Below are 144,179 nucleotides of genomic sequence, written 5' to 3'. Positions count from 1 at the left end.
GAAATTGCAAGTCACCTTGGAGTTCCATAACATTATAAAGGAACTCAGCCTTTGGCCTTATTCCTGTTTATGGTCATGGAATTCCTCAGTTACTTGCAGTAGCCTTATAATCTACAACGGGGTGTATTTTATCCCCTAAAGCAATGAAATAGCACAATATTTAGTTGAGGCTTATGAATTCAATATCTTTATGGTTGAAAATGTTTGCACCCTGTTCATCTCTTTAACAAAAATTATATGAAAATTGAGATATAAAAGACCGATCAGCTGTGGAAAATAGTTACTCAAACTGTGAGGAACACTAAATTCCATTCTTCTGCACATAACACTTTCTTAAGGATAAGCTTTTCCTCACTTAAAATGTTTCAATTGATAACAGACTTTGAACTACCATAGACTGATTTTTGGGGGGATATTTATTTATTGTTTTTATGCATAACATAACACATACAATACCAAACACAACACAGCTTTTCTTGTACTCCCTGACTGCCTTGAATCTGGCACAGAGGAAGTGTAGAGTCAATGATCATCTCATCCTCAATCACCCACACCATCCCACCAGTCCATCCAAGTTCACGCCTATATATACTTTGCAGGCCGATCCTCGGTTCCCATGTCTGAATCTTAACTTTGTTGCCTCATCCCATAGTTTTTTCACCCTTCATCTGTATCCCAGCCTCCCCATATTTTTTCAAATGTCTTCTGACACCCTTGCAAATGAGAACAAACAATGACCCCCTGAACAATGGATAGTTCAATTCCTAGGACAGGGACTTGAATAGTAATGACAAAAACTCCTAGGCAATATCAATAAAGTAAACAAATTACACAATATCTCTGACAATAAGAAGACCAAGGAAGACGGAAAAAATATGTTCAAATTTGTTACTATCTTAATAATTTCTTCTCATATTATTTAAACAAATTATATTTACACAAAACATCTAAAAAATGAAACAATATTTAACACATTACATTTAATCAATATGTATAAATAAAAAGTGGCAATATCTTTATTAACTCGACGCGCGTTTCGGCGTATACAACGCCTTCTTCAGGAAAGCCACACAATTATCTAAAAAAGAAAAAACATACTCAGATTTCATCAGTAGTTGTCCATATCTTGTTATGTATTCTCATGAAAAACATCTATTTAAACAATACATATATATTTTTTTAATTATCATAAAAAGCACAATATGTATCAATAGCAACAATCTATATACATAATCTGACGGTCTTCCTATGTATCACACATTACGATTTTATATTTATTTACGGTGCTATATCTGAGTGCTCAAAAATTAAGTTTAATGAAAGAGGTCTATTAAATAGTAAAGGCCTGTAACATTATATAATCCAGAAACAATAAGATAGAAAATAAGTAGCCAATCACTCACAGATCCCGTTTCAAGGTGATGAGTTCCTAGTGATTAAAACTTGCAACTCCATAGTTGGTGGATGTCTTTAATTCTAATAAATGGCTGAAAAGAATGTATGTATCACCATTATTATAGACCTGTATCATAGGGTCTAATCATCATTAATGCACATGGTAGCTGCTGTTTGTATAAACTATCTATATGATTTCATTTTGGGAAAGAAATCCTACGAGATTTATGCTCGTAAGATGTGCAATTAAAACTAATAAATCAATGTTAATAATTCAATAAGATCACAAAGAAATAAGAAGTGTACTCTATTCAGTAACAGTGTGAGCAATCATCATGCTCCAAAATTCGGACTGATATTAGCGGACCAGAAAACTGAGATTGGTTATGAAAATCAAAATATCTAGCATTAATCTATCACAATTGGTGTTAACTCACCAATATTATGCATGTTCATTAAGAACAGATAAACCACAATGCCGAAAGGGATTACCTGATTAAAATGCAATGCACCGGATGTGCAACGATGTCTTATTAATTTTAAAATCAACAGTTTCACGAAAAGGTCTGATGTCTACGAAAGAGAAGAGTAAAAAACAACTATTTTTAATAGTAATTAGATTACAAAAAGATAAAAATATCCTTAACATTAAATAACTGTAGGTTTCTATTATCTTTTTATATAAAGTGAATTTTAAAGCTCAATACCTGGTTGTCAAACAAGCTTTGTATAGGTATATTGGAAAAGCGGTCTGGTCCTACTTAGGTGCCGATTCCGATCCTGTAAAACCCGGGTACGAATGGTCGTACGGAGCGTTTTCTCCGTACGACTCGTACCCGGGAAATCCTCCTTACAAACCAGCAAGTACGAATCGTACAGAAATACCATTTCCGTACGATTCGTACAAAAGTACGTGCGGCGAAAAAATACCCACAATTCCGATCCGGGACATCGCGTACGTGACGTCCGGACGGAGTCAGGCAGCGTTTTACGGACCAGCAAGTACGATTTGTGCCTACGTCACTCCGCACGGACCATTTTTTACGGAAGCCAAAAACTGCCGGGAAATTGAGGACGAAGCGAAGAAGGAGCACCGGTACATGACGGACAGCCATAGACCCCATCCTACGTGTCATCCCGGCCCCCCTAGCCTACGACCTGGTGCACAGAAACCCACGCAGACACCGCAGAAGGTCAGAACAACACCCAGGGGCAAAGGGGGGGGGGCAGGGGCAGGAAACATAACCCCCACCCAAGTTAAATTGTAAATATGTCCTGTACATACATGACCTCCTGGCTCTGGTCACTTCGGGGGGGGGGTGTTTCCACCACTCCCTATGTACCGTCACAACAGAAGTGGACGTGGACGCATACCCGTCACCACGACAATGGTGGTACGGACCGTACCCATGCTGTGGGGGCGTGGGTATGGCCCGTACCACCATTGGAGTGGTGATGGAGGTGTACGCGTCGTACCCACGCTGTGGGGGCGTGGGTACGGCCCGTAGCACCATTGTTGTGGTGATGGAGGGGTACGCCCCGTACCCACGCCCTCAGAGCGTGGGTATGGCGCGTACCCCTCCATCACCACTCCAATGGTGGTACGGGCCGTACCCACGCCCCCACAGCGTGGGTACGGCGTGTACACCTCCATCACCACAATAATGGTGGTACGGGCCGTACCCACGCCCCCACAGCGTGGGTACGGCTCGTACCACCATTGGAGTGGTGATGGAGGGGTACGCGCCGTACCCACGCCCTAAGAGCGTGGGTACGGCCCGTACCACCATTGGAGTGGTGATGGAGGGGTACGCACCATACCCACGCCCTCAGATCGTGGGTACGGCCCGTACACCCTATGAATGCGGGGTTAGGGTCCGTCCCACCCGTACCCCTATGGCACCAGTACAGAATGGATACAAGGCGTACACACACCACGAATGTTGGCATAGGGCCTGGTGCAGCATATAAGCAGTATATTGGTGTGTGTGTATGCACAGGACAGCAGTGTACTGCACCAAGGGGCCGGGTGGGTGGGTGGCTGCAGAGGACTCCCAGCAGTGGACAGAGACATGGGGTGGGTGCCCAGGACTCCCAGCAGTGGACAGAGACATGGGGGAGGGTGCAGAGGCCTCCCAGCAGTGCCCAGACATATGAGGGGTGGGTGCATATCACTCCCAGCAGTGCCCAGACATAAGAGGGGTGGGTGCAGAGGCCTCCCAGCAGTGCCCAGACATATGAGGGGTGGGTGCATATCACTCCCAGCAGTGCCCAGATATATGAGGGGTAGGTGCAGAGGCCTCCCAGCAGTGCCCAGACATATGAGGGGTGGGTGCAGAGGCCTCCCAGCAGTGCCCAGACATATGAGGGGTGGGTGCATATCACTCCCAGCAGTGCCCAGACAAATGAGGGGTGGCTGCAGAGGCCGCCCAGCAGTGCCCAGACATATGAGGGGTGGGTGCAGAGGCCTCCCAGCAGTGCCCAGACATATGAGGGGTGGGTGCATATCACTCCCAGCAGTGCCCAGACATAAGAGGGGTGGGTGCAGAGGCCTCCCAGCAGTGCCCAGACATATGAGGGGTGGGTGCATATCACTCCCAGCAGTGCCCAGACATATGAGGGGTAGGTGCAGAGGCCTCCCAGCAGTGCCAAGACATATGAGGGGTGGGTGCATATCACTCCCAGCAGTGCCCAGACATATGAGGGGTGGGTGCAGAGGCCTCCCAGCAGTGCCCAGACATATGAGGGGTGGGTGCAGAGGCCTCCCAGCAGTGCCCAGACATATGAGGGGTGGGTGCATATCACTCCCAGCAGTGCCCAGACAAATGAGGGGTGGCTGCAGAGGCCGCCCAGCAGTGCCCAGACATATGAGGGGTGGGTGCAGAGGCCTCCCAGCAGTGCCCAGACATATGAGGGGTGGGTGCATATGACTCCCAGCAGAGCCCAGCCATATGAGTGGTGGGTGCATATCACTCCCAGCAGTGCTCAGACATATGAGGGGTGGGTGCAGAGGCCTCCCAGCAGTGCCCAGACATATGAGGGGTGGGTGCATATGACTCCCAGCAGTGCCCAGACATATGAGGGGTGGGTGCATATCACTCCCAGCAGTGCCCAGACATATGAGGGGTGCGTGCAGAGGCCTCCCAGCAGTGCCCAGACATATGAGGGGTGAGTGCAGAGGCCTCCCAGCAGTGCCCAGACATATGAGGGGTGGGTGCAGAGGCCTCCCAGCAGTGCCCAGACATATGAGGGATGGGTGCATATCACTCCCAGCAGTGCCCAGACATATGAGGGGTGGGTGCATATCACTCCCAGCAGTGCCCAGACATATGAGGGGTGGGTGCAGAGGCCTCCCAGCAGTGCCCAGACATATGAGGGGTGGGTGCAGAGGCCTCCCAGCAGTGCCCAGACATATGAGGGGTGGGTGCATATCACTCCCAGCAGTGCCCAGACATATGAGGGGTGGGTGCATATCACTCCCAACAGTGCTCAGACATATGAGGGGTGGGTGCAGAGGCCTCCCAGCAGTGCCCAGACATATGAGGGGTGGGTGCATATCACTCCCAGCAGTGCCCAGACATATGAGGGGTGGGTGCAGAGGCCTCCCAGTAGTGCCCAGATATATGAGGGGTGGGTGCAGAGGCCTCCCAGCAGTGCCCAGACATATGAGGGGTGGGTGCAGAGGCCTCCCAGCAGTGCCCAGACATAGGAGCGGTGGGTGCATATCACTCCCAGCAGTGGCCAGACATGTGAGGGGTGGGTGCAGAGGCCTCCCAGCAGTGCCCAGACATATGAGGGGTGGGTGCAGAGGCCTCCCAGCAGTGCCCAGACATATGAGGGGTGGGTGCATTTCACTCCCAGCAGTGCCCAGACATATGAGGGGTGGATGCAGAGGCCTCCCAGCAGTGCCCAGACATATGAGGGGTGGGTGCATATCACTCCCAGCAGTGCCCAGACATATGAGGGGTGGGTGCATATCACTCCCAGCAGTGCCCAGACCTATGAGGGGTGGGTGCAGAGGCCTCCCAGCAGTGCCCAGACATATGAGGGGTGGGTGCAGAGGCCTCCCAGCAGTGCCCAGACATATGAGGGGTGGGTGCATATCACTCCCAGCAGTGCCCAGACATATGAGGGGTGGGTGCATATCACTACCAGCAGTGCCCAGACATATGAGGGGTGGGTGCAGAGGCCTCCCAGTAGTGCCCAGATATATGAGGGGTGGGTGCAGAGGCCTCCCAGCAGTGCCCAGACATATGAGGGGTGGGTGCAGAGGCCTCCCAGCAGTGCCCAGACATAGGAGGGGTGGGTGCATATCACTCCCAGCAGTGGCCAGACATGTGAGGGGTGGGTGCAGAGGCCTCCCAGCAGTGCCCAGACATATTAGGGGTGGGTGCAGAGGCCTCCCAGCAGTGCCCAGACATATGAGGGGTGGGTGCATTTCACTCCCAGCAGTGCCCAGACATATGAGGGGTGGATGCAGAGGCCTCCCAGCAGTGCCCAGACATATGAGGGGTGGGTGCATATCACTCCCAGCAGTGCCCAGACATATGAGGGGTGGGTGCATATCACTCCCAGCAGTGCCCAGACCTATGAGGGGTGGGTGCAGAGGCCTCCCAGCAGTGCCCAGACATATGAGGGGTGGGTGCAGAGGCCTCCCAGCAGTGCCCAGACATATGAGGGTTGGGTGCATATCACTCCCAGCAGTGCCCAGACATATGAGGGGTGGGTGCATATCACTACCAGCAGTGCCCAGACATATGAGGGGTGGGTGCAGAGGCCTCCCAGCAGTGCCCAGACATATGAGGGGTGGGTGCATATCACTCCCAGCAGTGCCCAGACATATGAGGGGTGGGTGCAGAGGCCTCCCAGCAGTGCCCAGACATATGAGGGGTGGGTGCATATCACTCCCAGCAGTGCCCAGACATATGAGGGGTGGCTGCAGAGGCCGCCCAGCAGTGCCCAGACATATGAGGGGTGGGTGCAGAGGCCTCCCAGCAGTGCCCAGACATATGAGGGGTGGGTGCATATGACTCCCAGCAGTGCCCAGACATATGAGGGGTGGGTGCATATCACTCACAGCAGTGCTCAGACATATGAGGGGTGGGTGCAGAGGCCTCCCAGCAGTGCCCAGACATATGAGGGGTGGGTGTATATCACTCCCAGCAGTGCCCAGACATATGAGGGGTGGGTGCAGAGGCCTCCCAGTAGTGCCCAGACATATGAGGGGTGGGTGCAGAGGCCTCCCAGCAGTGCCCAGACATATGAGGGGTGGGTGCATATCACTCCCAGCAGTGCCCAGACATATGAGGGGTGTGTGCAGAGGCCTCCCAGCAGTGCCCAGACATATGAGGGGGGAGTGCAGAGGCCTCCCAGCAGTGCCCAGACATATGAGGGGTGGGTGCAGAGGCCTCCCAGCAGTGCCCAGACATATGAGGGGTGGGTGCATATCACTCCCAGCAGTGCCCAGACATATGAGGGGTGGGTGCATATCACTCCCAGCAGTGCCCAGACATATGAGGGGTGGGTGCAGAGGCCTCCCAGCAGTGCCCAGACATATGAGGGGTGGGTGCATATCACTCCCAGCAGTGCCCAGACATATGAGGGGTGGGTGCATATCACTCCCAACAGTGCTCAGACATCTGAGGGGTGGGTGCAGAGGCCTCCCAGCAGTGCCCAGACGGATGTATGACGTTACAACGCACACTTTTACAACGCATGCACTTACAACGCATTTTTTACAACGCATAATCCATTACAACGCATGACATTACAACGCATGACACTACAACGCATTTTTAAAAAATACCTTTACAACGCATTACCATTACAACGCATACTACCTTTACAACGCATACCATTACAACGCATAATATTAAATTACATTTAAGGTAAGTATTAGATAGTATAGGGGTAAAAATTACTATTCTAACTCCAGGGGGTGCAACAGTAGGGTAAGTGTTGGATAGTGTAGGGGTAAAAATTACAATTCTAACTCCAGGGGGTGCAACAGTAGGGTAAGTGTTAGATAGTGTAGGGGTAAAAATTACTATTCTAACTCCAGGGGGTGCAACAGTAGGGTAAGTGTTGGATAGTATAGGGGTAAAAATTACTATTCTAACTCCAGGGGGTGCAACAGTAGGGTAAGTGTTGGATAGTCTAGGGGTAAAAATTACTATTCTAACTCCAGGGGGTGCATCAGTAGGGTAAGTGTTGGATAGTATAGGGGTAAAAATAACTATTCTAACTCCAGGGGGTGCATCAGTAGGGTAAGTGTTGGATAGTATAGGGGTAAAAATTACTATTCTAACTCCAGGGGGTGCATCAGTAGGGTAAGTGTTGGATAGTATAGGGGTAAAAATTACTATTCTAACTCCAGGGGGTGCATCAGTAGGGTAAGTGTTGGATAGTATAGTGTAATATTATGCGTTGTAATGGTATGTGTTGTAATGGTAGTATGCGTTGTAATGGAATGCGTTGTAAAGGTAGTTTTTAAAAATGCGTTGTAGTGTCATGCGTTGTAATGTCATGCGTTGTAATGGATTATGCGTTGTAAAAAATGCGTTGTAATGGTAGTGCGTTGTAAAAGTTGCGTTGTAAAGGTTGTTCCCCGTGCCCAGACATATGAGGGGTGGGTGCATATCACTCCCAGCAGTGCCCAGACATATGAGGGGTGGGTGCAGAGGCCTCCCAGTAGTGCCCAGATATATGAGGGGTGGGTGCAGAGGCCTCCCAGCAGTGCCCAGACATATGAGGGGTGGGTGCAAAGGCCTCCCAGCAGTGCCCAGACATATGAGGGGTGGGTGCATATCACTCCCAGCAGTGACCAGACATATGAGGGGTGGGTGCAGAGGCCTCCCAGCAGTGCCCAGACATATGAGGGGTGGGTGCAGAGGCCTCCCAGCAGTGCCCAGACATATGAGGGGTGGGTGCATTTCACTCCCAGCAGTGCCCAGACATATGAGGGGTGGATGCAGAGGCCTCCCAGCAGTGCCCAGACATATGAGGGGTGGGTGCATATCACTCCCAGCAGTGCCCAGACATATGAGGGGTGGGTGCATATCACTCCCAGCAGTGCCCAGACCTATGAGGGGTGGGTGCAGAGGCCTCCCAGCAGTGCCCAGACATATGAGGGGTGGGTGCAGAGGCCTCCCAGCAGTGCCCAGACATATGAGGGGTGGGTGCATATCACTCCCAGCAGTGCCCAGACATATGAGGGGTAGGTGCATATCACTACCAGCAGTGCCCAGACATATGAGGGGTGGGTGCAGAGGCCTCCCAGCAGTGCCCAGACATATGAGGGGTGGGTGCATATCACTCCCAGCAGTGCCCAGACATATGAGGGGTGGGTGCAGAGGCCTCCCAGCAGTGCCCAGACATATGAGGGGTGGGTGCATATCACTCCCAGCAGTGCCCAGACATATGAGGGGTGGGTGCATATCACTCCCAGCAGTGCCCAGACATATGAGGGGTGGGTACATATCACTCCCAGCAGTGCCCAGACATATGAGGGGTGGGTGCAGAGGCCTCCCAGCAGTGCCCAGGCATATGAGGGGTGGGTGCAGAGGCCTCCCAGCAGTGTCCAGACATATGAGGGGTGGGTGCATATCACTCCCAGCAGTGGCCTGACATATGAGGGGTGGGTGCATCATCCTCAGATGACCACAACCCCATGGGTCCATGAACGCATCCCCAATGTGCACTATGTTGAGAGTGCCATATCAACACATCACTGACAGGAGTGTCCCACTCCCATGAGGATGGATGTCATTCCCCCACTGCATGACACACCACATGTGGGTGCGATGACAAATGACACATGCATACCCACCCCTGGCGGATGCAGCACAATACACACACTGAGATCATGTCACAAGACTGTATAGTTATGAGAAACCCACTAAACTAAGAGAGCCAAAGGAAACACACACTTTCACGCACATTCCAGGACTGATAGGAATGTACAGGTGCTGGCACAGCCACCAAGTTGTTGTCTCCCATGGAAGGAATAGGGTGGACTTCCCACAGATAGAATGCCCACAAGTGACCAAATACCCTGCAGAACAAGTACCATATGTGTGCTGGGAGTACACACATGCATAGTGCGGAAAAGGGACCATTTCCCCATGGAGGCATGGCAACATACTCTATACACAAGTACAGTGACTACCAAGGATGGCACAGGCGATGCAGCCGGACACATTGCTGAGCAGGCATGGACATAGTTGAAGGCATCCATCAGCCACCAAGGGAATGTAGACACATGTCAGCACACCAATGGCGCAACTCCCTGCAGGGAAGATGTCAGGCGCCACAGAGGAAGGAACACTCCTTGGGACTGTTAGACCCGGCCTCGTAGCATGGCTCTTCCTGTCCTCGCACTACCTAACCTGGCACCTGGGACCCCAAGCACACGGCCCGGCCGATCCTTCCCACCAGGGACAATGTCTCAAAACACAAAGAGCATACACGACCAAAGAATCATTGCAGAGACCTTGTGATGCCACGCAGATACCAGGGTCCACCCCATGATCAGCAGACTACTAAATTTCCCAGATACTCAACACATGATCACCACCTCAACTCATGGAGCATCCGCACCGACATCAATACCTGAAAAGCAATTGTGTGCAAAGTAAAAACAAAATGCTTTATTCAGCATGAAAACAAAAAGTAGAAAAGGACACTATTTACAAAGGCCATAGGCCAGTCCAGACACGAAGTCCTGGGGGGGACACATGGCCACGCGTCTCCCCTAGCTTGCCTGCACATTAGATACCTCTGGTTGATCGACTGGGGTGGGGGCATCATGTGGGGAAGGACCAGGCACCGCAGGGACAGGAGGGGGTAGGGCAGGTGTTGGGGGTGCAGGGACGGATGACTCCACCACAGGGGGTGGGGCAGCGCCAAAGGTGGAGGTCAGTATTGCGCTGCACACATCCGCAAGCTCTTGCAGTGTCTCCCCTGCACCCGAAGGAACCACAGGCCCCAAGGAGGGGGGGGGTCGGAGGGATGGGTCGCAGCGCTACTGGGGAAGGTGGTGGACAGAGGGGGGACTCAACTCCCCTACCCGTGGAGTGCCAAGTGAAACAGTGGGGCTGAGGCCCAGCACAGCCAAGTAGGTCTCCTTCTCAGACTGTGGGGCAGGGGAGCCGAGGGGAGTGACATTGGAGGGACTGGGGAGTGAGGCACGCGGACTCCGACTGTGGCTGCGTGTCTGCTTGTGTGCCCTAGACCCAGTGGGTGTGCCTTCTTCCCCCTGAGTGTGCGTGACAGGAGGTGTGCACGTGCCCTTCCCTGTTGGTGTGCTGCCTGTGTCTGGTGTGGTGCCTGACTGGGAAGGTGTGTGTGTGCTTGGGACAGGAATGGGAGAGGGAAGTGTGGATGGTGCAGGGGTAGGTGGGGGGAGCAAGCGCTGCAGGACACTCACTGCTGCCGTCAGTGACGAGTCCATGGACCTCAGCAACATCCGTTGGTCAGACATCGCTGATGACATGCCCTCCATGTACGACACCATCTGTGTCAGCAGTCTGGTGTGGCCATGGAGGACAGTCAGGATCGATGTCTGCCCAACCTGCAACTGCCGCTGAATGTCCACAGACTCGGCAGTGAGGGCAGCAGGGGAGACAGGGGCAGGGGGTGCGATGCCTGGCACGAAGGAGACACGTTGTTGCCCTACACAGACAGAAGGGACCGGAGCAACTGGGAGGGTGGTGATGGGAATGGAGGGGGCGGTGACAGTTGTAGTGCTGCTGCCATCTGTTGGAGCAGCCTCCGCTCCCTCAGGGAGTTCAGCCTCGGACCCGTCTGCGCGGTAGTCGGGTCCGAGGCCACTTGATGCTACCGACTCGCCAGGAGTGGTGGCACTGGTGCTGGATCCCTCGGTGTCCCCCGATGATGCTGTGGGCAAGGTGAAGAGACAGGAAATAATCAGTCACCTGTGTACATCTGACACATGAGTCCAAACTAAATAGGTCACAGTGCATATCATGAAAAGCATCATGAGGAACATCTAGAATACCCAGCACATATGTAAGCCCTGCACTCCCTAGTTGGTTCACCCAACATGCCCCCTGAAATAATGAAAATCAGGACACCACAGCAAATAACTGGATATCCAATTATACAGAGAAGCTAGTGTCTGTGAACAGTGGAGCACAGGCAGACCATGACAACACGCCACCTCCTGGTCACTGTGAACGAAATAGTATTGGTGCACCCAATGCCAAATAACAGACGCCAATGCTGAAGGGGTCCCCACACTCATAGACCTGTGAGTACTGTATAAAAGCAAAAGTAATACTATCTGATCCATTGGGAAGCACAAAACTTTACACAATTGACATATTTGGAATGTGTGAATGTCCCACCTGTGGAACAGAATACACATGTGCATGAATATCAGAAGTCACACAAGGAGGTGCACACAAAACTACATTTACACAGTCATTGTATGAGCTGTCCGCCTAATGCCAAGAAGCCAATGTTAATAAGAAATGTGGTATCAGGAAGTACATATACATGGCACCACGGTGGTCGGGATGACTTGACAGCGGTAAGTTGGCATCAGCAACAACCAAGGACTAACCCAAATGCTAACACACTGTGGGAACATGGAAATGTATAATTCCTAAACAAATTTTGGACAGAAATGTGCCCATGTTCTAATTGTGCCAGTGTGTTCCACAAAAGTGTAAAAGTGGTACTTGTGCACTCCCTTGGGAGACATCTGTCATGCAGGCACATCACTGTCCTTCACAAAAATCAAAGTGAAGCATATAAACTATTGGGACATGTTGATAAGTGTAGTGAGTTCCAGGGAACATGACTTCTTGAATAACAACTTAAAACATGCCACCTGTCACATGGCCATCCGTACCATGATGCCACAGTTGGCAACACATCTGACACACTACCTGTCATGTGGAGTGGCACACATGTCCAGACACAGGACAGTGCATTAGCAAATGGCCCTGAAATTGTGTTGGAATAAGGAGCACCTGCACTGAGGAGACACCCTGATGTGATCGAAGAATGTCCACACAGATGTCAGCACACACAGACCAAACCACATAGCATCTGGAGCACACACCCGTGCCAATAATGGATGAGCAGGAAACATGTTTTTTAACTTGTGACACATGCTGCAAAGCACAAACATGACACCCTGCACAACATGCCTGGGTCACTGCACGTTGAGTGCCTGTCCAGACAATCATCACACACTGGTCAGACATGGCAAGGAGACATAAGGTTTGAACATGTAGTCCTTGCCCGCAAAAACACCCCATACCTGAGACAATGTCATTGAGACAGTTCAAGAAGTGACACCTCTCAATCTGGGTTTACTAAAAAGTGCATCAGGAAATCCTGAATGTTCTCCACATCACCTCGTGAGGCTGCCAACACATATTTGTGACAAAAAACCTCAACAGATTGTTGTACATAGACACACAGGCACTGGCCAGTGTGAGGATGCAGAAGCAAAATGGGGTCAGCCTGTACAATGGGCACATGTAGCACACTTTAGATAAATACAAATGAGGCCAGGGAACAATGCCACAGAGGCAAAACTATGCTGAACACGTTGAGAATGGGCACAGTGTTGGATGACACACATGATACTGAGGCAAGGGTCTTAGGGTACTGTAGTGGGCACACTGCTCCATGGTCCTGGAATTATCTGACTGTAACATGAGCTACCGTCCCGGCACTATGCATATCTCCCACTCATGCACATCATGTCTGAGGCCACAACATCGGTCATGCATGCTGCAAGTCTGTTCATTTGAACACTCACACTCCTATGTTGAGACTCAGCATCAGTGCCAACTGATATGGACCCCCAAATGACTAAACAGGACAGGGCACAGGCAAGGTAACAACACATGTCTCCGACCCCACCCCCACATGATGCAGACAGCAATGTGCACTTGGATCAACTGCCAGCCTAGATGATCATGTGCAATAGTGATTACACACAGACCAGGGAACACATGTCAAGGAGGGGAAAGGAGGAAGAACAGCAGCGGTTGACTTTGGGGAACAGAAAATGCAATGCACATATTAACCCTGGCAGTGTATCCATGCAACTGAGCACTTCCCAAAGCTGCTGATACACAACAAACACACATGTACCTACCCCCTTGCTGTTGCTGCTTCGCCTGTAACCGCCTATCCATGTCAGGGAAGACCACCACCAGGACACGCTTCATTTGGTGGGTCAGGCGCCGGCGCCCGTGGTTCTTGCCTTCTGGTGAGTCCCCCAGCAGGACCCGGGCGATCCTCCTGGTCCAGCACCGGATGTCCTGCCAGCGTTTCCTCACATGTGCCAGGCGCCGACTGCGACCCTCCACGGAGATCACGGCCCTGACGGCCCGCTTCCATATCTTCCCCTTCTCGTAGGCGGTTACCTGTGAGGATGCCAAAGTGAGAATAGATCACTACACCTGCTCCATGTCACAGAGACACACATTAGAACATCTTTGATTTGTTGAACAGGGCATAGTATGCTGCAAAATAATAGCACCTTTGTCATAGGGACATTGGCCTCTGTGTAAGGCCCAATGCACTACATGGCATTGGAAGTAGACAGGTGGCATGAGGGGTGCGACACACTCCCTGATCATGGCACACACTGTAAATCACAAGCAACACAAAGGTGATGGCCAGCACCTCCAAGCAGTCACATGCCCCAGGCCACTGACCCAACATCAGCAGACTACACAGACACACACAGGCAAAGATCATTCACCTGCCAGTGGCAACAGCCGATACAAACCTCACTCTGCACATGTGCCACTTGCCTGGGGGGTGTCACAGGCGTGGGGCTAGCCCAGCAAGCCAGACACACAGCACGGATCACTTCTCACATCAGATTGGTAGAGCTGTTACCTGCTCCATGCAGCTGTGGTGCAACACTCCACATAGACACTCACCCACATGACAAGGAACATTCACACACATCAATGTCCAGATCATTTGGACACTCTCACCACAGCTCCACTCAACTCACACACATCTGTGGGTACAGTCACCTGTCACACGGGGGGAACACTGAATCACCTCAGGACTATTGAACAACAAGGGCCAAGAGGATTAGCTAAGCTGAATGTGCCATGCAGCATGCAGTGAATGTCACAGTAAGCACAATGCAAGTGAGGAGTGCACACGTGAACCACATCATGCTCTGCATGACAGACATGAGCCATTCCCCCCCCCCGGGACCCACTCTAAACAACATGTCATGTCTGTCACACCTGGACACAATGCCAGAAGTGCCAGTCACAAAAAGAAGGGGCACAGTCAAAGGTAGCAGAGTCAGCACTCACCTGCACCCCTGGTCTACCATACAGGCTGGGGAACTGTGGGAGGATGATGTCCAGCAATGCCTCATTCTCTTCCTGCGTGAATGGCTGGGCCCTCTCCACAGTCCGCGACATGGTGCCAGAGGAATCACAAGCAGCAGCAGTGGTGTCGAATCAAAGGTTGTACAGGCAAGTGCCCTCTCATGGGTTCTGGCTGACTTATATCTGCCTTGCTGGGCCGCGTGTGTACGGCCCGTAGCACTATGGTAGTGTTGGCGTAGGCATACGCCCTAGTGCTACGGGCCGTACCCGCGTGTGTATGGCCCATAGCACTATGTTAGTGTTGCCATAGGCGTACGCCATAGTGCTACGGGCCGTACCCACGTGGGTAGGGCCCGTAGCACTATGGTAGTGTTGCCGTAGGCATACCCCATAGTGCTACGGGCCGTACCCGCGTGAGTACGGCCCGTAGCACTATGGTAGTGTTGGTGTAGGCGTACGCCATAGTGCTACGGGCCGTACCTGTGTGTGTACGGCCCGTAGCACTATGGTAGTGTTGGCGTAGGCGTACGCCATAGTGCTATGGGCCGTACCCGCGTGTGTACGGCCCGTAGCACTATGGTAGTGTTGCCGTAGGCATACACCATAGAGATACGGGCCGTACACGTGTGTGTAGGGGTCGTATCCCTATGGGAGTGTTGCCGTAGGCATACGCCATAGAGATACGACCCCTACCCACGCGTGTACAGCCCGTATCTCTATGGTGTACGCCTACGGCAACACTACCATGAGATACGACCCCTACACACGCGTGTACGGCCCGTATCTCTATGGTGTACGCCTACGGCAACACTACCATAGGGATAGGAGCAGTGTGTACACGTACGTGTGTACGGTCCGTACACACACGCGTACTCCTGCCCAACCCCTATATAGTGATACGAATGTACACACGCCCTCAGAGCGTGTGTAAGGTGCGTTTCACAGCTTACACTGGTGATAGGAGGCGCACAGGAAAGGAATGGAGGTGTCAGACTCGCACAGGAATGGACATCAAGTCATTGTCAGTGCAGTCCTTCATGTGTAGAGCCTAGGTGTGTCAGGCAGTGATGTGGCACATGTCTCCTCATGTTTTAACCCAATAGTTGTGTGATGACCTGTGTACACATGTCATGTGTGATGGGGCACTATGTGGCACACTTCCCCTTCACACCTTTTACATGTTTGCATGTAGTATAAACTTATCAAGCACTGCATCACTGGCATGGCACAGTCACTAACACCCGCAACTGTCCCCTGATGCCAGGTACACGGATGATGACACCTGACATCTAACTACCAGCGTGCCACGATGTGACTATGTCCTGTGTGTGTCAGGTGTTCCCATGAGCTTGCTGTTGGTGTTCCGTCAACTGCATCTGCTGTAGCTGCATCCAACATGTGTCTGTGAGTAGATGCCCATGTCACACTATTACGCACACCAGGCCACATGTGGAATCACGCGTAACGTGTGTCTGTATGCATCGAACAGGGACTTGCGAGCTGAGGACATATCTGCGTAGTCTCAATGTCTGTGTGATCAGTTTTGACATGTACCCCTTCATGGCAAGGTGTGTGGTCTGTCCTTTTTCAATGACATGTGACCTGTGCGTCTAGCTTTCTGCCAACTGTCTGTATGAGATAAGATCCTTCAAATGCACATATGTGGATGTATGTCACTCCTGTAATGTGTCTGGCTGTTCACTCACACTGGCCCACAGCTACTTTCATGGCATGTCATGTAGACCTTGACAATCCACGTTTGTAGCTGGCTCTTGGTAGGAGTATCACCTGGCTGGCATACGTGTGCAGGATGTATTGCACAGACCAGACTCTGTATGTAGCATATGTGTATTAGCTGTTGAACATGTGCTCAGTTCATTGACATTGGTGTAGTAATGTACTCAATCTTTGTTATTCCTTCCAAATTTCTGCGGGGCACCGCCTCTCCCCCGACCAATGCCAGACTTGGCTGCCATGAGGGAACGTGACTGCATACGCTGCTACAGATTACCCCAAACAGGCTGGCACCACACCTCCAACCGCGACACAGTTATCCGACTGCGCTGACCCCCAAGATGAAGGTGATGTCAGCCCTACATTTCTTTGCCACCGGTACGTTTCAATTGACCATAGCTGATGTGGGTGGCATGTCCCAGACCATGTTCAGCCGTGTCCTGCATGATGTTTTAGAAGCCATGTTGGAGCACCTGGATGAATTCATCCATTTTCCAACTCGTGAGCAGTTAACAGGTATCAAGGGTGAGTTCTATGCCCTGGGAGGGATGCCCCATGTAATTGGGTCCATTGATGGGACACATGTGGCTTTGGTACCACCACAGGCACAGGAGGTAGCCTTTTGAAACCGTAAACATTATCACTCCATTAATGCCCTTGTGGTGTGTCTTGCTAACATGCTGATTTCCCATGTCTGTGCACGTTTTCCAGGGTCAGCACACGATGTCTACATCATGAGGCGTAGCAGGGTGGCAGAAATGACGCTGCAGCTGCACAACGAACGAGCATGTCTTGTTGGTGGGTAGACTCTGTTTGTCTAGTATTTAGCGGTATCTTAGTATGTGACGGCATCTCCTGACCCACTTCTTTACATGATGTTTCCATGTAGGGGACTCTGGCTATCCCAACATGCCATGGCTGGTGATGCCTCTCCGCAACCCGAGAACAGCTGCAGATCACCGTTACAACAACACCCATGGGCAGACCAGGTGAGTGATTGAGAGGACGTTTGGCCTCCTTAAGAGCCGATTCCATTGCCTCCACAAGACAGGCGGGTCCCTCCCATATGCACCGGTGAAGGTCTGCAAAATCTTCCTCGTGTGCTGCATGCTGCACAACATGGCAGTAGATAAAGCTGTGCCACTCATCCTGGATCCAGATGAGCAGGAACATCCACCCATGGAGGATGACAGCCTTGGTCATGAGGCAAGTGAGGAGGAGGAGGAGGAGGAGGAGGACATCCGGAGTCAGCTCATACGCAACTTCTTCTCATAATGGTGAGTCCCTGGGTCTGAGTGTGCACGCTTGGAGCCTTGTGTGGCATGTGTTGCAATGTGTGTGTCCAGCTGACTGTATGCTAAGTGACTTTGAGGTGTGTTCTGATGTGTCACTCGAGTGCTGATGTCATTCCACACATTTTAGCTGACACACTCAATTGACAAGTAGCATGGTGTCAACCTTAGTCATGTAGAGTACATGACCATGCATGCGGATGACTATGATTTTCCTGACTTCTTGTGTGTCTCTCATCCCCAGGTAGTTGCGCATGCTGTCTGCTCGTGGCATCGTTGTGCTCCTGCTATTCCTCATGAGTAATGCAACGTGTGCTGAATCAGCGTTACATGCACGGACATTGTGAAAAGTCTCCTTTGGGTAAGGATTGCAGCAAGGCATTTTGGGTGTGGTAGTTGTTTGTAATGTGTGGGCACTGCTCCTGTGCATGTTTTGTTACTATGCATACATGTCGACTCACCATGGGGACATGACATGTAGCATGACTCACATGAATTGATAGTCACACTTCATGACAGTCATCTGTTATGGGATTGTGGATTTTGATGAAGGCATCAATGTGTGTACAACTTCCCTTGGTAACATACGTGAGGTTACGAGTGGACATATTGCGGGACATCCCCATAAGAGGCTCAATGGGGAATTGCAGCCTCTCTGTGTGCAGCAGGGGATGTTTGGCTCACCCCCTTCACTTGTGTGCCACTCCCATGGATTTACAGCATCTCTGGTGCAAAGGGGGTGTCTAGTGTAGGTCCCACATGTTAATCCAAAAGACCTATGAGTCTATTAATCTTGATGCATTTCCATAGGTGTGAGCCTGAGTAATAAAGGTGTTCCTCAGCCTCCAAGGTGCCTCATCTCTGTCAATGCAGGTCTCTTGCCACTGTGCATGCGCCATCTCTGGCATGGTTGTCAAGGATTGTGCATATGAGTCTATGTGTAGATTAGCAACCTGCATGCTGTTCTACATGTATTTGATTCTCTAGTGTGCATGAAGTCCATGACTGTGTATGTGTTTTGGTATGTTGGTCCCCACAACGGGCCGTCAACACCTTCTGGGGTGTGTTTCCTGTGCGCAGCTTGGCCTTCAGTTTCATGATCCGGTGTCAGTCATCTTTGGGGATTGTGCATCCTTTGTCTCTGGGTGTGCCATTGAAAACCGGTCACTCCTTCCTTGACATACACCTGTTGCAGTAGTCCTTTCTGACATCCTAGTCTTTGTGTGGAAATTGTGGCATAGTTCCCAGGACATGCTGCCTGCTGTTGCAGCCACTGCAGCAAGGGCACACAAAGTTTCCTGATTTGGCAACACACACACATCAAAGATGCTCCTCCCTTCCTCCATCAACCCATTCATTTGGCTGTCATCAGCTTGTCTGTGCCACAGTTGCGGCCATGCGGTGCCAAAGGCTGGACCGTCTGCACATGCAACGTGCACATTGCACGAGCCTCATGTCCTTGCATGACCCACATCACACTACAGTCTGATGTTGCAGCCACCCTCCAAGCAATGTCCATCCACACATCTGCCGCCAGCTCTCAGGCATACACTAAGCGCACACACAACACCTTTGCATGATGAGTGTGCAACTCCGACTGCCTACACAGCGCTGCCACACCTTCCAGGCCCTGTCACACCCACCAGGTCATGTCCCTCCTACTCCCCACCGGCTCTGTACCCCGTCAAGGCCATGGGAGTGGAACTCAAGGCTTCTGCATGTAGTATGCTGTCGTTGTGAGGCACATGGCACAGGTATCATCTCTCAGCGTGTCTATCTACAATGTGTCCAGGACCCCCCTCTCCACCATCACATGCGCACACAACCTCATCATCAACTCGTATGCCATTGACAGCCAGGTGCTCCTCACCCTCACCAAGGACACAGACACTGCCAGTTCCAATAGTCTAGATTGCATGAGATCCATTGATGAATGGCAGAACAGCAGCCACCTGAGGCTGGACTTGTACAGGACTGAGGTCAACATCTGAGGATAGTCCCCTTACAGCTGGGTCAACTGCTTGTGTCCCACCCGCAGAAGCCCCGCACAAGCACCCAGTGTCCATGCACATAAGATGGTGTGCATCATGGATTGCTTGCTCACATTTGCCATGGTAATCAACAGCATCTGTGCCTCAGACTGCAACACCCTCTGTATTATGCACATGATCTCCAGATAGATCCACTCCAAGGAAAGACGGACCATCCCCCTGGTCCACTACAACCTCCATGTCAAATACTGCCCTGCCCTCTACGGGGCAGCCACATCCAAACTCCCAGGACACTTGTCCAAATCCAGTCTGCATCTGCACACCTCAGCTGCAACATCCCGTGCCCCAGCCACATCACCGTCCAGCAGAGATAGCTGCAATGGCTCACTGTGTGCTGCAGGATGACCTTCAGACTCCCCACCCACACTCAGGAGGCAGGCCACAACCCCGACCGAACACCAACCTTGTACCACTGTCATCCGAGAACCCGTAGTGCCATCTCCGTGCATCCAACCTTGACCTGGCCACCATTCTTCAGATCCACCGTACTCCAGCATGCAGGACATAGTTCTCCCACCTGGGAACACATACCTGGGACTCCCTCCCCAGGAACCTCCAAATGAGGCATGACCTATACGCCTTAATGATACTCTTCCAAATAGATCTGTCCGCTTAGTATTGCAAGCAACCCCTCAGCAGCTTGAGGCCATCACAGGTGAGTATTGTGCTCCATGTCTGCATTGACTGATAAATTGTGACCCATGTGTCTCCTATACCAGACTCAGATCCCAGGGTATGGATGGCTGGAGTTAGTTCAACACTCAGGCATAGTTTGACATTTACATACACATATGTTGTGGACTAATGCCAAATGACAGCAACATCTCATGAAAATTTTATTTTTTATTTTTGGTGGGGTAAGTCTTTTGGTAGATGTACTAAGGTGCTCTACCGGGTGCATAGAATCCAAAGTTCACAGGGGGAGATGGCATCCTTGTCAGTTGGAGTCATCAGAGTCCAGACCACAGTGTTGGTCATCATTGGTCAGACTGTGACCAGCAAGTTCATGTGGCAGAGAATGTCATTGGATGAGGTGCTGCTGTTGCGCCAGAGGGCCAGGTGCCAGGCCAGGTGACCTGGGAGATGTGGATGGTCCGCTGACTCTCACGGTCTTTTCCGTGGACGACCCACCTTCCTGGGGGACGCTCAGATGCAGGCCTTGATGATGCTTGTGATGCTCCGTCGAACGAATCCTCCTCCTCCTCCCTCCCTGTGGCTGGTGGTGGTCTTCGCCTGGTGGCACAGGGAGGGTTGCCCATGTTGTCGGCGATCCGACGGAGTGAACGGCTCATGTCCGTTTGCACCGCCAGGAGCTCAGCCAGTCTTGCCTCCATCCGTCCTTGGTGTTGTTGTTGACTGGCATGTTGCTCGGCCTGCAGGTTCTTCATCTCGTCGAGGGTCCCCTTCATCTCTGTGAGTCTTGACACTACCTGGCTGATGCCCCTGGTGTCACGCCGGTATGTGTCCAGGATGTGGCGTATGTGTGACATACCGGTTCCCTCAGCTGGCTGGTCAGGTTCGCGCCTCCGCCTGCCTCCACTCCCACCACCCCTGCCCACATGAGCCTGGCCTGCCGTTGTGGGCACATCGGGTCTATGGGACCCCTGAGGGATGGCATTTGCGGGGTTGTCTGCTTCCTCCTGGGTGCCCGTAGAACCTTGTCCCTCCTGGTCAGACTGGCTCTGTTGTTCAGTGCAAGCAGGGCTCCTGGGTGTCTCCTGGGATGGGGCAGGAATGGGGGTGGGGGTTGGCACAGATGTACCTGACGCAGGTGCTGCAGGGGCTTGGGCACCAGAGGGACCAGGTTGGTCGGGGTCATCCACAGAGTGATGAGAGTCGTCGCTGCCGGTGGGATCATCTTCACGCTGAGCCTGGGACTGTGATTGTTCCCCCCCATTGTTGGGGGGAGGTCGATGACGTTGCCCTGTGTGTGAGAGAGAGACAATGTTAATGCTGTTTCATGCCACATCCATGTTTCATACATATTCAAGTTGTCACAGATCCTCCAGGTAGTTGGATGTGCCTAGCATTCCTCTCAATGTCCACTTGGGGATGGGTATGCTGCGGGGGACAGATTGGAATGTTCTCCTGAGTGTTTGACTAGTAGAATTTTGGCTTGGATGCTTATTTGGCGATGGATTGGTTTTGTTGTGTCACATGTCCATTGTGAGAGTGGGTAAATCCGTTGCCTGCCCCGGGGGTGTGTGCTTGTGTGAGGGGGTTGTGTGACCGGGCCTGCTGTTGGGTGTAGTGTGATTTGTCATTGGGTCTCCCAGGTGATGTGTCTGTCCCCTCATGGTGCATGCTGGCATGACAGTGAGTTTGAGTGCCTGTGCTAGATATCTGAGCTTGTGTAGTTGGTGTTTGAGTGTACAGTGGTCACAGGAGGGCCTTGTGCTGCATACAGCAGGACCAAGTGTCAGCTACCTTGTCAGTACTTTGCCAGTTCCTGTGCATTGGGCATGGTGCATGGGTATGTACCTAGGCCATATGGACTGAGGGCATTGGTGTCTGCTTCTGAGTTGCACAATGTGTTGTGTGAGCCCCACCCTCCCAGCAACCCGGACATTCAGTCTTGGGTTTGTGGTTGGTGTGGTCTGGGACATGGCATTGCCTTTATTTGTGAATGGGGCATGGAGACCTTAGTGGCATGAGTGTGGTTTTTGAGTGTGGTTGTGTGCGGTGAGGGCTTGGGGAAGTTGCGTGCATTTGGTGTATTTGTGGTGTGGATGGCATTCCCCCCATGTTACGTGAGTTGTTTGTGTACTCACCAGGTTCTGCGACTCCTTCGACTCCGTGTACTCCCACCGGCGGAAGTATGGCCATCACCTTCTCCTCCCAGGGATGGTAATGTACGGGTCTGCGGGGCAGCCCGCCTCCAGTGATGTTACTCTGTGCGTATTCCTCGTTCATTTTCCTCTTGACTGCCCTTCGCAGATCGTACCACCTGGCTTGGCATTCATGCCTGGTCCTTCGGATGGGTGCAACAGCATTCACCTTATCGACGATCCTCTGCCACAGGCTTGTTTTTTTGGCTATGCTGGTCTGTCTGACCAATGTTCCAAACAGCTGTGGCTCGACTCTGATGACTTTGTTGACGAGGAGGTCCAGCTCTGCCCTTGTGAACTTTTGATTCTTGTCTGTGGGCATGGTGTGAATGTGACGGTGTGTGTGTGAATGTGAAGAGGGGGTGTTTGTGAATGAGGTTGTGTGAAGGTGTGTAAGTTAAGGTGTAGTTGAGGTGCAAGTAAGGTGCAGTTGTTTGTCTGTGGGGTCTGTCAGCAGTGGGTCTGTTGCAAAGGCTCATGGGTTGTGTGTGTGGGCCCTTTTTATTGGTCCATTTGTGGGTGTGGCTGGGTTTGAATTTGCGGTGGGTGTGTTATAAGAGGCGGTTGTGATTTAGGGCCTCTGTTTGCCTGTTTGGATGTGCCAGGTCAGTCATAGAGATGTATTTTGTCATGTTGACGTGTTTTGTGGTGTTGTGCGAGTCGAATTGACCCTCCGTGTGCTGTTTTCCAGTGTCCTGGTTCTGTACGAGTATTTTTCGCGTAGGTAAGGTCCGTACATACGCGATGCTGGGTGAGGGTGCTGGGGTACGGTGTTGGGGTACGGTGCGTACAGGTGCAGGGCTGTGCTACGTGTTGGGGTACGGTGCGTACAGGTGCTGGGGTGTGCTACGGTGTTGGGGTATGGTGCGTACAGGTGCGGGGATGTGCTAGGGTGTTGGGGTATGGTGCGTACAGGTGCGGGGCTGTGCTACAGTGTTGGGGTACAGTGCGTACAGGTGCGGGGCTGTGCTACAGTGTTGGGGTATGGTGCGTACAGGTACGGGGCTGGGCTACGGTGTTGGGGTATGGTGCGTACAGGTACGGGGCTGGGCTATGGTGTTGGTATACGGTGCGTACAGGTGGGGGGCTGGGGTATGGGCCTGGGGTACAAGGCGTACAGGTGCGGGGCTGGGAGATGGGCCTGGGATGCGGCGCATACAGGTGCGGGGCTGTGCTACGGTGTTGGGGTACGGTGCGGAGGGGGGGTACGGTGCTGACATACGGGGGTACGGTGCTGACATGTGCGGGGTTAGGGGGGCTGTACGACTCGTATCCGGGCACAAGTTTACCCGTGTACATGTGTGCTACAGCGTTCGCTCCGTACGGGGCCTTTTACATGCGGTTGTGTATTCGGATGGGTGGTACGGATCGTACTTGCGCGCTCGGACTTCTGTTTTACGATTTGCACGTAGAAATGTCCGGCTCCATATCAGGCACCATTTTCCCGACGCAATTCGTATGTATTTTTCACGTACGAATCGTACTGCGCAGTTTGTACGGTACTTGTACGATTCGTACGTGAAAATATACGGATACGAGTCGCACGCAAATTTTTTTACCCAGATCGGAATCGGCACCTTAATGTTAAGATCAGTGAAATGATATTCTGGAAAGCCTCTGAAAAAACAATACACAATCTATTGTCAAAATCGAAACCTTATAAAGAAAAAAAGGACACATTATAAATCGGAGTAACAATGAACCCCGTAATTACCTTGCAATAGAAGAAATTCAACGAAGAAACTGGAACAAGCACTGGATATGTGATAGTGTTCCAAATATGTAACTCAATAAGCACACACAGTAAATGACTTATCTAAGAAGGAATGTAACAATATATATCTATGAGCGTGTAAAACTACAGCTTCAGAGTAAATCAAAGTCCCTATAGCTACAAACTAGTAAATACCTGATAAAAGGAGGCTTCAAGTAGGACAAGGCTAAGGATGGCTGCCGGTGACGCCTTCGAAAAAGAGTATCAAATATGTTGGTGCCATTCTACACATTATATACTCTATGGCTAGTCACATGATAATCATGTGATTCTAAAAAGTGTCATGTGAAGGAGTTGGTGGTGGTCAGAGAAGACAGACTGAAGTGAAAATGGTCAGAGAAAACAGACTATATTGAAAACCATGGAAACTTTATTGTTCTGTCTGACAAAATTTCAAAGACATGTCAAACTGTTTGGTATTATAGACATCAATTACTATAACAACCTTGTATTATTTCAAAAACCTACTGGCCTGATATATATTATGTAACAATGAGTGATATATGATAAGTTGCGAATTATGAAGATAGTAACCAAAACTTTGTCCGAGTTGTAAAATCAACACAACTAAACGAAAGTTAAATAAAAAAATAATATCAAATGTCGGACGATGTTTTGAAGGTATCAACCTATCAGATTTGACTGGTATTTCCATAAATATTTATATTGATTAAAAACGCAGGGGCCTAAACAACTTGAATTAGATTCAGTATATCCAACATCCTATTATAAGATGCGATCCCCACTCAGGTTATGGCCTTCTCCCAGGGAATTTCACTATTCAGGCCATTCCTAAAAGTGTTAAGAGTAAAAATCCAAAAAACTTCTCGTTTTTTACGTATTTTGACCACCCCCTTTATTGTCGGGAGTCCTGATTCTTTCCAAAATTCTCCAATGGATGTCTTCTGGTTTATGGTTCATGTCAATGAAATGTTTAACTAAGGGCGCTGTAATTTTGGCTGTTCTGACTGCAGAGCGGTGTTCAGTAATGCGAGTTTGAATTGCTCTTGACGTCTCACCTACATAACCCAGGTTACAGGGACAGCGAATGAAATATACAGTATTGTTTGTTTTACAGTTCCACATCTCAGTGGCTTCAATAGAAACCCCATTGTGGACCAGAATTTCACCTTCAATAAGGAACTCACGAGATTTACAAGAGGAACATTTCATAGTACCTTTAATGGGTAAATTACCATTAATGGATTTTTGAATGAACATAGGTCTATTGGTCTTATTGGTGAACCGTGAGCGAACAATGAAATCTTTGATATTTCTGTTTCGCCGATGTGCGAATAAAGGTTTGGTCAATTTACAACTATCTGGATTACTGTTAAGAATGTGCCAATTACTATTAATAATTTGTTTGACTTTAGTATCCATAGTGGAGTGTCTGGTGACACATACCAGCGGAATATTACTGTTGTTAACTTTAGAGGTCAATAAATGGTCCCGGTCGTAAAACCTAGTACGTTTATAGGAATCCCTCACCAACCGGTGAGGGTATCCTCTATCTAAAAACTTATTTCTCATTGTAATGGCTTGTTTATCAAAATCTCTCAAGTTCGTGCAGTTTCTACACACTCTTAGAAATTGGGAAAACGGAATACTTTGTTTTTGGTTGCGGGATGATAACTATTGAAATGCAACAGCGTATTCCTTGCAGTGGGCTTCACATATAGATTTCCTTTTCCATGATTTTACAATATTTTTCGTCTGGCACCCTTGTCCCATGTAGATTTAGTTTCCATGAATTGATAACATTCCATTCCAATCTCCCAGTCTAGATGCCGAGGAGGAGCCCCAGTTCCCCATTTCTGAGAAAAGTCTTGTTTTGCCACCATAAATTCCAAATATACCAATAACCTTTGATATCTTGAGTAGTCAGATTCCCACCAGTGCCAATCAGGTTGTAACTCCCAGGGTAGCCCAGTCACCCTCTCCAGTGAGCCCCTAACTGCCTACCAAAAATCTCTTATGCATGGGCAGCTCCAGAGCGTGTGGAAAAGATTGCCTTCCATCCAGCAACCCCATGAGGTAATATGCATCTTCCGCCCTGCCTATCTTATGCATCAGTTTACGGGTGTAATAGGCTTGGTGTAAGATCTTAAACTGAATCAGGCAAAAGCTCGGCTTTATGGCCACTTCCAGTGGGAATTCCAGGGCCTCCCACTAATCATCCTCATCTTGTTCCCCCAGGCCTTGATTACATGTTTCCCATAATCTTGTCAGTGGGGGTTGTGTATTTCTCATAATTGTGCGATATGCCATCAAGATCACCTTCTTGTCAACCCGCCCGTCTAGTAATCTACCTTCTAGTGGGGAATCGTCTTGTGTCTCTTCCTCTGAAGGTACACATTTCCTGAGGGCATGTCTCAATTGGCCATAGCATAGACACAGTATCTGTGGCATCCGAGATTCCTTCATCAGGAAGCCAAAGGAAACCACACCATTAGCATCCCAAACGTCTGCTAGCATGGAAAATTCTATGTTGTCCATCCCCGAAAGCCCTGTAATGCCACCACGGTGTGTGGCTTGGAGCCCTCCTATAGTGGTGTCCTTGGAGTCAGTCTCTGGTCCCACCCCATCTCTCTCTTTCCAAACTGCTCTCATTGCTGAACAAGCCTTGGGTAGCAACCTACCCCTGTTTAGATCATGCAGGTTGCTCGTTTTCCCCCACTCCTGTCCTGTACAGACCAAACGGCGGGTCCTCTCAGTCTGCATAGGCCCACACGTTTACCATGCTCAACTGTGACGCAGCATTGTATTTCCGGATGTATGGCAGGGCTATTCCTCCCTCATATTTAGACCTCTGGAGGACTCTCAAAGCAACATGGGATATCCTCCGCAATGTCTGCACCAGAGTATCCACCTTAGCAAATAAACCATCCTGGATGTTATAAGGGCTGTTCTGTAGGACATACAGGAACTGAGAAAAAGCCATCATTTTAAACATTGCTGCCTTACCTAGCAGTGATATTGGCAGTAAGTGCAAGTGTTTTACATCTTGCTATAGTCTTTTAACCAGGGGGACTAAGTTAATATGGTTGTGCAAGTCTTGATCATTGGTGATCTGGATTCCTGTTAGAATCCGGGTTCTCTGGTTGGCACAGGTAAGGGGTTACACTTCCTAAAATAACCCCTGCTCACCCTCTAGGTAGCTTGGCGCGAGCAGACAAGGCTTATCTCAGAGCGTTATAGGTTAAGCATTTGTGAACACATAAAGTAACCCAGTGACAACACTACAAATGGACACCACACAGGTAGGTATATTAAAAATAAGGATTCTTTATATAGGAGTATCACAAGACCATTAAACGATTAAAAATACACAATACGGTTGCTTAGTTGGAAAAAAGGTTGCTTAGTTTCTCTCAAGTTCTTAAATGCGACACTTTAAGTCAATGTACCTTAGATGCGACACGCAGGGCAACGAAAGTGTTGCAGCAATGCAGATGCGTTGAATTTCTTGGTGCAAAAGAAATAAAGACGGGATCTTCCAGATGCGTGACGCTTCTCCGAGGTTGCGAGAAGGCCCGACTCGATGCGTCAGCTACAGCGGCGTCACCTTTGACGAGATGCGACGACAGCGGCTTTGGCAGCGGCACTCTTCTCCGACGTTGCAAGACGCTTCCGCTCGATGCGATGCTGCAGCGGCGACACCCCTTCTGCGAGGTGCGGCAACCGCGGCTCCGATGGCGGCACGCTTCTCCGTGGATGCGAGACACTTCCGGACGATGCGAGACGCTTCCGCTCGATGCGATGCTGCAGCGGCGACACTCTCTGCGAGATGCGACGGCAACAGCTCCGACGGCGATACGCTTCTCTCCCTTGCGTCGCGCTTCCAGCTCCTTGCGACACGCAGTCCCTCAGAAGGCCCAACAACAGCAGCAGGCACTTCCAAAAGACTTTGGGGAGCTGGGGATGAAGTCCACTGGTCCTGGGACTTCGTTCAGGGGGCAAGCTCAGTTCAAGCCCTTGGAGATCTTTAAGCACAAGTTGAAATAAAAGTCTTTGTAGTCTTTTCTCCTCTCCTTCAGTAGCAAGGCAACCACTGCAGGCCAATCCCCCAGGTCAGGGACAGTTACTCCTCCTAGAGCTTTTCCAGTTCCTTCTCTTCTGGCAGAGGTTCTTCTTGTTTCAGCAGGATCTGATCTAATTTCTTGGGAGCAGGGTCCCAATACTTATACCCCTAATTCCTTTGTTCCTCTGGGGTAGAGGGGCCTTTGCCCAGTCCAAACCAGTTCTTGAGCACTCTGTTGACATGACTCGGCCTTTCTATTCAGGGTGCAGGGCAGAGACATCAGCCGCTCTGCAGGAGGCGGCGCCAGCATTGTGGTAGCAGAGCACAACCCTATTCAGAGTCCAGGTGTACTCCTCCGACCCATCTGACTGCCAATCTTCCTATTTACCACCAGGCGACCTAGCCCTGCCCCTCTGGGTTTCCCTAGCCCTGTCACTCACACAACCAGACAGGCAGATACACATCATAGCAGAGGCGGGCTGAAATGGTCAGGCAAGCAAATACCAACTTTCTAAAAGTGGCATTTGCAAACACAGAATATTAAAATAAACTTTACTAAAAGTTGTATTTTATTATTCTGAGTTCAGGCATACTAAACTCGAATTTCTACCATGTTCCCTGGGTCTGTTAGGATCATAGAATGTAACAATTCTGACAGCCCATTCTGGCCTATGGAGAACAGGTAGCCTTACAATAGTGAAAAACGAAAATGGCAGTAATTCACTATTAGGACATGCCACACACATCAGGGCTTGTCCTACCTTATGCTTACAATGCACCCTGCCCATGGGCCTACCATAGGGGTGACTAATATGAAGTTAAGGGAAGGTTTAGGGACTGGGAAGTGGGTGCACTTACCCAGTCAGCATGACAGTACCAGACTGCACGCAGGTTCTGCAGTGGCAGACCCTAGACACATTTTACTAGGCCGCTTCTGTGGGTGGCACAACCAGTGCTGCAAGCCCACCAGCAGCATTTGTATTTACAAGCCCTGGGCACTCCTGGTGCACTTTACTGGGGTCTGACAGTAAACCAAATAAGCCAATCATGGAACCAAACAACATAAACATTTTAAATAGGGAGCACTTGCACTGTGGCACTGGTTGGCAGTGGCACAGTGCCATGAGCAGCTAACACCAGCAAAAACATATGAGGCACAACGACAAAATGTGGAAGGGAGACTCACGCCAAGGTGCCAGGTCTAACAATTCCCAAATACTTAAACGTATTTGTCTCGTTCTGTAGTGGCAGAGCTAGCATCTCTCCCTGTTCCAGTCACCCAATGGGAACAGTAGCGATTTGACCCAGCTTATGGCAAATCCAGAATGAATTCCAAAGATCCGGAAGGTATATCGCAGTCTGTCCAGTGTCTTGCCTATATTCATCAGCTATAGCAGGATATCATCAGAGTACTGTGGTATACGCTGGATATTTCTGTTGCCCCCAGCCAGCCCCAGACCTGTGCATCTAATTGAACCGACTCTGCCAGGATTTCTATTGCCAATGCAAACAGCATTGGCGAGAGCAGACATCCCTGATGTGTTTCCCACCGCACCCTGAATTCTCAAGAGATGTGGCCATTCACCTGTACCATGTACACCGGTCTATCGTATAGTAGTTTGAAGTACTTAGGTCCGAATCCCATCTTGACCAGCACTCTGAACAGATATGCCCATTGAATGAGTCAAAGGCCTAAATTGCGTCTAGCGAGCCAATCACCAGTCCCACGGGTAAGGCTTTTGCTGCCACTAAGTTGTTATGTAGCAGCCTCAAGTTTTGCCTCATCGAGTGACCAAACATGAAGCCATTTTTGTCTGGGTGTACTAGCTCGCTCACCACCCTCTGCAGCCGGTTCGCTAGGCATTTGGCCAGGATCATATTATCTGTGTTAAGTAGCAATATTGGTCAATAAGAATCGCACCTGTCTAAGGTCCATTGCTATCTTCACATAGGGTGAAGTTCTCCACATATTGCTTCTCTACTTGAGTCAACTCTCATTCCAGTTTTGTCAGCCGAGCACCCACTACAAACAGGGGAACCCCTAAATGGATAAAGGTAGAGCAGCAGGGGATAATTCAAAAGTAAACAAGGAAGAATCTGCTGTACCTATGTGCTTTAATGAAAATGCAAATCAGTCAATTTATAATAAAGACCACTCTTGCTAGACCATGCATATAAATTGTACTACGAAACAAATTATCATGTTTTTACTTTTTTATTTTCAAAGTGATTGAAAAAGTTTCCTTAAACTAATGAATCATAAATTGGAAAAAACAATTTAACTAACAGATAGCATCACAATTATACAAACAACAATGCCCATGGAAAATCAGAAACACAAATTATTCAAACATTCTCATTCATACTTAAATCCATCCAAACCATGAAAACATACTACACAGACATCCTAAAATCTGGGAAGTAACAATTCAGAGGCCCAACGTGGTTGGAATATCATTTCTTTCAGGAGAAAACAAGAATTAATATATTGTTGGTAAGAGTTTGTGGTCATGAGGATTCAATCGTAAAACAGAAGAACAAGAAATTATCCTTTTGAACATATAAAGTCTCAATAATTCTAAGTAACTAATAAGGTTAAATAGCAGATCAAATCGAAAAAACGCCGACGCGCGTTTCGGTGTGACACAACCTTCCACCGGGGTAACACCTTCTTCAGGGCATGAATTTATTCGTGTCCGATATCCATGGGACCTGTACAGTAATGAACAAAAATAAAGACTTTTTCTAGGTTATTATATAAAGGATCCTATATAGAAAGGTGATTAAACGACATTTTATGTCCACAACAGTTATAAGCACTGGTCTGAGCATCAGAGTGGTGAACAAACAAGATAAATGTTTTACATATGATGGTTGCACACAAAAAAAGGGCGAGTGAGAAACCCCAAGAAATTAAAAACAATGAAAGAAAAATAATAGAAGAAAAACAGATGTGCTAATCAGATCAAAGTGCCAAGGAAGCTACTAGGTTTCTGAATATATTCACAAATCTGAGTGATATTAGTTATTTTTCAACTGTTAAAAGCAACCCGGTGGCAAATGCATTGACTGAATCTCAATGCAACCTAAAGAAATCTCCCCACAGTTACAAACAGTTTTCAAAATACCGGAAGGTAACAGTTTAGAACACATATCAGGCAGGTAAATGCAGACTCATAACACAGAGCATATGCCAAAAACGAAGATTGTTGATAATAATGCTCACCGTAAGAAAAAGATGTCAATGAGCCCAGTTATCAGACTGTAACATTTCTTAATGAAAACGAGCAGAAGGATGAAGTGACGCTCATCCACTAGAGGGGGCCGTAGAGCTAAGTATAAAAACAAGTAGGATATTCACTCTAGTTAGCTGTTGAATAAAGATGTATAAACACTGAAACCGAGTCATTTGTAAAGACGATCTCCCCGATCTGAAAGACTACCTGAAATCCAAGTTCGACGGTCTCATAGATCAGAGTTCCAAACCGGTACGGGAGGGCCAATTCTAAAAAGAATACATGAAATGGCAAGTTTAAGCTGTCTACGATGTTCCGAGAGTATTCCGAGAATATTCAACAGTTTAAAGAATGTAATGTAAATGGAACACCTACTTGGCACTTGAATGAAATCAAAGCACCACTCTAGTTGGACGATAGGCTGGCTACAAAGGAGCAGTAAATATACGGATAAAAGGTTTTTACAAGTCTGAAAGAGTAAAAGAGATGAAATCAGCGTTCAGACGGCACGTATAGATATAATTAGACTCTAATTTAAATAATTCCAAGAGCTCAAATATCCTACCGTCAGCTAAGTCTGACAACCAAAAAGGCCTGACATCAGGAAGGGGACTGGTCAAATCTTCCTTCAATTCGTCTTGTTAGATGAAGGCGAGTTTTGAGAACAAAAAGGTCAAGGTGTTCTCTTCTCCTGACCGGCTCCTCCTCAATGAAGTTGGAGAACGAACAGCCAGATAGAATTCAGCTGTTTAAGTACTGCTCGGGGAGTGAACAAAAAAACGTCATGATGGTAAATGCTAAAAGGTGGCAATGGATTAGATGGAATATGTGCAAAAGAGACTCCCTGAATTAAAGTGGAGAAGATGGGGCAAGAACCGCCAGATAGAATTCAGCTGTTTAAGCACTGCGCGAGGAGTGAACAGAAAAACGTCATGATGGTAAATACCAAAAAGTGGCAATGAGTTACATGGAGTATATTGAAAAAGAGAGACTCCCTAAATTAAAACGGAACCTAGTGGGGGTCAGCGGCAGAAACAAGAGAAATGATATAAATCTGTGAAGAACGCGAGAAATTCAATTAAATGCCACGTTAGAGAGCCTCTAAAATAGGCCACATAATGTTTTTAGGGGGAAATACTGATCAGAATTAAATCTAGAGATCTAGATCAAACTTCTAAATGGAACATGGTAAAACCCAAGATATATTTTTTAGATGATCGCGTTTTCCCACGGTAGGTCCTCGTTCAGACCATTTGTTTTGGAGTTCAGAAAGAAAATCCAAAACACCTCCCGTTTTTTTCGAATGCTGTTGCTGTCAGTACCTTTTTGTGTCCGGATTTTTTCTAAGATGGTCCAGCGTAAGTCCTTTTCAGTGTGTTTAGCCTCCGTCCAGTGTTTCACCAGTGGGGCTGAGAGGTTGTGGCGTCTGATGTTCGACTTGTGTTTCTCCTGAAAGAAATGATCTGCCAACCACGTTGGGCCTCTGAATTGTTACTTCCCAGATTTTAGGATGTCTGTGTAGTATGTTTTCATGGTTTGGATGGACTTAAGTATGAATGAGAATGTTTGAATAATTTGTGTTTCTGATTTTCCATGGGCATTCTTGTTTGTATAATTGTGATGCTATCTGTTAGTTGAATTGTTTTTTCCAATTTATGATTCATTCGTTTAAGGAAACTTTTTCAATCACTTTGAAAATAAAAAAGTAAAAACATGATAATTTGTTTCGTAGTACAATATATATGCATGGTCTAGCAAGAGTGGTCTTTATTATAAATTGACTTAATTGCATTTTTATTAAAGCACATAGGTACAGCAGATTCTTCCTTGTTTACTTTTGTCAGCCGAGCACACCTTTTCTTCTTGTCCCCGATTTCCTCTGTGATTATGACTCCTTTAATCATGGCCTTGTATGCCTCCCAGAGAATACCAGAGCTCTGTACCAAGTTCATATTTTCCTCAAAGTAAAGTCCAGAGGAATCCTGACTGACCATCTGCTTGTTTGATAAATGCCAATTTCCCATTTTCCACATCCCCCGTGGTTTCCCCAAGCCAGTGGACAGCATTACCCGGAGTGGCAACTGGTTGCCAATTCCCCCTGCAAGGTAGTTGGCTTCACCAAATCTGGGAAGATTATTGCCTGTCGTAAAAATATAATCGAGTCTTGAGTGCTGCATGGCATGTGCCCCAGAGTAGAATGAGTGCCCTCTTTCATTATCACAGAGGGACCTTAAATCTGGGTAGAGTTGCATGATACTCCCGTGCACCTGATGTTTCTGCTGTACGGCAATGTGTATTGCGTGATTGAGGGAAATATTGCGCGAACTGCACCACAGGGTTGTGAACAGGTGCGGCCAACTTGTTTTTCTTCTCTGTTATGGTGCTGGGGACTACTTTTAAATCTTCCCTTAATCTTTCCAATCCTTTTTGTCAAAACCTTTTTTTCTGATCTTTTATATTGATTATCTTTTCCTGTGTCTTGTTAAGTGTATATTTTGTGTTGTTTTCTACTTTTTGTGTGTTTTTTTCTGCATTTTGCATTGTTTTTCTATATTACTTGCGTTCTCATTTTTTTTAATTTCCTTTCTTCTTCCCTTCCCTGGACCCTTGCTTTTTTACTATCTACATTTTCATTTCTGCCGCACCCCCCCAGCATCAAGACCCGGGGAAAGAAGAGCCGCCTTCCTTGCGGAAGGCAGCGCCAGGAAGGGGTGCAGCCCCGGGCATTGTTTTTGGAGGTGGAGGTGGCAGCTCCTGTTTTTTTCATAAAGCGCCACCTTCCCTCCACCATGGCAGCAGGCGGCGGGCCTGGGTCCAGATAGGGGCTCCGGGAGCATCAGCAGCGGTGGGCAAGGGAGTGCCGGGCAATGTATGGCTGATCTGGAGTCCAGCGCACCCATAACCAAGTGACGCACCGGTGGTCCGATATCCTGGACCGAGAGCAGGACCTGCTGGAACTGCTAGGTGTTGAGGTCGCGGGGCTTAGTGAGTAGGTAAATATAATTATTACTGTGCATGTTCTATATGTTATTGCGAATAGTATTTTTTAATCCATATAGCAAGAATGCTGCTGCTCACATGCAGGTAAGTTACGTTTAAAAATATTTTATTATGTGATGATTATGCAGACTTAGTGAATTGGCCTGTCAAAGGGATTGCAAATGAGATCAGAACTTAGAAGCAAATATAATTTTTTTTGCAATTCATTCCAAAGTCTTTGGAATAGGTGGGCTAGGTAGGATTAGGATTCAGGAATCGGAATGGAACTGCGGAATAATAAAGATGGGACATTCTGTGACTGCAATAATAGTAGACTACTAGTCAATCTGATTTAGGAAAAATCAATGTTATTGAAATTGCTGTTTCCTGTCAAAAAATCGATTATTTAATATTTATTTAACACCAATAATTTTTTTCTGTTTAATGATGTCTTACATGATCATCAGCATCCAGGGGCAAGCAGATGAGGTTATCCGAGGCGGGTGCTGGAGCTGGAGGTGCCTCCCAGGAACGCTCCTCATTGGATTGCTCTGCTGGCCCCAGTAAGTCATCCTGTTGTTAATATTAATATATATTTCCCTAACTTTTACCGCTCCTTTTTTTGAAAACTATTTCTTTCCGTTTCCTAATTTTATTTTTTCCCAAATCTTGTTATCTCTGCATTACCATTACTTAGTTATTTATATTTCTAGTGTCTTGTTTTACGTCAAACTGCCTCTGACTCTGTATTAGTCTGTATTAGTATTAGTCTGTTTTGCCCCTAGTGTCGCCTGTCTATACATGGGACATTTCGAAGAGCGAAACATCTACAATGAATTGGCCCCATTTTTTGAGAATATTCGCCATTGGTCACGCTTCATTGACGATATATTTTTTGTCTGGAGCGGTGACCAAGGATTGCTTAACGAATTTATCTCCTGGATCAACTTAGCTGATCCCAACCTTCGATTTACAGCACAAAGCAGTGTCCAAAAATTGGAGTTTCTTGATGTATTTGTTAAACATGAAGAACTCCAACTAAAGGTATCACTCTTCACGAAACCCACCTCCAGAAACACTTTGCTTCACTTCGAGAGCTTTCATCCCAACAGTCAGAAATCCAGTATACCATTCAGTCAGTTTCTACGTCTGCGTAGAAACTGCACATCAGTTAAAGATTACCTCCTACATTCTGAGGTGATGAAACAAAAATTCATTCAGAGAGGATATCCCAACAGGCTTGTTAGGGATGCACTCGAGAGAGCACGATACTACAATCGGGATACACTATTTACCCCAAAGGAAGAGAAAAAAACAGAAAAACTGGTATGTGTCATCAAACACTCATCCATTAATCACAAGATACGACAAATTGTTAATTCACAATGGCATTTACTTAATTTAGACAATCAGATTCCCAGGATCCGCAAGCCTCTATTTGCCTTCCGGAGAAACAAGAACTTAAGAAACCTGTTAGCCAGGGCGAAATTACCGGAATGTAATGCCATTGTACAGCGATCCATTACAGGAGATGTCCCTGTTTTGGGACATCACAAATGTGGTGGATGTCAGGCATGCCCCAATGCCATTGTGGATGATAATATCGTAATCAACAACCGGACTGTCAACCTCTATGAGATGACAAATTGTAAAACATCCAACTGTGTATATGTCATTTTATGTCCCTGCAATATCCCCTATGTGGGAGAGACCGCCAGAGAATGCAAGACACGCATAGGGGAACACAAGTCGAACATCAGACGCCACAACCTCTCAGCCCCACTGGTGAAACACTGGACGGAGGCTAAACACACTGAAAAGGACTTACGCTGGACCATCTGAGAAAAAATCCGGACACAAAAAGGTACTGACAGCAACAGCATTCGAAAAAAACGGGAGGTGTTTTGGATTTTCTTTCTGAACTCCAAAACAAATGGTCTGAACGAGGACCTACCATGGGAAAACGCGATCATCTAAAAAATATATCTTGGGTTTTACCATGTTCCATTTAGAAGTTTGATCTAGATCTCTAGATTTAATTCTGATCAGTATTTCCACCTAAAAACATTATGTGGCCTACTTTGAGGCTCTCTAACGTGGCATTTAATTGAATTTCTCGCGTTCTTCAGAGATTTATATCATTTCTCTTGTTTCTGCCGCTGACCCCCACTAGCTTCTGTTTTAATTTAGGGAGTCTCTCTTTTTCAAGATATTCCATGTAACTCATTGCCACTTTTTGATATTTACCATCATGACGTTTTTCTGTTCACTCCTCGCGCAGTGCTTAAACAGCTGAATTCTATCTGGCGGTTCGTGCCCCATCTTCTCCACTTTAATTCAGGGAGTCTCTTTTGCACATATTCCATCTAATCCATTGCCGCCTTTTAGCATTTACCATCATGACGTTTTTTTGTTCACTCCCCGAGCAGTACTTAAACAGCTGAATTCTACCTGGCTGTTCGTTCTCCAACTTCATTGAGGAGGAGCCGGTCGGGAGAAGAGCACACCTTGACCTTTTTGTTCTCAAAACTCGCCTTCATCTAACAAGACGAATTGAAGGAAGATGTGACCAGTCCCCTTCCTGATGTCAGGCCTTTTTGGTTGTCAGACTTAGCTGACGGTAGGATATTTGAGCTCTCTGAGTTATTTAAATTAGAGTCTAATTATATCTATACGTGCCGTCTGAACGCTAATTTCATCTCTTTTACTCTTTCAGACTTGTAAAAACCTTTTATCCGTACATTTACTGCTCCTTTGTAGCCAGCCTATCGTCCAACTAGAGTGGTGCTTTGATTTCATTCAAGTGCCAAGTAGGTGTTCCGTTTACATTACATTCTTTAAACTGTTGAATATTCTCGGAATACTCTCGGAACATCGTAGACAGCTTAAACTTGCCATTTCATGTATTCTTTTTAGAATTGGCCCTCCCGTACCGGTTTGGAACTCTGATCTATGAGACCGTCGAATTTGGATTTCAGGTAGTCTTTCAGATCGGGGAGATCGTCTTTACAAATGACTCGGTTTCACTGTTTATACATCTTTATTCAACAGCTAACTAGAGTGAATATCCTACTTGTTTTTAAACTTAGCTCTACGACCCCCTCTAGTGGATGAACGTCACTTCATCCTTCTGCTCGTTTTCTTTAAGAAATGTTACAGTCTGATAACTGGGCTCATTGACATCTTTTTCTTACGGTGAGCATTATTATCAACAATCTTCGTTTTTGGCATATGCTCTGTGTTATGAGTCTGCATTTACCTGCCTGATATGTGTTCTAAACTGTTACCTTCCGGTATTTTGAAAACTGTTTGTAACTGTGGGGAGATTTCTTTAGGTTGCATTGAGATTCAGTCAATGCATTTGCCACCGGGTTGCTTTTAACATTTGAAAAATAACTAATATCACTCAGATTTGTGAATATATTCAGAAACCTAGTAGCTTCCTTGGCACTTTGATCTGATTAGCACTTCTGTTTTTCTTTTATTATTTTTCTTTCATTGTTTTTAATTTCTTGGGGTTTCTCCCTCGCCCTTCTTTTTGTGTGCAACCATCATATGTAAAACATTTATCTTGTTTGTTCACCACTCTGAAGCTCAGACCAGTGCTTATAACGGTTGTGGACATAAAATGTTGTTTAATCACCTTTCTATATAGGATCCTTTATATAATAACCTAGAAAAAGTCTTTATTTTTGTTCATTACTGTACAGGTCCCATGGATATCGGACACAAATAAATTCAAGCCCTGAAGAAGGTGTTACCCCGGGGAAAGAGGGTGTCACTCCAAAACGCGCGTCAGCGTTTTTTCGATTTAATCTGCTATTTAACCTTATTAGTTACTTAGAATTATTGAGACTTTATATGTTCAAAAGGATAATTTCTTGTTCTTCTGTTTTACGATTGAATCCTCATGACCACAAACTCTTACCAACAATATATTGATTCTTGTTTTCTCCTGAAAGAAATGATATGCCAACCACGTTGGGCCTCTGAATTGTTACTTCCCAGATTTTAGGATGTCTGTGTAGTATGTTTTCATGGTTTGGATGGACTTAAGTATGAATGAGAATGTTTGAATAATTTGTGTTTCTGATTTTCCATGGGCATTATTGTTTGTATAATTGTGATGCTATCTGTTAGTTGAATTGTTTTTTCCAATTTATGATTCATTCGTTTAAGGAAACTTTTTCAATCACTTTGAAAATAAAAAAGTAAAAACATGATAATTTGTTTCGTAGTACAATTTATATGCATGGTCTAGCAAGAGTGGTCTTTATTATAAATTGACTTAATTGCATTTTTATTAAAGCACATAGGTACAGCAGATTCTTCCTTGTTTACTTTTGTCAGCCGAGCACACCTTTTCTTCTTGTCCCCGATTTCCTCTGTGATTATGACTCCTTTAATCATGGCCTTGTATGCCTCCCAGAGAATACCAGAGCTCTGTACCAAGTTCATATTTCCCTCAAAGTAAAGTCCAGAGGAATCCTGACTGACCATCTGCTTGTTTGATAAATGCCAATTTCCCATTTTCCACATCCCCCGTGGTTTCACCAAGCCAGTGGACAGCATTACCCGGAGTGGCAACTGGTTGCCAATTCCCCCTGCAAGGTAGTTGGCTTCACCAAATCTGGGAAGATTATTGCCTGTCGTAAAAATATAATCGAGTCTTGAGTGCTGCATGGCATGTGCCCCAGAGTAGAATGAGTGCCCTCTTTCATTATCACAGAGGGACCTTAAATCTGGGTGGAGTTGCATGATACTCCCGTGCATCTGATGTTTCTGCTGTACGGCAATGTGTATTGCGTGATCGAGGGAAATATTGCGCAAACTGCACCACAGGGTTGTGAACAGGTGCAGCCAACTTGTTTTTCTTCTCTGTTATGGTGCTGGGGACTACTTTTAACTTCCCTTAATCTTTCCAATCCTTTTTGTCAAAACCTTTTTTTCTGATCTTTTATATTGATTATCTTTTCCTGTGTCTTGTTAAGTGTATATTTTGTGTTGTTTTCTGCATTTTGCATTGTTTTTCTATATTACTTGCGTTCTCATTTTTTTTAACTTCCTTTCTTCTTCCCTTCCCTGGACCCTTGCTTTTTTACTATCTACATTTTCATTTCTGCCGCACCCCCCCAGCATCAAGACCCGGGGAAAGAAGAGCCGCCTTCCTTGCGGAAGGCAGCGCCAGGAAGGGGTGCAGCCCCGGGCATTGTTTTTGGAGGTGGAGGTGGCAGCTCATGTTTTTTTCATAAAGCGCCACCTTCCTTCCACCATGGCAGCAGGCGGCAGGCCTGGGTCCGGATAGGGGCTCCGGGAGCATCAGCAGCGGTGGGCAAGTGAGTGCCGGGCAATGTATGGCTGATCTGGAGTCCAGCGCACCCATAACCAAGTGACGCACCGGTGGTCCGATATCCTGGACCGAGAGCAGGACCTGCTGGAACTGCTAGGTGTTGAGGTCGCGGGGCTTAGTGAGTAGGTAATTATAATTATTACTGTGCATGTTCTATATGTTATTGCGAATAGTATTTTTTAATCCACATAGCAAGAATGCTGCTGCTCACATGCAGGTAAGTTACGTTTAAAAATATTTTATTATGTGATGATTATGCAGACTTAGTGAATTGGCCTGTCAAAGGGATTGCAAATGAGATCAGAACTTAGAAGCAAATATAAATTTTTTTGCAATTCATTCCAAAGTCTTTGGAATAGGTGGGCTAGGTAGGATTAGGATTCAGGAATCGGAATGGAACTGCGGAATAATAAAGATGGGACATTCTGTGACTGCAATAATAGTAGACTACTAGTCAATCTGATTTAGGAAAAATCAATGTTATTGAAATTGCTGTTTCCTGTCAAAAAATCGATTATTTAATATTTATTTAACACCAATAATTTTTTTCTGTTTAATGATGTCTTACATGATCATCAGCATCCAGGGGCAAGCAGATGAGGTTATCCGAGGCGGGTGCTGGAGCTGGAGGTGCCTCCCAGGAACGCTCCTCATTGGATTGCTCTGCTGGCCCCAGTAAGTCATCCTGTTGTTAATATTAATATATATTTCCCTAACTTTTACCGCTCCTTTTTTTGAAAACTATTTCTTTCCGTTTCCTAATTTTATTTTTTCCCAAATCTTGTTATCTCTGCATTACCATTACTTAGTTATTTATATTTCTAGTGTCTTGTTTTACGTCAAACTGCCTCTGACTCTGTATTAGTCTGTTTTTCACTTGGTTTCTTCAGGTTTTACAGTCAGCTTTCCCTCTCCCCTTTATATATTTTGGTGGACTGCCTAGTGGTGGTACTGTAGAGACTCGGAGAACCCATTGGTCCTTATTACTACTAGTTCTACTACTCTGCAGATTGCATGCCCAAGAAAGGTATTCTACGCATGTTTGTTAAGATGAGAAGGCTTTCATCTACTTTCTTATGCTCATTAGTAAATGATGGTCACGTTGGACACCCCAAAGTTGTGTCTTCTTCTCTTCTAGGCTTAGTATTATTGTATTAGCAGTAGTTGTTGATGAAATGATTATAATGCACCATGGCCGGAAGGAAGTATGAGGAGGAGGAGGACGGCACCATTACATTTTCAAAATCAAGAAGACCTTATGTCCAATTGTCTGCCCAGTTGGCCACTCATTTTCTTTTCAAATACTCAGATTCACCAATAGCTCTAGCCACTGAGTCCAGTCTTTTGTCCTTTTCTTGAGAGGCTTTCTCAAAAATTGCCAACCGGATATTTTATTATTTTTGATAGGACACACTGTCTACTCTTATCTGTGTGTACCTGAATTGTACTGATGTGTGTGGTGTGTGTATTGTATTTTCAAACTTGCTAGTGAAAAAAAATAAATAGGAGGAGGCATATATGGTATCTAAAAAATGTGTAATTTTTTTTGTAGGCGTACCGACCAGCAGTGCCGGGGCCAGCGAGGAAGGCAACGTCAGCCAGGAGGGAGCAGATGCGGCAGCTGCAGGGGGGTGAGCCAGCAGCAGTGGCGGGCGGTGGTAAGTCATAATCCTTTCTTATTGCCAAACGAAGTTATAGTATATACACTCGCTGCAAGGGTGTACACTGTACACTGTATGTTGAGACTAATTTGTAAACAGTTGAAGAAGACACCCTTTACTTAGCATTAGCGGGAGTTGACTAACTAATGGCCTCTTATTGTCTTCAACTCAGCGGAGAAAGTTTTATAAAGAAGACTAAGAGTCAGACCTTGATGGGATGATAGAAAAGGGAAAGAAGCATGGAAGGAGGAATGACAGGTGATGATCACATGTAATATATGACTGGCAGAGAAGGATGCGTGGGTGAAGAGGGCCCGGGGATGCATATAGGTGGCTGATAGCATGCATAGGTGGTTGAAGCAGGATAGGTGAAAGGTGAAATAAAGGATGCTTGCCTGGGTGGGTGAAACTATATGGGTGAAAGGAATACTCTGGGGGGTTTTATGGGTCAAACTCAAATGACAACATTTTATATGTTGGTGAAAGGTTTGTTGAGAATAAGAAAATATAATAGCCATGTTTGAATGGATGGATGCCTGGATGGTATTCAATCATAGGTGAAGACTGGACGAAGACAATGTAACTGAAAATTAAACCGTGCCAGAGAGTAGCACAGCAAAGGGTTAAGAATGAAAATAATGCTAGAAGAACAATGCAATGATAAATGGAAAAATCCCTGGGAAGAAGAATAAAAGGATTATTTTTATTCAAAGGTTTATATTGAGGTTGTATTTCTGACTACTCCTTTGACTCACAGTAGTTTGCAAGCACAACATATATATTATGACTGCATATGCCCACCCATCATCAATTGCCTCCCTCCAACTCCGAGGCCCACTCCCTCCCTACCCATGTCATTTCGACAGTGTCAGCCATGGTTGGCCTATTGGCTGCATGGTTACAAACAATAGTAGTACATTACGTCATGTCACGTTGTGCCGTTTATCATCATTCATATTAGTAATTAATAATATCATCTGCCTTGTTGTAGTAGTCAGGGTGAAAGTGAAATTGTGCATTTGCCATTGATTTAACTTAGTATGGCCATATTGGAAAAATAGATAATTGTGTAGTACAGTTGCCCCACCTGCAGACAGTAGTAAAGTAACATGAGTCTATGACACAAGTATGTCCGTCTAGGCCGCAAGCTGAGCTGGCATGCCTACAAGATTAATTTAGCTAAACAAGAGAGAGAAGAAGAATACTTGTCTACTCTATAGTGCCTAATGCCTGAAACTCCAGTCATATCCAAATTTTAGGGGACGAGGAATCAAGGGTACCACAAATGTTATGTACTGTTAGTGCTACTTTGCCACTTTAATTTTATGTGTATAATTAATTTTATGTTTTACTGTTTTGTTAGGAGTATTGGTTACAATTGTCTTTTTTTCTTTCTTGATATAGCTACTCCTTCCCAACCCACCAGGCAGGAGACAGCAGCCAAGACCAGGCAATGGAAGCTAGAGGCCATCAGAGATGAATGAATATCGGTGGCTGATGGCTCTGGCGGAGGAGAAGGTGGAGGCAGCAGCTGCAGCCTCCAATGCCCCGGGCCCCAGCCAGGGCCCCCCAATGCCTCCGGTGGTCCGGCGCCGTGGTCCGGCAGTTGCCCGCCACAAGTCAACCACTACTGCCCACCCCTGTTGTTCATGTAAATACTTTCAGTGCCCCATGCTCCTCTAGATGGTGTGCCTAGAGGCCAGGATGCAGGAGAGCTTCAACCATCTTAAGCGCAAGATCCGGCTTCTAGCCCTCCGCTAGATGATCATAGACCTCAGTCTCTTGCCCCTTTTTAAATCTTTTTTTGGGTGGGAGGGACTTGTTGGGGTGAGGGTGGGAATGTGGGAGTTGGGGAAAATGTGGGAGTTCTTTTTTATTTTTTTATGGACATTTGGATTTATGGACAATTGGACTTTTTACTGGACATTGGTTGGGGTTAGGGAGAGGGGTGGGTCAGGTTTTGTGGGGCTCTTTCAATCTAGTTTATTTGTTTGTGGAATACATTTATAGTTTTACAAATGATGTAAATCTTTTTTGGGGGGGATTACTTTGCACTGTTTCCTTTGCTGCAGGGGCGCAGCCTTTTTTTAAAATCTGCCGATAGTATAACAGATAGATGCGGTACCCTCACTTGTCCTACTACTGTCTAGCTCTCCTCCTAGTCTATGCAGTCTTCAACTAAAACCCTTATGGACTTGGAAGGGGTGTGAGTGTAGGAATTAATTCATTTCCATAGTATATACATTATTTCCCCTCACACGTCTTCTCTTACCTTTGATTGATGATTGTTATGTTATGTTAAAAGAGATTTGTATAGCGCACGTACACCAGAAGGTTTCATGGCGCAAATTTTCGCAAGGAGACGCGGCGGGCGGGCTAGTTGTATTAGAGTGCGAACAGCTGTGTTTTAAGGGCCTTTCTAAAACTCAATACATTTTCAGCGAGTTCCAGAAGCCAGGTGCGAGGTACGAGAACCTACGCCCTCCCTGGCGTTTCAGTTTAATGGTCGGAGTAGCTAGTAGCATGAGGTTGCCAGACCATAGGGAGCGGCGTGGGATGTATTTCACAATCAGGTTGCTAAGGAATTTAGGGCTCCTACAATGCAGAGCTTTGAAAAGAAGGCAGCCGGTCTTAAAAGCTGCACGTTGTGCGATTGGGAGCCAATGTAGTTTAGCCAGCAGGGGGCTGGCAGAGTGCCATTTGGGTTGCTTGAGTATTAGTCTGGCTGCCTGGTTCTGTACCATTTGAAGACATTTAAGCAGAAACATGGGCAGGCCAAAGTAGATAGAGTTGGTAAAATCGAGACGCGACAATACAAGGGCAATGACTGCCTGAGTAAGAGCCGAGCGGGTGAGTAGGTGAGCGATTTTCTTGATTTTCCTCAACTGAAAAACGCATGAGGAAACTACGGACCCCACTTGTTCCCTGAGTGAGAGATCGGCGTTCAATGTCACTCCGAGGCTTTTTACTGAGGGGGAGGGGGAGGGGGAGGGGGAGGGAGGTGGTCCAAGGTCAGCAGGCCAGAAATGAGGGCCCCACATGGTCGCGCTAGTTCCTGGCAAGATTAGTTCAGTCTTACCGGGATTAATTTTAAGATGATTAAGATTCATCCAGCGCTGGATGTGTAGCATGATGGCTTGAAATTCAGAGGCTGAGTTTGGTCCGTCTAGTGTGAAAATAAGTTGAAGATCATCTGCGTAGTTGAAGGTTGTGACCTTCATATATTTTAAGGAGCTAATGAGGGGTCTGAGATAGAGATTGAATAAGAGAGGGGAGAGGGACGATCCCTGGGGGACTCCGCAAGAGGAGACCATCCTAGGGGCGGTGAAAGTGCCTAGACGAACTGCCTGCGTTCTGTCTTCAAGGAAAGATTTGATCCAGTTGTAAGCGGGGCCTTGTATACCTGCTTGTTCGACGTTCGATGATTAGATGACGCTATGGCTGCATGGTGATGGTTTGGTTTCCCAAGGTGCCACAGTGGAGGTAGTAGTAGACAGTAGCAGTTGCAAAAAAAGAAAATGAGACACATCTGAGGGAGCCACTAGAGAAAGACTAGTGGCGCTTGCGAATGGCTCAGGATTAGGGGTGGGCGGAATTTGTGAAATTCACTTTCGCAAACTATCGCGAAAATGTTAAAAATCTCCGCAAACCCGTGGAAATATCGCAAAGACGCGGAAGTTTTTTTCCCGCCCATTCGCGGTATTTTCTGCGTGATCGCGGCTCGACAACTTACCCATGCGGTTGCTCACGGGCGCGAGATCTCAATCATCTCATACTCTCGCAGTGCATGATCGCGAGAAGAAAGACGTGATCGCGCAATGAATGACGTGATCGCGTGACAAATGACGTTATTGCGGGCGCGAACTGTCGCGAGACAGCGCAAATGTCTATCAACAATCCAACATCTCGTGGAGAACGCGACCGGATCGGTAAAACTTGTCGGCGAACGCTGGGATTCAGGTAGGGCGATCGCGCGCACGCGGGAATTTATGTTTTTTACAGCGCGAGCAAGAAAAAAAATTCCGGTAAGATGCGGATTGTGGAAATTTTTACATTTTCGCTCTCTCCGCGGAACGCGAACATTTCAAATTAACGCAATTTCCGCAAGCGGAACGGAATTTTAGCCCAGGCCTACTCAGGATATCTTGTCGACAATTGCCGGAACCCTGTAAGTCACTCTTGTGCACAGGAAAATGCATTTTGGGTGCACCAACACAAAAAAACTCTACACATGAGTAAATCGAAATTTACTTTTATGCTTTGGAATAAATTTACTACCAGTGTCTATTTATCATTTCGAGTGTAAATTTACTACATAGTGTAAAGTTATATGTCTTCACCCCCTAAAATCAGGGGGTGGAACCAAATTTACTGGTTTAAAGTTACTAGTTGTAGCGTTTCACGTGGATGGGCAGATCTGCACCACCTTAATGGATATCCTCTCTTCTGGAGATCTCCACCAATATGGTGGAGATCTCTACCACCGCAGTCCAGATCACCCTATGGGGAGGAATAGGGAAAATAATTAAAGTTAATTCTTTAAAAAAAACATTTTTTAATTATTATGTCGTAAAATATAAATGTAAAATGAAATCAAATAATTATTTTTACCCTTGAACCAACAAAATAAAATGTTAGAACACACTTGCTCCTCAAAATAGTTGCTTACTAGATACTTAAATTGTTTAAATAAGATAATTTAATTTGTAAACAATAATTTTTAAACAAAATAAATTTAAACCACTCTATCTAACAATTTTATTTGTAATTATTATTTAGTATATTTAATTAAAGGCTGTATTGTATTAATTTAATTATATTTACATTTTAATAGATAGATAGATAGATAGATAGATAGATAGATAGATAGATAGATAGATAGATAGATAGATAGATAGATAGATAGATAGATAGATAGATAGATAGATAGATAGATAGATAGATAGATAGATAGATAAATAGATAGATCGATGGATAGATAGACCAAACATACCCTTTCAGGGTTAGAGTGCCGCCTAAAATATGCAGAAAAAGATGCAGGGAACTCTGGTAGTACCCAAGTTTAGGTGGAGAGCATCTCATTTATATGGAACACCCTAGAACACCATCAACGCTCTGAATCTGCTCACCTCAAATGTTTGTATTTTTTAGCAGTGTTAATGGCATCCATACTGAGCTGTAAAGTGGCAAAAGCTTTTTACTATTCCAGGCACAGTATTACAGATTTCGATTGGTAAAAGGCCATCCAAGCTAATCTGGAATTAATAAAATCAACCCCTGACATGTGTTTCACTCCAATCTCCAATTAGAGCCCATCAGAGAGGTATAGCTTTAGCCAGACCTACAGAAGCCCTGTATAAGTCAAGACAGTGCCCTTTTCGGCTTAGAGTGCCACATAAATTATGCAAAAAAGGAAGTAGGGAACTCGTAATAGTTCCCAAGTTTAGGCAGAGAGCAGCTCCTTAATACTGAGCAATCTAAATCAATGACGCTCTGAATCTGCCCACCTCCAAGGTCTGCGTTTCTAGCAGAGTTTTAAGCACAGGAATAGCACAGAGCCATCCACTCTAAGCTAGAAAGGGACAACGTCTTTTGCCATTTTTACAGCAAAGCCTTTAATCATAAATTCAGCTGATGGCATCCATGCTCAGCTTTAAATTATGCCGAAAGGTTTTTACCACTCCAGGCACAGTTTTACAGATTTGGATTGCCAAAATACCACCCAAGCCAACCTGGTATGAATAAAAGCAACCATCTCACATGGGTTTCGCTCCACATTGAGCATCAGAGAGGTATAACTTTGTCCAGACACATGTGAGCACCCATTAAATGATAACGTCAAATTAAAGCTGTTGCGGAACAAAGAACAAGCTGAAAGTTTCATGTTATTGGTAAGCATAACATATTTGATTTTGGCAAAATGACACATTGTGTGCCTTATACACACATGGTTGTCCTTGCATTGAAATTTGAACTGGAGGTGTAACTCAAACACCAGTCTCATGCAACTTTGCATCTTAGCACAATACTTAAAGTATGCACTAAAACTTTTTTGGAGTTTGAGCTCAGCCAATAAGATCACCAGCATCGGACGCTCACTAAGGGCCATATGTAGGTAATTTTACCGATTCGGTAATATTCGTTATTCGGTAATAAGGAATACCTTCCTAGTCATTCCTAAGGGCCTGGAGGCCCATAGGAATGAATGGGAAGCCATTCACCATTACCGATTCGGTAAATACCGAATCGGTAATAGGGGGAGCATATTCAAGGGTGGCAGGGTGTTACATTGACACCCTGCGCACCCCTGAATCGTGCATGTGTGCACATGTGGCGCACATACATGCCCTAAGGGCATGTATGTCTGCCACATGGCATTTCTAGAAAAGCACACAATTGCTTTTTAAAAGGTATTCGGTATTCACCACCAACCTGTAGTTGGTGGTAAATAAAGAATCCTTAAAACAAAAATGCACTCGCTTGAGTGCTCCCTACATAGGATTTAAGGATTCGGTAATTTACCGATTCGGTATTTTACCGATTCCTTAAAACAACGAATCGGTAAATTACCGAATCCTTAAATCCAGCCTCCTACATCTCAATTGCCTAAATACCGGTCGGTAACGGGAAATTTACCGATTTTCGGCCGTTACCGACCGGTATTTAGGTACCTACATATGGCCCTAAAGGCGGTGTTACACAGTTTCGTACCATTCACACAATGAGGCGCTGCTGATTTTCACGCAGTGCTGTGAAAACTTTCGTAAGTCTGGGTCCAAATGTGTTCGTTGTCAAAATGCTCCCACAGAATGAAATTTGCAATGTGTGCATAGACCCAGCCGAGCTCAAACAGACTAAACATCACATCATAACCATTGGAGAAGCAAAATATTAAATTATGGGCACCATATTTGATTAGAAATTCCACGTTCACTCTGCCTTAGTTTCAGAAATATCATGTGTGGTTATAGCAGCAAATCCCCAGGATGATCATTTTAACCAGTTTTACTTAGCTGAAATGATGATCCTGAGACTTGAAGTAATATATCATAACTAGTGTTGTAGAGTGCAGCTGGCACTTGCTTCACTGATGTTATTACTTGTTCTTCCAGACATGCCAAAAGAGCTCAGTACAGTACATTTTCTCCCCAAGGTGCAATTTAGTGCTTTATTGCAACCTACTGTAATTGTGAGCTGTGCCTTGTTGGAGGGCTGGTTAATCTCTCAACATTGCATCTCTAAAAATCACCAGCTAAGAATAGCGCCTCAATTCCTTTCTTCCCAAGATTCCAGACAGGATCATCACACCACACGCCACACAAAGGAACTCTGAAGAGGCACGTTAACGTTGCCCACTCTCGAAGATTGCATTAGACCGCTGCAGCAAGAGGCTGTTCAAAGAGAAATGGGATTTGGAAGGGGAAATATGAAAGAAACGGCATGCCTACGCTTTGTCTCGGGCTGAAATTTCTATTGGATTTGAGGCAATTATTTTACCACGCATGAACATTCTGTAGGTCAGCATGTGGGCTGGCTCGTTACCATGGATCAAAGAGATTGCATCCTCCCGTTCAGCTGTCATCCGCCTGGCTCACCTTAGCACGAGAAATCAATGGATGCGGGAACGAGCAGTAAAGGAGACTTCTGAAAGTTGCTGCTGTTTGTTTCTGCCCAGCGGCTGCCTGAATTAGAGGCGGTATCGTGAACAGTTGAGCAGGCTTGGCAAAGAGTCGTATGTATGTGCTCTCATATGAGGCGCTAGGCATATAGGCTGGAATTTCTTTAATTAATGTAAATTTTCAGACAGCCCTGCTCGGAACCAGAGATAGGAAATCAGTGTTCAGTGTTGCCGAGACATGCTTCATTCAGTTCATCTGTTAACTCGGATAAATTCAGTTATATTTATGTCCTTTCGACACCACAAATGGCCCCTGTGGAGCCAAATGTTCAAATGATAATTTGGTGCATGGTGAGCGAGCGCTCCACCAAACCACGTCAATTTCAATATTTATTTTTTAAACAGTTTCACTTTATTTGACAAGGTGTGGAAGCAATTTAACTTTAGCTCACTAAGAACTGTGGGGCAGATTTACAAGAACTGACGCATCTCTGCATATTAGCAGAGATACGTCAATTCAATTGAGTCACACAAAAAAATCCCTTGCGCCACCATGGATGCGTTGCATTTTCAATGCGGAGGACCGTGGCACAAGGATTGACAGATGGTGTAAAGGCAACGCATTGCTGGAGTCGTGTCGCAAGCACGACGCAACTCCAGCAATGCTCAGGAATGCCTATTCCTATTATGTTGCGTCACTCCTTATGCCTGCTTCAAGCAGGCGTAAGGTTTTGATGCAGTGGCGTCGTAGAAGTGACGCAGTGAAATCTTTTAGATTTCACCACGTCACTTTTACGAGGCTTTCTTGCATCAGAACGCCCAACCTGCATACATTATACTTGACGCAGGTATAATGTGACGCAGGTCTTTTAAACATCACGCATCTCCCTAGATGCATCACGTTGTAACTGTGTCGCAACGTGGCGCATTTTTTAAGACGTCGCTGCATCACAAAAGTGATGCAACGGCGTCGTAAAATTGTCACAAGGGGTGCAACTCTAGCAAGCCTCAGGAATGCCTATTAATATTATGCTGTGTCACTCATTACGCCTGCTTCAAGCAGGCGTAAGGTTTTGACGGAGTGGCATCGTAGAAGTGATGCAGTGAAATCTTGTAGATTACACTGCGTCACTTTTATGAGGCTTTCTTGCGTTGGAACGTCCACCCTGCATACATTATACCTGACGCAGGTATAATGTGACGCATGGCTTTACAAGGTGACGCATCTCCCTAGATGTGTCGCAATGTGGCGCATTGTTTACGATGCTGCTTCATCACAAAAGTGACGCAACAGCATCGTAAAAGTGTTGCAAGGGGCGCAACTCCAGCACGGCTCAGGAATGCCTATTCCTAATATGCTGCGTCACTCATTACGCCTGCTTCAAGCAGGCGTAAGGTTTTGATGCAGTGGCATCGTAGAAGTGACGCAGTGATATCTTGTAGATTTCACCGCGTCATTTTTACAAGGCTTTCTTGTGTCGGAACACCCACCCTGCATACATTATAACTGACGCAGGTATAATGTGACGCAGGGCTTTACAAAGTGACGCATCTCCATGGATGCATCACGTTGTAAATTATGTCACAACGTTGCGCATTGTTTACGACGCCGCTGCATCACAAAAGTGATGCAATGGCATTGTAAAAGTGTTGCAATTGGCTTGTAAATCTGCCCCTATGTTGTGTAATTAATGGTTTTACAGTCGCAAAGCCTGTGATTCACAATATCACGTAACAACACATTCTGTAATGTACCAAAGGCACATCATGATGGTGAAAATGGAGGGAGCGAGAAATAGACCTCTATTCTTGTGCATCACCACGGAATGCCTCAATGCTTTGCAAAAGCAATTGTGGTCGCAAGCCAGTAATGCCGCACTGCCTCAATAGAGGTGGTGTGGGATTCACAAAATGGAAGCTGTCCCTCGTTGACATCTTCCGCTTTGTGAATGTGGGCTCAGGCCTTGGGTGAAGTATGCAGAAGTTTAGGGGACCACCCCATGCTCACTCAATGCCTTTTACAGAATGCCAGTTTCACGTGTCCATTGCAGATCATGCCCTTGTAAGGGACCAGAGATACAATAAAAAAAAAAACGAAGACATTCTACGAAATGAATACAGGCTTGGTGGTCTGCTGTCCTGTCCTAAGAATTTTCAAAATCTGCCAAGCAGTTGCAAGCTGATTCACATGAAATTAACAATAGTGAGGTGGGAGGTTTATGATTTTTCCATCCTCTCCTTTTGAGGTTCAAGGGGGTCTGTGCATTCACTCTACCAAAACGGGAGAATGCAGTGCACTGAACTGCAGCCAGCCTATTTTGTATAGTTGGTCCTGTATTATTGTATCCTGCATACATCTGTCCTACCAAACCGGGCTGGGCTGGGAACCCAAAGCAACGCTGCCAAATTTTGGTACAGTCCCACTGCTGCTTTTGTTACTGGGGGCCTATACAGCAAATGGCTGCAAAACCAGCGGACCACTCCAAAACTGCCCGCCACCCTACCAGCATCCCGGGAAAAACACCAGATGCCCACGACGGCCATCAGGCCTTGCTACCAAACTTCACTTACAGAATACCTGTCTGAATATTTACCACTACAAACTGAATGCACTATCAGTAAAGATGTAACATATTTCACAGCAGAATCGGGTACAGCAGTGCCTGTTGTTTGCTTGAAATAGCAATACATGTCATTGAAACAGAATTATGTAACAGGGAGCTCTGCTGCTTCTGAGTTATTTACTTATTTTCAGAATGTTTGTATGATGTCAAAAGCAAATAGTGCATTGCCTACATTGGTTAGTGTATGTAGAAAACATAGATAGAACATGCTCAATAACTTTCGGAACCTGGGCAAATACAGTACAACAAAAAATGGTTCATTCAAGGGAAGATAGTAGTTCACTGTGGTAGTGCTTTGAATTTATCAAAAAAGAGAAACGAATGGCCTGAATACAAGTTTGGGGGTCTTGCAGCAGGCAGCCACACCAGTGCCTGCTGCAAGACCACCAAACTTGCCAAACCAGTAGTCGGCCCGCCCGCTGGATTACGACTTAATCTTGTGCGGGTGGTTCTGCTGCGGCGTGCGTATATGAGGCAGATATGTTGTGCATTTCTTTCCGTGCAGGAACAGGGGGTGAAAAAATACAGGGGGGCACAACATGTCTCCCTCTGCATGCATTCGCAGGCCCAGATAAAACAAGTCCTCCCTGAGTTACCTCACTGCCATTGAAAAAATAATGGTGGTGAGGCAACTCGTAATATGCTTGGCGGTGCCACAGTGGAGCCACCAGCATATTGCTGCCTCTGACTGCTGCACAACCGCCGCAGGATCACGGATCCCTGGCAGTTGCAGCAGTCCTGTGGTGGTCCAAAGTCGTAATACAGCAGGTGGTGGACCGCTGGGCTGGCGGTCTACGGACCACCACCGTGATTATGGCAGTCCTATGGTCATAATAAGGCCCTCTGTGAATAGCAATAAAAGCAATTCAGAGAAAAATCTCCAACTGCAGGCTATGTACTGTAAAAATCGATATGTATAGTAACTAAAGTTTCAAAAATATTGTAAAATTATAGGAGAATAGAAGGGTTCACAACCTTTATAACACAGTTCTTATCACGAGATACCTTTACAATGCAGTCTTTAACACGCAGGTGTCTTTACCATGCATGGCTTTACCACACATGCCTATACCATGCATAATGGTAAGTACAGGTAAGTATGGATAAGTATATTTTTATTATTCTAAAAACACTCCTCATGAGTAAATAAATGAATTATGTATTTAATTTAAAGGGAAACATTATTAAAACTATAAGGAAGGGGTATGGCAATGCAACAGAACAAGATGGCAGGATATTAGGTGAGCTCCAAGGCTGGAGTTTTCAATTCGGCATGCTGCTTCATTAAAATCGCCAATCTCCTGCTCCCAGCGCATAGAAGCAATGTTGGAGCACCCCTACATGACCCCGATTCCTGGCCGATTGTGAAATATTCTACCTGAAAAATAAGAATGAAAGTCTACTTTAGGGCTATGTCTTGCCCTGCTTCATGTAGATTTACCAATAGACCAGGCAATACCAATGAAGCTAACTGCTTACTTTTAAGCAATTTAGAACTTCGTTAAACATCGAACTTATAATCCTAAATAGACACATGTTGGCAAAAGATGTCCCAACATAGGCGATTTTTCATTCCCATGACTATGAATGATGATTCTCCTTTGACTGTTGCGATAGGCAGGAACCATAATGCTATATGAAATCAGCTTAACTCTGATATCAGAAAATGTGAAAATTCCTTTATTATATCAAGTGACTGACATAGATTTTTTATTGTTAGTATCACGTACGACACTTTTGGTCGATGCCTATCTAATCTAGTTGAACTGCAGAAGTCTTGTTGCATAAATGTCGAAGTAAGTGACAATCAGTTGCCTCATGCCACTATTCTTCGTGACATTTTCCTTCAGGCACGATTTTGGGTTACTATGAACTCCCCTTTTTTTACTATGGCTTCTTTTCTTCATCTTTTTAAAATAAGGCACAATCTATTTTTCCTTGCACGTGTGTTATATTAAATTTGTTCAAAGAGTACATGGTAATTGTGATTTTTCCATGTTGTTTTAGGGGTTAATCATTTTATTAACAGTCCTGAAGATGGTCAAGTGGAAGAAAGTCTTAATTAGACCGAAACGTTGACAGTTACATCTTTTCCTTCTTTTTTATTGTTAAACTGTTCAAGAAAAGGTGCTCACATTTGTTACCAGGAAGAACATTGATGTGTATGTAAATATACAAAAAATCCTTTTATAACAATATAAAACTCTTTTTGAATACATACACCCATGTTTCAAGTATATTTTATGTCTTTACAAGATTGACACATGTTGAAATAATTGTTAAATATGTTTGTGTGATATAATCATTCAGAGACAAGCAAATCAACAGAGCCGTCTAGACTTAAGATAACAAGCGACACAGAATTTACATTAAATAAATCCCTGGTAGGCGTCTTTACCTTTAAAAGAAATAAAGCATTTGCATAAGTATATCAAATGTTTATTGTATTACACTAGACTGAACATGTTTGACAAACAGCAGAGTTTATGGCATGCATCCACTTTATTATTGTTACATTTACTTGAGTAACGCAACAAAATCACAGAGGACTCAATCGAGCAAGCTACAGATTTGAATCCAAAATCATGAGACAATTATGAAGATGGTGTTTGTCAAATAGAACCCCAGACAATAAAGCTGGTATTCTGCAGTTGGGCAAACAGCAAATAAGAAAGTCAATGCAGTTTCTCAAACAGATCCAGTAATAACAGATCTATCAAAAAAAACACAACACTCATCTCAGAAAGTTTCCATCCACACCAAACCATATTTGGTCATTGGTGCTTAAACATCACCATGTACCACCATAAAAGAATTACAAGAAACAAACTGTAAGGAAGCAAGCATCTACAAATCCAATAGGCTTGACCTTGCCTCACCCTCCCTCCAATAGCCATGCATCATTCAAGAGTTTTCCATCCTGAAATATAGAGAGAGGGTTAGTTCAATGTTTAGACTAGTAAACAGATTACGTATGGTCACTTCCACTGGCTCTTCTCTTCTCTGAAGCTACCTCTCAGACAGACACAAAGAGTTGGTGAATAGGAAACATGTGTCCTTAACTCCAGACAGCAATGACCATCATTTTTGCTAGAAAGTAATGTGTCAGCACCCCATGATAGTAACATGCACCAATCGCCCAGCTGATATTTTGTGCCAACCATCCCAAACAGCATATACATATGTGGTGCAACTAAGTATTTGGCATGAAAAACCCTCAAATATTATATGCCTCGGTTGCCCAAGGCATTGCGTGCACTAATTTCCCAGGTAGTAAATGTACATCAATAGCTCCACACAGTAATAAGCAGTAATTGCAACACATAATAGTCAGCAACAGTGTCCCCACTCAGTAATAAAGCACTATTGGTCCAACTGATAATAAGCATTCATGACCCTACAGAGCAACAAGGATTTGATTATTGTCGAACAACGTTGTTTTATCAGCACAGATCGGGACCTATGCTGCGCTTCTTGCTAAGGACTGTTCCTCTGCATGAGAATTAAAAAATGCCTATTGGCGGGAGGCTGGAGTCATTGGCCTTCCTCAACACGTCCTCAGCCATGGGAGAGTACTTTGCCGACTACCTGTAGGTTTGGTTCAAGGCTATCATTCCACAGGCGAGCCACCACTAGTCTACACTTCTGCACATGGCCGACACTAGGAATGGAGTAGGTGTAGATGAACCTCAGGAAGAACACCTCAGTACAGTACTGTGAGAAATTGGGTTTGTTATTCGGGGGTGTGAGCCCTTCTCATGCAACAGCCAGAATCCTTGTCAGGGCGTACCACAAAAGTTACAAAATTAACATGTGCTTAAAAATCTGGTAGCTTGGCACAAAAGCAGTCAGGCTTAATTTAGAGGCAATATGCAAAGTATTTATGCAGCATACAAACAGTAATAATGTCAAAACACAATACAAGGAAAATCTTACACCGAATTAGAAAAATAGAGTAAAATGTAATACATTCTTTGATACCAAAATAGCAAAAATCCAATCAGTAGAAATGGAGATGTGCAACTTTAAAGATTTAGGCAAAAGTAGTGCCAAAAGGTGGAAAAGTCAAATTTAAGGTATTTGGTCGTGCTGGACTGGGGCAAAGTCACAAGTTCAGGCCAACCATGTTGTAGCTCAGGATTATACCTTGTATCCTTGGTTTGCGGTCTGTGTGGCATTGCTTTGCTTGGCTTCCCGTGGCTTCGGGCTGGATTTGTGGGAACCTGCAGCCAGGCTAGTACTACACCTTTAACCCCACTTCCAAGGGTTCAGGATGGGAGGGGCGCCAATTGGAGGGTCAGGACTCACTCAGGCTGGCTACAGGTGCAGGTTCAAGACTGAGCCTTTTCTGTCCCTGAAGCTCTGATCAGGAGGCCAACCAACCTAGCCATTGGAACACTCTGGTAGTCCTGGGTGAAAGAAGAAAAGCAGGGCTCAAGCAATAGGACAGTCCTCTAGGGGCACAAGCCAGGCTTCAGGCATTACGGCAGATCTCCTGGTGCATCAGAGCAGTACTCTGATGTACATAGCAGGGCACAGACAGCAGAGCAGTCCTTTGAGAGTCCTTCTGCAGGTCCAGAAGTGCACTGAAAAATGGCACCCTGGTGAAGTGGAAGACATGAGGTCTTCCCCTATAGAAGTGTCTGGGCTTTCCTACATCCCTGATCTGGTCCCAGTTTGCCTGCAGGCACAATAGGCTGGTGTGCAGTCCTTTCTGTGTGAGCTTAGGCAGTAAATCTGAAGTGCGAGTGTGACAGGTGACAGCTCCGCCTCCTCATCAGGTCAGGATGGTCCATCCTGCCAACATCCAGACCTTCTAATGTGTGGCTGCCTGGGAGGAAAACAAAAAGGCCAACTTCCAGCTACACCTAGTTATGTAACCCAGGAACAGGCTGCAGGCACCAAATGGTTAGGGCATGAAAATCCCAACTTTCTAAAACTGTCTTTTTCAGAATTTTGACTTAAAACCCGACTTTACTATTAACAAGGGTTAAATTTCAATTCCTCAAACACCAAACATGAAATTCCTACCTGCTTCCAAACAAAAGTTATCACTTATTTCATGTAATTAAGTTACCTAATGTTATCCGCTGGGAGAAATAAGCCTCACAGTGGAGAAAAACACATTTGTGATTTTTCCACTACCAGGACATGTAAAACTTTAAAATGCATGCCCAAATGTTTAAATACATTGCAACTGGCCCTATAGGCTGGTTGGGGACTGCCTTAAGGGTGAATTATATGTATTAAAGAGGAAGGTTTACACCTGGCAAAAGGTTTATTTTGTCAGGTCAAAATGGCAGTTTGAAACTGCCAAACAGGCTGTAATGGCAGGTATAACACTGAGACATGTTTTCTAGGGCTACTTAAGTGGGTGGCACAATAAAATTTGCAGGCTAGCTAGAAGCATTTAAATTGCAAGCCATGGGAACAGACAGTACCACTTTACTAGGGACTAACAAGTAAACTTAATGTGCCAATGTTTATAGAAGAGAGCACAAGCACTGTAGCACTGGTCAGCAGTGGTAAAGTGGGCAGAGTGTTAAAACCAATTAAAACAAATTCAGAAAAACCAAGGGTGAAGGCAAAATATTTGGGGTTGTCCCTGCAGAGAGGGCCAGGTCTTACAAGTACTAATTAGGGCCACACACCTACTTCTGTAGGAGGTCATGTATGATTAGATTGGCCATACAGAAACCAGAGGGGAAGCCAGCCTTCTTAATCATAAGATCATGCACTTTTCCTTGACTATCAAAGTCTTCCTGCGCATTACCTCCTAAAGTTTCACTACATCATCAAGGTAGAGCAGGAGCACAACAAGAGTGGGGCTAGGGAATTGCTCTAGGGAACCACTTGTTGAGGGGAAGGAAGCCCTATCAAGGGGAAAGAAAGTCCCATTGAGGGGAAGTAAAGCCTCTCAGAAAGGAGAAAAGGTGAGGCCAGAGAAAGGAAGGTCAGACAAGGAGTAGGGAGAATGGGATATATCAGCAGATTCTGGGCATCAGGAAGTTTGTGCTTTTTCCTGGAGGCCCAGGGGAAACTCCTTCAACTCGGCAGATGACTTTCCCTATCTATGGCCGACAAAGCTATGGGTTAATCTGCATCTAAACTAAGCCCACAGAAATGGAAGCAAATACCATAATTTGAAACTAACACATTCATTAAATCTAGCTTTGTTCTGTCTTATGTTTATAACAAGATGTGGGTGGTTGTTTCTCACAACACAGTGAAGGCCTTTCCTTAGTGGGAGGTCCTGCTGCTCGGATAGAAATGTATCTAAGGCCCTGTTACGAGTGGCCCAGTGAATGCTTAAATGTATAGTGATTCCTGTCAACACATAATTCAGATTTATAATTGATGTGGAAAAAATTTAAAGAGTAGATGTTCCCCAGGTGAAGTTTCAGAGGGGAAACCTCCAGAATGGGAAAAATGTCCCATAATAAAAGAAAAACTCAGAGGGGCTGATTCACAGAACTAATCTGAGATCAAATCCTAAACTTACTACTTTTGGTATTCACAGAAGGCATTTAGTTGTAGTAAATTTAGAACTCCTAACTTTACTACTATTAAACTGAGACAAAATCCTAACTTTGCGTCTTTCGGTATTCACAAAAGGCATTTAGTATTAGTAAAGTTACTTAGTAAAGCTACTACTACTAAATGCCTTTTGTGAATACTGAACGTTAGGATTATGTCTCAATCAATCAATTCTTGCTTTATTTCGATTTTGGTTACAAATCATAAAAGCATACAATAAAATGCTCATACATAAAAACGTACAATAAAAATCCCGGACCTAAATACATAGATACAATAAAAAACATGATATTTACAAGTTAAAAGAAATGTATGCCCCACCTCATCTTTTACAAGAAAACAGAAAAGGGCATATACATAACAATTATGTAGTCTTTAGTTAGGACGATTCACAGCCAACAGAATAAATCCATTAAAATTAATAATGACTTTACATATTTATATTAATAAATTTCAGAGGGATCTCCGTGCAATATTAATCTAAATTCCTACGATGGCGAACAATACATTTAAGAAAGCTAACCACTATAAATACCAACTGCTCACACTCCAGCATCTGTAAAAAATGTAAAGCTGGGCGACATTGTCTGTAACCAATACGCCTCAGGAACGGAATAAGCCCTTTTTTCCTGGATTCAATATAGAATTTACAAAAAAGAATGGTATGCAAAGTCGATTGTAAAGAAGTGTCATCACAGGGACAACAAGAAAGTACTTTAGCCCAGTTATTTCGTACTGGGAATAAACCATTCGATGGAAGAAATTCATCCTAAATCTTACCAGTAGATAACGCTCATAACTCGTGATATTAAAAGTGAGGTACGGCTGTATTGTAGGTACCAATTGTATCATTAAACTGTGGGTAACAGAAGGTTTGGCTACTTCACTCATCAGTCTCAGCTCCTCAAGATGGGCGAGACCTTTCTTTTTTAGGGCCTTCCTCGCGACCTCACGTATTGAGGAGGGATTATAATAAAATTTATCCCAACCCAAGTCGTGGAAAAAGATCGCAATGTACCACAACCACCTGGACCTGCAAGCATTATCCATGGTTAGACAGTCGGATAAAATAGACTGGGTAAGGGTTGCTTTATCCGAAGTCCAAATTCTGCGCCATAATAATAGTGGTTCAACTTTGGCTAGCTCCATCACATGTACAAGACCCAGCTCTGTGTGACAAGCACAGGTACCCGCACTCCCAGGAACTGCAAGAAGAAACCTCAAGAAAGAATTTTTGACTCTCTGAATGCTATCCATACCCAGCCCCAGAGGCCCCAGAAAAACCAAGGGTGAAGGCAAAATATTTGGGGTTGTCCCTGCAGAGAGGGCCAGGTCTTACAAGTACTAATTAGGGCCACACACCTACTTCTGTAGGAGGTCATGTATGAGCACCCCATACAAAGCCACAGATCAGCATTTAGCTTAATAATTTCGGGGGGAGCACTATTTCCCAACTTCCTGGTAAAATTGACAAGGGCTGAAGTTGTTCTTAAAAAAAGAAGTTTTCTCGTTTCTACAGCCGGTTTCCAGGATAGTTTGTGATCTATTGTTATGCCTAGATAGGAGTGTTTTTGTGTAGTTGCTATTTTTTCTTGATTCAGATAGATACCCCTCATTTTACTTATGCTTTTGTGGCCAGAACTTGCCCTCATGACAAAGGTTTTACTGATATTTATCTTCAGGTCAAGGCCTGCCATAAATGTGGAATATCTGTCCAAATTCTTTTGAAGTTCACGGGGGGTACGAGCTAAAATGACGGTATCGTCTGCTTAAAGGAGTGCAGGTAGTGAACGATTGTTCACCATTGGGAGATCCTGGCACCCCTTCATCATCTCTCTTTCCAGCCCATTGGTATACAGTGTAAAGAGGAAGGGGGCCAGGACAACCCCTTTTTCTACTGGGAACTCTTCCGTCAACTCCCCCCCCACCCCATAACGCACTCTTGCAGTGGCATTTGAGTAGAGTTCCCTCATAAACTTGACCAAATTCAATGGAACCCCCATATCAACCAGTAATGTCCAAAGTTTGGAGTGGGAAACGCAATCAAATGCGGACAATAAATCCACATAGACCATGTACAGGTCTCCTCCTTTAATGTACACATATTTATCTATCAGAAGTGAAGGTTTAAGGTCTGTTCAATGGTCCCCAGACCCTTGCGAAACCCGTACTGTAGATCTGAAATAATCCTGCCATCATCCGCCCAGTCTTGCAGTTGCTCTAAAATGACTCGACCTGCCACCTTTCCAAGGGAGTCTAAGAGAGAGATTGGACGATAGCAGGTTACTGACTCTCGGTCACCTTTTTTAAAAATGGGAACTAGTACGGATTTTGACCAGGATACCAGTAAGCCTATGATACAAGTTGCGTTCAGGACTCTAGTTAGAAGGGGGGTCCAGAGGGCCATTTGAGCTTTGAACAAATCAATAGGAACGCCATCTGGGCCCGGTGCCTTCCCATTTTTACTTACACTCAGAGCCTGGGCGGTTTGTTTCAATGGGAACTGTAAGTCGATGGGATAGGCACTATCTAGGACGTTCCGAGAATTAAAATTCTGGGGTTTTGGGTCCTGAGATTTAATAGACTCAGGACCAACTGAAAAAATCTTGGAAAAATGGAGAACCCATTCCTTTTCTTCTATTGCTAAGTCTAACTTCGCATGATTAGTATTGTCAGTTAAAAAGGGAGACTTGACCACTTGCCAAAAAGCAACCGAGTTTTTATGGGAGCAGGTTTCATGCAATTGGTCCCAGAGTTGGTTTTTTAGTTCTTTCTTCCTGTTTTTTAATGCAGAGCTATAGGCTTTCCTTAATGATGTTATCTCATGTGGGATCCTCACCAGTTTTCTCAGTGCAGTTTTTAAGTTAGAGTAAGCAACTTGGCACTCATGATTGAACCAACCCTTCCTCTTTTTTGACTTATGTTTTATTTCTTCCCACAGAGCCTCATTGATCGCTTTAACGATCAATTCAAAGTTGGCAATGACTTCTGTATGTGTAGTATCTGGAGTAAGGCATTTCATAATGGAGGGGTATGCCCTCGCTATCACTAACTTTGCTATTACCATAGGGTCTACTTTCCCCCATTTGAGCGCATATCCATTTAATCTGCTTAATGCCAGATTGTTTTGTGATAAAATGGAACCCAGGCCACTCTTCTGTTTATAGGACAATGACAAAGAAATGCTGAGAGGGTAATGATCACTTAGCACAATTGTGTGTCTAGTGAATCCTGCATCTATAGTCCTCTCGCCATTTGAGACCAGGATGTAGTCTATAGTTGTTTGGTATCCTCTCCCGTGAAAAGTAGGGGCCAGTATTAAATTCTTATTATTCAGGGTATTTGCCTGGACCAGGTCTAGCTCGAATAAGGTTTCATTTAAATAATTACCTAGGGTGGAATGTTTAAAGTGTGGAATGGGGTTTTCAGATTCATCCAGGATACCACAGATATTATTATTACCAGTAAGGCATGGTCCCAGGTTGAAATCCCCCCCCCCCAAATAATTACCTCTTCATCAGTTGTCTTCCACGTTTTAGTTATTAATATAGACCGGATCAAGGATACCAGATTCATTGCCTCAACATCGGGAAGATTATTATAGAAGTTCACTATAAGGAAGCTGTCCCTGTTGTTTAAACTCAGCCTAAGAATCTGAAAATTAAGATCCAGATTTATAGGCACTACTTCCGTTATATTAAGGAGGTTTGAAACATAGATTGTTAGACCACCTTTCGCTCTGCCTGAGATGGAGGGTTGGGCAGGTGTAAAATAGGTTTTAAATCCCTCCATATGTATCGCGTCAATAGCCCAGGTCTCTTGAAGTGCTATAATATCAAATTTAGGGCTAAAGTCCCTCCATTCGTCATTTGTGACCTTGGATCGTTGGCCTGCTATGTTCCAAAATAGAACTGCAATACGGGGTTTTTTCTCCTCCCCTATACGTCCCTGCATATCTAATACAAATCCGGTAACAGGATTAGGACTTAAATCCTGTTCAGAAACCGGGATAGATTCGGCCTGATTCAGACCTATAGACTTGCCCAACAGGTCAGTGGATGTGACCTGAGACCGTTTACATCTTGGATGAGAGACATGAGGAGTATATTTAGTATTTAATTCTATGCTTGTGGAAGGCACCTTTTGTGGACTGTCAGCAGCATCCTTTATTGTATCCCAAAAATCAAGTCAGTCCACTCCCTCCAAACCTGATACTGCTGCATAGCGGTTGTAAAGAGGTAAGAAATGATCATCCTGATGTTGAAATAGGGACCTAAAACAACCATCCTGATGTTGAGATGGAGGCCTAAAGTGACCGTTCTGATATTGAAGTGAGGGGCTGAAGCGATCAACCTGAAACTGAGATGGGGGCCCAGAACAGTAATTCTGATTTTGAGGTAGGGGCCTAAAAACATCATTCTGATATTGATATAAGGGTCTATAATGATCCTTCTGATGTAAGAATAAAGGCCTAAAACAATTGTCCAGATGTTGAGATGGATACCTAAAGCAATCCTCTTGATGTTTAAAAGGGGGCCTAGGGTGAGCATCCTGATGTTGGAGTAAAGGTCTAATGCAATCATCCTGATTTCGAAATGGGGGCCTCAAATTAGTTTCAGAGGTCACCAATGCTCTAGGGTAAAAGTAGGGCAATTCATGTGGTGTGATTGCATTGCTGCCGTTTAAAGGAAACCGGTTTAAAACATGTCTAACTGCCCTTTGATCTCTGAAATTTATTATAATAATATCCCCCATAATGTCTTTTATTCTGTGTCCTAGCCAGGGAAGACGCCTAACGTATAGAATTTCCCCATTTACATTTGGAGGAAGTGGCCGGTTCTGCCTAAGCCAAAATATGACTTTGTTTTTTAACTGGCTTTGATCTTCTCTCTTCCCATCCTCTAGGGCTGGGACTCCCGTGAGGACCACCACAAGCGGAGCTGCTTCCGGAGGCAGTTCCACATTATGCCTTTTAGGCAAGGATGTCCTTACAGAATCTTCATGGCCATTAGGTTTTTGGGCACTTCCTAAAAGATTAGGATTCCCACCTACCTCATCCACTTTTTCTCTAATTTTTACATTTTGCTGAGATTTTTTGGGGGGGATTGGTTTCAGGGTTTTTGATTTGACTTGTCTCATGGATTTTTCTCCCTTTTGGACAATAGTGTTTGGGGCTAATGCAATAGTTAAGGGCACTAATGGGGGCTTTGATAAATCCTTAGTTCCCTCTTTAATTTCTCCAATTGCCTGTTCTAAGTTCCCCAACTGTTGAGCTATTCTTTTTAGTCTCTCTACTAAAGGCAATGTGAGTGATCTAATAATTTTTTCAATCCTTCCCATTCGGTCAGTACCCGATGTTTCTATTATTGGGAAGTGTAGTGGCGTAGCCGATATGGGTAGTGTGGGTGCATTGGGTGAAGAGCTCTTAGAGTTACCAAAATTAGTTAAATTGATCTTATTTCTCTTTGGTCCACTCCCCCTCTTTCTCCTTTTTTTCGGTGGTGGGCCTTGTTCTCGAGGAATTTTCGGAATTGTATTAGATTTTTGGACAATCTCTACCGTTGGTGACAATGTGTCTGACAGAACTTCTGCCTCTGGTATTATGTTACTAAAAGAAGCAGAAAGATTTATAGTCAAGTCATTATTTGACTCGAGTGGGGGGGGTTCTATCTCGGAGGAGTAACGGTATGTTGACACAGAGAGAAGCATCAAGACCCTCGCTTTCGCGAGGCTTACTTGAATGCTGTGACATGGCTAGCTGTAACGGGCCCAGAGATGAACGTTTGTTCTTGATAAATTCGACAGAACGGCGTCTCTCGGCCCGTCGCTCAGCAAATGCAATATCCCTGTCAATTCCTCTGGTATCCCTAATGACATAATTGTCTAACGTTCCTCGATTAACTCCTCTTCCCACTGAGGATTTTTCTTTAGAGACGGGCAAGGTCATAATGCGTGAGCTAATCCAATCACACTTAGCCTTTAGTGCTGTCTGAAACAGAGCTGTAATTATACATTTAGCAAAAAAGGCCAAATGAAGAGCTTTAAATGGATCTGCTTACTAGAGTCTTGTATAAACGGTCCATCCTCGGCGTGCGTTACACGACGAAGGGGGGGAGGCCCAGCCCAGCCTCCTATGGCCTCTGAGGGCCACAGAGGGCCCGCCCTTTGCCCGGGATTCGCCCGGCGCGATCCGTGCGCGATTCCGCGACGCGGGGGCTGGCTGAAATTTAAGGCGCCTCCGGGCGCGGTGTCAGCTGTGTTGAATTCCTGGTGGAAGCAGGGCAATCTGGGAAGTGTAGTCTCCCTCCTCTGGGCAGCCGCAAGATGAGCAACAGCGGTGGCGGGAGGGAGACCAAAGATGACAGCGGGAACGTCAGCTATCAGGTAAGCCCTCTATCCAGGGGCAAGAAAGTCAAGGCAAATGCAGTTCAACCCGCTCCTCCGGGGCTGGCTGAAATTTAAGGCACCTCCGGGCGCGGTGTCAGCTGTGTCGAATTCTTGGTGGAAGCAGGGCAATCTGGGAAGTGTAGTCTCCCTCCTCTGGGCAGCCGCAAGATGAGCAACAGCGGCGGCGGGAGGGAGACCAAAGATGACAGCGGGAATGTCAGCTATCAGGTAAGCCCTCTATCCAGGGGCAAGAAAGTCAAGGGCAAATGCAGTTCGATTATGTCTCAATTTAGTAGTAGTAAAGTTAGGAGTCCTTACTTTACTACTACTAAATGCCTTCTGTGAATACCAAAAGTAGTACGTTTAGGATTAGATCTCAGATTAGTTAGGTGAATCGGCCCCAGAGTATGGTGCTGACAGCCAGAGAATCTGCATGCTATTCCCCTTTATTATACAGAAATTCATAATTAAAGAAACTTATCACACTAGATAAGTAAGGATCCTGGGTTATTACCAGATTAATATACAATAGATATTGCACCAAACACTGCACCAATGTCAATAAAGGGCTAATTCAGTGTATTCAACATGGTAGCAGCTATTTATCCAGCTGCCAGGTAAATGGTGGATTTTCTAAATATTAGAAATTATTTGCTATATACCGGCGGCCTTGCAAATAGTAAATACCCTTCACTAATTATCTTGCCACTGGCTAAATTCTAGAGATTCTGCACTGTTTGGCAAGTGTTCATGAAAAATGCAGAAACACTTCACTATTTACCCGGCTGCTGGCTAAATATTAGGGATTCTGCACTGCTCGGCTGGCGGCTACACAAATAGCAGGCAAACATCACTATTTACCTGGCCACTGGCTAAATAGTAAAGATTCTGTACTGTTTGTTCAGCAGCCTGGCAAATAGCATGAAAACTTCACAATTTCCCCAGCCGCTAGCTAAATATTAGCGATTCAGCACTGTTTGTCCGGCAGTTGTGCAAATGACAATTAAAATTCACTAATTACCTGATCACTGGCTAAAGAGCAGAGTTGTTGTACTATTTGGCAAGTACTGAAATCAAGAGTGGTGGGAGAAAGAAGACTCAATGATCCATTCAGCTTCCTTAGTAACAGTTCAAAATCAATTGGGAATGGATCACTTGTACCTGCTATCAGGGTTCAGGTGGTTCTACCCGTCATTGCTTAAAAAACCCTCATTCACGTAAGCAGGTTGGTAGGCGGTATATCTTGGTTCGCCGCCTTAGTCAGACACGTGACAGCATCATCATTGGGTTTCTTTTATGCTTCCTCCACCTGGAGGGAACCACTGGTTAGTACAGTAGTGATCAGAAATCAAAAATAAGAAGTGAGGGTGCGCTTGTGGAGTGAGTTTAAAAAGAGGTCCACATGCGACTTAAACTAAGACTATATTCAGTTTGGATATGTAATGAGTCCGCTGCACTTGTAAGTCCAAAAAGTGGGTGACATGTTTCAGCCCCTTTATGTGCCCCTGGCTTTAGTCAGGACCTGTAAGTGATGAAGGAGATGGAAATTATTCAAATCCAATGTTTTCTCAGAGATCATGTCTCTAAATTGAAGGTCAGAAGTACCTATAGTGTGTCGCAAAAGAAAAGACAATCAAGGTGATTACTAAAATTATAAAACTGTGAATGTAAGAGAAATGTCTCGTAATTATGGTACATTGTTCAACTTAACATGTCAAAAAGGTTTAAAAATAAGCAAATAAGAAAATGCAAATCTTTAAAAAAAGCAAATGAAAAAATGGCAATTCTTTCATACCCTTAGGGGGGTTGATTCTGCATAAATGGTAAATAGTTAGGCTCATTACTGGATGTAATCTATAGATGCCACTAGATGTGTTCTGCGCAACTTCACATGTCGGCCAATAGGGCTGTTACCTTACTGTCTCTGAGAGGACGCACAAATATTCATAACAGTTATGTTGTGAGCAGTGAGTATATTGTTTTATTGACTGTCAGGTAGTGGATTAATATTGCTCTGTTCATTATTGACATGTGATGGTTGTCTTGGCATTTGTTGGTATTCAGGTTATACTTAGCCACAGAATATTATCGTTCAATCCATTGGAATTGGTCTTTAGGCGGTGCACCCATCTTTGCTCCTTTTCAAAAAGTTTTTTTGCTGCATCGTGGGTGGTTTCGGTTAAAGCTTCAATGATAATCCAGCGTAGGTCATCAATGGTGTGTCGTTGTTCAATATAGTGATTACTCATTTTCTTCATTCTTCTCTTACACTTCACATTGCTCCTATGCTCACAGATTCTTTGTTTTACTTTGCGACAGGTCATACCAATGTACCTGAGGTTGCAGGGGCAGGTAATCATATAGATTACGTGTGTAGAATTACAATTGGTATGTTGCCTTATGGTCCATTTTAAATGGACCATAAGGCAACATACCAATTGTAAAAAATAGATTGAATGATAATATTCTGTGGCTAAGTATCACCTGAATACCAACACATGCCAAGACGACCGTCACATGTCAATTAATGAACAGTAATTCACTTTCACAATCCTTTGTTTTACAAAGTATTTTTCCAATTTTTTCTTCCTTAACCAACAAGTTGTGACCACAAAAATTCCCCCCTCCCCCTACTTAGAATAATGAGCCTACTGTTTCTAAAACGCTTTAATCCTGTAGTCTTTCTTCACTATTGATAAATTTTAAATGACTGCCTGTCCCAGCGCTTGGGTAACAGGGACACCGAAGTCAGCGTCAGCACAAGTTGTGGAAAGGGACGGCACTCGGTATGATGAGGATTGATTCTTCACAACAGCATGAAGACACGTAACGTATTACTAAGCCAAACTAAACTGTATTCTTCCCTTTTTTTGACCTTACAACAGCGCTTCACGCCTCCAATTCCGGATGAAGCCCTGAGTAGGACTTTTAAGGTATGCACATTAATCCACAAATTTGGTCTTTTGATGTCGGCTTATAACAGCGCGCAACTACGTGGTGCTCCACCCTTTCAACCAGCCACTTATTAAATGCATTATATTACAAGTGTTCAGTGCTCCTACTGAGCAAAAAATATACATACTGTCACATTGTCTATATGACGACTAGCGTACACGATACCCCACAAACAAGCCCACACCTTCACTTGACATGAATAAACGAAGGCGGTATCAAGTACACTCCCGAAACGCATTACACTATCAGTACTCAGTGCTCTAAAAGAGCGTAAAATCATCTTATATACTGGCACACTATTAATAAGACGACTAGCAATACCCTCACAATACCCTATATTAGCAAAAATAGACACAGGTTAATTAATCCATGCTCAGCATTTTGAGGCAACATACCCAGTAATGACTCCTCTATGCCTTTAGTGACGACGCGCTCTTTCAAACCGCAATTGTTATAAACGCGTAAAAATATGCCGAACGCATATATTTATTAAACTGTTTAGACATGTGTGGCACAAGAGGAATATTAATCCACTACCTCACAGTCAATAATACGATATACTCACTGCTGACAACACTACTGTTATGAATATTTATGCCTCCTCTCAGAGACAGTAAGGTAACAGCCCTTTTGGCCGACATGTGAAGTTGCGCAGACCACATCTAGTGGCCTCTATAGATTATATACAGTAATTAGCCTAACTATTTACCATTTATACAGAATCAACCTCCCTAAGGGTATGAAAGAATTGCCATTTTTTCATTTGCTTATTTTAAAGATTTGCCATTTTCTTATTTTTAAACCCTTTTGACATGTTCAAGTTGAACAATGTATCATAATTACGAGACATTTCTCTTACATTCACAGTTTTATAATTCTAGTAATCACCTAGATCGTCTTCTCTTTTGCGACACACTATAGGTACTTCTGACCTTCAATTTAGAGACACGATCTCTGAAAAAACATTGGATTTGGATAATTTGCATCTCCTCCATCACTTACAGGTCCTGACGAAAGCCCCCCGATTCCCCCCCAGGGCCACATAAAGGGGCTGAAACATGTCAACCATCTTTCTGGACTGACAAGTGCAGCGGACTCATTACATGTCCAACTATGCACAACACTGTTTTTATCCTTCCCATGCCCCAAACTGTATAAAGTCTTAGTTTAGGTGGCATGTGGCCCTCTTTTTAAACTCACTCCACACGAGCACCCTCACTACTTATTTTTGATTTCTGATCACTACTGTAATAACCAGTGGTTCCCTCTAGGTGGAGGAAGCATAAAAGAAATCCAATGATGATGCTGTCACTTATCTGACTAAGGCGGAGGACCAAGATATACCGCCTACCAAACAGCTTACTTGAATGAGGCTTTTTTAAGCAATGACGGGTAGAACCACCTGAACCCTGGTAGAAGGTACAAGTGATCCATTCCTATTTGGCAAGTAGGCACACAAACAAAGAAACTTCAGTATTTACCCAGCTTCTGGCAATATAACAGATATGTACAATTAGGCCAGTAGCCTTGCAAATAGCAAATAAATGTAATCATTTATGTGGCTCCTATTTAAATAGCGGCCAAATATATTTTGTGACCTGTAGCCTGGCACGTTGCAAATAAATTTCAATATTGGCCAGCACCCAGCTAAATAGCAGAGATAATGTACTATATTGCTGGCAGCCTTGGAAATAACTTGAAAAGAAACTTCATTATTCACCTGGTAGCTGGCTGAATAGTAAACACTATGCACAACTTGGCAAATTGCCATGCAAATATCAGAGCAAATACATATATGTTTTAAAGCAGCCCACATTCCTTTAAGGAACTAGTGCTGGTTAAAATATGTTTTCAGTTATGGAATAGTTCTCCCCCCTGAGGCTGCCAACATGATTTCCAGAGGGAAAGGGGTCCTAAGGGAACCCTTTCCCTTTGCAAGTTAGTTACCACGCCAACTCTGGGGTTGTTAGCTCATCAATGGTTAGCGACAGCAATTGCAGTCACAAACTATCATGAATTCCTTTATGAACTGTAAAGGAGAGGGAGGAAATGCCTTTCATTAACCCTTTGGAGATGGCCTTTAGCACTCGTGACAACTCTCTACATTGACATGAACGGCTGTCATGGCGGTTCCTGTCTATGAATCAAACATTTGAAGGCCATTACAGTCAGACTGGCCAGTCAGCAAGCTTTTCAAAAATCTTTTGTTTTTCAAAAATAACCTCCCAAAGTGGGAGTTTGTTTTTGTAAAAACACAATAACTAATTGTCCAATTCACTGAGAGTTTTCTTCCAGAATGATGGGGTCATGTGTTTTTTCCTGTCCTTCCAGACCAATTTTATTCTAAATAGGTTAGATGTTGTAAAGCCTGTCTTTTGACTGCCCTTACTCTGTCAGGCCATCATAGGAAGTATTTCATCGAGGAGCCAGAAGCAAAGGAAAGGGACTATATTTAATTGAGATTAATGTTTTTGGAATATGAATCACCAGGAAAATTCAAAGACATATAGGCATCAAAGGCACAGAAGAAATGAAACTCACAGATATTTGAACTCATCCCTTTATTACAAATATTGTATGAAATGAAACACTGATTAAACAAACATTGTGTTACCTCCATTCTTGTTACCCACAGTTCGATCATTTCACATTTTCACTTTTCCACTTTAACGCTCATTTGTGTGGTGTGGATCCACTGTTGAGGTTTCAGAAAAGAATTGAGGTGATTCTCTTGCAAACATAATTTCTTGTCTGTAGCTCAGACACAGCCTTTGTGCGAGGTAATGGCTTCCACAGCAGTAGCAATAGTGCTGGCTCTAAGCAGAAGTATCTAAAACACGGACACAATAAAGCAAAATATCTCAGCACCTGGCTGTCATCAGGCAAAGATAAAAGGGCAGCCATGCTTAGAGACTTTTAGACCTTTAGCAAAATCCTGTGATCTCCCCTTTACTACTACCGTCTACCCTATGTCATTACACAGGAAGAATTAATCAGCAGCCTTTGGCTAAAAAGGACCTCACAGAATTTCTTTGTGTAGCCTTTTCTTTACTCTCCCTCTCTTCAGTTCTGGGTCTCCAGCCTCGACCCACAGGGATGTAGTCAATTCACACTGTTTTGGGAAGCTGTATCTACTCTCCATCATGTCACACAAAATGCATCCCAAAGGTCCATGCAATTGACCTTTCATCACACTAGGAGTCATACTTCTAAACACTTTCTACATTTTCTTTGCATATGCATGCACATGGAATGGCAGCACAAAGATCTGGGGTCACACAGAATCCAGCTTAGATGATCTATCTGGAGTCTCCATCACTTCGTTCTGCTCATCAAAGTCTTCCTATGATCTTGAGCTCACCTTTGTTTATTGTGATATCCCTTTGACCCCTTTGTTAGCCATCAACCATATTTCATGAATTCATCTATCTGAGTTTCTTAAACCCTTTATGCCAGCTTTCACAGACCACATTCTTTTTCACTCAACTGCTTGTAAACTCCTCTGCCATGCTTCAGTCCCTACTATGCTATCCGATCTACCCTAAGACTCCTGTGCCAGCATCAGACTTCATCTTCTGTCACTCAGAGGTCAGAGTGGTACAGTCTTAGCTTTTTATTCACTAGGCATGCTCTGATGTTTCAGCAAATACTTAACAATTCAGTGGGCTGAAGAGATGGAGGTTTCTATGGGTTGACAGCAAAACAGGCATGAATAAGAGCCATTTATAAAAAGTATATCCTAATGCATGTGGCCAAAAATCACATTGGTGTTCTCCTGTTCCCTATCTTCTACCTTCTCTCCAAGGTCCTACTATGCCTTTAGGCATTGATCTTCTTTCTTGTCCTGTTCAAAGTCCTCCTTTTATAGGTTGTTTCAGTCTTTCTGATCCTCATCCCCATCCTGGCCTTAGTATACTTCTGGTCATCCGGTACTAGTTTCCCAAATCTGGTGCTCCTGGCTGTGTTCTTCCCTACCCCTGGTCTTCCGGGTCCTGCTCCTAGCTCATCCAGGTATTAGCCCTTACTGGGTCTCTTGATCCTGGTCCTACTGATCCCCACCCTGATCCTGCTGGAGTGCTAGGTTCTTTATCCACCTAGCTCTGTTGTCCTGGCTATCCTAGTCTTCCTGGTTTTAGTCATCATGATGCTCCTTGCTCTAGTGCTTGCCCTTGTGGTCCAACTGGTACTACATACACAGGTCATGGTCCTCCTTATTAGGTCCTCTTAGGTTGGACTGGTCACTTTGGTCCTGGTCTGGGCCCATTGGTCATCATGGCTTCAGTTGTACTGGATCTCCTGATCCTGGCAAACCTAGTCCTAATAAGCCAGCTCCAAGTCCTCTTGATCCACTTAGAACATCAGGTCCCGGTCCCTTTGGTTCTGCCCTCTCTGGTCCTCCTAGCTCTGTACTGGTCCTGCTTATTCTGATCCTTCTAATCCCCCTAATCCTCCCTGATCTGTTCTCTGGTCTTAATGGGTCAAGTGTTCTACTCCTTACCTGACTAGTTCTCTGGGTCCTCCTTCATATTATCATGATACTCTGGGCCATTGTTGTCCTGCTTGTTGTCATCTTGGACTAACCTGTCTACTTTGTCTTGATCCTCCTTGTTCAGGTCATTCTGTTCTTAGCTACAGCCACTTGGCTTGGTTATCATGGCTCATGTCTTCCTGGACGTCCCTGTCCTAGTCCTTCTTTTCTTTCTTGTATTGGTCCTGCTTGTCTTGATGTGCCAGGTCCTGATACTCCTGGGACACTGTGTCTAGAGTTTTCTTTTCCTCTTGGCTGTGGTCACACTGGTCCTTCTTGTCCTATTCCTCTTAGCTCTTGCCCTATTGCCTGGCCATATCCTCTTGATTCTTCAACTCCTGTCCTCCTCTTCTTCCTCATTCTGACTATGGTTTGCCTAGCAATGACCCTCGCCAATTTGACCTAGTCCTTCTGATCCTTCTTACCCTACTCATCTAATTCCTAGTACATCGGTTCCTGAACCTGCTGGTTCTCTCTGCCTACCTTGACTCTTGTGTCCTGGCCCTCTAAGGCCTTGCCTCTTAACTCTTGTCTTCCCTGTCTGAATCATCTTTGCCCTCCTGGCCATGTGCCTTGTGGTCCTTCTGGAACTTCACTCAATGGTCTGGGTTCTCTTGGTCCTGGATCTCTTTGTTTGGGTCCTTATGAGTCTCATTATTTTGATCCTTGTTTTCCTTGGCATCCAGGTCCAGTCTGCTTAGTCTTTCTTGCTCAGGCTGTATTGGTCCTCCTAATCTTCCTCACCTTAATCCTGCTACCCCCAGGTCCTGGTCTTTCTGCTCCACTTGGTACTCTCCTATGGTCATGGTCCACCTGGCACCCCTATGCTTGTTCCTGGATCCGTGTAATCCTCCCTGCTCAGGTCCTGGTCTTCTTGGCCCTGGTCCTCCTGGTATTCCTAGCACTGCACTCCTCATCGTCCTTGATTATTCTGCACCCCTGGTCCTGATCTGGATCCTGAACTTCCTCCTTCTATACAAATTCTTCATGGTCTTCCTTTTTCTGGGTTTCCTGGGCCTGGCTATCGTGTCTTTCTGGTCATCCTGTTCCTAGCCCTGGGGCCTGGATCTCCAGGCTGTGATCACCATAGTCCTGATCCTCCTTTTCCTCCTTACACTGGTCCTCCTGAACCTGGTGGTCAAGGTCCTAATATGCTTGCCCTGATGTTCCTGGTCTGCCTAGTCCTTTGTTTCCTGGTCCTCTTAAAACCTTTCCTTCTGATTCTGTCTGCCTGTGTCCCTGGTCTCAGCTACCTGGCACTTCTGCCTAAGGTCATGATTTTGTTGTTTTCATAGTCCTTCTTGAGATTCTGTGCCCATTGTTCCTGATCCTTTTGGTCCTGGTCCTTATAATTTGGTTTCTCCTGGGCATAGATTTCCTGGATGTGACCCACCTGCCATCCTAGTCTTGGTTTCCTTGGTTCTGGTCATCCTAGATTTTCCTATTTTGGCTGTTATTATAAACACTGCCAGTTAGATATCATGGCCCTTCTTGGTTCGCCAAGTCCTGTCCCATTTGACTGTGTTCACTTCTGGTACTCTTGGTCTTGGTGATCTAGTTCTGGTTCTACTCACAGTCAATCTACTAGTCCTGGTACAGCCAGGTATGGTCCATTTTGCTTCCTGTATCCTGGCACTGCTAGTCTTTGTCCTCCAGGTTTTTTTTATTTTTTATTCTCCTGTATATGTTCCTTGTGCATTTAGTCCTACTGGTGTTGCAGCCATTAATTCAGGTCCTCTTAATCTCAGTTCTACTCGTTTGAGTCCAACCTGAACCGGGTCACCTAGGTACTGGTTCTCCTGGCTACCACTGGTTTCACCTTGATCTTGTCATGTTTAATAATAGCTCTGTCCCACTTGGTATTCTGAGCCTTGGTCCCCTGGGCAGTCCTATTTCCAGTCCTTCTGGTTATGATCCTTTTAGTTTACCTAGCCCTCTTGCTCAGGTCTTCTGGGTGCCCTTAGTGCTACGTCAGTTTTCATAGTCCCTGTCCTGCGTATCTTAATATTCTGGACATAATGCTCATTGCCCTTGAGGTCCTGATGTTCATAGTCCTCTTAAATCAGGTCCTGATCCTCATGGCCCTCGTTCTCTTGCTCCTTGCTTGCATGGTTTTGCCATGACTTGTCCTCTCAGGGATCATACTAGCTCTTCCAAGTTCTGATGATGCTTGACCTCTGGTTTATGCAAGTCTAAGAACTGGTGATGGGGCAAGGAATATCCGAGAGAATGTATGGAGAAAAGAGAAAAATGTCATTGATAAAGAAAATTAAGAATTTCTTTAAGAGAGATAAGCTTGTGTTGACTAGAGAGGGAATTCCTATTCTGCCACCAAATACTCCTGCTTCATTTATGATGATGGAAAGAGGATATCATACTTGTGTATGGTTGGAAAATTGGATAGATTATACTAAAGCTGATGGAGTTCTAGCTTTTCCAGAAAATGGTACGTTTAATGGGAGAATTCTTCAGAATTTGAGAATGAGGATGAATGATTTGGAACCGAGACCTAGGTTAACTCAGTATGAGGCTTTGGAGGATTGGGAGACTGGGTCATATGAACGAGAGAAATGCAGAGGTGGGAGGTATAGAGGATTTTTCCCTAGATATTTACGTGAGCTACGTGAAGGTCAGATGAAGCAATGTAGAAAAGCTATGGTATCTGAAGGTTTATACCCAGTATTAATGGCTGAAGAACAGTCGGGAAGCAAGTGTAAAGAAAAAACAAAACATATAAATGGAACAGGACAGGGTGAATCAGATGATGAATTGTTAGAGGACATGTTGCCTAAAAATCATCCACCGTATCAAGAAGGACCCAGTAGAGTCACCGCAAGTGCAAAAGTAATGGGAACACCCTGGCCTTAATCCCTCACATTTTGCATGACATTTCAGTTAATAGGGTGCTTCAAGATAAAGAAAAAGAGGCATTACATAGAAATAGAGAGGAATTAATACAGAAAATAAGATAATTGAACATAAACCCAGAAGCATTGACAGTACCAGCGACAATAGGTCCAGTTATCCCATTACATGGAGATAAAATGAGCTGCCCAAAACCCCAAGCTGTAACTACTCCTTTGAGTAATCTTAGAAAGGAAATAGTAATATCTGATGATCAAGCCAGTGAGTGCGATTCAGTCATTTCACTAATGGATCTTCCAATAAGAGAACCCGTAATTGAAACCCCAAAAAAGAACCACACCCAGTAGTTCAAAAGAAAAAGGGTCTATGGTACCGGTAGGAAGCAGAAGTACAACAGCAGTCACTCCAAAAGATTTAGAAAGATGAGTACACGGAATAGAAAAATTAAGCTCAACTCCAGAGATCTTAGATATTTACAATTTGAAAGTGGAATTGGAAGAGATGATTGCTGGAAATGTGAAAATAGAAAGGTTGAACCTTTACAATGAAGAAGAGTTGTTGTTTATATGTAGTATTATAACCAGAAATGCAAAATTGTTTCATGAGAAATTGACAGAGCTTGCTTCAGAGATTGGAGTAAATATAGGAAGATCGAAATTGTTACAGAAACCATATCGAGTAGAGTTTACTGACAAGGATTTAGAGAATATGAATGCATCTGGTAAGAAGTTACAGGTAAAAGAGTTAATGAATATTTTGCAAAAGAGGGAAGACATTGACAAGTGAAGAACTAGGTGGACAAGAAAGAAGGAGGAAGCACAAGCAAATGAAGTATCATCTGCATTCTTACTAAAAGAATCAGAAAAGGCAGAAAGATTGTGTCCCATGGGAGAGGTTCCTGGAGGTGGATATGTTCATGTTCCAAGGAGTAGACAGGATATTTTGTAATTTACAAACAATTTGCCTAGGTTGAGAGAAAAGCCCATTGAATGGTACAAACAGGTTGAAAGGTTTGTAAAGGTTTCAAAGGTTCTGTTGAAGGATCTGGATGGGTTGTTCGATATTGTGGTACCAGCTGATTTATGGACAGAGTGTAAGATTACCGTTGATTGGCCAAATGAAGAATATCTGAGAGATTCCAAAACAGGAGCACCATCAGAGGAGATGATGAAGAAATATCACCAAGTAGTTACTTTTCTGAAATCGAAAATCCCTCCTAAAGAGACAGATTGGGTAAAGATAGACAGAACAACTCAAGAACCAAATGTGTCCATGCATGCATATTATGAGCGGTTGTTACAGGTGTTTAAGCAGTACAGTGGTTTTGAGAATATTGGTGATAAGGATATGGGACATTTCGTGTATCGTTTGGTCTATGGTTTGAAACCGGAGATTAGTCAGATGATTCAGCAGCACATGTTGTGCTGGCAAAGTAAGTCAATAGACGAGATTTTGAAATATTTCAAATATTGCTGAGATGATATTGAGGCAAGTCATAGAAAGCTAAAAGAGAAAATGATGTGGGCACAAGTGAAATTGGCAGAACAGCAGGAAAATAAGTTGAATAGTCAGACTGATAGTCAGGTGAAAGAGTAGAATCAGAATGATCATGCGGCGAATGGTGGTAAATTAAAAGGACGAATGAATAGAGAGGAAGCGAAGAAGAAGTTTCCTTGTCATACGTGTGGAAAGCTTGGACATTGGAAGAACGAGTGTAAGAGTATTCAGAATAATTATGGGCCAAATAAAAATTTTAATCCACAGACGCAGAATGAGGTGATTATGAATCAGCCGCAGCAGGTAGTTACTCCACACTATCAGGTGCCACCAGCTCCTATGCCCAACTTTGTGAACCCTCAAAGACACAGTGTGAACACCGGATTTCACGGAGAAAGTGGTAAGAAAAATCCTGTAGTTACACACTATTTTTTACAGAACAATGCTGATGAAATGGAATACGCGCATGGACGGTGCCTGAGGGGGGAGGAAGAGGAGTGCGTAATTGGCGCATCCTTGCCAGTAGATCAGACAGGTCCATTTATTGATAGGCAAGTGTAAGGTAGCGACATCACTTTTCTATTGGATACTGGTGCTACCAGGTCTACTGTGAGAACAGCAGACATTCCAAACTTACCCCTCTTGGGAGAGTCAATCCAGGTTGTCGGAGTATCAAATCAGCAAATTAGAACCCCACTCACAAAGCCAATGGAAGTGCATATCAGAAATTTTAAAGACATGCATCGATTTGTAGTCTGTGATTCCAGTTCAGTAAATCTGTTAGGTAGAGATCTATTGTGCAAGATGAACTGCACAATCTACTGCACACCGGATGGTGTTGCTTTCTAAACCCCTGATTAAGATGTAATATATAAGATGATGCTTGCTAAACAAGGCACTGAAGTAAATGAAATGTATTCGTTGATGACTGAAAGTGAATTGCCAGAAGAGTTAAGAACAAAAGTAAACCCAGAAGTGTGGGATTTTGCAGGAAAAGATATTGGGCTAATGACAAATGTTGATCCAGTGAAGGTAACAGTTAAAAAAGGTGCAGTTTATCCAAACACCCGACAGTACAAAATGAGTTCAGAAGTAAAAGCAGGAGTTCCTCCAGAAAATTACCGAATGATTAAACAAGGCATTTTAAAAGAAATAATGGGTAGTCCTTGTAATTCGCCCATAATAGGACTTAAAAAGCCTAGCGGAAAATACAGGAAAGTGCAGGATCTGAGAAAGATCAACAAAATCGTAGTGCCTTGTTGCCCCGTAGTGCCAAATCCAGCAGTGATTCTTTATCATATACCCTGGAATGCAGGCTGGTTTACAGTAATTGATTTATATCAAGCCTTTTTCTCTATTCTTTTGCACCCAGACAGCCAGCATTTATTTGCATTTAGGTTTGAAGACCGTGTCTTGGCATAGTGCCGAGTTCCTCAAGGCTATACAGAGAGCCCCTCGATTTTTTATCAAATCCTGAAAAAGTGTCTAGAGAAATTGGACAGGCCCAGAAATTCAGTCCTGGTACACTATATCGATGACCTACTTGTGGCATCAAAACCACGAGAAGATTATGTCACTGACACGATTGCATTGCTGAATCATTTGGCCGATGGAGGACACAAGGTGTCTCCAGAAAAATTGCAGTTTTGTCAACAAGAAGTTAGATATCTAGGCCACAAAATAGAAAGAGGCGTTAGAAAAGTGACCCCCCCCCCAAAAAAATAATAATCAAAGAAATGCAACTACCTCGGACACAAAGGGAGGTGAGAATGTTTCTCGGAGTAGTTGGTTACTGTAGGCAGTGGATTATTGGGTTCTCCTTGCTGGCAGAACCCCTGATTCAGTTAAGGAAAAGAGCGAAGGACCCGATTGTCTGGATGATGAGTGTGTGGAAGCGTTCGTGAAACTGCGAGATTGTCTGTGTAAGGCCCCAGCCTTAGGTAAGACTGATTATTCAAAAGAATTTGCACTATTCTGTTGTGAGAGAGAAAGTTGTGCACTTTCAGTGTTGACTCAAAGGCACGGATTGAGCCAACGTCCAGTAGCATATTTTTCGGCTACTTTGGTTCCTGTGGCTTCAGCTTTACCTGGCTGCATAAAAGCAGTAGCTGCTACTTGTATGAGTCTGGAGCAAAGCGAATCGATTGTGATGGGACATCCAGTTAAAGTTTATGTCCCACATTCAGTTGAGATTCTTTTAAAAAGAACTCAAACACAGCACTTTACCCCAAGTCGGATGACTAAGTATGAAAGAGTGATTCTGGGAGCAGAAAATGTGACAGTGATTAGGTGTACAATGATGAACCTGCGACATTATTGCAGACCCATGTTGTGAAGAAGTGAAAGATGAAGTGGATCATGATTGTTTGGATTTGACTGAGATGTGTACCAAGCCGCAACCCGATATAAAGGAAGAGCCCCTGAAAGAACCAGATCATGAACTATTGGAAGATGACTGCTGCATGAAAAAAGAGGTAGGAGGACTCAGTGCAGCATACGCTGTATGTAAGATATCAGGGTTCATTGAAGCATCCTGTTTACCGGGAGTAAAGTCTGCACAAGTAGCAGAATGGGTGGCCTTAACAAAGGCATGCAAAATTAGAAAAAATTGGAGCATAACCATATTTACGTATATTCAATATGGTTTCGGGGTTGTGCACGACTTCGGCCAGCTCTGGATGCAGAGAAGATTTCTGACTTCTTGAGGATCTCCCAATAGAAATGCAAACAGATTTAAAGAATTGTTGGAAGCAATACAATTGCCAAAAGAAATAGCAGTGGTCAAGTGTGCTGCTCACCAGTTAGTAAATGACTATGTGGTGGCAGGTAACAGATATGCTGACCAAATTGCTCAATATTGTGCAAGAAATAACATGGCACTAAACAGAAAAATTGAAACAAATGAAATCAGCTGCCACCTTATGTCTTTCCCTGCTCTACAGACATGGGATGAGGTTAGACAATTGCAGGATGAAGTTGAGGCAAACAAAAAGGAAATCTGGATAAAATCAGGTTGTGAAAGGAGGACAGACGATGTTGTATGGGTATACACTGATGGCAGACCAGTCATGCAAGAATGCTTACTCTCTCAGATGGCAAGAATGTATCATGGAGACACACGTGTAGGTAGGGGCGCCATGATTAGACTATTCAGACAGAATTGGTACAATCCAAAGTTCAGGGTAGTCGCTGAAAGTCTTTGCCAGAGATGTTTAATTTGTCAGCAGCAAAATCCAGGCAGAAAGACATGGGGTCAGTTAGGGAAAAATTGGAACGGCAGAAGGACCATTCACAAGACTGCAGCTTGACTTCATAGAGTTGCCGCCGAGCAACGGAATGAAGTATGTCCTTGTCATAGTGTGTTTGTTTTCACGTTGGGTGGAGGCATATCCCACTAGAAGAAATGACAGTCTCACAGTTGCTAAGTTACTGTTGAGGGAATTGATTCCTTGCTTCGGTTTCCCAGTCACTTTGGAATCAGATAGAAGGCCGCATTTTAACAATGAGATAATTTGATTAATCTGTGAAGCATTCAATATTGAACAGAAACTGCACTGTGCATACCATCCAGAGGCTTCTGGAGTGGTTGAGCAATTAAATGGCGCAATCAAGTCAAGGTTAGGAAAAGTGTGCGCATCAACATCGCTAAAATGGCCAGATGCATTGCCCTTTGTGTTGTTGGGACTCCGAAGTATTCCTGACAGAAAAACAGGATTGAGACCCCATGAAATACTTATGGGAAGGGCAATGAGACAAGCATTTATTCGTGGACATAAACTGATGAGTATAACTGATGATCTGGTATTGGACTATAACAAAAGATTGGCTGAGCTAGTGCGTTCTGTCTCTCACCAGGTTGGAGAAGACGCAATTGCCAGGCATCCAGCACAGGCACATTATTTGAATCCTGGAGACTGGGTGGTAGTGAAGAAACACACCAGAAAGTCGTGCCTAGCACCCAGGTGGGATAAACCACGTCAAGTCATACTGGTCACTACAACGGCAGTGAAGTGTGCAGGTTTACCCAATTGGATTCACTCTAGCCGTACCCAAAGAGTTCCAAGCCCTACTGAAGAAGAACAACAACTGAGTGAACCAGTTGAAATAGCTTAAGGTTGGGAAGTCGAACAATCAAGAGTGATAGATTCTGAAGTAATAGACGAAGAACAACCGAGCACAGGTCAGGAGGGATGGACACCACATCAATATGCGGGTTAGAGAAGCTTGCCTATGTGTTTGCTAACACTAATAAAACAGACAAGGGACTAATACAGCTTTAAAGGGGAAAATCTTTACTGCGCATGCGTCAACTGCATCTACGCAGTATGACGAAATAATGCCTGGAGGGAAATTCTCGCACATGAGCAGAAGCCACTAAAATGGCGTCTTAAAGACTCGTGTGCATGGCACCTTCTTGGCTGAGATGAAAACGAGCTTTTTTACTAATGCTAATGCGGGGAAAGTATTAATAAGTAAAGGGGAATAGAGTAGAGATGGGTGGTATACAGTGAAACCATTTATTTTTTAAAGTAACATTTGTCTTTCTGACTTTATTACTAGTGCACATTTGGGCCTCTTGTGTATGACCGAAGTAAGTTGAGCCATATGACAGCTATGCATGCGTCCTGGAAGCGAACCCGGAACGATGAGACAGAGTTTGAATCAAAGCCAAGGTTGCTGGATGACCAAGCTTGAGAACGGACAGTGAAAAGTTCAACTGAATGGACCTACATGTTAGATTTTTAATAAATGTTGCAAATGAAACATTAATGCGGGTGGAAAATAAAGATCATGAATAAAAATTAAGGGGATGGGTTTATGAACAATGGTTTAACTAAGGAAAGTGACATGTAAGCATGGTGTGATGATCTTCCCCCCTTGCCTGACCAATTAGATTTCACATTTTTACTATATTGAAACTTTAGAGGGTGGTACATGATGAACAAAAGGTATAATTGAGATATCTTTAGTTAGTTACAGAGACTGAGACGGAGATTTGCTGAAAGTCGAGAGCTCGGGATGCTGTTGGTGCTGTGGGAGATGCTGATGCTGGGAGAGATGCTGGGAGATGCTGATGAAGAAGCTGAATGCAGAACCTTCTATCCTAATTTAATTGGGTTAGATAAGAAGATCGCAGAAGAATCTCGAGGACGAAGAGAGTGACAGAGAGGGGTGCGATGAGCCCGTCAGTATTAGAGAGGTCCTCTCTCCTGTCCTGAATCCTGTCCCGAAGTCTTTGTCACCTGATCTATCCCGGGGGACCCTTACCAGCCCTTTGGCCAGTGGGTTGATCGTCACACCATTCTTGGTAATTATATTTTCGCGTGATTCGCAGATGTTCTTTTCTCTCTGCCTCTCCCTTTCTGAGCATTTATCATTGCGTGAGTCCTAAGTATGTGTTTGATGATTAATTAATTGAATTTTCTTTCCTAAGAATGACGGTGACTGCATTGTGTATTTGAGATGGTTCACATGAATTTAATTTAGATAAAGGTTTGAAAACTTCCCGAGTCTGTATTTACTTTAAATGAATAAGATAGAGTTAGTGTTAATCTTCACCATCATTTAGTTCAACTTATGGTCCATCAACCAGAGGAAAGAACTTTTTGATCAGTGAAAGGTTAGTTAAGAGTAAGAAAGACTAATCTTGCATTGTGGAAAATCATAAACTTTGACTCCAGCTGTTTACTCAACTGTGTGTGTGTGTTTATGGACCCAGGTGAGTATATGGTAGTGGAGTATCTGTTGTTGGTACGCCGCTGGATCACTGGTCCTGTACTCCCTGGTCCTGGTCTGTCTGAGCATCATTCCCATGTACTCCTGTCCCTAGACCTTTTGATCCTGGATCCCCTGTTTCACAGGCTCTGTTCCCGGACCTCTAAATCCTCCTAATCCTAATTCTCATACGTCGACCCTCCTCGTCCTGCTCCCCTGATGTATTTAGTCCCCTTGTTTGTCTGCTCCTAATCCTTCTGATCCTGGTCGCCCTGGTGCATGTAGTCCTGGTCTTAGTTCTAGTGCTCCTTTGCCTGATCCTCCTGTATTGAATTTTCTGGTGCTCATTTCAATGGCCTGGGTTTCCCTAGCCCTGCCAGTAACCCTGGTCCTCATGCTCCATCCTAGTCCTACTAGCTCTAGGGTTTGCCTATTGTACCTTGTTCTTGTCAATTGGACCCTGCCACCCCTCTATCATGGTCCTCCTAGTAACGGTCCATCTGGGTTTGGTCTTCCACATCCCTCTGGCACTGGTATTCCTAATTCCCATGTTGTGGGCCACTCTGGTTTATGTAGTCCTTGTCACTCTGGTTTAGCACCCCCTTGAGTCTGACCCTCATGGACATTCTGATCCTGGTACCACTGGGCCTAGACTTCTTGGTCCTTTATGCCACCCAGGTCATTCTAATCTAGGACCTCCAGGTTCAGCTAGCCCAGGGTCTTTCTGGTCCTGGGATTCCCAATACTGGTCCATTTGCTTCTAGCCCCTGGCCCTCCTAGATCTGATCACTGTGGTCTTGGCATTTCTGTCTCTGGTCCTTACTTCCTTTGGTCTCCAGGTACTGGCCCTCTTTGGTCTGTCTACCTGCATCTGCTACTCCTAGCTCTGGTCATCCTTGTTTCCCTTGTCCAAGTTTGTCCTATCAGGCCCTCATACCCCTCCTTGTTGTTAAGGTCCAGGGCCTTCTGCTCCTTCTACCACTGGCAATTCTGTTCCTTTAGGCCCTTGTCAACTGGGTCCAGATTCTCCTATTCTACATCCTCTCGACCCTCCTGATCCTTCTCACCCTGGTCCTGGTTCCCCTGTCCTGTTTTTTCTTGTCATGTTCCTCCTTGTCAATTTGTTCCTGGTCCCTCTGGCACTGGTAATCCTGGTCCTTGTAGATTAGGTATCCCTGGGCCTGGTTTCACTTGTACATGTCCTCACCACTCTGGTCCTTCTAGCTATCCGGGTGGTTCACCTTTTGGCCTTTAGTCTCCTTCTTATTATCATTCACCTTGTACCGGTTCTACTCCTTCCTTACCCAGAATCCCTCCACAATGAATTATGTCAGGTTCAGCCTCCAGTCCTGTCGCACAGATTTTTATTTTGAGACAGCAGTGTCAAGGATATAGTTGAAGACTCTGCTTATTATGTTACAGTTCAAAACCACTATTCCCAAGACACATTGTGCAGGTTTACCTGTCTCCTGCTTTCACTTCCCAATTACTCAGAACCCCCATTACTGTGTGTCACTCCGTTTACCTTCTGCAAGTGTCCCCAAAGCCCTTTGCCCGCATGCACCAATTGCCTACTGCACGTGTCCCTCACTCTGGGGCCCAGATAACACCTACAGCTGTGTTGTCAGGTTTTAAATGTTAAGCAAGCACAAGCCCCCTTCAAAAGAAGCCTAAAGCTAGCACAAGACCTTCCATAAGAAATCCTAAAAGAGCCCAGTTGTCCTAGCAAATCATCATAAGAAGGACCATGAACAATAAAAAAGCAATGCATTCTATTGAGTTAATAAGCCACATATTTAAAATGCATTAAAACTAAGCCTGGATAAAGCACTACGCTACGCTCGCGTAGTTTGCGAAGTTTGAGCTACTTTGCACTACGTGAATTGCACGTAGCACAGTGCAAACACGCATAGCGTAGTGCAGCGGTCATTTTTTGCTTGCTCGCGTTCCTCAACGTCAAGTTGGCGACCGCGAGCAAGCAAAATGACATCCCGGTGAGACTTTTTCCTCGTTCGCGATCAGCAACATCAAGTTGCCGATCACGAGCGTGGACAATAAACCTCCCGGCGAGATTCTCAACGCGGGGAGGTCAGGTTTCTCATTGAGAGTGGTCGCGTACGCTCGCGACCGCTCGCGATGAGAAACTACCAGTCCGCGTTGAGAAAGTTGCCGCTCGAGTAAAAATCTACTCGAGCGGCAGAAAACGACAGCTCGCACTGTGCAATATGTCGTTTTCAATGATTGCACAGTGCTGGATGCTTGTCTGCACTGTGCAATCATTGAAAACGGCATCTTGCACAGTGCGACTGATGGAGCGGGTAGTACAAAATTTTGTATACCCCACCATTTCTGCATGTTCATACTAATTAGAATAATCTATTAATTGTAATAATATTAATGTGTTTTGTGTGGTACTTAACCAACCTTACTAATGTATGAATTACACGTGGGATTTGCATTTTGCATGGCTAAAATAATTTGTAAACTAATATACGTACGCATACTAACACTAGAAAAATAGAATATTGCATGATGTATGTTGCTTTTGTGATGTAATTGTAAGTTGCACCAGATGACATCATTGGGTGAATATAAACGCTTTATGCTAGATAATTACACACACATAGGGGAATTAGTGAGGGTTAAACATTTATTCGTTATTTTCTATGTTTTAATTACTTTTTGTGTTTGTTTTGCTTAAGTTGACCGAATGGGCCTATGACAAAATGGCCGACCAACGTACACGACGAGACAGCTACCATTCCACGAGGTTTCAGACCAAGTGCGCATGTCTCAGGCTCCTGAACGAGTGGCCTCAAGATGACTTACACAGCCTGTACCCAAACAAGGTCCAAACTGGACTTTTGCCAAGAGCTTTAACAATGGACAATTTTGACAACCGGATGGATCATGTCTGACGGAGTGACATCATAGACTTTGGGAAACCGAAACGGACGATCTTAACCAACCAATCAGAAGTGGCCAAAACTGACTTTCGTTACATTTTGTCATTACTTTCATTATAAAAAGATGGTAGACTAGTGAGTTGTTTGTAGCGGACCTTTTCCTTTTTCCTGACGTTATGCTGACGGAGAGGACGGTGACACTGCAGGACAGCTGTTTTCCTGAATCTTTGACAGACTAAATTGCTGCCCAATTTCCTGATGAACTGAGGACTCTTGAACTGATGGGTATTGATTGATGCGTACACGCTTATGGTCCAGACCCAATCTTGGGGACTGTAGCGTGCTGCATGACGACTTAATTGACTTAGAGGACGACTAATAGCCAGATTAGGTAAATGTGGTGTTCTGTGGTCTGATTAACGGTTTATTAAAATTTGCATTAATTAGATAAACAATATTATTGATTAACAAGCAAAGGTGTTGGGTTATTTATTGAGATTGAATGGATTAAGATTTGAATATAAATGAAAGAGGATTAAAATCACTTTTTCCAAATCAACTAATTGATCTATCGACCAAATGGAAGGAATATCTCGAGGTTCAGGTTTAAAGATGTGCTGGACTAAGGATATTTAGTGTATGGTTATGTAAATAAATTTCCTTTAGGTCATAAGGTATTCCTTTCATGTCAGCGTTTGGAACACTCATCTCTCCCGTAAGAGCAGAAATGAATTGTGAGTGTTGGTGTTATGGGCCCCACCAATGAATGTATTGAGTAAATGCGTAAGTGTGAATTTTGGTCTGTGACGAAGGGAGGATTTGAAATTCCACGCTGCATCAGTTTTTCTGGTAGCAGGATGATGGTTATTATTGTTTTGGTTTAGGTGAATATTTCTTGCACAATGCTTATTGATATTGATTATTGATTGGTATTGGTTTATGTATTAACACTCTATGTTGAGTCGCATCAAGTTTTATGTTGTCTGCACGGCTTCTGGGATGTAGGAAGTCGGAAGTTTGTAACAGTTCCGTAGTAGAGCAGAGGTAAGCGCGGCTCTCGGGAAAGACGGAATTGTTGTTACCCTGTAGGTACATGGGGGAAACGTGTAACGATTGAAGTTGCACAACGCATTGTCTGGGTTCGATTCGGTAGCATTGTCATATGTTGCCATTAGAGACATTTTCTGTATGAGGGAAGTGTGCATGATAGCGAAGGTTACCTGTGAAATGTTGGTCTTAGGTACCAGGAGGCCAGAAGGTAATCTGATAACGCTTATCACTGGAAAGGTAACAGGTGTTCTCTAAGCTTGTTAGAAGGACAAAGTAGAGGGAAGTGCTACTTTGTTAACGAGTGTTATAATTCTGTAGTAAAGCAGACTGTTCGCTGCTCTCGGGAAAGACAGAATTATGCGTGAATGTACTACATTTTATGTGTGTAAGTGCGTGAATGAAAAAGCACTCAGATTAATTGTGAAACTCTGGTTTTATTTCTCAGGATCATTGGGTCTCCAACTAAGTGTCTTAATTCTGGAGAAACAGTTAGCAAATGCTTGCTAGAAGGGTAAGGTAGAGGAATGTGCTACTTTATCAACGGAATTAAGGATTCTGTAGTAGGGCAGAGGTAATCGCTGCTCTCTGGAAAGACAGAATTCTTGTGAAAAAGGTCTTTTGCTGCTCTTTGGTTAGCGAAGCGGACAATGGTGGTGTTTTCATGTTGTTACTAACCGATTTGTAGATTCGAAAAACGTAAAACGCTTACCAAGAGAGTTTTATAAAGGAGGGGTCAACAGGAGCAGGAGCAGCGGCAGCGGCTGCTGACGTTAGAAAGACCGCGCTGGGATTGGACAGTCAGTTAGAAACGTAGACGCTCCTGATTGGTGCGTTAGTGTGCACCGCGCTAGGAGTGGAGAATTACAAAGGTGACGTGAACGCTCCGGATTGGTGCGTTAGTGTGAGTCGCGCTACGATTGGTCAGAATAACGGTACAGTTATAAGGAGAGACTAGTGATGTATGAAAAACAAAAAGAAGTATTACGATCCACCAGAGAAGGAGCAAAAGTCCTGGTTTGGGAGAATTAAAAAGTGGTTTAAGAAGGACAAACCGATTGTGACTAGGGAAGGACAATTACTTCCTCCACCTAAAACCCCTGCATCCTTTATGGTTGTGAAATACGGATATCATACTTGTATTTGGTTAGACAATTGGGTAAAATATACCAAGAACGACAGAGTCTTGGCATTTCCAGAGCATGGTTAATTTAATTTAGCAGTTTTGAGAAATTTGAGAGAGAAAATGATGAATCTAGAACCAAGACCTAGACCAACACAATTTGAAGCATTGACAGAATGGGAAGATGAAATGCATGACCGAGAGAGACAGAGGAGTGTCGGAAGATATAGGTACATGTTTGGTAGATCATATGGATATGAGAATCATGATGACAGAACGAGAAGGTGGCGGAATGCGAGTATGACTGAAGGTCTATTTCCTGTAAGAACCGCAGAAGAAATTGGAGGTAGAAAATGCACAGAAAAAAGGCATAATGTTGAATCAAGAGGGTATGGAGTGAATGAATCGGGGGATGATGATCTTGATGACATGTTTTATAAAAATCCACCTCCGTATCAACTAGAACCATAAATGTTGACACCAAGAGCCCCAATGAGAGAAACTTTACGAATCATTAAGTCAGAACCAGTGTCCCAAGATTTAGAGAAAGGTAATTCCATTAGAGAGGTAGAGAGAAAATCAGATGGTAAGGTAAATGGTGAAAATTCGGCAGAATTAGCAAAAACAACCTTAGAATTAACTGAAAAGATACGAGAATTGACTAAAAATCTAGAAGCTGTGACTGTTCCAGTGACGATAGGCCCTGTGATGCCTATTTTTGATAAACAGAAAGATAGCGCACATTGTTTAACAGTTCCTTATAATAGCCATATACAGGCTGAGAAGCCAAAGCACAGCCAAAATGAAAACTCATGGGCACAGACAATGAGTATGATCGAACCAAATGTTTCGAGTAACCCTTTTATAGGCCAAAATTTAGCGGAAAGACATACAATGACAGTGGAATCAATATTAGAAACACAAAAGGATTCAGAACGAGGTAATGTAGAAAAACCAGTAGGTCCATCTACAGATGAATTAAGTGAATGGTTGAGAAGCTTGCAGAGAAAAGACAAAGAATCCCAATCAATAGATGTGGCCAAATTACGAATGGCCTGGCAGAGTTAATAGTAGGAACTATCCCCACAGAGAAATTAAAAATTTATCAAGATGAGGAATTACTATTTTTGTGCAAAAGTGTAACATGGAGAGCGAAAAATCTGCACGAAAGACTAGAAGAAGTAGCAAATGAAATGGGTATAGATATTGAAAAGGTAAAGGCCTTACAAAAATCATATCGAATTGATTTCACTGAAAAAGATATTGAAAATTTGAACACCACAGGACAGATAAGTCAGATTAAGGAAATAATTATCTTGCTGTGAAAATGGGGAGATGTGAATAAATGGAGAAGCGGGTGGTACCGAAAACGAGATGATGCCCAAGATAAAACGTTTGCAGCATTCCCTGTAAGAAAAAGAAAAGGTAGTAACAGAATGCCCCATGAGAGAAATTCCAGGAGGAGGATATGTACATGTTCCATGGACAAGACAGGATATTTTGTCTTTTACAAATGATTTCCCTCGACTACGCGAAAAGCCTGTCGAGTGGTATAGGCAAGTGGATAGATTTGTGAAGTTGTCCAAAGTATTATGGATTGATCTGAATAGCCTATTTGACATAATAGTACCAGCAGATTTATGGACAGAGTGCGAGCTGATGATAAATTGGCCAACTCAGGAATACCCTAGAGATCCAAAAACTGGAGCTCCTGATCCCGAGGTAATAAAGAAATATGAATAGGTTATTGCCTTTCTGAAAAACAAAGTACCTCCTAAAGAGACAGATTGGGTGAAAATTGACAGAACACATCAGGAAAGCAAAGAGTCAGTACATGCATATTACGAAAGGCTGATTTTAGCCTTCAAACAGTTTAGTGGTGATGAAAATTTAAGTGAAAAGGATTTAAGTCATTTTGTATACAGATTTGTATATGGTCTACGTCCAGAGATTAGTGAAATGATAAAACAACATACTGTAGACTGGCAAAATAAGAAAATAGACGAAGTATTGAGACATGCAAAATATTTCAGTGATGAGATTGAAGCAAAACAGCGAAAATTAAAAGAAAAGGCTATGTGGGCACAAGTAAAGGTGGCAGAGAGACAGGAAGCTCAATTAGCGGAACAAGTGAATAATACAGGCCCGAGACAAAAGTTCATTCCTGGGAAAGGTAAGGGAAATTTTAATACAGAAGAAGCTAATGATAGAGTGTCACAAGATTCTGAAATTTGTAGGGGTGCATCATATTCACCGTTAGCCAGCACCTGCATTTTAATCAATGTATGTTTAGAAATGTCATAGAAATGTATTGATGTAATCGTTTAACTTAGAGGTGATTAGAAATGTAATAATGCTTTTGTGAGGATCAATGCTGCAAGTTATTGTGAATGTATTCAACAAAACGAATAATCATTAGTTTTCGTATAATGCAATGTATTAGGCTAAACGTGTGCCATGTTAAAGTTTACGCATAGGTTGCTTATTCACGTACATGAAAATAGTGAACTAATGCTTAGAGTGTGGTTTAATAGTGTTTAATGTGTAAAGGCCTGATCACATATATGCTAAAGAGAAGGCCTGTTCATTCCTTATGTTAGCAAATGTTGTAGGTCGAAAATGATTCCCTTGGAAAAGGCTTTGGGTTGCAGGGAAATGTAAAATCTTAAAGATGTGAAATGGCTTTTCTCGTTCCCATGTTTCTGTTGCAGGTGCAAGGACATTTAGCTCGTTAGAGAGAATAGATCTTTGTTTTAGGAGTTAGGATGCTGTGAGAAGCCAACAGGGGAGTGCATTGGAATGTGAGATAGATACATTTGCTGCGCAAGGTGCCTGGGACCCAAGGTCAAGCTAACCGTCGTTGGACAACTTTGTGGAAAACTACAGAGAGAAGACCTGGTTGAAGAGGTGTGCTGAAGGGCGTGTTCTATGATTTTGGGGTTTTGTATTAGGGACAGTGCCCCGTGGGCTGAGCAGATGAGGTTTAGACGGGAAGCTAGAAGGAGCATCTTAGAACGAGCTCTGACTAAGTGAAGGTACTTCTTAAAGGAGTCTTCACTTCTGACACCTTTTTCCTTGATTCTCTTGCCTGGGATGGGAATGCTAAGTAGGGATGTCACCTTAGAGGTAGAGTAGGGACAGACTAACGTTTTTCTTTTTGACTAATGATTCCCAATTTAGACATTGGCCTTACAATCGTCGAGTAGCATAAGCGGTTGTGGTGTAGAAGACATCCAAGGTAGATTTTGTTGACCACCAAAAGGGGATCGTGAGACGTCATCGATCACCTGGACCGAGATAGGGGGAGCGAATGTGTGAGTGGGTGAGTAACCGACGCTGGTTGTGGGTTGTTGTACGTGGAATTTGAATATTTGTAACCTATCAGAGGTGATTGTCTGGCCGGACGTGGACAGACAGTTGCCAACCAAGGTCGACAACTTCGAGAGACTGTGGATGGACAGTCAGAGAAGTTACTTGTTTGGGACAAACGGTTATTTCAGCGTATGAATGGGACGAATGCAAGGGTGAGACGTGAGTTGTGAAGGGGTGAGCAGTCTACATATCGACTTTTTAATATCGAGGGACATAAATATCGAGTCAAAAATATCGAATGTACAAAATATCGAAATAGATAATATCGATGTGAAAAATATCGTTTTTCTTTTTTTACTTATATGTCGATGTAAGTAATATCGTTAGTAATAATATCGACATGTGAAAATATTGTTTGTATAAATAGTTAAAATGTATATAATATGAGAAATTTTTATATTGTTTTAGGGGCGGGATGTTGGGTTATAGGGGATAAGGGTGGGGAGTGTTTTAAAAAAGTTAATTTATTTTTTTAATATATTGTAAAATGTAATTAGTAAATTTTATTTAAAATGTGAAATGTATATTTAATTTTAGGATCGGGATGTTGGTTTATAGGGGATAAGGGTGGGAAGTGTTTTAAAAATGTTTATATATTGTTTAAATTTTTTAAAAATGTATTTAGAATTTGTAAATTAAATTTAGAATTTTACAAATAATTTTAGGAGCGGGATGTTGGTTTATAGGGGATAAGGGTGGGAAGTGTTTTAAAAATGTTTATATAGTGTTTACATTTTTAAAAAATGTATTTAGAAATTGTAAATTAAATTTAGAATTTTACAAATAATTTTAGGAGCGGGATGTTGGTTTATAGGGGATAAGGGTGGGAAGTGTTTAAAAAATGTTTATATATTTGTTAATTTTTTATAAAAATTATTTAGAAATTGTAAATTAAATTTAGAATTTTACAAATAAATTTAGGAGCGGAATGTTCGGTTATAGGGGATAAGGGTGGGAAGTTAATTTAAAATGTTTATATATTTTTTAATTTAAAAAAATAATTATTTAGAAAATTTAAATATAATTTAGAATTTTACAAATCCCATAATTAAATATAGATTTCAGTCAGAATAGTAAATTAATTAAGTTCAGTGTTCAGCACTTATCTTAATTAAATATAGACTGGAGTGGGAATAGTAAATTAATTAAGTTCATTGTCCAGCACCTACTGTAATTTAATATAGTTTGGAGTGAGAATAGTAAATTAATTAAGTTCAGTGTCCAGCACTTATCTTAATTAAATATAGATTGCAATGGGAATAGTAAATTAATTCAGTTCAGTGTCCAGCACATACTATAATTAAATATAGGTTGGAGTGAGAATAGGAAATTAATTAAGTTCAGTGTCCAGCACTTATCTTAATTAAATATAGACTGGAGTGGGAATAGTAAATAAATTACGTTCACTGTCCAGCACCTACTCTAATGTAATATAGGTTGGAGTGAGAATAGTAAATTAATTAAGTTCAGTGTCCAGCACTTATCTTAATTAAATATAGACTGGAGTGGGAATAGTAAATTAATTCAGTTCAGTGTCCAGAACATACTCTAATTAAATATAGGTTGGAGTGAGAATAGTACATTTATTAAGTTCAGTGTCCAGCACTTATCTTAATTTAATATAGACTGGAGTGGGAATAGTAAATTATTTTAGTTCAGTGTCCAGCACCTACCCTAATTTAATATAGGTTGGAGTGAGAATAGTAAATTAATTAAGTTAAGTGTCCAGCACTTATCTTAATTAAATATAGACTGGAGTGGGAATATTAAATTAATTAAGTTCATTGTCCAGCACCTACTGTAATTTAATATAGTTTGGAGTGAGAATAGTAAATTAATTAAGTTCAGTGTCCAGCACTTATCTTAATTAAATATAGATTGGAGTGGGAATAGTAAATTAATTCAGTTCAGTGTCCAGCACATACTATAATTAAATATAGGTTGGAGTGAGAATAGGAAATTAATTAAGTTCAGTGTCCAGCACTTATTTTAATTTAATATAGACTGGAGTGGGAATAGTAAATTAATTTACTTCAGTGTCCAGCACCTACCCTAATTTAATATAGGTTGGAGTGAGAATAGTAAATTAATTAAGTTCAGTGTCCAGCAGTTATCTTAATTAAATATAGAGTGGAGTGGGAATAGTAAATTAATTAAGTTCAGTGTCCAGCACCTACTCAAATTTAATATAGGTTGGAGTGAGAATAGTAAATTAATTATGTTCAGTGTCCAGCACTTATCTTAATTAAATATAGACTAGAGTGGGAATAGTAAATTAATTAAGTTCAGTGTCCAGCATCTACCCTAATTAAATATAGATTGGACTGAGAATAGTAAATTAATTAAGTTCAGTGTCCAGCACTTATCTTAATTAAATATAGATTGGAGTGGGAATAGTAAATTAATTAAGTTCTGTGTCCAGCACATACTGTAATAAAATATAGGTTGGAGTGAGAATAGTAAATTAATTAAGTTCAGTGTCCAGCACTTATCTTAATTAAATATAGATTGGAGTGGGAATAGTAAATTAATTCAGTTCAGTGTCCAGCAGATACTATAATTAAATATAGGTTGGAGTGAGAATAGGAAATTAATTAAGTTCAGTGTCCAGCACTTATTTTAATTTAATATAGACTGGAGTGGGAATAGTAAATTAATTTAGTTCAGTGTCCAGCACCTACCCTAATTTAATATAGGTTGGAGTGAGAATAGTAAATTAATTAAGTTCAGTGTCCAGCTGTTATCTTAATTAACTATAGACTGGAGTGGGAATAGTAAATTAATTAAGTTGAGTGTCCAGCACCTACTCTAATTTAATATAGGTTGGAGTGAGAATAGTAAATTAATTATGTTCAGTGTCCAGCACTTATCTTAATTAAATATAGACTAGAGTGGGAATAGTAAATTAATTAAGTTCAGTGTCCAGCATCTACCCTAATTAAATATAGATTGGAGTGAGAATAGTAAATTAATTAAGTTCAGTGTCCAGCACTTATCTTAATTAAATATAGATTGGAGTGGGAATAGTAAATTAATTAAGTTCTGTGTCCAGCACATACTCTAATTAAATATAGGTTGGAGTGAGAATAGTAAATTAATTAAGTTCAGTGCCCAATACTTATCTTATTTAAATATTTACCGGAGTGGGAATAGTTAATTAATTAAGTTCAGTGTCCAGCACCTACTCTAATGTAAAATAGGTTGGAGTGAGAATAGTAAATTAATTAAGTTCAGTGTCCAGCACTTATCTTAATTAAATATAGACTGGAGTGGGAATAGTAAATTAATTCAGTTCAGTGTCCAGCACATACTCTAATTAAATATAGGTTGGAGTGAGAATAGTAAATGTATTAAGTTCAGTGTCCAGCATTTATCTTAATTTAATATAGACTGGAGTGGGAATAGTAAATTAATTTAGTTCAGTGTCCAGCACCTACTATAATTTAATATAGGTTGGAGTGAGAATAGTAAATTAATTAAGTTCAGTCTGTAGTGGGAGTAGTATGTTAATTAAGTTTGGTAAATAGCAAATATTAGAATTAAATATAGAGTTGAATAGGAACAGGTAAATTAATTTGATTTAATTTTCAAAAAATCTGTAGATTTTAGTTTTGGTTGGATAAAATATAGAAGTTATATCAGAATGCAAATTCCATTTTTTTTAAAAAAATAGTAGAAAGGAAAATAAGATTTATTTTATAGTTGTTGGAATGTATATTCATTAGAGAGAAAATATTGTTTATTATTACGCATATTCTAATAATTAAATCATTGAAATAAACATGTAATAAAATAATTAATATTTAACATTTGTATTATAGTCATAATTTTTTTATAATGGATATATATTTGTTTAATGTATATTTTGGACATGAATATATGAACACACAAAATAATTAAAAATAAAAAAATCTGATTTTTATAGCTGTTTAATATTTATAAATTTATATTGTGTACTCTCAAAATTTTTAGACTTTATTTGAATTTATAAGTAGTTGTATGTTTTGAAATATATGATTAATATATTTTAATTATTAATATTTATATTACATAATTAATATTGAAATTGTTTACATTTTAGAATATGTATTTTTTTATTTTTTTTGGTATGTTGTAGATACAATATATGAATTATATCATGTTCATCTATTTATTTTGGTAATATATACAGTTTTATTGATATATTAATAAAAATATTTTATTTATTATATTTATTTTTATACGTTAAATAATTTTCACATAGATAAAAAAAATAGGTATTCTTTTTGAGTATTTTATTCTAATGTTTTACTAATTTTTAAAGTAATGTGTAATGTTAAATAAATAGTTAGGGCATTTATTGGTATTTTTTTAGTTGTTATGTTTGTTTGGGTCTTTTATTTTGTAACCGCTCGCTGTTGTTTTGGGTTATTTTGGTCGAATCCAGGTCGCGGTCGGGAGCTGTTTCGCGTTTGAGAAGGTAAGAGTTATTTTCTTTATTAATAAATAGTTTTAAGTGTTTTGTGGAAGTAGTAATGTTGTAATAAGTGTGTATTGATTGATGTTTTAGAAGTTAGGGTGTTAGTAATAGTTTGTATACGGTTTTATAATTTACGTTGTGTTCCGTGTTTGTGGCTTTGTTAGTGTTTTGTTATTTCGGTGTGTTAAAGTTTTATAGTGTTTGAATAACGTTTGTAGTGATGTTTTTAGGTGCCTTATGTGTGTTTGTGTGTGGGTGGGAATGTTTGTTTCTCTTTTGTAGGTTTTACGGAGAAGATATTTTCGTCGGTTTCAAACACCTTATTTTTTTTAAAGGAAGTGTGTATTAGTTGTGTTTACTAATCTTTATTTTACACTTCCTTTATTGTTCGGGTTTCCAGGAGCGGTTATTTACCTTTTTAATATTTTTCGGGATTTTTATGGTTAATGGATAGTCGTTTTTTTGCGTAGACGTTGTTTTCGATAAACAGTTGTATTTTTACATTTTATTGGGATTTTTTTTTGATACCTATGGATTTTGAACTACCTGGATTTATTTGGAAGGAATGTTATTATCCCATTGGAGCAACTAAACAGGTAAGTTCATTTAAATATTTTAATTGTTGGTGGCCAAACCTTATATATTTAATATTGTTGTTGTGTACTTGGTTTGTTTAATTATGTTGTCTAAATATATGTCGATATAATTGATTTATATATTTTAGACCATATAATTAAATATGTGATTTATTAAAGTGGTTTATTTATGTTGTGATAGTTGTTTTAGTAGAATTGTGGGTTAATATTTAGGAAGGGGTTTAGAAGAGAGTTTGAGCTATTATATTTAAGTACTCAAGTCCTCTTGTGGATGGGTATAGCTGTACCTGTTGTTGTAGGTAATTATACATTTGAGTAGTTTGTCTAGACTGTTTTGGTTTTAATTGTAGGACAGATTGTTGCATTCCTAATTCTTGGAAACTTTGTTCCTTTTGTATGGCAATTAGTAGTTTTTGTAGTGTTGGAGTTGTTCTCCCAGTAGAAGTTAGGAATGCATTATGCCAGCCCTCGACGGCGTTGTTAGTTTTGGCTTGTTGGTTGAGTGTACTTACACATACATTCCACCAAGGTATTTGGAACTTGGGCTGACGTCTATGGCCTGATCTGTGTAGTCTCCCCACCCAGGTATCCTCAAAATATTCTAAGAGGGGAGATAACTTTACTTCATTTTGTTTGTAGAGTGGACTTTCTAATAAAAGATTGTAATGTTCTGCAACATCTGTGGTTGGTACATAAGCTAGGGCTGTTAGAAGTTTTATTTGATGTGCAAAACTTATGTTAGTGGCATATTCTACACTTAGTGAAGATTTTTGTAAATGTCTCCATATACATTGGTTTAGATGGAAGTAACATCCTTGGATAGCTGTATGGGGGTACAGTTTTAGAATGCAATTTATCATGGCTTGCTCAAAGTCTATGATAATTCTTTGAGGGTAAAAATCATTTGATTCTTGTTTTAGTTTTCCTAGCATTTCATTATATGTTGTGTTTTGTTTGTTAGGTAATAGTGCATAAATTAAAGGTATGGAAGTGTTGTGATATTGACCGTGTATTGTGTAAAGCTGGTAGAATGGTTTTGGGCATATTGTAAAGGTGCCATCCATCATCCATGTTTGGCATTGTTGCAGTTTAGTTTGTGAACCAGTGCTTAATTCTTTGATATTTTTAAGGGTTGATCTGACTTCTATTTCAGAGAGATTGGGTGGATGGTTATGCTCTCTTGTATATAGTACAGTTGTTTCTCTTGTTGTTGCTCATCCTTAGCATTTGTTAGAATAATATTTAGAACACTTCCAGTTCACTTTTCGGTCCGTCTGCTTTTCTTGGGTGTATGTGTAACCCATGTAACACAATAGGAATTTTCCTGTCTGCGAAGTTATAAATTGGGCTTCTTCTGTCATCGTGAAGTGTTAGAAATCTGGAAAAAATGTATATGAAAATATATGCAATAGTACTTTATATATTTAAATGAAAATAGCAAAAAAGCATTTTTTTTATATATACTTACCAAGTGTTTTTGGTTGTATTTGAATGAAGATGTTGTTTGTAGACAAAATGCTGTTTAGTTGATGTAGTCTCTGAAAGTTAAAGAACATATATTGTTTTGGTTGGTTTAGTTTTTTAAGTGGGGTGGTATTGCTGTTTGGTATAGACTATATTTTTTTTGTTGAAACGTATTTTATTGTTTTACAAATCAACAACTCAAAAAACATTCCCCCGCCTTCACCTGTCCCGGAAGTACCACACATTTATCATCAAGACCAATTATTCAGGAGAAGGAACAACCTTCCCACCCAGTTCTCTACCCCCCCCTCCCCCACCACATGTCAATGTACCCCCGTCCCCTGCCCCTCTTACTATGTGCCCCTCTTCCCTAATAAATAAGATGCAGTAGCCCAACCTCTCCCTAAGCAAACAGAGCCTTCCCTCATGCCCAGTGGTATAGACTATAGGTGTTAATTTATACAGGATTTTTAAAACTTAAAAAAGAGAACATGGATTTGTTTAGGGGTTTAGGATGTTTTGGGGTTTGAGTAGGATTTAATTAATATTTTATAAAGTATTTTGATAGTATACTTACTTTTTAGTGAGTCTTTTCTGGCAATCTTCAATATTTTCTTTAGCTGTTTGGAATAATATCTGTAGTGGAAACATAAAGAGATGGAATATATAAGTTAGTTATTTATTTGAGTAAAGATAAATTAGTGTTTTAGTTTAATTTGGCAGTTTAGTTAGAAAATAATATTTACTTACATTTTTAGAATAGTAGTAGGATGTAGGTTTCTTCTGTTTAGCAGAGTTTCTTCTTCGTTCAATACTTTGGTTTAAGGCACAGTAGAAGACTTGTTTTAATTGGTTTATATAGTGGTTTTAAATTGTTTCTTGAATGTTATTGGTTGTTTTCTGTATGTGGCCTTTCTATTGGATGGTTTGAATTTTTTTTAGTTAATTGGTTTCCTTTTATGGAAAATGCTAAGTAAGAGTATATTTAGTTTTAAAGGAGGAGAGTTTTAAATCATTATATATAAAAAGATTGTTTATAATGTAGTATTTTTTTTTAAATGTGTTCGAAATGCCAATGTGATAATTATTTCAGTGTTTTTTAATTATGTTGTTAAATATTGAGATCGCTATAAATGTTATGTTTATGTTTAAGTAGAATCTCATTTGAAAATGTATGTTTTGGGAAAATATTGTCTTTATGTTGTTGAAAGTATTGGTTTTATTAGTATTAGAATTGTCGATATATTTAAAAAAAACGATATTATTGATGTCTATATTTTGGTTATCGATATTTGTGACATGTGTCATATTTATTTACTCATGTCGATATTTAGTATTGCGATATTTATGTGTGCGATTTTTGTGTGATCGATATAATTGTATTACGATATTGTAGTGTCGATATTAGTGTAGTTTTTTAAATAAGTATACAATGTCGATATTTTTGATGTCGATATATTTGATGCGATATTTGTGTAGTTCGATAATGTGTCTGTCGATAATATGTCAGAGATCCTTGTGAAGGAGGGAAACTGCTGCAAGCGGAGGACGGGTGACGTCAGAAGGTGCCACGCTGCTATAGGTTGGTTGGTGTGAGTCGCACTGTTATTGGTGGGTTTTAACATCAGGAAGAAAACAAAAACATTGGGTGCGATTGAAATCTGTTCATCATGAAGTGCTTTAAAGTTTTTCGAGAATTGTGCAGAGGTGACAAACATGTGGTTACTCATGGGGGAGAAGAGGCCTCTCCCGAGGATACTCCAGCACACTACATGGCAAGGAATGTGGGGTTGCATACTATAATTTGGCTTGAAAATTGGCATAAAATGACCCAGAATGAAGGAGAGCTAGCTTTCCCACGATATGCCTCATTTAGATTGGAAGTGTTGTACCAGTTGAAATCTGATGGCGGCATTACGACCCTTGCCGAGACTAACCCAGTTTGAAGCATTGCATGCATGGATTAGAGCAGTGCATGATAGGAAAAGAGATCGTAGTCAGGAGAGGGTGAAAAAGTCGATCAAGGCATTTCAGAATGCAATATGGGATGCAGAAGAGAAAAGGTGGAGAGTGCAAACGATAGAAGGAGACAGGTTGAATTCCCTACGGGTAAAAGCTGACGGCTCAAGGATAAAGAGAGTAGAGGATGATGATGACAGTGACACAGATGATAGCCTGCTAGAGAGGTTGTTGTCCGAGAGACCACCTCCATACAATCCCGATCCCTGCGAGGGAAAATCGGTTCAGTCAGAAGGGACTAGTGGAGTACCGACTCAGTCGGAAGTAAGAATAGAAGGAGCTGAGAGTACTAGAAACTAGCCTGTAGTCAGCACAGAGGCTGGGAGAGGTTCGCGGTTACCGGATGCTCTAAAGGTACCGATCACCATTGGACCCATCGTTTCTGTTTACGACCCAGATCAAGAGACAGTTGGAAGTTTAGTGCAGTCAGTTGTAGGAACGAGGAGTGTAATGGAAGGAATGGATTAGTGAGCAGAATGGAGCAAACTCCAAAGCCTATAGAATGGAGTACGCCATTGCCAGCTACAGCAGACTCCTCTAGGGGACAGACAGATGTGAGACCAGTGAGGCTGAGGTGTTTGGCTGAGTCAAGATCAGATTTGCGGATGTGGGCACCACCAGTGAGGAATCAGAGTCAGAGTGTGAGAACAGCAGAAAGTGAACGAGGCACAATAGTGAATCGTTCAGTTCCTATGAGTATGTCAGAAGAGAGTAGATCTCAGGAACGGGAAGGTGATTATGATGAAAGGGATGGTGCACCTTGTAGGGAAGTAATGAAATGAGCCCTGAAGGGGAAAATGTTAGATGTTGTGAGGCTAAAGGCAGAGGTAGATGAGATCATAAGTGGGAACTTGCCTCTTGAGAGAACATGCATGTACGAACAAGATGAGTTACTCTTTGTAGCGAAGGATGTGACTCGCAAGGCACGAACTGCACATGAGAAGTTGTCAGAATTGGCCAAAAGGTATTATGTGGACTTGTCCAAAACAAAATCATTGCAAGGAAGTCATAGGTTGCAGTATATTAACCAGTAATTGGTAGAAAAGAGAATCATGGGTCTGAGAACTCATATCAAGGATTTGATCATAGCAATGCGTGCATGGATCATGCTTGATAAGTGGGAAGAAAGATGATCCAAGAAGAAAAGTTCAAGAAGAATGATAGGAGAGACGCCACCCCCAGGTGGAGGGATAACGGAGATAGGGAATTTCCCGTTACGAGAGGTACAGAATGGAGGATATGTGCATGTACCGTGGAGTAGTGGGGATTTGGCTGCATTTACAAATGATTTTCCCCGGTTGAGGGAAAAGCCCGTGGAGTGGTACAAGCAAGTTGATTGGTTTGTCAAAATTTCGAAGGTGTTGTGGGTTGATTTGAACACATTATTTGACATTGTGGTTCCGAGTGATTTGTGGTCGGCATGTAAAATTGCTTTTGAGTGGCCAACCTCAGAACCTGATAGGGACCCAATCTCGAATGGTCCGTCGCCCATAGTAATGAAGAAGTTTGAGCAGGTGATCACATGGTTGAAGTCGAAAACCTCACCTCAGGACATTGATTGGGTGAAGGTAGATCGGACAGTGCAAGAGCCAAAAGAGATGGTGCATGAGTTTTATGAGAGATTCTTGCAGGCATTTAAACAGTACAGTGGATTAGACGTGCTAGACACGAAGGACATGGGACAGTTTGTTTCAAACTTTGTGTTGGGATTGAGGCCAGAAGTTAGTCTCATGATACAGCAGCATTTGATTTGTTGGCAGAATAAGCCAGTGGATGCGATTTTACGGTATGCTAGGTACTGTAGTGACGAGATAGAATCGAAGCACATGAAGTTGAAAGACAAATTGATGCTTGTCCAGATGCAAACAGCTCAGGGACAGCCAAATGGAGGGACTCTAGGAAGAAAAGAAGGAAATAATCAAGGAGGAAACCAGAATGCCCAGGGTCAAGGAAGACCAAAGTCAATTGATCCTAAGACAGGAATGGATGTGGCGACATTGAAAAAGACCACTGCGTGTCATCTTTGTCACCAGATCGGACACTGAAAACGCGAGTGTCCATTGAACCCGTTAAATCAGATACAGCAAGAAGGAGAGGTAGTTAAGGTTCCTGTAGCGGACCTGGTCCCAACAGTGACTCGACCGAAGATGGTCAAAGGGGGGTCTGGTATTCCGCAGATGCAGGTTCCTCAACCACCTAGGACACCAAATATGCAACAGGGAGTCTGAACTTACTTACAGATGCCCATGTTTGAAGGGAGTGAGGAATACAGCCCAGATCCGTGCTTGAGGGGGGAAGAGGACTGCGCGCTTGGAGCAGTCTTGGAGGTAGATCAGAGGGGACCATTTGTGGAAGCAGACATCGATGGTCACCCTACAACCTTTTTGGTCGATACCGGTGCTACTCGGTCTACTGTTCGATCTGCAGTAGTCCCTGACCTGTCCCTCTCGGGACAATCAATCCAAGTCGTTGGTGTAGCAAATAAGAAAATGACTAGTCCATTGACCGAACCAATTCCAGTGAAGATAGGAAATTTGAGAGATCTGCACCAGTTTGTGGTGTGCGATACTAGTCCAGTTTGCCTGTTAGGTAGAGATCTGTTGTGCAAGCTGAATTGCACCATTTATTGTACCCCAAAGGGAGTAGAAGTACAGACGAGGGATGATGATGCGACCTTCAAGGTTGCGAATCAGCGTGTGTGCATAGAGATGTATCCAGCTTTGACAGTGGAAGAACTCCCACTAGACTTGAGGGATTCTGTGTCAATTGATGTTTGGGACCTCAGTGGAGAAGAGATCGGATTGGTCAAGGGTGTAGACCCAGTGAAAATCCAGGTTAAGCCAAATGTAGAGTTCCCTAGGATGCCCCAATATAATTTGTCACCTGAAACAATTGCAGGGATCAAACCTGTAATTGAGTCGATGATCAAGAAGGGAATTCTAAAGGAGATCATGGAGCCCATGCAATTCGCCTATCATGGGACTGCAGAAACCAAGTGGGAAGTTCAGGATCGTACAAGACCTGCAAAAGATTAACGAGCTAGTCGTCCCATGTTGTCCAGTGGTACCAAATCCTTCTGTGATCTTATTTCAGATCCCATGTGAAGCTGAATGGTTCACAGTGATTGACTTGTGCCAAGCTTTCTTCTCGATTCCTCTACCTGAGGAAAGCCAATTTCTTTTTGCTTTTCGGCTGGAGAATCGTGTGTTAACGTGGTGTCGTATCCCACAGGGGTATACGGAGAGCCGGTCTATCTTCAATCAGATCTTGAAGAAGAATCTTGAAGGTCTTGTGTTGCCGCAGAACTCTGTTCTGGTGCAATACATCGACGATCTGCTCGTTGCGTCGGAGACTGAAGACACTTGCAGGATCGATACAATTGCCCTACTGAATTATCTGGCAGAGAATGGACACAAGGTGTCTCTGAACAAACTGCAGTACTGCCTGAGTGAAGTTGCCCGGTTTTGCGCAGAATATGAATGCATATTTACTGAAGGCCATGTAGAAAAGAGCCAAGAAAGAACCGATCTCAGCATGATGTTGACCATGGCTGATACACGGGAGGAGCTAAAACGGGTGCAGGATGAAGTTACTGATCAGGAGCGAGACAGTTGGATACGAGCTGGATGTGAAAAGGGAGATGTGGATGTATGGATTTCAAATGATGGACGAGCTGTGTTGCCAGAATGTTTGTTGAATCCAATGGCACGAATGATACATGGTGCTGTACATCTTGGTAGAGACGCGATGATGCAAGTGTTTCGACAGACCTGGTACAACCCGAAGTTCCGTGCAGTAGCTGAATCTGTGTGTCAGAGGTGCGTTACATGTCAGCAGATGAATGCAGGAAAGAGAACTGCTGTGACTTTGGGCCACATTGGGAGGTCAGGAGGGCCTTTCAATAGGATGCAGTTGGATTTCATTGAGATGCCAAAGTGCAATGGGTTGAGGTATATCTTAGTTGTAGTATGTGTCTTTTCAAGATGGGTGGAGGCTTACCCAACATGTAGATGTGACACACTCACTGTAGCTAAACTAAGAGAGCTTATCCCGAGGTTCAGTTTTCCGACCTCTTTGGAGTCAGACAGAGGGACACATTTCCATAGTGAGATCATGAAATTGCTTTGTGCTGCCTTAAGTGTGGATCAGAGATTGCATTGCAGTTATCGACCAGAGGCTTCTGGGATTGTGGAATAAGTTAATGGGACTTTAAAAGCACGGATGGCAAAAGTGTGTTCTTCGACATCACTGAAATGGCCTGACGCACTACCCTTAGTTCTCATGAGCCTCCGTAGTGTTCCCAATAGGAGGACTGGGTTGTCACCTCATGAGATACTCATGGGGAGAGCAATGCGAGTACCAGCAATACCTGCTACTGCTTTGATTAACATCACTGATTTCTTGATTCTCGACGACTGTAAGGGCCTGGCTGACGTAGTCCGTTCTGTGTCTCAGGAGGTGCAAGCAGCAGTTGTTCCAGCCGCAAGTGACCTGTGCCACGACCTATGCCCAGGGGATTGGGTACTTGTGCGTAAACATGTGAGGAAGAGTTGCCTGGATGCTCGTTGGCGTGGTCTGTACCAGGTAATACTGGTTATGAACATGGCAGTGAAGTGTGGGGGACTACCAACCTGGGTGCATGCCTCCCATACCCGCAGAGTTCCAGCACCCTTGGAAGATACAGCCCCTCTCGTGAATTAAAATCCTGCTGAGGTGGCAGAGCCATCTGAGAGGGCAAGCCAAGCTGTGAGGGTTGCTGATGCAGTTGGTTGTGCACTAGACCGAGCTGAAAGGGGTTGTGCAAATCGAAGCCCTGAATTTGACTCAAAAGGAGAAAGTGTTGCTGTGGGTGGAGTAGAGTCAAATTCTGCTGAAGAAGGAAGTAGTGCACAGGGTACTCGAAGGGAGAGCAGAAGTGCCACTGAAGCAGAGAGAGTTTGGCCCGTGAACCAGAGACGGGTAAACTTGAGATTGGCACCTGGAAGAGATCTTGCCCCCGTTTCTGAAACGTCTGAATCTGAGCAAAGTGACGAAGAGCAAGCTTGAGTTACTCTGAGAAGGTCAAGGAGAGCAAGAGTGCCGTGTCAAAGGTACGCCTCACCAGAGTGGATATACGCTGTGACTGATGCCAGGCATACCGAGCACAGGGAGGCTGAGATCCCTGACATTGATCAGCAGTTCTCTGAACTTGAAAATAGAAGTGTTGCTAAGAGTTCCAGGATTGGAAATCGAGGGAATACTGACCCTCAATATTCCGAATCCACCGCTTCTGAGTAAAGTTTGTGAGTTGATTCTGGAGGCGTTGGTTTTTCCGGCTTTTGCTATCGTACCGCCACACCAGGAGTTGGTGATCCTCCGTTTTGAGATTTTGCAAGGAGTTTTAGAGCTGTTGGGAGCGAATATCATTCTGGATTAAAAGTAAAACTCTTTGTTGTACCTAAAGGTCCGAAAGAAGAAGATAACCTAGGCCCGAGTGGAAGAGGAATAAAGTTAGGGACTTTCCGTCAGGACACTGAACGAGGGCTAAGGAAGTCTTTTTGTGGACTGTGTAAATAAGGAACTGAAAATTGCTATGGGACTTCCAGCTTCAAGGCGTTGTGTGAACTGGTTTGACAAGCAATACTCGGATGAGAAAAGAGACGTTTGCGTTGCTGTTGAACTGAAATTCTGAGAACGTTGCAAAGATGGCAGATGCTGGAAAACTCCATTGTAGAGCTAAACTAGTGATAAGTACACTTTTAGGGGTAGTGATAGCTGCTATAGTTGTGAAAGCCGTAGCTTCAAATATTGTTTCCCATGAGCAGGAGGGGGAGGTACAGGGGACACCTACACCTACCACCTATAGCCAGACAGAGGTTACTATAAGAGCTCAAAGACTTGAAGAGAATCGTAGGTTTCATATGGATCTGTCAAGAAGTGATTTTAAGCTTAATGCTTATGCGGAGCTGTTGTATGAGTATGTTGATGCAATGGATGCGAAAGATTGCTATGTATGCATGCAGCTACCTTCTTCCGTAGATGAGGGTATTAGATACCATCATCTCCCATTAACCTATGGGATTTCTTGCAGCCTATTGCTTAGCATTTTCTATGAGAGAAGACAATTTGAGTATTTCTTTTCCAATTATGATGCAATACTTCCTGAAGTACCGGCATATAAGCATTTGAATAAGTACGACTATTATAAGTCAGAGGACAGGCTTCGGAAGTATTTTATACCGACTTTGAGTTTGGATACGGTTTATGCTCACCGACATAATCTAACGTGTTTATTGTCGAAAACAGAAAAGAAGTTTATTGGCCAGATAGGGGATAGATATAGAAAACTAACCCAGACACGGAATACAGGAGAGAATCCGGTAGATTGGACTGATGAGGAGAGATTACACAGATCTAAGGGAAGTTATGGACCCATAGCGCTAGATCAGACGCAGAAGGGGAAGCTGTGTGTGAGACGTCTTCAGACTTATTATGAAAAAGTCTCGGTAGGACAGAGTACGTGCGACCATACCTTTACCATGGAAGGCTCTGCTAAAAACTTTTTGCAAGGTCCGGTGCAAGTGATTCCAACTGTGTATTTTGTTTGTGGAAGGAATGCCTATGTGAGGTTGCCTGCGAATTGGTATGGTACATGTTACTTGGCTATTATTTTTTCCGAAGATTTATCATACAGAAGACTTAAATCTTTTGGAAACTGGACATCACTCTAAAGTGCGGAGAGCTGCAAGTGCAGGAGCAGTGATTGGTGATATTTTTGGAGCAATGATACCAAGGTTGGGAGTGGTTTTGAATGATGTGAAGATAAGAAAGTTGGCGACTGTGGTTGATGAGTTGTCGACTGTGGTTGATGAGTTGTCAATGAATTCGGCGAGGTCTTTGTTGTTGGTGGATGGAGAGATGTTGTCGATAAGAACTATGGTTTTGCAAAATCGTCTTACTTTAGATGTATTATTGGCAAAAGAGGGTGGAGTCTGTAAATTGTTGAAAGTTCAAGAATGTTGCACGTATATTCCAGATAACAGCAAGGATCTGGAGAAATATATTGACAACATTACCACGATGCACCAAGAGATTGCGGATTTGACTGAAGAGGGAGTGTGGGAGAAGATTGGTAAAGGATTTGGTCGTGTGGGAAGTTGGTTTGCGAACTTGGGAAAAGGATTCCTTGGATTTGTGTTGAAGCCTCTTATTATTGTTGTGGTTTGTGTGATCTGCTTGTGGGGTCTTATTAGAGCCTGTAAGTGGTACAGAGGAAACAGAGTTGAAAGAGCTCTTAGAGCGAGTGAGAGGCAAATGATTAGACTGCAGGACAGTCAATACCAGAATCTTAAGAGAATGGAGAGGTTCCGACAAAATAGAATGGCAACAAGCACTGTTTAGGTCGATTCTTTCTCTAAGGGAATGTGGTTGTGATGGTGTGATGACATTTGTCATCAAAGGGGGGAACTGATAGAGCGTCACAAGATTCTGAAATTTGTAGGGGAGCATCATATTCACCGTTAGCCAGCACCCGCATATTAATCAATGTATGTTTAGAAATGTATTGATGTAATCGTTTAACTTAGAGGTGATTAGAAATGTAATAATGCTTTTGTGAGGATCAATGCTGCAAGTTATTGTGAATGTATTCAACAAAACGAATAATCATTAGTTTTCGTATAATGCAATGTATTAGGCTAAACGTGTGCCATGTTAAAGTTTACGCATAGGTTGCTTATTCACGTACATGAAAATAGTGAACTAATGCTTAAAGTGTGGTTTAATAGTGTTTAATGTGTAAATGCCTGATCACATATATGCTAAAGAGAAGGCCTGTTCATTCCTTATGTTAGCAAATGTTGTAGGCTGAAAATGATTCCCTTGGAAAAGGCTTTGGGTTGCAGGGAAATGTAAAATCTTAAAGATGTGAAATGGCTTTTCTTGTTCCCATCTTTCTGTTGCAGGTGCAAGGACATTTAGCTTGTTAGAGAGAATAGATCTTTGTTTTAGGAGTTAGGATGCTGTGAGAAGCCAACAGGGGAGTGCATTGGAATGTGAGATAGATACATTTCTGCGCAAGGTGCCTGGGACCCAAGGTCAAGCTAACCGTCGTTGGATGCAAGACAACTTTGTGGAAAACTACCGAGAGAAGACCTGGTTGAAGAGGTGCCGAAGGGCGTGTTCTATGATTTTGGGGTTTTGTATTAGGGACAGTGCCCCGTGGGCTGAGCAGATGAGGTTTAGACGGGAAGCTAGAAGGAGCATCTTAGAACGAGCTCTGACTAAGTGAAGGTACTTCCTAAAGGAGTCTTCACTTCTGACACCTTTTTCCTTGATTCTCTTGTCTGGGATGGGAATGCTAAGTAGGGATGTCACCTTAGAGGTAGAGTCGTGACAGACTAACATTTTTCTTTTTGACTAATGATTCCCAATTTAGACATTGGCCTTACAATCGCCTTTTTGATGATCTTAGAATCTGTTATTTTTTTCGTTCTGATTCGGATGAGAATCTTACGTAGGCTTGCATTTATATTAGTGCCCATTTACCATTTACACCTTGTTTTGAGGTGTTTGTATGTTCAGTTATTTTTGGTTGTAATAAAATCTTACAAATTTTTGATTCGGAGTCAGTGGTCCTTTCCAAATGAAGTCCAATTGTGGTAGATATATTTTGATAATTGTGTTCATCCCCTCCACGCTATCTGGCAAATAAAAAAGATCCTGGCGACCTGTGAGGATTCTTGGAGATAATCAGGTAGGCAAGAATCCGGCCTTATCACTAAAAAGAAATTCCCATGTCATAATTGCGGTAGAATAGGGCACTGGAAATCCGAGTGTAAATTTCCCCCAAGTACTAACAATGAAAATGCATCATTGAATCCACAGGTGCAGAATGAGGTGAGTGGTCAACCGCAGCGACAGCAGCAGGTTGTAGCCCAACAGAATCAGGTGCCAAAACCGCCTTTTCCACGGAGCAGAAACTCCCAGAAATATAGTAACGAAACAGGATTCTACAACGAAGAACAAGTAAATAAGTTGCCACGCGCTAGCGCTGTTTCGCAGTATTGGCTACAATGCGATAAGAGTGATTCAGAAGAGGGTTATTGACGGTGCCGAAGGGAGGAAGAAGAGTGCGTACTTGGCGCAACTCTAGAAGTAGACCAGACAGGCACATTTGTAGATGGGAAAATGAATAATGAAAGTATTACTTTCCTAGTTGATACTGGTGCTACTCGATCAACTGTCCGGTCAGCTGATGTTAAGAACCTTCCTCTCTCGGATGAAATGATCCAAGTAGTTGGTGTAACCAACAGACAGATTAAAACTTATCTTACAGAGCCAGTGAAAGTTAGCATAGGGAAATTTTCCGAAATGCACCGCTTTGTTGTGTGCGATACCAGTCCTGTGAATTTATTAGGTAGGGATTTGTTGTGTAAGATGAATTGCACTATATTCTGTGCCCCTGATGGGATAGCCTTTGAGACCCCGGATGAAGATGTGTTGTATAAAATGACAATGGCAAACAGGGAAAATGAGGTTACTGAAACCCATGTTGTATTTAACCCTGATGAATTACCTAAAGAATTGAAACAGTCTGTAAAAGCAGAAGTTTGGGATTTCACAGGAGAAGATGTGGGATTAATGAGAAATGTAGATCCAGTAAAAATAACAGTGAAGGAAGGAGTAAGCTATCCAAATGTCCCTCAATATAAATTGACACCTGAAATAATTGAAGGAGTTACTCCTGTGATTGAGAAAATTATAAAACAAGGCATTCTGAGAGAAATAATGAGTAGTCCATGTAATTCACCAATTATGGGACTGAAAAAGCCTAATGGGAAGTTCAGGATAGTACAAGATTTGAGAAAGATAAACAAAATTGTTGTGTCTTGCTGTCCTATTGTACCAAATCCATCTGTGATTTTGTATCAGATTCCCCATGATGCAGAATGGTATTATGTGATTGATTTATGCCATGCTTTCTTTTCCATTTCATTGCACCATGACAGCCAGCAAATTTTTGCGTTTCGTTTTGGCGAACGTATCTTGGCTTGGTGCCGAATTCCACAGGGGTATACAGAAAGCCACTCAATATGTAATCAGCTATTAAAGAAGTCTCTGGAAAGTCTAGAAATGTCCAAAAATTCAGTGTTAGTTCAATACATTGATGACCTTCTTGAGGCGTCGAAAACCTGTGAAGCTTGTGAGATAGACACAATAGCCTTGCTGAATCATCTGGCAGATGGAGGACTTAAAGTGTCACCATCAAAATTACAATTTTGCAAGAAAGAAGTACAATATTTAGGCCACAATATTGAAAAAGGACTGAGAAAGATAACAATCGACAGAATAAGGATCATAAAAGGAATGAGAGCAGCCATGACCCAAAGAGAAGTGAGAATGTTTCTTGGAATGGTTGGATACTGTCGTCAGTGGATCAGCAATTTTTCGTTGATTGCAAGACCTTTGGTACGTCTGACAAGAAGTGATGTGAGAGATCCCATTGATTTGAACAAAGAATTGGCAGCGTTTAAACGATTGAGAGATGGGTTGTGTGAAGCACCTGCATTAGGTATGCCTGATTATGAGAAAGAGTTTGAGTTGTACTGCAGTGAGAGGAATGGATGTGCACTCTCTGTTCTAATACAGAAGCATGGAAAACTGAGGAGACCAATTACATATTTTTCATCAATGCTGGACCCAGTAGCTGTAGCCCTACCTGGGTGTTTGAAAGCAGTGGCTGCTACCTGCCGGAGTTTGGAACAGAGTGAAGGAATTGTAATGGGATATCCTGTGAAAGTGTTTGTACCTCATGATGTGGCAATCCTTTGAACAAGGAGTCACACTCAGTATATGACACATAGTCGGCTGACTATGTATGAGAAAGTCATATTAGGTGCAACGAATGTAAGTCTTGTGAGATGTTTGAATGTCAATCCTTCAACATTGCTGCCTGATGCTGAGAATGTAGAAGTCAGAGATGAAGCAGATCACGACTGTCTGGATGTACTCGATTTTTGTACAACACCACGACCTGAAATAAAAGATGTACCTTTACCAGAAAGTGATTTTGTCATGTGTGTAGACGGGTCTTGTTTGAGAACAGATGATGGAGTTTTGAGTGCAGCATATGCGGTTTGCACAGTTGCAGCAGTGATGGAAGCATCCTACCTGAAAGGAGTAAAATCGGCCCAAGTAGCTGAACTTGTTGCTTTGACTAGAGCATGCAAGATTGGGAAAAATGTGAGAGTGACTGTGATAACTGACAGCCAGTATGGTTTCGGAGTCGCACACAACTTCGGTCAAATATGGCTGCAGAGAGGGTTTTTGACATCGAGTGGAACTCCCATTAAGAATTCTGAAGTGGTTGGAAAATTGCTTGAGGCGATACAGCTTCCTAGGCAACTGGCTGTTGTGAAGTGTGCTGCCCATAGTCAAAGTGGTGATTACATCGCCACTGGCAACAAATATGCCAACGACATGGCTCAATACTATGCACGTAATCAGAATTCCATTAACAGGGCCAAGGAGAAAGAGGTGATTTCTTGTTCTTTGATGTTTACTAACATTGTGGGTACCTGGGAGGAAGTGAGACAATTACAGGAAGAAGCAGGAGATGAGGAAATGAAGCAGTGGGTAAAAGCAGGATGTGCACCAAGAGAGAAGGATCATGTGTGGGTCTATCGGGATGTAAGACCAGTTATGCCAGATAGCATGATGTCTGCCATCTATCGTGGTCAGGGACACATAGGGAGAGATGCTATGATCAGGTCATTTAAGCAGACCTGGTACAATGCAAAATTCAGACTTGTAGCAGAAAGTCTTTGTCAGAGATGCCTAATATGTCAGCAATACAATCCTGGAAGAAAGATAGTGGTGAGCCTAGGAACAATAGGTCAAGAAGGTGGGCCTTTTACCAGAATGGAAGTGGATTTCATTAAGATGCCTCCCTGTAACAGATTGAGGTACGTTCTAGTTATGGTCTGCCTGTTTTCTAGATGGGTAGAGGCATTCCCAACAAGAAGAAATGATGGAATGACAGTGGCAAAATTACTTTTGAGGGAATTGATCCCTAGATTCGGATTCCCAGTAACAATTGAATCAGCCCGAGGAGGACATTTCCATAATGAGATCATAAAATTGATTTGTGAAGCATTGAATGTATGACAAAACCTACATTGTGCCTACCGCCCAGAAACTTCTGGTGTGGTGGAACAGATGAATGGTACTATCAAAAACAGGATAGGGAAAATGTGTTTAGCCACAGGTATGAAATGGCCTGATGTCTTGCCTCTAGTACTCATGACTATTAGATCAATTCTAGACAGAACTACAGGGTTGAGCCCCCATGAAATTATCATGGGACGGGCGATGCGACATGTGTTCATACCAGTCAACAAGCTGATGCTTATAACTGATGACATGGGGTTGGAATACTGTAAAAGCCTCGCTGTTGCAGTTCATTCTGTGTTTCATCAGGTTGGAGCGGATGCCGCCACCCTTGAAAAGAAGCAAGCCCATGATCTGAGCCCAGGGGACTGGGTGAGAATAAAAGTACACAGAAGAAGAAACTGTTTGGTACCAAGGTGTGGAAAACCACGACAAGTCATCTTGACCACAACAACAGCTGTGAAGTGTGCTGGACTGAAAAACTGGATACATGCAAGTCATACATTAAGAATTCCAAAACCAGTGGATAGCACAGAAAAGGAGTATTTTGATGAATCAGAGTCCAGTACTGAATCGGATGATGGAGCGCCAAAAACAAAAGAAAACCCTGAAAGGGGGGAAACAGAACCAAGTCTAACATTTGTCCACAGAAGTATTTCCTTGAGAAGAAGGTTACAGATTTCTGATACCAGTTCAGACTCAGAGACTGAACAAGGAACTCAATGTTCTAGGAAAAGACATGGAAAGGACAAAGAAAAAGACAGTGAAGAAAAAGACAGTGAAGAGACAATAAAAGAAATTACTGAAAGAGAAGTTCCAGATGAAAGATTGAGAGAGATTCCACCTGAAATAACACATTTAGATGGACAGGTGCCAGATACAGAGAGAGAGGGAAAGATTTCTGCGGAAGACCCCCGAGGAGGTGTAGGGAACTCCAACATTCAGTCAGAAGTAGGGACAAGTAGTCAGCAGGAAGATTAAGTGCCGGAGATACGAGGAGGGACAGAAGTAGGAAAAACAAAAGAAGTGGTGGAAAAAGTAGCTGTTGACAGTAAAAAGCAAGTTGAAACAGAGACGGAGGAAAGCGAAGATGAAGTACCTGAAGGTCGAGTTCTAAAAAAGAGAGCTTGGAGAACTGAAAAGAATGATAAAGGAAGTCAATTGAAAAGAGCAGCAAAAGACGACGTTTGGCCAAATAAAATTAAAAGACTGAGATATCGACTGACACAAGTAAATTCACCAAGGGTGAATGAAGTGATGAGTCAGGAGAAATTAAAAGACACAGAAACCATTGTAATTAAAGAAAGCAAAACAATAAGAAAACCCAACCAGAAGTATAAGTCACCAGAATGGACGTATGTGGCCATGCCTGAATTGAAAGAAGAGTTGGATAGCCAAGGAAATCCAGAGGTGATTGTGCCAGAAGTGGTTGGAATCGGAAATCCTGAGAGATATCTTGTCCGATATTGGAGAGGAAGCGGATGTTCAGGACATTCTGTATTCAGATCACGAGGGAAAGGCGAAAGATGATGAGATGCCGAACTGAATGAGACCAGAAAGCTGCTAATGGAAAGATAAAATACGGAAAAAGACAAAAACTGGTAGAACCAAGTAGGTGCTTAGAGCCTTGGGTTAGACAAACTAGTTGTGAAGTAGAAGAGGCTAAGTCAAAAGACACTGTCCAGTTTAACAAAAATGGTAAACACAGATAGTAGAAAAGGTAGATGTATTTTTTTGAGAAGATTGTGTAAAATGTGTTGTTGTTGTACAGGATTACTAATGCTTCTGTGGAGCATACTTGCTCTCCTGATCTCATTTAAGGTTACTATAGATACAAAGAAGGACATAGTGTAAACAAAACTAATATAGAAAAGATTCAAAGGGTAGTTACGACTAGAATAGATAAAAACTATTTACATAAAGACAGGTCTATAACTGATTTTTCTAATAATGTGTTTTCGAAATTGCTGTATGAATATGTAAAGACAATGGACGTAAGGGACTGCTACGTTTGTATGCAGTTACCTGCCTCTGTATCGGAGGGAGTGACTTATCACCACCTTCTAGTAACATATGGAATAACATGTAGAGTAATAGCTAGTTTATTTTATCAAACAGGGAAATGAGAGTATTATTTTTCAGATGTAGATAACATATTTTCACAAGTACCATCAATTAACAAGCTAAACAAGGTTAAACCTGCAAAGGTATTAGGTGAATTTGTCTTAGAGACTAAAGAACTAACATTAGAATATATAATTAAAAACAATTTGCCTTGCAGTTTAAAGAAAGAGGAAAATACATTTTTAGATATGGTTGAAGAAAGGAGACTGAAAATGCAAAGAAAGGCATCTGAAGGAAAGGTGGAGAAGACAGTCTGGGATGTAGAAATGGAAAAACACTTGAAAGGTGAAGCTAGTCCAACTATGGCTTTAGATTGGCCTCAGAAAGGGAAATTGTGTATTAGAAGGAATCAAACTGCATTTGATAATTATTTTGTAGGTAACAGTGAGTGCCATGATACATACCGAATCATGGGTGGATGGGGATTTAAAGGTGGAAAAGATCCAGTTTTTCCTGGATTATATTTCATTTGCGGGAGCAGGGCATATTTTCGTTTGCCAGACCATTGGTATGGCACATGTTATGTAGGCCTGGTTTTCCCGAAGATTTTTCATATGGATAGAGGAGAAGATGGTGTACATAGTTTAGGTAGTTATTTAGCTAGTAGTAAGAGAGAATCTTGGTCAGAAATAGTGGGTGACATCTTTGGAGCATTAATACCAGCAATGGGAATATCTCTGAATGCAAACAAAATTAGAAGACTTTCAACAGTAGTGGATCGCTTGTCAACAAGCACCGCTGGAGGATTTTTATTGATGAACACTGAAATGGTTGCCATGCGTGCCATGGTAATGCAAATCGACTTGCCCTTGATATATTATTGGCAAAGGAGGGTGGAGTCTGTGGAATGCTGAAAGTTCAACATTGTTGTACTTACATTCCAGACGAAAGTAAAGATTTGAAAATGTATATTAAAAATATAACTGAACTGCATAACGAAATTGCACCACTGGAGGTTGAAGGTGTTTGGGAAATGATTGGAAAGAAAATATTAGCTATTAAAGATTTCTTAGTAAACTTAGGTAGTACCTTTTTAGGTAAAATCTTATTTCCATTAACCTCTGTGATTTTCATAGTATTAATAATAAGATTAGGGTGTATCTGTCATAAAGGGAATAAAAGTCAGAAAAAGTTAAAAGGAGAAAATGTAAGGAGAAAAGGTAAGAAACAAGAGAGAGAGTTTGAAGAAATAGAATTAGAGGAAGTTAAGAGAGTATGTATAAGTCAGTGAAAGGAGAAGAGACATGGGAAACTGAATTATGAATAAAAATAAGAAATCACTTTGAAACTCCATAAAAGAAATACAAAATGTTGATGGTGTGATGATATAATCACCAAAGGGGGGATTGATGGAGCGGGTAGTACAACATTTTGTATACCCCCCCCCCCATTTCTGCATGTTCATACTAATTAGAATAATCTATTAATTGTAATAATATTAATGTGTTTTGAGTGGTACTTAACCAACCTTACTAATGTATGAATTACACGTGGGATTTGCATTTTGCATGGCTAAAATAATTTGTAAACTAATATACGTACGCAGTGAAACTTCGAACCGTGGCAGGGTTAAAACCTTGCGCAAATCCAATGACCTTATAGGAATGTAAGTCAGTATCTAAAAGGTGCTCCAGGGAACATCAAGGGAAACAGCCACCTATGCCCCAATATTCCTCCGTTACAAAAGTACTCAGAGGAAAAACACAAAACAAAAGAGTGTTCCCGAGCAAAAGGCAAATAAGCGTTCAAGCATCAGTCATCAGAACCAATCCAATAAAGTTTCAGTCCAGTAACTCATCATGCTAGATAATTACATACACATAGGGGAATTAGTGAGGGTTAAACATTTATTCGTTATTTTCCATGTTTTAATTACTTTTTGTGTTTGTTTTGCTTAAATTGACCGAATGGGCCTATGACAAAATGGCCGACCAACGAACACGGCGAGACAGCTAACATTCCACGAGGTTGCAGACCAAGTGCGCATGTCTCGGGCTCCTGAACAAGTGGCCTCAAGATGACCTACACAGCCTGTACCCAAACAAGGTCACGACTGAACTTTTGCCAAGAGCTTTAACAATGGACAATTTTGACAACCGGATGGATCATGTCTGACGGAGTGACATCATAGACTTTGGGAAACCGAAAGGGACGATCTTAACCAACCAATCAGAAGTGGCCAAAACGGACTTTCGTTACATTTTGTCATTACTTTCATTATAAAAAGATGGTAGACTAGTGAGTTGTGTGTAGCGGACCTTTTCCTTTTTGCTGACGTTATGTTGACGGAGAGGACGGTGACACTGCAGGACAGCTGTTTCCCTGAATCTTTGACAGCCTAAATTGCTACCCAATTTCCTGACAAACTGAGGACTCTTGAACTGATGGGCATTGATTGATGCATACACGCTTATGGTCCAGACCCAATCTTGGGGACTGTAGCGTGCTGCATGATGACTTGATTGACTTAGAGTACGACTAATAGCCAGATTAGGTAAATATGGTGTTCTGTGGTCTGATTAACGTTTTTTTAAAATTAGCATTAATTAGATAAACAATATTATTGATTAACAAGCAAATGTGTTGGGTTATTTATTGAGAAGGAATTGATTACGATTTTAATATAAATGAAAGAGGATTAAAATCACTTTTTCCAAATCAACTAATTGATCTATCGACCAAATGTAAGGAATATCTCGAGGTTCAGGTTTAAAGATGTGCTGGACTACGGATATTTAGTGTATGGTTATGTAAATAAATTTCCTTTAGGTCATTAGGTATTCCTTTCATGTCAGCGTTTGGAACACTCATCTCTCCCGTAAGAGCAGACCAATGAAGTGTGAGTGTTGGTGTTAATGGCCCCACCAATGCATGTATTGAGCAAATGCGTTAGTGTGAATTTTGGTCTGTGATGAAGGGAGGATTTGAAATTCCACGCTGCATCACGAACAGGGTACTACGCAGTTCGCGAAGTGCTACGCGTAGCTTGCGTAGTGCGAAGTGCACTTTGCGTAGCTACACATAGCGCTACTTCGCGAACTACGCCCAGGGTTAAACTATACTCACTGTTCTTTGCAGACAGCCAAATACTCCTAAATTGCAGCACAACATATCTGTGAGCCCTATCCTGAAGCTCCTGCAATAGAAGTTTGATTCCAAATTTCTTATTTGAACATTAAAATAACAAATGTTTTTATTCAAAATTGATTTTAGTTTTTTTAAAATCTGTGAACAGTTTAGCTTAACTCATGCATTTACCTTTTTACAACCTACATCTAGACATGCACTTACATTCAAATGCCTCACACATGTTGCATCCCCATTACAATACGGCCACCACAATATCACTGCTTATGGTCCCCTTTTTCTTCACAGCAGAAAAATAAAGACTATTTATTTGGACGCAAGAACAAGTGTACATCATCCCTACCATTTAGCCTGGGGCAAGCTAAAGAGCAGAGATTATGTACCATTTGGCAGGCAGCCGGGTAAATAACAGCTTCCTTCTTTTAATGCCTAACTATTTGTTTAAGTTTAATGTTATGAAAGTCTCTGATCTCGAGTTGGGTTGCCCCTTCCAGACCTTAAGACATGATAACCATTTTGTCTCTATTTATAAATCTCTACATAAAATGTGTTTTGGGCCGTGGATGTATTTTGCTTTTTAACAGAATAATAACTTGGGGCATAAACGTGTCTCCATGCTATATATCATGTCCTTTTGAGTAAGCAAATCAATGAACGTTATGATAAAAGATGAAATAGACTTCATACTTCAGTAGATTTGATCAGTTCCTAGAGTAACAGAAAGCACATTCTGTTCTCCAAACTTATTTTCTGGCAATCCATTTACAGTAGGATCTTAATGTTTGTGAAGTTTTTAGACTCTGCTACCATATGGGCACTTTTCTGTAGCAGCTGTCATGCAAAATGCAAAAATTCAGATGAGAATACAACTCCATTCAATTTACATTTTAATCGTTGGAAGTATAACAGCACCTCCGAAGATAGCTCAGTTTTGATTTACTGACCAGATATTTTAACTATTTCATGAATGGCTGCAAAATATCTCTAGGCAATAGAACAGAATGCCTTTATTTTGAGTGACTGCTGGAAAATTTTGCACATACATTTGTAAAAAACATTGTCGTTGCAAAATAGTTTGAACAAATCGCATTGCGAATTTAATAAAAGAAAGAATACAAAATAAACCCTTCTTAAAATTTAGCACATTAATATATGAAAGGACATGATTTTGTGGTGGTTTCATGATGATTTTTATGTTGGTTTTGTTGTCATGGGACCCTATGGGCTATGACAGCACTAATCAGTGCCACAGTGCATGTACTCTTCCCATAAACCTGTACTTCATAACTGGCTTATTAAGGTTTCTAGTAAGGCCATGGTAGGTTGGAGCAGGAAATGCACCAGAGCCATAAAAGGTAAATTTCAAATGTGGGCAACAGTGTGTATTCACACCACCCACATATATGTTTAAAATGAATGGCACCTGAGAATTCCATTGTGATTTGGTCAGGCTGTAAGATGAAACCCCTGCAGCAGTACAGAGAGATGAAATATGCTTTGCCATGTAGAAAACCCACCTTTATACTTTAGGTAAGTCACCCCTAAGAGTGCAGTGTAAGCTCACAGGGCTAGGTGCTTTATGTATAAAAGCGGGACATAGTAAGGACTCGATTATAAGTGCCTTGGTACATTCCAAAACTTGTGGAATTCCCTACTTGCATGGATGCCGGAATTATAAGTCACATTATGAATCACATTTTTACTCGAACACCTTTTGGCAGCTCGAAGCTCCTGAAGTTACCACTTTAAAAAGTCTTATTGAATAACAGGACATGCAGATTTTAGTGCAGTAAGTATCAAAGTCTTTATGTTGGACCCCATTTTACAGTGCAACTCATTATTTACCTCATGTATTACATCCAATAAGAAACAATCTCAAGTGTATCGCTATTAATGAGGTGCGATGAATGACCCCCAAAAGCCAAAACACTTGTAAGCAAGTCCTAAATATTAAAGGGAAAGAAATGTGTTCCTCCAGGGAAAGGTTTGGCACTATGTACAGCTCAGATTGTGAATAAAAGTGATTTCTGCAACCTAGCTTGGGAAAACGGTAGAGATCTATTTCAACATTATGTTTGCACTGCTTACCAGAAGTCTAACACGTGAAAAAAGTACATTTTTGAGTGTGACGGAAAAATAACTTTTAGCAATCACTGCCAAAGCCACGAGGTCACATGCTTTAAAAGCAGTTGCAGAGCTATTGGCTTTGCCAATAGTTTTCGGATTTGGCATAGTTTATTGTCCAAACTATTTCATGTGTGGATAAAAGTGAGAATGTTTTGGAATGGGTATTATCAAAGTATAAAAAAAAATCCACAAATGTGTACACATTGGTAGCCATCTTGGAATGATTTCTTTTTTAATATAATAAAAGTGAGCTGAGGGGAGAGGAGAGTTGATGGTAGGAGCAAATAGTGTGGTAAGCGGATATTCAAATATACTATTGGCAGCTTCATCCTGCATGCACATGTACGGAGGGTGCTACTGCCCATAGTATACCACCAGCTTATCACACACCTATATGTGGTGTACAAACTGCAAAATACAAGTAATATATGAGCATGCAAATTATCATTAGCCATCGTCTATAAAATTGAGTTTCCACTAAAGGATGGTGGCGTTTTGGGATGAAAATCTCGCTTCACTGAATAGTAAGTTTGTCCACGATCGTTGGGGCACTTCCGGGTATATGTGTGGACCAAGATGGCGCACAATCTGTAGATCAAGAAACCATGTGTGCGGTCTGCGTGGTGGTACAAAGTTTATCTCTACATCTTGTTCCCTCATGCTCCTATGGAGTCTATGGCTTAAATATTAATGTATGTTCTTAGACTACCGGAACTCACAAGGCATGGGGGTCACTGAAAATAGAAGTTATAAAATTACATTCATGTTCTCTGACCCATAAATAATTATGACTAGCATTGTAAGAGGATATAGTCACTAAACTTTAAGCAAACATGACAAGTAAGACAATTCAGTGTGTACCCAGTCATATAAGAACAAACCTCAAATTTAAAATCTAATACATTTTTTTTCCAAATGAGCCTTGCAGGTGTGTACCTTAGCTGCAAAATAAATTATTGTGTATACATGCAACTATTGAGTAATACAATCATATTTACGTTTATATGTGCTAAAGGATAGTCAAATACGGCTGTGATATAACCCTATGCACACCCAATAAAGTGGACAAGTAACACAGTCCAATCAATGTCCACACAATGAGGTGGTATGCTCACATGTGATGGAGTGGGGATCCTTGAATCTCAATCTCTTGGCATAATCATCAAAGAGTATCCCCTACTAGTCGTGTGACCTTTGGTTGTCAACTCAAAGTGTAAAGAAGGAGCTAACATCAGCAATACATATCAATTAAAGTGGAACCAATGTGATTCCACAGAAATGACACAGAGGATTATGTCCAAACCTTAAGGGTTTTATTAGCAATCTAGTTCAGGTTACAAGTTAAATTAATCAGCAATATTGGAGCAAACATATGGTAAGAACATATATATTAATATGATCATGCAATCTGAATTTCTATATTAGGAGGAAAAGGATGCAAAATATGATGACACGAGCAAGCAAAATATCAAATACACAGGTTTCATAAAGCGACTTCCCTGTTCTAAAAAAGCATCAAATGTGGCAAGGAAAATTCTAAGAGGAAGGTGTCAGCATCAGATGCACCAAGTTTAATGTTCAGACCAAAAGGTATGAGTTCTCTGATGTGAGTTTATAATGTTGCATTTGGGGATTTTCAGTATTGGGTTTAACAGTAATGCGGACAGGTTCTTGAGCTTTAATGAGTCCGATATCATTACCTAATAAGTCCCAGACTTTGGGCTTCACAGTGTCGCTCAGGTGAAGGGGTCATTCCTCTATTGTCATAAAGGAAAAAAGTCCAACTGCCATGTTTTGCTCGGCTAGTTTGAAATCACTGTCTTCATCATAAATCTGAAACTCAACACCATCCTGTGTACTGTAGATTGAGCAGTTTAGCAGCTAAACTTGCATAAAAAATCACATCCTAGCAGGTTACCGGGTCTGGAATCACATATTACAAATTGATGATCATCTTTAAAGGAACCTATCTTGCTTGGCACTTTCTTTGATATGGGTTGGTAATCTGTTTGTTTGAAACAGCTGCAACTTGGATATGTTTTCTGACATTGGTAGGCTTGGGATTTCTGCTTTTCCAACAGTGGAACGGGTACCACCTGTGCTGATCAACTTTTGTGGCTATTCACTACAGCAAGGCGCCAGAGCGCCATGAAGACCTTTGAGGCATCCTGTGACTCTGTGACTCTGTGTCTGTTGGTTCCTTCAGCAGGAGTTTTGTTATAAAGAAGTCAATGACTCAGGATACGTGAAGACTCTTCTTTATTCGTACCTTTCACCATCACAGGTTCCAGTCAGCTAGAGTCAGCTGTGGAATGTTCAGTCAAGCATTGTTAGGCAGGGACCAACAGGGGGAGAGGGCGAGGGGTGGTGAGGCGTACCAAGTGTGGATTGTAACACATCTCCTTACATGGGGAAAGGAAAGGAGGAAGGAAGGGAGGAAAGGAACCAGGGCAGAGAGGGCAAGACAGGATGAGGGAACATGACATTTCAGAAAATATGGCCTAGAACAAAGCAATATAAACAATACAGTGGTCTCTAGTCCATTTGGGTGCAGGAGTAGAGATAACACTACATTTCATAAAATGAGAAAAGAACAAGGCAATTATACAGTACAGTAGTCTTTAGTCTACCTGGGTGCAGACCTTGACCTTAGTGACCTTCTAGGAACATCAAGACCCTAATCACCACCCTGCACCACAACCTGAAGAAGAGCACCATGCCGGTAAGAGATAATTCTGTCCATGCTCCATGTTTGGCCATTAGCAAGTTGAATTACATTTCTGACTACATTAGTTACTTTCATGGGCTCTGAGAATCTTGTAGCCTCCCTTCTTCGTGGTTTAGGTAGGTCTACACAAACCCAATCGCCCACTCTGAAGGTGCGCGCGTTTACATGTTTCATTTCATTGTACCTGCTTTTATATTTAGCTTGATGAACACTTTTTCTTCTGTCCACTTCTTTTCCTGTCAACACCACAGGCGTATGTTCTTTTCCAAGGAGGTGGGAGTCTGTTTTTGGGGACTCTTTCCTTCAAGGAGGCAAAGGGTGAAACCCCTGTAACTGAATTGGGGGTTGAGCGATAGGCCCAAAGTGTATCTTGCAATGCTTCTTTTGCAGCGATTTCTAGAACCTCTGCTCACTGCAGACATTCTTGCAACAACCGGTTCATACGTTCCACCAACCCGTTGGCCCGGGGACAATATAGTGCTGTTTTATAATGGGTAATACCCATCTCTGAAAGGAATTCTTTCATGCTTTCTGACGTAAATTGTACCCTGTTGTCAGTTACCAGGGTGTCAGGGATACCCTCATCGAAGAATACATCCTTAAGGAAATGAATTAGTACCTTGGTGTCTATTTGGTGTATGCACTTGTAAACTATGCAACGAGTGTGGTAATCCACAAGGACTAGTATGAACCTTTCATTTAACATTTTGAGATTCAGGGGACCATTGATGTCGAGGGCTAGTTTTGACCATGGCAGATCTGGTACAACTACTGTAGACAAGGTCTTTCTTGAATTTTTGATGAATTTTGTCAGTGCGGCTGCATTAAAGACAATCCCGTACAGTGTGCTCAGCCATGGTATCCATCCCTGGCCACCAGTAGTCCAACCTGATCTTATTTTTGGTGAGGTTACGCCCTAGGAGACCAATATGGGCCAGGTCTACAATTTTTTGCCTCAATTTTGCAGGTGGAACAATCTTTTCACCCCTACAAACCGCTCCCTCTTGAATGTTCAATTCCAATTTCACATCCCAGTAGCCACTAAGTGGCGTGGTAACTTCTTTCTTATCATTAGGCCAACCATTGACTATGAGATCTTTGAGTGCCTTCATTTCTTCATCTGAGTGTAAGCACTCGTCCCATTCCTCTTTGTTAAGGCAGGACAGTTTAAGTATAACTTCATCAGAATCCACTACTGTTTCACAATCATCAACTTTAGGTGGCGAGCGAGATAGGAAATCCGCTACAACAATTTTGTTGCCTGGCAAATACTTAACAGTGAAATTGTACCCCTCCAGTCCCAGGATCCATCTCGCGATCCTTGGTGTAGTTTTCACTGACCCTTTTCTGGTGAATGCATACATTAAGGGCTTGTGATCAGTTTTCACAGTGAAGGGGATACCCCATAAGAAGAAACGAAAATGTTTAATGGCCCAAGCACAAGCAAGTGCCTCTTTTTCCACTATGGAGTAGTTGGCTTCTGCTCCTTTAAGGGCGCGGGAAGCAAAGGCGACCACGTGCTCATTGCCATCGACGACTTGGGTAAGACTGGCACCTAACCCTTTATTACTGGCGTCAGTGCACAGCACGGTGGTTTTGGTGGGATCAAACCTGCCTAATGACGGGGCGGTGGTAATGCTCTCCTTCACTGTGATGAATGCTGCCTGACACTCTTCACTCCACACAAAAGGGGTTCTTGCTTTTAACAATGATCTTAATGGCTCCACTATGCTAGCATAGTTACGGACAAATTTAGCATAGTACTCAGATAAACCCAAGAACGATTTGAGATCTTCGACACAGTTGGGAGCTGTTGTGCCCTGAATAACCTCAACCAAATCTATCTAGGGCTTTATTCCATTCTGAGATATGGTGTGCCCTAAATACTCTACAGACCGCACCCCTATACGACACTTTTCTTTCTTCAATGTTAGACCTGCTGCCTCAAGTTCAGATAATACCTTTCTCAGATTGGTGTTGTGATCCTCCAAATCTTTTCCATAAATAAGAATATTGTCCTGGAAGCATAGTGTGCATGGGAGATCTTTCATTACATGTTGCATGATCCTTTGGAAGGCGGTGGCTGCTGAGGCCAATCCAAAGGGCATGCAAATGTATTGGAATGCCCCAAGCGGTGTTATAAACAAGGTTAGGTGACGGGAGTCAGGGTGCAGTTCCACTTGGTGGTAAGCCGATGATAGGTCTAACACACTAAAACAACTCGCACCATTTATGAGGGTGAGAACTTTGTGTATCCGGGGTAGGGTGTGCCTATCCACCCATATGTTCTCGTTTAAATCTCTCAGGTCAACGCATAACCTGATTTCCTTGCTGGACGATTTGGTGGCAAGAACTATGGGGCCAACCATTGAGAGCTTTCTATCGGTTCAATAACCCGTTGTGACAACAATCTATCTAACTCAGCTTGTAGGGGTGCCTGTATCATGTGTGGTATTGGCCTGGCTTTGTGAGTCATTGGTTTGGCATTGGTTTTGAGCTTAATGGAGTGTTGGTAGTTTTTAAGCAGCCCTAGCTTATCTGTAAAGACTTTGGGAAAATCATTACACCCTTCAGTGCCCCCTACTGAAGGATCTACTAGTAGAACTTGGTCTGGGCTGTTGGGGTCTAACTTAATACCTAGCTCTCTCTGGTGCCTCCACCCCCAGTAAGTTGGACCCTTTCTGCGTGATATATATCTTCCCAACCGTGCTTCTCCCTTTAAATTCAATTTTCATGGTGGTCATGCCTACCAAGAGTATAGGGTCACCATTGTATCCCCCGGGATGGATGTCAGGGGGTTGCAAGTCTTGTTGCCCTAAGGGAAACATTCTTGAGAAAACCTCAGCTTGCACCAGGGTATAGGGTGAACAAGTATCTGCAAAAACAGTGACTTCTTTCTTGTCTAGGGTGACAGTACACAACGGAAATTCAGCATTTTTATCAGGGTCGATGAGTTGAAACACATGTTTATATTCCTGGGGATGCTCTTGCTCAATGGACATTACTGCTTTAGAACGTTGATCGCGGCAAACCCTAGCCACTTGTGGCATGTTATTGATCTGGCTTGACCATCTACATAATTTGCTAAATCACTTGGGCTGCCTCATCGGTAACACTTTAACTTGGTGCCCACTAGAAGAGCATTAGGTACTTTACTCTTACTTTCTTTGCTGTGTTCCTGTTTACTTATAGCATTTACTTCAGCATGTTTGTCCCCCTTCATGGCTGCCATACAATCTGCAGTGTGCTCAATCCCGACCGCTATCTCTACAGCCTGTTTAAGATCTGGGTTGGCCACTAATAGCCTCTCTTGTATTTTATTGTCATTAGTACACCTCACCAATTGGTCTCTGATGAGGGAATCCTGTAATGTTTCAAATTCACATGTGTTTGCTAGGCCCTTTAAGGCCGCTATGTACGTCTTACCCTTCTCATTCTTGCCCTGTACACTCGAAAATAATTTATGCGTCTCCAATAACACATTGATAGTTTTATCAAAGTGCTTTTCTAGTCTGTTAACTGCAACGAAGTACACATTGTCATCATCATCGCTATCGCTCCCTGCTTATGCTGATGCTGTAATGTTGTCATAGGTTTTCCGCCCCTCAATACCTAAATTAGGAAGTAGTGTATGCAATTTATGCAAGGAAGAATATTTTTCTCCTCCTATTGCGATCAAGTAAGACTCCAATAGTCCAGAACATTGTTTCCACGGCAAAAGAGGCTCTTCCACCTCGTTGAGGAAAGGAGGTGGTTGGGACATATTTGAAGTGGCCATGTCAGAGTTAATAAATTGCAGTACAGGGGGAAATTCGAACCGATGAGACCTCAACCTTTTTTAGTCTTGGATCAAGAAACGGGCTGCACAGCACAGTGTCCAGAGTGGCTAGCAGGCTTATTGAGACAAGAAAAAAAAAAATTGGTGTGCCTGTCAGCGAGTAGAAAGCCTTGGCAGGCAGAGACAACTGTGGTAATACTGGCAATAGCTGTGCCTGTCAGCGAGGAGAAGGCTTGAACAGGCAAGTGGTACTTGACAAGTAAACAGCAAAGGCTCCTTTTGAAACTGCTGTGCTTGTCAGCGTATTGCAAGCGTGAAAAGCGTAAGTAAATTCTTTAAGAGAAAAAACTCTTGTAATCAGGACGAAATTCCCTTTGAATGAAAACAGAGGCAGGTGAGAGGAAACCAGCATATGTGGGAAAGACAAGCACACAAGGGTTAATCCCTGCCGCCTCCTCCAAGAAACGCCCACAGAGGCCGGCCTAGCGCAGCTCTGCCTCAGAATTCCTCCATGGAAAGCGGAAGCCACGTTTGATGTGGATTGATGGCCAGGCAATTGATGGAGCTGCGTGGCCGACGGTGAAGAGGCACACAGCATGCGATGTTTTGCGTGCCCTCCGCTCCGCAGTATTCCCCCTTCAGCAACAATATAGAAAGGAAGGAGCACCGTGCAAACACCTCAGCCACGGCTGGAAGACCGCACACTCAGCTTGCAGCCCGCAACGAGGAAAGACACGGGGGCCTGCTGGTCACAAAAGGAGGTCCAGATGAGTGACGCCGCTCCGCAGTATATCCCCACAGCGGCAGTCCCGTGAGGGAGGCGCATCACGCAACCACACGAGCATCGGCGGGATACCGCACCTCAGCAGGCACACCACGGCGCTTCCTGAAACACAGCGCCAGTACGTTCTCCCCTCCGATGCCTGTCAGGGCGCACTTCACAGCGGCAGTCCCACAGGAAATTGAGTTTTGCGACCCGTGCTTCCCCTCGTTCCTCGCAGCTGCTCAAATTCACACGCTACCGGTAAGTAGTTTCAGCCTCATGCCGCAGTTAATTAAGATGAGGGTTTAACAGCAGTTCACCGCAATCCTCCGTGAAGCTTTTTCGCTGACAGAGCTTGAAACCACACCAATCTTAGCTCGCCACCAATCAGCAAATCCTTGCGGTGATAATCCAAGTGGACGCAGTCGTTCAGGTGAGAAAAATGTCACTTACTTTCTATTGTATAGCATCGTGGTACCGCTGTCACTGGATTACATATTGGGGGTGTTGGTGAACCGTCCCCACACGGTTGTCTGTTGCCAGTGTTATAAAGAAGTCAATGACTCAGGATACGTGAAGACTCTTCTTTATTCGTACCTTTCACAATCACAGGTTCCAGTCAGCTGGAGTCAGCTGTGGAATGTTCAGTCAAGCATTGTTAGGAAGGGACTAACAGAGGGTGAGGGGTGGTGGGGTGTACCAAGTGTGGATTATAACAAGTTTCTTTTCACTCATATCTTTGTTAGTCTGATCTGTGTACTGTGGACTACCAAGAGCAAGTTCATCAATACTATCTTTTTTGAATCAGGCAGTTGGGGCCTTAACGGATGAGATTTCCAGTGTGGAAATAGAACTGGCAACCAACCAGCGGACTATAACACAAGATCTAGTTGCCCAAACGGGGGGAGAGGCCAGCCCTATTTAATCCCAGATTAACGCTGATTCTCCTTACACACCCATTTTCCCCCATAACATCTCAGTTAGTCATCCTAGCATCCAAGATTCCCAACCCGAGATGAGGGACAATGAGCTGAAATGCCTCAATAAATCTGGTAGATCTGTTAAAGGGGGTGCTTGATGTAAAAATGTCACCCCGGGACCGTCTTACTCTGTTAAGACCACGAGGAAGACTATACCTGGCCCCAGGAAGGCTCCGGTAGTTCCTGTGTCTACCAATCATACAGTGTGTGGTCAGCTCACAACAGAGGATTCTCTTGTTGCATTATTTAAAAGTCTTGAAACCAGGATCGTCACAGATCTTAATAACCTTGATGCTCGGATTACTGCTCTTGAGCATACAGTGGGGACTCTAAATGGGACAATGAACAATCTTAATCTAAGCATTGACAGTTGGTTTAATGACTTTCACACATCTATGTTTCCCGCTGGAAGCAGAACAATTCCCAATGGACTTAGCAACATTGAAAGAGCAGGAGTGCCCCCTCAGGATCAGGTCTGGGCGCAGGCCCTACCTTCTGTCTCCCCACAACTATCTCCGAGGGGTAGAGTTGATTCGCAACTCGGACCACCTGGTATAGCCAATCAGGGACAGCGAGTTTCAGTTAATGCTCAGTTTGCCAGCCAGAGAAATCGCCATAAGACAGCTTTGGTTGCCCCCTGCACTTCTTTACCCGTCTCCTTAGCACACTGTTCCTCTAGTCTTGCTATTCAATTTCCCCCGGCGGCCACCCCTTACATCATTGTCTTGACAGATGTGCCCCCCTTGGAGAAGGACATGCATGAAAATTTCGATCAACTTAAGAATAAAGTAACCCATTGGCTGGCAAACATGGTAAATGCTTACAAGCTCCCCACCCAGATATTGGTTGATGGAATTATAATGGTCAGGAGGGTGGGTTGGCTGGGGTGAACTCATGAATCTTTTGTGGGTGATTGTATTATAGTTAATTTCAACAATTCTGCTCGAGCCGGCCTGACCCTGCAAGCACTGGGTAATAAAGGTGTCGCTATGGATTGGATATCCGTTCTCCCCCTGAGTGTTTTTTAAACCGCCCACGAATCCTACTATCTCCTTGCCCCCCATTGTCCCTGCCACCCTACAACTAACTAATCGTTTTTTCCCTTTGAATGTGCTGAATGACCCTGACAGACTAAATTATTCATCCCCGACTGGCCCTCAGATTTCTGCTACTCTGAAACAGGAACCTATTATTAGGAAAACAAACGCCATTGCAGTCCTTATTTGGAATATAGCTGGGCTACAAATTAAGCTCACAGACACAGGGTGGTTGTGTATGATAAAGAGTTATGACATAATTTGTCTACAGGAAACCTAGGATACTAAGGGTTGCTTATATCTTGACGGTTTCTCCTCGTACTTTGTGGCCGGGCCAAGGGCGGTCTAGTAACCCTAGTAAGATTGGAGTACAAGTGTACAGTAGAGGTCCTAAAGTAGTCCACTATGACCTCCCAGGACATCCTTTTAACATTTCTCAATAAGTGCAGATTGCTTCTTTTTAACTTTTATAATGCTGTTACATTTAAAAAGGAGCCTGACGCAATTACCAGTCTCAAATCACTTATTGATGACTTTTAATTAGCGGAACCAACTTTTACTCTAATCGTTATTGCTGAGGAGTTTAACCTGCACACCTGTCAATCATGTATAACGATTAGGGACTCTGACCTTGAAGGTTTGCCTGACTCGCACATGGATTTTAAACATTCCCGTTCAGGTAATGCTGCAAATAGTTTTGTTTCCGAGTATAGCTTAAGAAAATTAATGGATAGTACCTAGGGTTCACAATATAAGAGTATGCCTACATTCAAGTGGAGTGAACAGCCTATGGTTATTGATTATATTTTTGTTTCCAGTTGTCTTTTTAATGTTATTTTGGAATTTAAGGTTCTAAACCATCACTTAAGTGACCATGATCCAGGGACAGCACTGTTTTCCTGGGATAACAAATCTTCAGGACCAACATCCTAATATAAGGAACCATTGACCCTGACGGACCAGGGACACAGGGTGAAATGGGCTACTATTGTCCCAGTGGTTTTTATCCAAAGACTGATCTCCTCGTGCCAGGTGAATTTTTGTGTATGTCTGTCCGAGGAGGAGCTACCACATAACATTCTGGCATCCTTTGTTAATATCTTCAGGTTTATTAAATCTGCTCTTTGCAAATCAGTTACATCTAGGGGAACCTATACAGAAAAATGGTTTGATAATTGGTGTTCCAAATCCCATAGGGAGCTTTGGATCCTGAAGGCAAAGCCGTGTTGCCAAGCAGAAATCAGGAAGGCCAGGGTAGCCTTTCGTATGCCTTCTGCTGCACACATAGAAAGAGGAAATTACCAGAATGTATTGATTTTGTGCACAAAGGTGTCCCACATTGCACACAATCAATCTGCCCCGCAACACAGGCACCCATGCACCAGGGTGCAAGGGTGCCTCTGTTGGCGCATGGCAGCCCATTGTACGCCAGTGCTGCGGAAAAGGGCAAGCATGCACTGTATCTTATAGATATGGCACATTCCTGCCCTTTTCTTTTGACATAGGGCAGCTCAGCAAAATTCCTTGCGCCACTGCCCTGTGCCAAAAAACTCATATATGAGGCCCCCAAATTCTTAATATATTCATCAAAGAGAATTCCCCACTGGTCATATAAATCTTTGACTGTTGACTTGAAGCATAAAGTAGAGGCTAACATCAGCAATACAACTCAAATTAATGTGATTCCACAGAAATGACATAGAGAATGTGTTCTACTGGCTCCTCGGAGGCCTGGATGGGGGCCTCTGGGTTGGATTATGGTGAGTAACTCTTGCACATGCACCCTTAATGTTGCTGCCCTGGCGTGCCACCGCTCCACCTCTATGACAGGCCCATCTCAGATTGACCTCCATTACTGCATTTGTTGACCTGTCTGTACGCTGTGACTGTGACTCCCGTGGTGCCTGAAAACCTATGGACATCTAGCTGCTGGCAGTGGCTACCTCATTCAGTGGACTGCTGGCTGCATGTTAGACGGCAGGGGGCTGAATCTTACTGCTAGATCCCACTGCTGGTGAGCCCACCACCCCTATTTGTTATGGCTGAACTAGTGTATGACACCTACCTGCCTGGTCTTCTGTGATACCCCCTCACCAGTAAATGCAATTCACCAATCCTGCTCAAACCCTATTTTGCTGCCACCTGCCCTCACTATACACTTTTACACATCAGTCTTCGCCACCTTGCGCTGCGTAGAATGGAGCGCATGGACCCAGACAAAGAAAGTTGCCATTTGAATGTACAAAAGACTTGGATAGGTCAGAGGTCCCTGCAGAAAAGGTTGGGAACATGGCAGGCCATTGGCTCCTGAGAAACATGCTGCCGCAGAAGCCTTTATGGCAGAAAAGAAATGAAATCCAGTATTTGTAAAGAGCACAATTACCCAAGGGTGTCAAGGCGCTGGGGGACATCGGGAAGATTAAGCGAGTTATTGCCCAGAGTCACATGGTGCTTGGCTAACCTGCCGCCGGTGCTAGGATCTAACCGTAAACCCTGTGGTCCAGAGTCAGGCACCCTGGCCGATGTGCCACACCTCTTCCACTACGATACAATCCCGATTCCGCACCATGGATGTACGCCTTGGTGCACTCACGGGTAGCCTAAATGGCGTGGGGGAGCACCTAGACAGACATAAGACTTGTTTAAATGGTGCTGAGGAGCAACTCTCTACATTGGAGGATGGTACAGCTAAGATGGCAAAACAGCTTGACAAGCTGGAACGTTTTGTTAAAACGGTTGCAAAAAAATGAAGACATGGAGGCTAGATCATGCAAAAATACCTTACACATAGTCTACGCTGTGGTATCCACAGAAACTGTCAGGATGGACTAATTTGTGGAATGCTTCCTAATGGAGCTTTTCGGCCGGGAACACTTTACTGCTACTTACATGGTGGAATGCGGCCATTGCTTTCTTGGCACATGACCCCGACCTCCCCCCCCCCCCCCCGGGATCCCCCTGTGCCCTATAACTGCCCGTCAACTAAATTTCAGAGTTTGTGATGCCACGTTCTTCCTGGTTGGCGAACATGGACAGGTGCAATATCAGGGCTCCAACCTTTCCCTTTTTTCCAGATTTCACGCTGGTCATTCAGGAAGCATGCCACGAATACACATATGCCAAATCCATGCTCAGGCATCTGGGGCTGAAGTATGGCAAACTGTACCTGGCTCTGCTGTGCGTTGACCTCAATGGCAAGGCACATTTCTTTGACACCCCCACTGACACCCTCACATTTTGTAATCAATATGCCAAGGATAACCCGCCGGCTCATCGTGGCACACCAGAACGTTCACCACCGGACTTACATGCCACAAACAGGTCTATTTCCACCTGACTAACTGACCTTCAAACTCACACTTTAAGTGGTTATTAACGTCCTCAATGGTGGAACGTTAACAGAAACTGATCAGTTTCTGCCAGGTGTCCCTGCTCTCAATTGTCCTACATTTTGCAGTATTGGTTCGCTTTGTTTCTTATCCCATGACGTTTTTTCCATCTGTCGACTTTGGGGACCAGTTGCTGCTGCTATACTCGCCCCCTGTGGTGTACACTGTGTTGATCATATTTCCGTATTGTTTGGGAACTTGTTGGATAGAAATATGGGGATTTGCTGGGCATTACTGGACCTGGTGTGGGTGGGAGATGGGAGGGTGGGAGGGTTTTCTTGCTTTGAGTATGTTTATATGTTTGTTTAGATTCAAGGATTCACTATACTGGCTGGCTGATGCTTGTTTCTACAATAACACACTATACAAACATGTCACGTAACACAACTAATCCCTGGGTCGATATACCGCTCATGACGCTGAACATCATGGGCATTAATGGCCCCTGAAAGAGTAAACGAGTATTTGCAATATCTTGCCCAACATGGGGTGAAGATAGCCTTTTTGCAGGAGACACCCTTTCCCCCATCACAGCACATACATTTGCATCAACATGGGGTCCACATTGTTACTTTACTACATGCATCTCATATTCCAGTGAGGTTTGCATACAGATCCACCGGTCAGTTTCCTTTACCCCTAGATTTAGTTCCACAGACAGGGGTGGCAGATATGTGGCAGTCACAGCACTCCTGGCAGGTCAATATGTATTGTTACTTATTGTCTACGCCACAAACATCGTCTCACCAGAACTCTTCAGTGATCTGCAGGCCATAGTGGGTCGGGCGGATGCTGATCATGTCATATTGGGAGGCGACCTGAACATATGCCTTAACCACATTTTAGACTCCACTGCCATGGCACCCAGTGACAAACCGAGATTACTCCACATCCTGCAGGATATTTGTACTAACCACTCCCTTAGAGATGCTTGGTGCCATACTGCAAATCCAGGTCACGCGTTCCACTCTACACCTCACAACACTTGTTCTCATTTGGACAACTGGCTGACCTCGGTGACAGTCCTGCCCTGGCTAGGCGACACGACCCTCTCCCATGTACTCTGTTGGACCATGCTCCAGTTTGGGGTGTTTTTAAAATCCCCTTCGGAGGTGGTGTGGAGCACAGTTGGTGCTTCCCCTATAATGCTCTTCATGATGATGTCTTCCGGGAGGAGCTCTGCACTGCCATGGTTGAATTCTTTAAACTCAATGTCAGATCGGTGATCACACAGGCCACCCTTTGGGAGGCCTTTAAGGCCTATATCTGAGGCATATGTATTTCTAAGCATGGCGTATCTTGCGCGGTATACAAGGCGTGCTCTCGCGAGACGAGTCAGCCTGGCTACACCTTGATGATTCTGACGCGCAGCAACATGACAGACCACAATTACTGCGCCATGCATCCTTGATGGACAAATTATATGAACTGGCTGACAGGGAGGACCTACTTTGGGGAATATGCCAAGGCTAGATGCTACAGTGAGGGCAAACACCCTGGCTGCAAGCTGGCAGGACTGCTCCACCCACAGGGGAGTAGTGGCTCTATCCTGAACTCCTGCTGGTAAACAGGATGCGTGCCACTGACAAAGGTGCTGTGCATACAGAGATCTCACGGTACTACACCCATTTATATACCTCAGGCTTTTCAGCAACAGTTGAAGACATGGCTAATTATCTCTATAAGATAGCTATTGTCTGGCTCTCCATGCCAGAACAACAGTTCCTCAGTGAACCAATCTTCAAAGAAGAGGTGATCAATGCCATAGACTGCCTGGACCTGTCCAAAGCACCCAGACTTGATGGCCTCATGGGTATTTTTATGAGGCCTACAAACATCTTCTTGCACCACATCTACTGCCCATGTTCACCAAGTCACTTGATGTTGGTGTTTTACCCCCACTCTTGATGAAACTGTAATCACACTTCTATTGAAACCCAGTAAAAGACCCACTATATTGTCAATCCTATAGACAGCTTTCATTGTTACATTTTGCCAATAAGATCCTTGCCAAAATACTGGCGACCCAGCTCTTCCTCTTGCTGGAAACCATCATTTTGCCTTAGTATTCCGGATTCATTCCACACCACAATTTACTTACTTTATTTTCAGTCGCAAATAGAACCTTTCCTGAGAACCATGTGGTGGCCGCATTTCTCGATGCAGATAAGGCCCTTGATTCACTGGAGTGGCCTTTATTGCTTGCAAGGCTCCAGAAATTGTGCCTGCCCTGTGGGGTTCACCTCTCTTGTTATGCTGATTTATTCATAGCCCATGGCTCACATTCAGGCCAATGGTTCATTTACTGCCCCATCCGCAATAGCCAGAGTGATGAGACACAGATGTCCGTTGTCCCCTTTGTTGTTTATTATGGCAATGGACCCACTGGTTTGGCATCTATTAGAAAAACATCTCCACTGTGTCTTACAGCTCTCAACCAACCGTTTACTCCTCTCATTATATGCAGATGACATCCTGTTGTTTATGTGTCAGCCAGCGGATAATCTTGCCCCTATTTTCTATGAGATTTTAAGATTTGGCTGTTCTTCCATTCTGCAAATAAACTGGGGAAAATCCAAACTATTTCCGCTCGCCAATGCTACAATGCCAGTGACGTGTGAATACCTTGGCGTTTACGTACATCGCAACAAAGTGCAGGTCCTTTGGTTGAATTACAGACCTGTGGTCGACCGCTTGATGACATAGATCGAGGTTTGAATTCGTCTAACTGTCTCCATGGCTGGCCACATATCCATTATTAAAATAATGGCCCTCTCCCGTTTTTTGTATGTATTTCTTAACATTCCTGTCCCACTCACCAAGACTGAAATTATAGAGTCCATATGATAGACCTGAGCGTGATCAGGCGAGTGAGGTGCTGTTACGCTCTCTCCTTTCCCAGGGGATTCCCTTGGATCCTGTGGACATCCAAACTCTATCTACCACCTGCTGGACTTGGAGAAAACTTCTTCAAATGCGTGGTGGTGATCTTTTATACTCTCTTTCACTACCACTCGCTGATAACCAATGGCCATCCCCTGCACTGGAGTTTCTTGTAAAGAACACACTAGGGAGGCATGTATTACACATGTTAGGGAATCTTTTCCTAGATGGCCATGCTCTTTCCCATACAGAGAGCACGCGATTTGCTGCAGCAACACCTATGGATCTTTTTGTGATGCGACGAGTGCACAGTGCCCTGCACGCTCAAATTCCCTCCTACCCACTATACCCTATGCAGATGGGGGCATCTAGTTTCTAAGCTCTCTCTTAAGAGCCTGGCTCTGCTTCCAGCCAGGGACTGGAATTATGGTACAGTGAATTACAATGTCCTTTGACAGTTGAAATTTGGTATTATTGCTGTCAAAAAATTGAACTCATCTCCCCAATCACAGACATAAATTGATATATTTTAACTTACTCGGGCGTAAGAATACAACCCCCCTGTTCCTTGCCAAACTTGACCCCAATAGGTCCTTTGCATGGCATAAATATCACTCAGATGATGCTGACTTTGCACATCTCACTTGGACGTGCACCCATATAGGGGATTTTTGTATAGCTAATTTTTCCCAGCTCACCATAATGGTAGATATTACTTTTACACCCGATCCCCTCCTTGCTCTATTAGGTTACATACACAACATCCTGAAGGGGGTCTGCAGGCTTACGTCATCGGCACTGCTACTTGCAAAGCGTGAAATTGCTATACACTTGGGAAGTAGACATCACCCAACTATGGCTGAATGGATTAGGGCCTTACCTTCTACAACAACACAAGCAAAATGTATGCTTCACTGCTGCCGCCCTTGTCTCGCCGAAAGACATTTGGCAACCATTTCGTACCTACTTACAGCAACATGAACAACAAGAGTTCACCCACTCAGTTATGTAACCAATTTGCCACAACACCATTGGACACTTATGCGGTTTTTCATACCCAACGGCACATTGAGTGCCCCAGGAATGTCTCTGTTATTTTTCTGCCAGCCTGATGGTTTTACATAAATGAACTTGTTTCTTGGCATGTTACACCTTACGTAAAAATGATGTAATTGTTTGTATGGTCCTTTCACCATTAATGTGCTACCGATTGACATGCTCCCTTTTCCCACGATGTGGGTTGTTGGTTTTTTTTCTTTCTTTTTTCTTATGTTATGCACGTACTGCAAAATGATCAACAACTTAAAAAAAAATAATCATATCAAACTGAAGTAACGATTGAAGTTCTTGGAGATGAAAAGCAATTTGTCTGTGTACAACAGGACAGATGCCCTTATTAATGTGTAACTTTACTTTCATAGTCTTAAGCTTTCCCAAACCATGAAATAACAAAGTAAACCACCTTACTATTTCGTGGTGAGCATTCATGTTGTAATTCACAGAAATCAGACCCATATCAGTGGCTGTGCTGAAACTGAGTAGACAGGAATTCAAAGCTGTGCTTCGAATCTTATGGATGGGTGTTGTCGCCTTCGTTTTCTTGTGTTTCATTGTCTCTACAAATGAACCTTGACCTTTTAAGGGCATCTATGCAACCCATGTATACACTTTGATTTTCAATGGTAACTGCTGCGGCAATAGAGATAATTCATTATGGGCCAGATGTACTACAGTTTTTATTAGTCGCAAATAGAGAATCAGGCCGTTTGTGATCGCTAAAAATCTTTTGCAATGTACTAACCCTACTTTGCGAGTGAGTAACCTATTACAGACTCACAAAATAGGGTTTACAAGTCATTACTAGGAAGCGGCCACTTCAATTATGTCCCTTCCTAACAGTGAGTTGCAGTGACATGTATGAATGTTTTGTGACCGGAATGCAGTCGCAAAACATTCATATTTTACATACTCCGTGAAGGAGGCAGTAACCCATTCGCAAACAGGAAGGTGTCCCCAAGGGACCCCCTTCCCCTTTGTGAATGTGGGCACCAACATATTTTAAGAGCAAGGAGTGGTCGGACCACTGCTTATTCTTAAAAAATGAAAAGGAGAGTTTTAATTTCTCTTTTTTAAAATGCATCCTATTTTCCTTTGAAGAAAACATGCTGCATTTCAGAAACAAATGGCTTTATTTAAAAAGCAATCACAGACATGGTGGTCTACTGACTCCAGCAGGCCACCATCCCTGTGATTGCAGGCCATTCCCAATGGGGTGCAAATTGCGACCAACCTCATGAAGATTAAATAGTAGTGGGTGGTAAACTCCGCTCCGCCGGCGGAGTTTTGCCCACTCTGTGTTCCGCGTAGAGCGCGGAGTTCCGAAAAACCCCAAAGTGGTGTGGAGTGGAGTTTTTCCTCTTGCGCGGCTCATGAATGTTAAGTTGGCGAGTGAGGAAAATCATACGATAGACCAACTTTTGCCTAGATTTCTCAATGTGGGCGGTCACAGCAGGTTTCTACCACTCGCATTGAGAAACCTGGGCTTCTTTAAAAAAAGGTTTCCAATTTTGGATAACTTAAGTGAGAGCAGGCAGGGGCCCCGTGGGCGCTTTTCCACCCCCAAAGTTGCACCCAATTCCCAAAGGGGCAAAGGTGCAAGGGGGATTGGAATTACAGTCGCAAATCATGGATAAATACCATACCAACTTGCATTTTGGAAGGAATGCCTTTTATACGCCACTTCTAAACTTTGATGTATGCATCAGAGAATCTATTGCTATGTGTCCCAAAAAGTTTTTTTTAATTCACAAAAGGTTTTTTGTATATATGACTAATGATATAGGTCCACATGTGCAACGGCTATTAGTGGACACAAACATAAAATCGGGCCATTTGGCATGCATCAACCCTATTTTGCGAGTCAGTAACCTAATACCGACTCACAAAAAAGGGTCTGTGAGTCAGGATTAGCAAATCGCAGAGGCATGTATAAATGTTTTGTGACCGGAACACAGTTGCATAACATTCATATGTAGCCGACTCTGTGCTGCCCTTTGTGTATGTGGGCAGCAAAATTTTTTAAGAGCAGGCAGTGGTCCCACAGACCACTGCCTATTCTTAAAAAATTGAAAGGAAAGACTTTCTTTTTCTTTTTTTAAATGTATCCCATTTTCTATTATAGAAAACAGGATGTGTTTCATTAAACAAAATGCTTTATTTAAAAAGCAGCCACAGACATGGTGGCCTGCTGACCCCAGCAGGCCACCATCCCTGTCATTACAGGCCTTTCCCAATGGGTTGCAAATTGCAAGCTACCTCATGAATATTGATGAGGTAGGTCATGTGCGACCCCCTTGAGAATCACTAAATGTGTCTGACACACATTAGTACAACGATTGTGCAAGTCCCCATTGTGAGTCGCAAAAAATCGCAATCAGAGACTCACAAAATAAAATGGTTATACATGTGACTCTTAGCCTGCAAGTCACTGAATTGCAGTGTTTGTGGCTGCTTAATCTCCTAGTATATCTTGTTAAAAAATGTGTAGAAACATTGGTTTGATATTTGAAGTGTACGCATAGAAATGATCTGATATGCATAGCTGTCAATAATGGTTGGAGAACATGAGTGCAGGAGGCCTTCTGTATGATCAATCTGACACTCATCTGCTATTTGGCCTGTTTGGTGCCCAAGAGATGTTAGCAGACATTGCTTTAACCCAAAAGTCGGTACGTATTACATAAAGGGGGGACATTGGAATATTGGCATTGAAAGATCTTACTATGTATACTTATTAATTCACTTGTCATTAATTAAAAGAATACATTTTCTACATTTTCAGACATCACATGACAAATATGTTATTCACAGACAAACAAGATAAAATAACAAATCAATGTGAAATATTACAGTGAGTTTCAGGGTGCTCCTGTATCCCTAATTTCACTTTTACTCATCATATATATATGATCAGAGGGCGGTATAAAATGTCAAAAGCCTTACTAAAGCTCAAAAGCTAAACGGTCCAAGTGAAACCCATATTGGTTGGAACACTGTTGATTCAATAAGTTTTATCACTCTTGGATATAATCGGGATTAACAAGTGGGCTGTACCATTCTGGAATTAAAGAAGTGCAACATGATTTTATGCATATGGCCATATTTCATTGACAAATTGTGTATAGTGTTGTGTATAGTGTTCAGATCAACTTCTACCCATGCTTAAAACATGCACTTCCTGGATTAAATCTTTATGGAAACCCATTAAGTTACCATCAATGAGTTCAACATCATCCACATGAAGAAGTGACATGTAGATGACCGCATTTCGCATCTTCAGTATGATCCCCCCAAATTGTGATCCTCTGTTTCACTAGACTTAGAACACCGTGCACTTTATAACCGACTAAGCAGGAGAAAAGTGTCTGTACTCCTGCTTTAGACATGGTTAAATAGACTTACCCCTGATTGACACATTTAACTTGCCTACAAGTCCTGAGCTTATGATGTAGCAGATGCACTCACTTTGCGGTGATTAAATACCACCTGTGGACTACAGCACCTAGTGTGCCTGTATATCATGGCTTCAGGTCTGCCACACGTATCCTGATGGCAGCACCTACAAATCTGCTGTCCAACCAGTTAAAATAAACCTTTCTGACAAGCAGGAAATCCTGCAATTAGATATTAAGGTCACCCCTAGGTGCACCTTATTGCCCACAAAGTAGTGTGCCTGATTTTTAGAAGTGGAATATGTGCTAAATTAAATTTGATGTCTTCCTCCAGTGACAGAATTCCAAAAGCTATTTTCATAGTCAGGCCTGTAACTGTAACCTGGAGAATGTCAAAGTACAGATTATACTTCAATCTGTATTGTTTAGCAGGAAACAGCTAGAAAAGTAATTCACAGTCCATTTTTAGTATTTATCAAAATATTTAATTTCTTGGTGAAGTTAGATTTATATTAATATGTGGGAAATGTAACATTCAGAAAGTTACACTGTTCCTGACTGAACCCAGTTAGGCTAATTAGTCTTAGCCTGGGACAACTGTGAGGTGTGAAAAATATCTGCCACAGAAGAGAATGTAACCTGGGTATGGGGTGGTGTTTTTCTCCCCCTTGTAGGAAGGACTGTTGGAATAGGCCCAGGAAATGTATTAATTGAAAAAGGACCAAGGTGAGGCCTGCCCTTTCACTAGCAGATGTAAATTGGGACCTGAAGGAAGGCACATCTTTGTTCCCCCGTCCCACATTAGCCAGGCTTTCTCCACAACTAGTGAGATGAAAGTTGTCTCCAAATTTTGGGGGGGGGGGGGGTTGTTCATTTCCTGGGTCACCCATCTGGGTGGAATTAAAGACTCTGCAGAAGGAATGTGGGTTCCTGAGATAGAATTTTAGGAATAAGGAGCATTGTGGTATTTTTTGCAGTAGGACAAAGAGGAACTGTGTGAAAAGTGAATAGGGTTACTCTTGGAAACTTTTATCTAATTGATTAGGGAGGAGCCAGGAGTCACCCCCCAATACTAACTAGTGCCACCTATAAAGGTGGCAACTCAAGGAACCCTCCTCACTATTTTTGGACCTGTGGAGTTTGAAGATGACTGGACTCTGCTTGTTGCAAGCTTGAAGAAGCCCTGAAAGACTGGACCTGCTCTCTTCTGTACCCAGGGCAATGAGGTAGACACCAAGGGTCAATGGTTTACCTCCTCTGTAGCCACAGGGACACAAAAAGCTGTGAAAATCCAACTTTTTCCTGGGTTCCTATTTGCTCCGTTACAAGTCGACCTGCCCTTGACCATATTCAAGGTCTATGCTGGATCAAATCCCAAAGTCCTAAGAGTCTCCACTGATAGTTTGTGAGTCTTAGATAAAGAGCTGAGGAAAAACGGCTTACCCATGCAAAGTTTTGGGACTTGGAAAATTTCTGACTTCTAGTCACCAGAGGATCAGGACCAACCACCAGAGCCAATCCGACAAAGCTGTGCCTTTGCTGTGTTGAAGTAACATGTTCATCCTGCTTGAAGCATCTCAGATGCAGCAAATCTGTCTTGGTCATCCTTTAGCAAGAAGGTATCATACATTGTAGAACCCTCATGAGATACAGTCTGCAGCCTTGCCCTGGTGGAAGGGATCTTCATTTCAGAGACTAAGGGCCTGATTATGATGATGGCAGGATCGGAACCGCTGTCGCTTTTCGGCGGTCCTCCCATCTGCTTCCTTGGTTGTCCAACAGCCCGATCAGGAAGTGAGGGGGAACACCATCTCAGGACTACCGCCACTGCCGGCATTTCTGCTACTGCGGCGGCATAGGTGGCACATGGATGCAGTCCCTCACAGCTCACTGCCAGCCCTATCGCGACCTGCCTTTACACCGACCTGCTCCTGGCGGGGATACCACCATGCTGAGTCAGTGGAAAGACAGGTAATGAGCTGAAGGAATCGCTCAACAGCAAATGTGCCTATGTGTGATGTAGTTGGTGCTCATGTAGTTCCCTCCAATGCCTTAAGGTCGGGTGCGCACAATGCTTTACTTGCACACTAGAATGCAAGGAAACAGTGCACATAACTGGCTGGAGGCACCGCGATATGGCCGGCATTGGCTCCCCACTCATTTCCAGAGCCAAAGTGTGCTGCCGCCATGACTTCACCACCCACACACCGCGAGTCCCACGGGAGACTTGGAATATGGCCCTAAATTTAAATGAGAAAATGTGGAGAAGCTGAAGGCACACAAACTATCTGGGCAACAGTTGGACCTTAAGCAGGCAGAACATTTTTGTTTGTCCTGTTTCGAGTTTTTCACACCAAACCAACTGTGTTAGTGGGACCTCACCCATTAGCTATCTGACTTTGCATCAACACTTCTAGATGCAGCCTTCTGCCTTGTTGAGCTGGAAGCCTTTTTCCTTCATTTTCTAAACTAAGTTTGAATGTAGCATCCTTGACTGTGCTGTCCTGCTCGGTATATCTGACTTACAGATCTAACAGAGTCGGTTTTAAAGTGTGCCTAAGTCTGGTTCTACTGTGACCATAAACTACCATTAAAACATACTACTTTTTGAAGCTATTTTCACTTAAACATTTTAAAAGTCATATCTCCAGTTCCCCTTATTGGATGTTTGTGATTTCTAAGACATTTTGTTTAATAACGTTAACCTTTTTTTCTACAATAAAGTGTTTTTTTTATTGTTTTGTGTTTATTGCATAAATACTTTACTCAATGCCCTAAATCAAGCCTGTCTGCCCAGTGCCATAGCTACCAGAAGGTTAAGATCAGGGTAATTTAGAGTTATTTGGGTTCACTCTGACCATATAGTTTCATTCCTTGAGAGGGGTGACCGATACACCAACTAATTATCCACTTTCTTACATGTAATAGCATTATTCAGATAACTGAGAAAGAGATTAAAGAGTAGTCCTCATTTTACTTTTAACTGTCTGTTTTCAACCCTCTTCTTCAACATCTTATAGCTGTCAAGTTATCAGAGTAAACCAATCTGATTAGTTTCCATAAACCTTGATGCTCCCCTAACACATACATCATGTCTCAAAACAAACTCTTATTAGGAGAGCTAAAGATATGGACCATGTCAAAAAACCTGCATCGTGATGGTCCATGGAAACACCTGTGTTGATAAGTCCACTTAAGCAACCAGATTTATTTACTGTGTATAAAAGTCCCTAAGCATACTTGAAAGGGAAATGGCAGGGTAACAGTTTGGATCATTAGTGACACCCTCTTATGGATATGCAACTGGACCAACAATAATGATCAAACCAGAGTCCCACTCCTCTATATTGTTCAAATTTAAATAAAGCCTGGCCCATCTAGGGTAGTTACTTCTGTATCCAAAACATGGCTATCCCCGTTCAGTCATGCAATGTGTGCTCTTAGAAGGCTATTTATTTATTTGAGTTCATGTTCCTTTTTCTACATGTTTCTAATAACTGCATGCTAATGTAAGTGTCTTTCAAACGGATGAGTGATCCTTTTATGTAATGTAAAGAAAATGCCATGTGTATGCATCCTCTCCCATTCTTTTCTTTTGTTTAATTTCCTTTACTCCTTTTTATCCAGAATATGAGAAACCTGGTCAAATACTACTTGTTAAATCACTGTGAAATTTCCTTTCAATCGCTTTACATTCTAGATCAAAACAGTGCAAATGAATCAACTGTCTAATTATGTACCGGAGTAATTTGGATATGATGCAATCCAGTTTGTGAAACGTTTATGGTTGCTTCTTGGTCCACCACTTAGTTTTCATTTTGAAAATCCCTCTTTCGAGCAACAGCAGCACCCGGAGTCAGCAGGAGCCAGGAATGAGCGGCGCCAGAGACCTCAGTCAGGAGCCAGAAGTAGAAACTTACCTCTTCCTCTGCTTCATTGCATTTCACCCACAGCACGTTAACCCCCACATTCAACACCAAAATCCCTCTTCCCTACACATCATTATCAAATTTAGTTCATAACATAGACACATTTTCTTCAATTAGTGTCAGTAGGTAAGTACGGTGACTCTGATCCTGGTATGTTCTGCCAAAACCACAGCCACCAGGGCAACCACCAAGACTACTGTAATCACTCCATTGATAGCTGCCATCACCACCACCACTGCTGTTGGTGCACATCAGGGCATACAAATTCTCCCTACTTCCACGGATAGAGTAATTTCACAGATACACGCACACACACTCATCATACACTTGGGCCCATTTCACTAACATACGCTTGATTAATCTATCAGTACTGAACCTGCGGAGAGAAAACTCCTAAACACCCTGCATCTACAAAAAGGTCAATGAATCAGTTTGATACTATCCTGAGTCATGATATAAACAACAATAATCAAAATAGAGTACTCAATAATTGACAAGAAATAACCACCAACACTGTATTTAAAATAATGGTACTTTATCTAAAATTAGTTCAAAGAAATTCAATCAAAGTAAATCATTATTCTCATAATTACCTATTCTAGCTAAATGTCATGAATGGGTCAGGACAGGTCTCTCAGTAGAAGTCTCCCGAGTCGCCGTCCTCACAGCATCGATCCTCACCAACGCAGGTTTGGGAAGAAGTGGCCTTAGACCCTCTCTAGGCTAACAATACTTATAGGAAATCTTACAAATTAAAGCAACATAAAATGTTCTGAATATCCGTTGAACCGCTGAGCAGAGCGAGCAGGAAAGGATGTAGCATCGCTACATTTGGAAAATCTCCGCTCAGAAAATCACAAAAATAAAAAGACGGAAGAAGGAAACTCGAGTTTTGCAAATGTTACTTTTGCGCGCACATTTCCTCGGAACCACCACTGTAATCACAAAGTTCATTGTGGCTCCCTTGTCCTCCAAGGTTACTTGGACTCACGCCCAGAGCTGCTGTCCTCACGGAAAACTTTTAAACCAGGCGAAGGCTGTGGTCAGGTGACTCTCGACCATATTCAGCAAGGCCCTCTCATCAAAATTCGATCACTCGAGCACAGGCTTTAAACGGCAGCCATTTTATCACGGGCCAAAACAGACCATCTTAATTAAAAGAGACAAAACAACGTTACCACAGCATAATGATTGAACAGTGTTAACCCCACTAATACCCTTATGTGTATGTAATTATCTAGCTTTTTGCAACACAGTAAAGCATTAATACACGTTATTTCAAAAGCGTTTTGTGCTTTAAAACAAACAGCACTTAGCAACATTCATTTAATTAAACCTGCACATTATTATTAAGCAACATGTATGCATTCC

The sequence above is a fragment of the Triturus cristatus genome, chromosome 10, assembly GCF_964204655.1.
Source record: "Triturus cristatus chromosome 10, aTriCri1.1, whole genome shotgun sequence".
Classification (NCBI taxonomy): Eukaryota; Metazoa; Chordata; class Amphibia; order Caudata; family Salamandridae; genus Triturus; species Triturus cristatus.
This window is presented reverse-complemented; position numbering follows the sequence as displayed.